This window comes from Oryctolagus cuniculus, chromosome 7 (genome assembly GCF_964237555.1).
Source record: "Oryctolagus cuniculus chromosome 7, mOryCun1.1, whole genome shotgun sequence".
Taxonomy (NCBI): Eukaryota; Metazoa; Chordata; class Mammalia; order Lagomorpha; family Leporidae; genus Oryctolagus; species Oryctolagus cuniculus.
This window is the reverse complement of record NC_091438.1, coordinates 10,993,176-11,115,071: the sequence shown is the minus strand read 5'-3', so window position 1 is coordinate 11,115,071 and position 121,896 is coordinate 10,993,176. Positions and strand designations below refer to the sequence as shown.

The window sequence follows — 121,896 nt, the reverse complement described above, 5'->3', positions numbered from 1 at the left end:
TCCAGAACTGCTGCTCCTATGGGATGCCAGCATTGCAGGTGGTGGCTCGACCTGCTGACCCCAATCACTCTGCCTTACAAATCAAATAAGTAAGTCTCTTATTTTGAATCCCTAGAAAATAATTCAGGATAAAGAGGGACTTTGCTTCAGAAAGCAGTTTGCAAACTGGGTGGGTGGGGGGGCAGCCTACAGGACAGTTCACAAGTGCGCTCCGTCCTCCAGAGTGCCAAAGAGAGGAGCTGTCTCCAGAGGTTCCCACTCCTGCAGCAAGGCGCTAGGTCCTGGTTGGTCGACGCTCAAAATGGACCGTAGGTCACATTCCTTCGGTCAGGTCCAGTGGGAGACGGGACTTCCCACAGGCTGTCTATCTTGGCAGTCCCGACAGGAACAAGCCTAGGCAAGGGCCAAAAAGTGGTTTTTCCAGGAACCCAGACCTTCACAGAGTAGGTGTGTAAGCGCCGGTCGGCAAGTGGCTACTCCGCTCCACTCTCAGTTAGAGCCGTATTTGGCCACTCGGGCTCCTTCCTGCCTGGAGGTCTGGCTTTTCCCAGGGCTCACAGCAGGCTCTGTGCCCACCCTGGAGGTGGTCTTCCGGCGTCACGCGCGTGCCTTGTGCGTGACTGTGGAGGCTGCTCGCTGACACGGCTCCCTGAACTGCTGAGCACTGAAATCATGTTTACCTTAGTTCACGCTGCTCTATGAAAACTGCTACCGATAGAACGGAGACTGTGTAATGACCTTCAGCTCAGTCTGGGTCGGGTTCTGTGAGAGCTGAAGAAAGTCCACCTTGCGTTCTTAGGCGCAACATCTCCTTGCCTCGGGCGGATGCGAAGGACCAACACAGGCAGATCTTATTTCACCTGCGCTTAACCTTGAAGGGAAGAGATGGCTCCTAGCCCTCTGTAACAGCGTCTCCCCCATCACAGTCAGGCTGTCAGAAGTCCAAGGTCAAGGTGACTGCAGGGCTGAGATTCTGCCTCTTCTAGCTTCTGGTAGCTCCTGGCAAGCCTTGGTGTTGGTGGCCTTGTCTGTCTTCCTCATGTGTCTATCTCTGAGTCTCTTCTTTTGTCTTAAGCTTGTTTGTTTGTTTGTTTGAAAGGCAGAGCATTAGAGAGAGAAGAAGACACAAAGAACAAGAAAGATATTCTCCATCTCCTGGTTCACTCCCCAAATGGCTGCAACAGCTGGAGCTGGGCTGATCTGAAGCCAGGAGCCAGGAGCTTCTTCCGGGTCTCCCACATGGGTGCAGGGGCCCAAGCACCTGGGCCATCTTCCACTGCTTTCTCAGGTGCATTAGCAGGGAGCTGAATGGGAAGTGGAGCAGCCGAGACTTTAATCAGACCCCAAATGGGATGCTGGTTGGCAACATAGTGCTGGCCCCTCCATAAAAAATTTTTTTTAAATGCCATCCTTTTTTTGAATTTTTGTTACAACACAGATCCAACTCTTCATCACTTTGCAAGAAGCACCTGTTTCAGATATTGACCACCCCAAATGCCCGCAACATTTAGATCTGGGCCAGGCAGAAGCCAGGAGCTGGGAACTCAGTCCAGTTCTTTCACGTGGGTCCTGGACCCATGCACTTGAGCCGTCACCTGCTGCTCCTCTGAGTGCCCATTAGCAGGACGCTGGCATCAGGAGTGGAGTGGGGAGTCGGGACTCTGATGTGGAGTGTGGGCACCTCGTCCAGGGGCTTAACCCGTTTGCCAAGGCCCAGCCAAACTCCATCTTAAGGAGGGACTTACCAACACATATAAACAGGGGGACCAGCTCTGACCAGGTGTTGAGAAGTTGATTTTCAGAATAAGGCATGGTCACAGAAATGTCAGGGGACGTGAATCCACAGGGCCAGAGTGGAGCCTCCGGGGAGGAGGATCCTGACGCACAGGCACAGGGACAGCGGGGCGCCTACAGGCCTGGGGGTGAGGACAGCCGGTGGCGTGGCTGCCGTGAGCCGGGCCCCTGTGACCTCCCTGCACAGTGCAGGTGCTCTGAGTCCCAGCCACAGAGGGCCGCTCCTCTTCTCCCCATGTCTGGTCCCTTCCCTCAGCCGCCCCCGTCAGCTTCTGGGACCCGACCCGACCCGCTTCCTGTGGGCCTCCTGCCCTGCAGGGACAGCCTTCCCGGCCGTCCTTCCAGCTGGGGTACAGAAGAGTCTACACAGAGGCTCCCCACTGTGCCAGGGTGAGCTTCCCCAGGCTCGGCTCCCACCAGCTCCAGCGTGGTGACCATTCCCGAACACACCTCTCTCTCCCTGCCACGCGCCGGATCGCCCCCTGGCATGCCCACCTGGATATGTAAACTCCTCATACTCCTAAGTCTGACACAGACCTCCTTCCCTGGTCTGGCTCTGCCCCTGGGAGCACCCAGCGCCCAGCAGCTCACACACAGGCACTGCTCCCCTTCGATCTTTCAGAACTTCAGCTTCTGTCCTTTTAAAATCTGTACAGATCTAAGAGCCACACGGGCCTCGCCAGTTTCACAACCCTGGAAAGACTCCTGAGGTTCCTGGGATCTTCCTCTTTGAAACAGAAGCATCCAGGAAGTTAACACCCTCGCCATTTCCTGGGAGATGGGTGTAACGTGAGCCATCCCCTGACCTGACTTGTGAAACACCTCTAGTACTTCGCTGTGTGCCTGCTTAGTTATGTAAAAAGTGAGGTTTCTGTATGTGTAATACCAGCAAGGGACTGCTTAGGGTGCACATGCTGTGGCTGGCATCGTGGTGTGGTGCATAAAAGCCGCCACCTGCAGCGCCAGCGTCCCATGTGGAGTCCCCACTGCTCCTCCTCTGATCCAGCTCTCTGCTATGGCCTGGGAAAGCAGTAGAAGACGGCCCAAGTCCTTGGGCCCCTGCACCCGCATGGGAGACCTGGAAGAAGCTCCTGGCTCCTGACTTCAGATTGGCACAGCTCCAGCTGTTGCGGCCAATTGGTTTGTGAACCAGGGGATGGAAGACCTCTCTGTCTGTCTGTCTCTCTCTGTAACTCTGCCTTTCAAATAAATAAATCTTTAAAAAAAAAAAAAAGGATTCACATGCTTTGTGTTTGTTTGTTTTGTTTAACTGTGGGTCTCATTCATTTTATGTATTTGAAAGGCAGAGAGACAGATCTCCCATCTGCTGCTTCACTCCCCAAATGGGTGCAACAGGCCCGGCATGGCCAGGCCAAAGACAGGAGACCAGAATTCAATTCAGGTGATCCAAGTACTTGAACCATCATCTGCTGCCTTGCAGGGCATGAATGAGCAGGAAGAGGGAGTCTGAGGCAGAGTTGGGAAGCAAACCTAGGCACTCCATAGGGGATGCAGTGTCCTAAGCTATTTCTTTCTTTTTAAACCAGCATTCCATTTTTTTTTTTTTTTTTAAAAGCAGAGTCACAGAGAAAGAGGGAGAGAGAGAGAGGTCTTCCGTGTGATGGCTCCAAATCAGTGCTGGTTCAAGTCCTGGCTGCTCTGTGCTTTTGATCCCCTTTCCTGCTGTTGTAATTGAGAAAGCAGCAGATGACAGCCCAAGTACCAGGGTCCTTGCACCTGCCGGGAGACCTGGATGAAGCTCTTGGTTCCCTGCTTCAGCCTGGCCCAGATCTGACTGTTACAGGCATTCGGGGAGTGAACCCGCAGATGGAAGATCTCTCTGTCTTTCTGTGCCATTTTGCTTTTCAAACAAATCAGTAAATCTTTAAAAACAAAATGGAGTCACTCACTGCTAAAGTTAAAGCCAATGCCTGCAACACTGGCATCCTGTATGGGCTACCCGGGGTGGGAGACCTGGATGAAGCTCCTGCCTCCTGGCTTTGGCCTGGCCCAGTGCTGGTTGTTGCAGCCATCTGGGGAGTGAACCAGCGGATGGAAGATCTCTCTCTCTCCTCTCTCTCTGTACCTCTTATTTCTAAATCAATCAATCAATCTCACAGCACCAGACCAAAGCCAATCTGCTGTCTGACCTGCTGGGAAATTAGAATCTGAGAAGTAACACACAAATTCCCCAAAGAGGACCAGTTTCAGAGTGCACGCTAATGAAGTTCCTCTGCCTTGCTCCTCACACAGAAAAGGGGGAGTGAGGAGGGGCGTAAGGGCACAGCATGGGATCCACTGTCTCCCTATTCTGCTGTCCCTGCCCTATCTGAAACGGCCAATCTGCTATCTGAAATGGCCTATCTGCTTTGTGCTTTTTGTTTCTGCTTTTTTCAGCCTCTCTCTTTTTAAAGATTTTCTTTTACTTATTGGAAAGGCAGAGTTAGAGAGAGACAAACGCAGCGGCCATCCAATGGTTCACTCCCCAGATAGCTGCGACTGTCTCAGCTGGGCCACCCTGAGGCCACTAGCAGTCGGGACTTGAACCGCAGCCCAGTAGGGATCCGGGTTCACAGGCAGTGGCTTAACCCACTGTGCCGCATCACCAGCCCCCCCCCCCCCCCGTCTTATAAAAATAAGCTCTTCTGCTTGAATCCCTGGAACACTTACTGTTTTGAGGACTGAAGTGTTGCTCGGTTCTAGAATATAAAATAAAGCCAATTAAGATCTAATATAAATTAAGATCTAGAATATAAAATAAAGCCAATTAAGATCTTTAAGCTGACCTGTTGGTAATTTTGTTCTTTAGACACAAGCAAGTTCCAAGCACCAGACAAACCCTAACCTCACCCATCACTAGTCTCCACCCTGTCCCTTTTAGCCCTAAGCCTTTATTCCTCTGGCTATACTGGATCAGCCTCCATCTGGCCCTTCTTTGAATCCGTTTGAGGAATTCCTGTCCACGCATACAGAACTGAAATGTTTTTTCTCCTGCTAAAATTTGCTGCAGCCGGAGACCCTGAAGCAAAGCCCTGTAGCTAGTTTGTTTTAATTCATATTTCCCAACACACCCCTGGGGCCACTGTACTTGCAGGTTTGAGTCGTCTTTCAAAAAAAAAAAAAGACTGATTTATTTGACAGAAAGAGAGAGAGGGGAGAGAGAGAGAGGGGAGAGCGCGAGCAAGCCTTTTCATTCTCTGGTTCACTCCCCAAATGGCAGCAACAACCAGAGCTCGGCCAGACTGAAGCCAGAGCCAGGAAGTCCTCCGGGGTCTCCCCTGTGGGTGGCAGGGACCCTTTCGCTGCCTTCCCACGCATATTAGCAGGGAAGGGGCTGGATTGGAAGTGCAGCCGACCTCTCACAGGCCACACAGGCGCAGGCGGCCGCTTACCCGGCCGGGGCACCAGCGCCCGCACACCTTATCTTCTCTCTATCTGCACGGGGAGGGGCGAAGGCACCCTTCCCCTCCACCCTCACCAGGTTCACTGGGACAAAGACAAAGATTACCAAGCGAAAGAGGAAAACCGCAGCGCGGGGAGGGGGAGGGGGAGGAGGAGCAGGCGGGCGCCCTGCCCCCACCCCACAAACTTGCATATCCTCTCTCTTGGGGGGAGGCCGAGGGTGGGCTTTGCACTCCATTCTTTGGGATCTGTAGGGGAAGGAGGGGCCCGGAAACAGGCCTGGCTGCAATCGGATGAGCCCCAGGGACTGACGAGTCCTTTGTAATGGAAGTCTGGGGTTTTGTCCTCAGTCTTAACTTTCCATCTTTTAGGTCTCCGGGCCGGGGAGGGGAACTGCAAGGAGGCTTTCCCTTCGCGTCCGGTGGCCGGTGCGGGGTTCAGCGCGCCTACTGTGTGTGTGCCGCCGACGCCTGAGGAACCTGCTGGAAGGTGGCCGCTTTATGGTCAGCCTCAGCGCGCACGACTGCCCGCCCCTGCTGTGGCCACTACGCGCCGCGAGAGGGATGCCGGCAGGAATCTAGAACTCGGGGCTTCCGTTCTAAGGAACAAAGGGAAGATGGTTCTTGACCTCATCCAAGCAGCCCAGCGGGGTGATGGCTGCCCCGTCCCCCACGCGGCCAGCGCCCTGGGTCCTCTAGTGGGCAGAAGGGCTGAGGGCCTCCCTGCGATGGGGAGCTTCTAGAATGATCTAAAGGCGTGTTGCAGCCATTCCAGGAATGCTACCCCGGAAACCCCACAAAGAGGGTAGCCAGTCTCCCTCCCAGCGTCAGGTGTATTTCCAACTCTTTGATCTTAAGGTATTTAAATGTCCTTCCCAGGGACTAGACGGGTTTTTTTGTTTTTCCTCCTGGCCCTTCTAGCACTGTCTATTGTGTTTATAAAATCCATCTTAGCCAATTGAATGAGGTCCTGAGCCTAGGAAGATGTGGACTTAACAGCTTGGGGGTTTGGGGAATTTTTTTTTTTTTTTAAGATTTATTTATTTGAAAGAGTTACACAGAGAGAGGATAGGCAGAGAGAGAGGGATCTTCCATCTGATGGTTCACTCTCCAGATGGCCGCAACGATTGGAGCTGTGCCGATCCGAAGCCAGGAGCCTCTTCCGGGTCTCCCACGCGGGTGCAGGGGCCCAAGCACTTGGGCCATCCTCCACTGCCTTCCCAGGCCATAGCAGAGAGCTGGATCAGAAGTGGAGCATCTGGGACTCGAACCGGTGGCCATTTGGGATGCCGGTGCTTCAGGCTAGGGCATTAACCCGCTGAGCCACTGCGCTGGCCCTGGGGGAAGTCTTTTGACCCAAGCTGAACTGACTGTGTAAGTCCTTAAGGAGAGGAATGCAGAACCCACCCCGTAGCCAGCATTTGCTAAGTTGGCGCGGTGAAGGCTACATGGGAGCCATGGGTTAAACATGACGTGCATCACCTGAGGCCAGACTGCGTGGGAGCCCTTCTTACACTCTCGTTAACAGCACAAAAGGAACAGTTGTCACAATCGGCAAAATAACAATGAGAACATTATGATTTCATTGCTTATGAATGAATAACATAACTGCTGTGATTTTCCAACTTTTAAAACTATTTTTATTCTGCAGCTAGGAAAAGTACCAGATGAGGAAAACGGGAGAGCCGAGAGCTTTCTTTTATTTTTCCTTCTTATTTAAAACACAACTGAGGTTGGAGTTCTCTGTACAACACTGTCCATGTTTTAGACATTGTAATGTCTGAGAATCACCAGTGAGATTTATCTACCGTGCCTGAGTCTAACGGAGAGACTTTTTGGAAATCGCTCTCCAAAACGCTGCACGGTGCTCAATAGGAGGGCACCAGATGCCGCGTGTAGGTGCCGAGTACCCAGCTCTGCACCAATGTGCTACGCCTATGCCTCTTTTTTTTTCTTTTCTTTTTTTTTTTTTTTTGTAAAAAAAGATAGATTTAGATAGATACAACGAGAGAGAGATCTTCCATCTCTCTGTTGGTTCAGTTCCCAGATGGCCCCAATGGCCAGGCCTGTGCCAGACTGAAGCCAGGAGCCAAGAGCTTCTTCCAGGTCTCCCATGTGGGTGTGTTACCGGAGCAAAGGCCGTGGAAGCCGTGGGGTTCTTGTCTTCACGCTAGAAAGAATTCAGGCGTGAGACAGAGAGCGGAGTGCTAAGGCTTTATTGGGGACAGGGCATCCTTCAGAACGGAAGGGACAGAGAGAGAGAGGGCCCAGTTGCTCGGACTGGGGGAGAGCGAGGTTAAACGGTTGAGTGGAGAGAACACACCTGGGCAGGGCAGGCAGGCAGCTCAGCAGAGAGGAAGAGGGCTGGGGGCGCAGTCTGTTTGGACTCCCTAGGTTTTTAAGGGAGCCTGTTTACTCCCCTCCCCCTCTCCTCTTGGACAAAGGATGGAGAGCCCTGGCAGAAGGGTTTGCTGGGTGAAAATTAGCAATTTCCTCCCCAGATTTGCTGGCTCCCGGGCAGAGTAGGGGGGCTTCCCTTAGGGCTCTGTGAAGGTTTTATTGCCCCATGTTATCAGGTAACCCCTTTGGTCCTGAGGAGAGAGAATTCTCCCGGGAGCTTTCCTTGGGGGAAGGGCTGGATCCACCTGGGAGGTTGTCAGGGGCTGGGAAAGACTTTGAAGTGCAGATGCTGGTGGGCTTCTGGGGCTTCCGCAGTGGGTGCTGGCCTTTGGGCCTGTCTCATACACACTTAAGGCTCATTTTTTTTTTTTTTTTGACAGAGTGGACAGTGAGAGAGAGAGAGACAGAGTGAAAGGTCTTCCTTTACCATTGGTTCACCCTCCAATGGCCGCTGCGGCCGGCACACTGAGGCTGGCGCACCGCGCTGATCCGAAGGCAGGAGCCAGGTGCTTCTCCTGGTCTCCCATGGGGTGCAGGGCCCAAGCACTTGGGCCATCCTCCACTGCACTCCCTGGCCACAGCAGAGAGCTGAATCAGCAGTGGAGCAGCCGGGACTCGAACCGGCGGCCATATGGGATGCCGGCACTTCAGGCCAGAGCATTACCCCAAGAGCTGGATTGGAAGTGGAGCTGTTGGGACTGAAACCGGCACACATTATGGGATGCTGGTGTTGCTAGCGGCTTCTTAGAGTCCACTGCACCATAACACCAGCCCCTGTCCTATGTCTCTCTCTCTCTCTCTCTTTTTTTTTTTTTTTTTTTTTTTTTGACAGGCAGAGTGGACAGTGAGAGAGAGACAGAGAGAAAGGTCTTCCTTTTGCTGTTGGTTCACCCTCCAATGGCCGCCGCGGCTGGTGCGCTGCGGCCGGCGCACCGTGCTGATCTGATGGTAGGAGCCAGGTACTTCTCCTGGTCTCCCATGGGGTGCAGGGCCCAAGCACTTGGGCCATCCTCCACTGCACTCCCGGGCCACAGCAGAGAGCTGGCCTGGAAGAGGGGCAACCGGGACAGAATCCGGCGCCCCGACCGGGACTAGAACCTGGTGTGCCGGCGCCGCTAGGCGGAGGATTAGTCTAGTGAGCTGCGGCGCCAGCCATGTCCTATGTCTCTTACACTTGGAGAGTTGAACCAAAATGTCTATATCAAGCTTACAACCTGTTCCTATATGCGCATCCGCTGCTTAGGACCCAATTGTCTGAGGATATGTCCACTCATTCATTCATTCACTCACTCATTTATTCCATGAATAGCTACAGGACACCACCTTGTATCAGTAGTGGCTGGAGGGGACATGGTAGGGGAGACAGGAGCCCTGGAGCAGGCCAGGGCACAGCCATGCAGGAGAAACAGGAGGGCCCCATTTTGCCACTGTCCCATAAAAATAAAGCAGCTCACCCCGGTTAGGAGAAGCACGTGGGTTTATGGACTACAAGGGACAGGTCACCAAGGAAGCTGCTGTCTGTAGGAGAAATGTATGTGTGGGGGTTAGCAGCAGTACAGGCTCCACAGCTGGAGCCCAGGAGGAGGAAACCTGCCTAGTGTAGTCACTGGGTGAGTAGTTGTGCTGACCTCACCCAGGAGGGAACCAGGGCAGGAAACGCCTTGTCTCTCTCATCCCCTCCACGACCCCGCCCCGCCCCCTGTGCCAACCAGGAGTCTCCACCGCAGGGCCTACGGGTTTGCTTCTCCCTCCTTTGTTCTACTCCTGAAATATTTTAACATTATTTTCTTTTCACCCATACAAGCAATACTTGTTCATGGTCGAAGTCTGACCAAAACATGAACAAGGGGCAAAGGAACTAAATATTCGTTGCAGCCTCGTCCCTCAGAGGTTGTGATGTGTGTCCCCTGCTGCTTCTCTGTCCATAACCGGGTGTGCATTCGCTGTTCTTTTTCAGATGCTAGATACAGAAGTCAGTGGGCTGCCTTTCCCATCCATCATCCTACTAACAGGGACCTCCCAGGCTGCGCCGTTATTTCAAGTCGCCTGTCAGTTCGCTTGTTAATGCCCAAAGCAAACATGTGTCTTCGCAACTGAGAACGTCGGCTGCCACCTCCCACGTCACCCAGGGGCCGGCGTTAGCATCCACGGAAGGAGCACGCACAGAGATCACCTGGTAAGTAAACAACGTACCCCACGTTCTCGCCAACCTGAATCTGATCAGGAGGGGACAACTGACCGATGCCAAGGCCTGGCTGGACTCTGCAGGAGCCAGTGTCATGGAAAGCAGCAGATAGGCAGTGAAGGATGGTCTAGAATAAAAAGGATGGAAGAGGGGCAGGAGCTGTGGCTTAGTTGGTTAAGCCTCACCTGTGGTGCCGGAATCCCATCTGGCTGCTGGTTCGAGTCCCGGCTGCTCTTCTTCTGAGCCAGCTCCCTGCTAATGTGCCTGGGAAAGCAGTGGAAGACGGCTTGGGCCCCTGCACTTGCATGGGAGTGATCCTGGCTTCGGATCGGCCCAGCTCCGGCCGCTGCGGCCATTTGGGGAGTGAACCAGCAGATGAAAGATCTCTCCCTCTCTCTGTCTGAAACTCTGCCTTTATTTATTTGAAAGAATTACACAGGAAGAGGAGAGTCAGAGAGAGACAGAGAGAGAGATAAAGAGAGAGATGGGTCTTCCATCCGCTGGTTCACTCCCCAACTGGCTGCCTCTTCCTTCTTATTCTTAGCGGGACACTCAGCAGCCTTTTGAAATCTGAAGTGAAAGTGGCCTGAGTGATCTGGGGCAGGGGCCCCGTCGGCCCCTCCTCCACTTCCTCCTCCCTCCTCCACCTCCTCCCAATCCTGAGAACCCAGGAGGGGTTCCTGTTCCGGGTCTAGATGATGAAGTGTGTGGATCTGGTGGTCTCTAGACCTCTTGCTGCTGGACATCTGACCGATTCGGTGCCCGTCCAGCATGATCAGAGAACCAGCTCTGAGTGTGGTGGCTGGCAGGAAACTGTGTGGTTGCAGTGCTCCAGCCTGACCCAGTCCTATCAGTCTCTGACATTAGGAGAGGGAACCAGTGGGTGGGAGCTCGCTCTCTCTCATCAAAAAATCTTATTAAAATTTTCCTCCAGGAGTTGCTTCCAAGGATATTGACAGGAAGACGAAACATCTAGAGATAATCTTAGTCCTCTAATGGGCAGTCAGAAGCTCTGCTACCTAGGCTGTGGTTTCTTTTTCTTTTTTTTTTTTTTTTTTTTTTTTTTTTTTGACAGGCAGAGTGGACAGTGAGAGAGAGAGACAGAGAGAAAGGTCTTCCTTTGCCGTTGGTTCACCCTCCAATGGCCGCCATGGCCGGCGCGCTGCAGCCGGTGCACCGCGCGCTGATCCGATGGCAGGAGCCAGGTGCTTCTCCTGGTCTCCCATGGGGTGCAGGGCCCAAGCACTGGGCCATCCTCCACTGCACTCCCGGGCCACAGCAGAGAGCTGGCCTGGAAGAGGGGCAACCGGGACAGAATCCGGCGCCCCGACCGGGACTAGAACCTGGTGTGCCGGCGTCGCAAGGTGGAGGATTAGCCTAGTGAGCTGCAGCGCTGGCCTAGGCTGTGGTTTCTAAGCAGGTGCCTAGCCACGTGCTCTGTGTGACTAATCCCAAAAGTGAATTTTCTCCCTTTGATTGCCAGAACAGCTTTGCACGCTGTAAACCCAAGCCTTTTTCTCCCAAATCCATAAAGCCGTGTTTCCATCACTTGCAGAAATGCCAAGCACTTAGCATCACGTGCATGTCCCTTTATGACCTTGTCAGGTCTGCTGCTATTGGTTCTGTGTTTCTGGACATACACAAGGAAACAAGTGATGTTTATAGTAAGTGTTGGCTGAATTAAAGGGGCTGGCATTGTGGCGCAGTAGGTTAACCTGCCACTTGCAACGCTCATATTGGAGTACCAGTTTGAGCCCTTGGTGCTCCACTTCTGATTTCGATCCAGCTCCCTGCCAAAGAGCCTAGAAATGCAGCCTATGGCCCAAGTGTTTGTGCCCCTGCCATCCACGTGGGAGGCCTGTTCAGAGTTCTGGGCTCCTGGCTTTAGCCTGGTCCAGTTTTGGCTATTTCTCTTTCTAACTCTGCCTTTTAAATAAACAAATAAATCTTTGGAAAAGGAAAAATGCATGGAAGACTGGAAGTCAAGGGAACCAAGTGCACCATGCCCTAAGCTGTCAGAACACCCATAGGGCTGACAGACATACCGAGTTTTGGATTGAATCAGTCGAATGTTCAGTGCCTCTGCTGTGGTCCTTATTACTAGAATTTCCTCTCAAAGATCTTGACAAAGATCAGTCTACCTATTTTTATTATTATTCTGCTTGTTGTTTGAAAGCCCCCGGTGATAGGGGTCTCGTTACGCCACAAGACAGCCCACTCCACCTTGAAAAGCTCTGATGGGATTTATTACAACACCCACCCTTCTATACAGGTCCATCCAACCCTGCTCACCCTGCTGACCCTCTGAGGCCACAGCAGAGTCTGGGGCCACTGCTGGTGGGAACTCCGTCATCTGGGCTCCAAGTGCAGTTCTCAATGGCTGGGAGTAGCCCAGGCTCTGGGCAAAGCATTAGGGATCCTGCAGCATCAGCTATGGGATCTCAGCTGGAGCAGGCTGGCTCTAACTGGCTCTTCATGCTCATAACTGTGTGCAATGAGATCCAGCTTATCATTTTTTTTCTTTTATGGCAAATATCTTTAAAAAAAGTCCTGTCCCCAAAACAAAAACAAAACAAAAACTACAACTTTGTCTCTAAGAAAGTCTTAAAGATTTTTTGGTATGTTTTCTTCTAGAAGTTTTATAGTGTCAGATCTACAATTGGATTTGTGATTTCTTTTGAGCTAATTTGTATGTACAATATGAGGTAAAATATATATTTTTTGTTTTTATTTATTTACTTGAAAGGCAGAGTGAGGGAAAAGGGAGGGGAGATAGAGATAGAGAGAGAGAGAGAGAGAGAGAGAGAGAGATTGATTGATTCTATTTCCTGGTTCACTCCCCAAATGGCCACAATAGTTGGAGTTTGGCCAGGTGGAAACCAGGAGGCAGAAACTCCATCTGGGTCTCTCATAAGAGTGCCAGGGACTCAAATACTTGAGCCATCATCCACTGCCTCCCAGGCACATTAGCAGAGTGCTGGATCAGAAGCAGGGTAGCCTGAACTTGAACCAGCACTCTGAGAAGGGATGCAGGCATCCCAAGCAATGCTTAATCCCCTGCATCACAAAACCGGCCCCAAGAGCACATTTTTTCTAATAGCTTTTAGTTGTTCTACAACATCGTTGAACAGTCTGTTCTCTTGATTAACCTGAGCACTTTGTTAAAAATTCCCATCATTGATATATTCACAGTGTTTATTGTTCTATGTAGTTGGTTACCTTGAACCTAAGAGAGACCACTTGCAAACTGCAGGCATGGATGAAATTAATTTATAGGCAATGTATAATTTATCTAGATTTTATGTCCAAGTGTGGAATGTGGTCTCAGGAGTTAGACAGGCCTGCTTGCTTGCTTTCTTTTTTTTTAAAGATTTATTTATATATCTGAAGTTGAAAGGCTGAGATACAGAGATAGAAGGAGAGAGAGAGAGAGAGAGAGAGAGAGAGAGAGAGAGAGAATCTTCCATTTGCTGGTTCAGCCCCCAAATGCCCACTGTCGCTCCCCCTCTTCGTGGAGGAACGACACAGGACCCTGCGCTGTTCTTTCGTCTGCTCGGCCCTCCCCGGGTTTGCTGCTGGTTCTTCCCGGGTTGGCTACTATCCCTTCCACCTCCGTGGAAGGGCAGTTCCCCCTGGCCGCATTCCCCACTTCCGCAGGGGAGCGGCACACCGCCGGCCGGCTCTTCTCGGGGGCTGCACGGGTGTTCCTTCAGCTAGATGTTCCCCTTAGATGTTCCCGGTGCATGCCGTCTCTCTCCTCCTTTATAGTCCTCCTCCGCCAATCCTAACTCGGCTGCCCACACACCGAGTACGCTGCTCTCCTCCAATCAGGAGCAGGTCCTACAGTTTATTAGTTGAACTGGAGGCAGCTGTGCGGAAGCTGTTTACTTCTCTCCCAGCGCCATATTGTGGGAGAGCAGATGCATAGAATAAGTCTTAATTCCAGTAACTCAGTCTAGTCCGGTTTGCTCCCCACACCCACAAGACAGAGCTGCTTTCTAGGTTCTGGTTCAGAATGCCTGGGAGCATGCTGTGTGTTCTAGGCCTCTGTTTTTACTGTCATAATTAGGTATAATAATAGGCACTCCTTGTAAAGTGGTTGTGAGGCTTGCGATAATGCATATAAAGTGCTTAATATAAGCACTGGCACCTGGCAAATATGTTATAATGGAGCATTTTTGTTTGTGCTTTGCATTCTCTACTGGTCGCCTTGTGGATGAGGACCCGGACCTCCATCTGCTATCTCCTCCCCAACCCCGCACCCCAGCCCCAGCTCCATCTGCTTCTCAGAACACTGCACTGTGGAAAGTTTCGTCAGGGGTTCGTGTTTGGTGTAGTGGTTAACACTCTGCTTGGGAAGCCCCTCTGCCATCCTGGAGTGCCTGGGTTCCAGTGCTAGCTCTGCCCCAGTTGCAACTTCCTACTGGAGTACTCTGGGATGTAGCAGGTAATAAAGTAACTGTGTCCTTGCCATCCACTGTCAGTCATCGCCCGAGGCTCTTGTCATGAGCTGCCAAGGCTATGGAAGCCTCTTGAGTTCACAAACTCTGACCTTATTTAGACAGGGCCATAATCCAAGTGGAAGTTCTCTCCTCCCTTCAGAGAAAGGTACCTCCTTCTTTGATGGCCTGTTCTTTCCACCGGGATCTCACTCACAGAGATCTTTCATTTAGGTCATTTCTAGCCACAGTGTCTTGGCTTTCCATGCCTGAGAGACTCTCATGGGCTTTTTAGCCAGATCCAAATGCCTTAAGGGCTGATTCTGAGGCCAGAGTGCTGCTTAAGGCATTTGTCATTCTATGAGTCTGCTGTATGGCCTGCTTCCCATGTTGGGTCATTCTCTCCTTTTTAATTCTATCTATTATTATTTGTACTATTTCTAATGCTGATGTAGGTTACAGGTACGGTGGCTATCATCACTTATAATTCACAGACAGGCAACTGAGGCTTGCTGGCGTCGTTAGCATTAAAGTTTTAGCAGCCATTTATACACAGATTACCATTTGAGTCATCGGACTGCATTCCCTCAATGCAGTCAGCACTCAGAAGCAGCTGGTTTGCGGTCTCTGGCCTCTGCCAGCACTGTGCACCTTTTCCATTCACCTCAAGAACAAAACTGTCCCAAAGGCTTGGCACCCTAAGAACTCTTCTAAGGGATGATGGAGTTTCTGTTCATTCCTTCTGCAGAAGACAGAAGACCACAGGACTTGCTCTGCTGCCTGCCCTTTCATTTCAGCTGTAGCAGAGTCCCAAATATCCACTACAACTGTCCCACCTCCGACCGTCTTCTCCACAGCACCTGCTTGATTGAGGGCTGCTCCCACACCTGACCTGCTCCCAGCTTGCAGCTCTCTTCCTCCCCATTTTGGAAGGAAGAGTTCTAAGTCTCTCCAAAGTTCCATTGGTCCGTGCCTTCTCTGAGACTTAATCCTTATAGCGATCAATTCTCTCCAACATGCTCACTTTCATTTTCTTTCCACTGGGCTCTTGATTCGAAACATGCATGATATCTCTGAGGTCGGGGACAAGCAGATATAAATAATGAAACAGAAACCACATGAACTCCAACCTGCCCTGACTTCTGCCCCTAACTGCTGCCTTACTTTCCTTGATTGCGGAGGCAACGCCTGGCACTTGGGTTCCCCCAACGCTGTTTCTCTTTAGTTCTAGACCACCGCCAGTCTCCTGCAACTACTCTCCCAGGTTGCCAACACGTGAATCATGAACAATTCTCAGCTCCTGCTCTGTTTTATCTGATGGTATTAATCAAGTTTTCCTGAAAGTCTCTCTTTTGAGGACAGTGATATACCATGATCTGGGATTTCCTACTGTTTGTTCCTTCTTTTACTCCATTTCAATTTTTTTAATTAGGATTTATGGGGCCAGTGCTATGGTGAGATATGGTAAGCCTCTGCCTGCAGCACTGGCATTCCACATGGTGCCGGTTGGAGTCCCAGCTGCTCTACTTTCGATCCAGCTCCCTGCTACTAGCCTGGGAAAGCAGTGGAAGATGGCCCAAGTGCTTGGAGACCTGGGAGAAGCTCCTGGCTCCTGGCTTCAGATAGGCCCTTCTTCGATCTCTTCGGATCGGATCTCTTTCTCTCTCTCTCTCTCCCTCTCCCTCTCCCTCTCCCTCTCCCTCTCCCTCTCCCTCTCCCTCTCCCTCTCCCTCTCTCTGTCAGTAGCTCTGCCTCTTGACTAAATAAGTAAACCTTTAAAAAAGATAATTACTTATTGGGCTGGCGACATGGCTCACTTGGTTAATCCTCCTCCTGCGGCGCTGGCATCCCATATGGGTGCTGGGTTCTAGTCCCGGTTGCTCCTCTTCCAGTCTAGCTCTCTGCTGTGGCCCGGGAAGACAGTAGAGGATGGCCCAAGTGCTTGGGCCCCTGAACCTGCATGGGAGACCAGGAGGAAGCTCCTGGCTCCTGGCTCCTGGCTTCAGATCAGCGCAGCACCGGCCGTGGCAGCCATTTGGGGAGTGAACCAACGGAAGGAAGATCTTTCTCTCTGTCTGTCTGTCTCTCTCTGTCTATAACTCTACCTGTCAAATAAAAAAAGATTTACTTATTTATTTGAAAGTCAGAGTTATAGAGAGAGAGGGGAAAAGGCAAAGAGACAGAGATCTTCCATCTGCTGGTTCACTTTCTAGATGGGCTCAATGGCTGGGGCTGGGCCAGGTGGGAGCCTGGAGCCAGCAGTTGCACTCAGGTCTTTCATCTGGGTAGCAGGGCCTCAAGCACTTGGGCCATCTTCCACTGCTTTTCCTAGGCCATCAGCAGGGAGCTGGATCGAAAGTGGAGCAGCCGGGACTCCAACTGGCACCCATGTGGGATGCCGGCATCACAACAGGCAACTGCATAACTGCTTTTCCACAATGTCAGTCCCTTTGCTCCATAACTGATCCACTGTAAGGTGGCTCGAAAACCCGAATTCTGTGGGTCTTCAGAGTCCTAGGTAACTGGTTACCACGCCTGCTAGGCATTTCCAGTTAAATCCCCATTTATCACAGTTCTCCCCATGTCTAAAAAGATTTATTTATTTATTTTGAAGGTAGTATGATGGCGAGAGAGAGAGAGAGATTGATTTTTCACACATAAATTTACTCCCCAAATGGCCTGCCTGGAACTCCATCTGGGGCTCCTATGTGAGCGCCAGGGGCCCATCTTCCACTGCTTTCCCAGGTACATTAGCAGAGAGCAGCTGGGACTTGAACAGGTGCTCAGATGGCAGTAACTGAGCCACAAGGCTGGCCCCTAAATCTCACATCTTAGCTCTGTTGTCCTAAGGAAACTGCCCCTCCCTCCCCATTTCCCAGTTTCTACGGAATTAAACTTTCCTTGTTAAAAAAACTTTTTTTTAAAGATTTATTTAGTTGAAATGCAGAGTCACAGAGAGAGGGACACACACACACACACACACACACAGAAAGAGAGAGAGAGAGAGAGAGAGAGAATATCTTCCATCCACTGGTTTACTACCCAGATGGCTACAACAGCTGGGCCTGGGCCAGGCTGAAGCCAGGAGCCTGGACCTCCATCCGGGTTTCCCTCATGGGTGCAGGGGCCCAAGCAGTTGGGCCGTCTTCTGCTGCTTTCCCAGGAGCATTAGCAGGGAGCTGGATCAGAAGAGGAACAGGCAGGAAGAAATCCAACGGGCACCCATATGGGATGCTGGCTTTGTGGGAAGTGGCTTAACCCTTTGTGCTACAATGCTGGCCCCTTGTTAAAGATCTCAACATTTTGGAGTCATGTTATTTTTTTCCTTTTCATTCCCCCAACCACATCTAGTCAAGTGTAGGTCCACAAGCTTTATCTTTTTTTTTTTTTTTTAAAGTTTTCTTTCTTTATTTTCATTTTATTTGAAAGGCAGACAGAGACAGACTGAGAGAACAGAGTCCTATTGGCTGTTTCATTCCCAAACGCGCACAACAGCCCAGGCTGGGCCAGGTCAAAGCCAAGAGCCAGGAAGTCAGTCCACATCTCCCACAAAGGCAGCAGGACTTGAGTCACCATCTGCTGCCTTGCGGGGTACACATTAGGAGGGGGACCAGGACTGACACCAGTCCTTCTGATATGGGATGCAGGTATCCCAAGGGGTGCTTAACTGTGCCAGATGCTTGCCCCTGCTTTTTATTTTTTAATTCTGAAATGTTTCCAAGTCTTTCACAATGATTGTTCCCTTTAGTTGTCAAGTAAAATAATTTGAGTCTCCGAGGGCGATTGTAAGGAGTCCAGAGCCCACTCCCTCCTGGTGCCCTTCGTCTGAGTTTCCCTGGGCCTCCTGTCCTGGTTGTCCTAGTGACCTTTGCTATCACTGCTGCACAGGCCTCTGACCCCTGGTAATCTCAGTCTCAACCATGGGAGCCCTACCTGTTATTCTTCCTCCTTTTTTTTTTTAAAGGTTTATTTATTTATTTGAAAGGCAAGGCAACAGAGGGAGAAAGAGAGACAGAGAGAGATCTTCCATCCCCTGGTTTATTCCCCAAATGACTACAACAACCAGGGTGGGGCCAGGCCAAAGCCAGGAGCCAGGAGCTTCTTCTGGGTCTCCCAGGTGGGTGTGGGGGCCCATGCACTCGGACCATCTTCCATTGCATCAGCAGGGAGCAGGCGTGGAAGTGGAGCAGCACCCGTATGGGATGCTGGCGCTGCAGGTGCCTCTGCCACATTGCCAGCCCCTGCAGTCGGTAACTCCCTGCCCCGTTCCTTCTTCAAGGCTTCCTTTTGGGCAGGAAGACAACTCAAGACTCTAACAATGAATATGTTTTCCTTAAGCCTCAAGGAGTCACTGAGAAGGGGGGCACTGATCGTGAGCTGGTCCTTCTCCAGGCCCCTGTCTGTCTCCTCTCAAGCTCAGGCCTCTGCTTCCTGCGCCTGGCTCCGGTTCCTGTCCACCTTCTTTAGTTACACTTGTGCTTTTAGCAGCTGACTTTGTTGCAGCCTGGGACATGTGCATCCCAAATGGAGTGCCTCGGTCCTAGTCCTGGCCCTGCTGCTAATTCTAGTTATTGACTAATGGGCACCCTGGAAGGGTGCAGCCGTGACGGCTCAAGTATTTGGGTCTTTACCACCAACACGGGAGACCTGGATTGAGTTTCTCGCTCCTGGCTTTGGCTTGGCCCAGCTCTGGCTGTTGTGGGTATTTGGGAAGTGAGCCAGCAATGGGACGTCTCTCTACCTTTCAAATAAATAAAGACACATATATGTCAGGAGCTGGCGTTGTGGTAGAGTCTCAGCCACTGCTTGCAAGGGTAGCATCCCCTACTGGGGCACAGGTTCAAGTCCCAGCTGCTCTTCTTCTGGTCTAGCTCCCTGCTGATGTGCCTGTGAAGGCAGCAGATCACCGCCCGAATGCTTGCCTCGGCACCCACATGGGAGAGCAGGATGGAGTTCCAGTCCCCTGGTCCCAGTCTGAACCAGACTGATCATTGCTGGCATATGGGGAGTGAACCAGCAGATGCTAGACCTTTCTCTCTCTCTCCCCTTCTCAGTCACTCTGTCTTTCAAATAAATCTGTAAACAAGCCAAAAAAAAATACAGATAAGTGAATTTCAAGAATTAAAATAATTGCAATAACTTTTGACAAAATATTCTCCTTCTCATACAGAAAACAGTCTTCCTCCTTAGTTTGCAGACCTTTGGTCTCAATCTGCTTCTTCTAGACTCTGCTGATGGCCCTACCTTTCTATAAGAAAAAAAAAAAAGAATTCCGGAAAGGAATTCTGTTGTCAGCCCTAGAATGTGGAAGAGCTTAAGCTTTAAAAATAGTATGCTTTATCTTTTTTTTTTTCCTTTTTCTTTTTAGTCTTGGCCACCCTTGGAAATGATTCCTGTGTCTGGAATTCTCTCCATCCACCCACGCCTTCAACTTTTAACTCCATGGAGACTGGGTCTGGGAAGCTTTCCTGGGACTCTGCTCCCTATCAGATTCTCACCCTGATTTCCAAGCCTCTCTGTTAGGCGTGGAGCCTGGGCCCCTCACAGCACAGCCCCAGGGTGGCAGAATCTGGGGGGCTTGTTGCTCTCTAGGTCTAGACTCCTCCAGGAAGGAAGTCCCGCCTTCCAGCTCCTGGGCCTAGAGCCCCACGTTCTGCTGGAATACAGCAGGTGTTCAGTACATGTTTCACCAATGGAGAAACGAAAATACACTTCTTATGCTTATCACACAACTTCATCTCAACCTCTTACCACCCTAGTCACACTATGCAGAGTTCTGAATGGGCTTCCTGTCCTTCGTGGTTTTCCTTTTATAAAAATACTGGCTTCTGAAAATTAATATATGAAATACATTTTAGGGGGCTGGTATTGTGGTCTAGGAGGTTAAGGCACTGCCTGCTTGTTCGAGTCCTGGCTGCTCCACTTCCAGTCTAGTTCCCTGCTAAGGAACCTAGGGAAGCAGTGGAAGATTCACAAATGCTTGGGCCCGTGCACCCACATGGGAGGCCCCTGGCTCCTGGCTTTGGCTTTGGCTTTGGCTTGGCCCAGCCCTGGCTGTTGCTGTCATTTGGGGAGTGAACAAGTGGACAGAAGATCTCTCTAACTCTCCTTCTCTCTTTGTAACTCTGCCTTTCAAATAAATAAGTAAATCTTTTTTATTTTTATTTTTTCTTATTTTCTTCTTCTTCTTCTTCTTCTTATTTTACAGGCAGAGTGGATAGTGAGAGAGAGACAGAGAGAAAGGTCTTCCTTTGCCGTTGGTTCACCCTCCAATGGCCACCGCAGCCAGGACGCTGCGGCCGGCGCACCGCATCTATCCAAAGGCAGGAGCCAGGAGCTCATCCTGGTCTCTCATGGGGTGCAGGGCCCAAGCACTTGGGCCATCCTCCACTGCACTCCCTGGCCACAGCAGAGAGCTGGCCTGGAAGAGGGGCAACCGGGACAGAATCCAGCGCCCCGACCAGGACTAGAACCCGGTGTGCCGGCACCGCAAGGCAGAGGATTAGCCTATTGAGCTGCGGCACGGGCCAGTAAATCTTTTTTAAAAAGTATATGTTTCATATGCATATAAGTAGAAATCCAAACGATATACATAAAATCACAAAGAAGAAAGGAAGAACTATAGGAAATCTTACTATCTAAAGCACCTTAAACAAGTTACTGACTGTTCCAGTTTTCTGTGTATATATTCCCACATACACACAATAAATGAATGCAGTTTTACAAAAATGGATCACACATACACATCATCTCAGTCATGCATCTTGCGTATTTTTATTTCTGCATAGTATTTCAGAGTAAAAAAAAATTTTAAAGGTTTCTTATCTGTGAGGTAGAGTGACAGAGAGGGAGAGACACAGATAATCTTCCATCTACTGGTTCACTCCGCAAATAGCTGCAATGGTCCGGGCTACTTTGGCCAGCCAGAGCAAGGCCTCCCATGTGGATGGCAGGCGCCCAAGTACGTGGGTCATCTTCTGCCTTCCCAGGTGGATTAGCAGTGAACTGGGTCTGAAGCAAAGTGGCCTGGATTTGAAGTGGCACTGATATGGGATGCTGGCCTTGCAACCAGTGGCTGAACCCACCATACCACAACCCTGGCCTCCAGAAACTTGTAACCAATAACCTTTTGTGTATCTTTTTTCCCATTCATGTCTGCATTTATGGCCTCAGGGCAAATTTCTACAAGCGCTATTCTTGGACAAAGAAAAATTTTACAGTTTGATCAAACTTTCCAGCTGTCATCAAGGACCTTCATCTGAGAGCTCTGAACTCCTGGGTGTGCTTGGGAGTGTGTGTGTATCTACAGATTCTCTCTTCCTGCAGGAAGAGGCCCATACCTTTTTCCAGTTTATCAAAGGGACCTATGACACAGAAGAGCTATTATATAATGAGTATGACTGCGTGCCCAGTGCTGGGGTAAGCAGCTACAGTTGACCATCATTCACATCAAGCCTATTATCCCCACTTTACAGAGGAGGTAAGGAAGCCACAGAGAATGTCTGGTATCCCCTCTCTTCTATCCTTACTGCAAACCACAGACTGGTCACTGTTTGGCTGCCCTTAATCAAACTTCAGTGGCTTTCTGTTGCCTACAAGACAACGATCAGCAGGTCCTGGCACCTGGCACTGCCTCTCATCTCTGGTGCCGTTCCAAAGCCTCACTCCTATCACACTGACAGGCTCCCTTGTCCAGGGCCCATTTTGTACCTTTGCTCTTTATTTCTTTGCTCTTTTCCAAGTGCTTTTGACTCCAATATAAATCCCTTCTGGTCCATTTCGAGGGGCTCTTCCTCTGAACTAGAGTTTCCAGTAGCACCATCATGTGAGTTAACATTAACTTTGACATTAATCGTTAATATTCACTGAAAGATGGTCTCTGTTTCGTGACAAGTTACTTCAATATTGCTAGGTTGTTTAATTTTCAGGGTATTTATGCCTGCTCTCTCTGATTTGTATGAGAGAATTCTATCAGGGCTGGGACTTTGTTTTGTACTAGTTGGTTTATCTCATGATACAGTTCACTGTCTTGACAGATGTTTTAATGAATATATATATTTTGAGGAGGGGAAGAAAAAGCTATTTGTGGCTAGCCTGCCACTTACTATTTAAAATTCGTGTGTCTGCATTTCAAGATTAGCTCACAATTGCTCTAGGGACTTATTTGAATGTGAAATGTCACATGATAGTACTGTCAACACTTGAATGGAAATAAAACTCCATCAACCTACTGGCAGATATGATTACATGTGGCAGTGCCAAACTGCGCATATATCTGAGTGAAATCCCAGTCTTTGTTGCGATTATCTTAGGTTGTCTTATGCTATGTCCATATTAAAACTAAATATTGAATTGTTTCTCATTTTTGACCATTTATATAACCTGATAAAAAAGGAACAGAGATGAAAAAGTTTTTTTCTTTTCATAACTGATCATCTGCTAAAAACTATATGCTGTAAGATAATATAGTTAGGGTTTATTAATACAACAAAATAGACATTATAATGTTTTGTTTTGGAGTAGAAAAACTGGAACCATTAACCAGGTGTTCCAGTTGCCTCCAATAAGATAACTTTGGGGAGGTAAAATTCTCTCTACCCTCTGAGGGTTTCAGAATTGGATCTGTCAAAAGACAAAATATAGCAATTTAGTTTAGCAATCTTAATTGGATTATTTAAAAATATTTATTGATTTGAATGGAACAATGCTATAGGGAGAGGGAGAGAGACATCTTCCATCTGCTGATTCACTCACCAAATGCCTGCAACTGTTGGGGCTGGGCCAGGCTGAAGCCAGGAACCTGTAACTCCATTTGGGTTTCCAATGTGGGTGGCAGGAACCCAAGTACTTGGGCCACCATCTGCTTCTTTCCCAGAAGCATTAGCAGGAAGCTGGACTGGCAGGGGAGTAGCTGGGACTCCAACTGGCACTCTGCCGATACGGGACAGAGGTGTCCAGCAAGCTGCTTAACCTGCTGTGCCATGACACCTGCCCTAGGCATTATTTAGATTCTAGAGTTGGGCAACAAGTCATTCCATAACACAGAATAAGTGTTGTGATGGATTGAGAAGATTGGCTGAAGAAAGCAGAGGTACAGAACAATGAGCAGATGGGTCATTCCAAAGCTGCTTTCCTTTTAAGGTGGGGCTAGGGAGAGACAGCAACATAAAGTAACTGCTTAGCATCAGGGTACTTCTGGTTGTGTGTTTTAAGAAGAGGGAACTTTATTTTCGTGCCAATGGAAACCAGCCTGTTTGGGAAATTTAGGTGGTATTTCTTAATGGTGGTTTCTCAGATGGTCACACAACTTAGTTTCCATTTGACTCCATTTTGCTATTTTTCCCCTGGTGTGTGGTGCCTAGTACAGGAGCTTCCTACTGTGTGCACAGGAGCATCATATTATAAATCTAATTATTCTCGCTAAGAAGTGTAATGCCTTCTAGGGATGGACAGCGTGGTAGAGCAGGTTGTCTCTGCCTGCATCCCTTACTGGAGTGCCTGGGATCCTGCCCCACCTCTGCTGTCAAGCCAGCTTCCAGCTAATGCACCTGGCAGGCAGCAGATGAAGGCCCAAGTAATCGGATCCCTGCCACCCCCGTGGCAGACCTGCATGGACTTCTTTACTCCTGGCTTTGGCTCGGCCCAACCCCAGCTGTTGAGGATCTAGGTGAATTAACCAGTGGCTGGGAGACCACCAGTGGTTGGGAGACCTCTTTTGCCTTTCAAATACCTAAAGAAATCTCACAAACAACAACAGGAAGATGCGTTCTAGGGGTGGGCCTTTTGCAGTAGTTAAGATGCTTTTTGGGATACCCACATCCTATATTGGAGTGCCTAGGTCTGGGGTCTGGCTCAGCATCTGATTCCAACTTCCTGCTAATGCACACCCTTGCAGCCAGCAAGTGATGCCTCAGGTACGTGGGTCCTTGCCTCCACATGGGAGACTAAGTCTGTCTGTTGCTGGCATTTGGGGTAGTGACCCAGTGGACATGAAGATGGAAATCTTTGCAATAAAAATCTAAAAAACATTTTATTTGAAAGGCAGAGAGCAAGAGCTCTTCCATCCACTGGTTCACTCCCCAAATAGCTGAAACTGCTGGGACGGGCCAGGCTGGAACCTGCAACCCCACTGGGTTCTCACGCATGCGTGTTGGTACTTGGGCCATCCAAGCTCATCAGCAGGGAGCTGGATGGGAGGCAGAGCAGCTGAGACCCAACTGGTGCTCCAATACGGGTTGTCGGCACCGTAGGCTTAACCTGCTGCATTACAAAGCTGGCCATCCCTGCACTCCAAATTTTTAAAAAATGCCTTCTACCCAGGCATTTCAAGAGGTCAAAGGGACAAGAATCCAGTTGCCAGACTTGAGTTGAGAAGCTGGGGATTCAGCACTATCCCCGCTCAGCATCTCGAACTTAAAAAGGCATGAGGAGGAACTTTTCATGTCTCAACAAACGCGTGAAGGTAGCGCCGCCTGATGCTGGGATCCCGCTGGGCACTGGTTCGAGTCCCGGCTGCTCCACTTCCAATCCAGCTCCCTGCTAACGAACCCGGGAAAGCAGCAGCAGATGGCCCAAGGCCTTGGGCCCTTGTTCCCGCATAGGAAACCGGGAAGAAGCTCCTGGCTCTGCCCTAGTAGTTGGGGGGCCATTTGGGGAGTGAATCAGTAGATGGAAAATGTAACTCTGCCTTTCAAATAAAGAAAAATCTTAAAAAAAAAGAATCCAAGTACACCCAGGCAGAAGCTAAGACATCGAGGCAGCAGGAAACTCAGGCTGGGGTCATGGGTGGAATTACGTCTGCCCCACTGCACCTCGGATCTGCTTGTTTTCAGGCAAGTTTTGGTGTCCACGAGTTGTGACTCCAGCGTTTCTAACCTGATCACCATCTTTATAAACCCTCCCTATCTTAGAATCCTCGATGATGCCAGAGAGGTCGAGAGCGCCATCCAAACAGGCCAGCCTTCCAGGAAACGCTTGGTTCCACCTCATACAAAGTCCCACGGCCGGTGCTGAGCCACAGCACGCTCCTGGGTGGTTGGGGTTTGCCAACAGCGTGCTCAGGGAGTTCTGGGCAAGCGGTGCACCTGCTGGCAGCCCGCTCCTGCCTCTGCCTGGACTCTGCTCATCCCGCGCTCTCAGGAATTCCACGTTCCGCTTTCCTCTTAGCATGGCGCTGCTTCAGCTCGCGGGAGCGGAACGAAGTCAGGCGGCGGGCTCCCACCACCCCTGTCGCTGCTGTTTCCACAAATCGGCTCCTTCCTTCCTGCGTAGCACGTTCCTCGGCCAGCACGACGGATTTCACACGGACAAGCGGGTGGTGCGTCAGGTGTAGCCGGCGGGAGCTCGCGCGTCCGCGTAGACGCAGCCCCAAGCCCGGCGAGCCGCTCTCACCAGCACCTCGAGACCACCCTAGACTCTTAAGGCGGACCCAGGCCCAACAGGAACGGAGAAGCTTCGCGAAGCTGGGGGCGGGGCAGTACGCGAGCAGCAGCTGCCGCGCATGCGCGGCGTCAGGGCCGGGCGGAAGTCGACGTCGCCGCGCCGCCGCCGCGTGACGCACTTCCTGTTTGTTGTTGGAGAAAGGAGAGAAAGGAAAGCGCGAGGACCCGCCGCCGCCGTCACCCGCGGAGCCGTGCCGGAGCTGAGAGGCGACCTGGCCGTGGCCCCTCCACCCCCGCTTCCGCTCCTTCCCGCCGCCGGCCGCCCGCGTCCTCGGTGAGGGGGCCGTCCCGGGCCGAGGAGAGGTCAGATCGAGGGCGCCGCGCAGGACTCGACAGGCGGCGGCCCTGACCCAGCGCCTGGCGACAGCGTGTGGAGTGGCCGGCCGGGCAGGGCTGAGGGCCGGGGGAGGCGGGCAGCAGAGGCCGCTGGCGGGCGGGACTGCGGGCCGCGCCGGGGTCCGCGTCCTCCCGCGCCCCCGCCGGCGTCCTTGCCGGAGCCCGGCGGCCTCGGCGGCGGCGGCGGCGGCGGCGGTTGGGGGTGGGGCCGCGCGGGCGCCCGGCCTCGGGGGGCGCCCGGCCTCGGGGGCGGCCGCCGGCTCGGACGGAGGCTGCGGGGTGTGTGCGTGCGTGCGCGTGTGTGCAATGCCGTGCAGGGGCAGGCGGGCGCCAGGGTCGGTTTTCGGAGCGAGGGGCCCTGGCGCTGTGGGCAGCCGGCGCCGGGGTCGGAGCGCGAGGGCCGCGTCTCCGGAGCTGCCGGCGGGTTGTTGGGAAGTTTCGGAGGCTGCCTCTCGGCTTGGCCTCAGCAGCCTCTTTGGCCCCTCGCGGGGGTCCGCACCTCGGTTTATATAACTGAAGTTTACGTAACCGGAGCCGATGCTCGCTCCCTTAGCCGCGCGGTTTCAGGAGCGAGGAGTCGTTTCGATGCGGGGAGGGGAAATGGTTTTCGGGGGCGGCGGCTGGCTTTTTGGGGAGGCTGGGTGGCCCGCCAGATGTGTCGCTTTTTTCGCGTGGGCTGGGGGAGGCGGCCGCAGCCTGGTTGAGGGTAGGCTGAGCGCGCGCTCTGTGTTTTTCCAGGGTTTTGGGCTCTTGGGTTTCCGGTCAAGTTTTTGCAGAGTTGGGGCTGAGTGGCCCGGAGGGGGGAAGGTGCTGAAACGATTCGAGTGTTGCGGCTCGATCACCCGCTTTCTGCAACGATTTTGCATGTCAAAGCGATTCGGTGGTCTCCCGTAAGGAGTCGAGCGAACGTGCCGCCTCCTGCCGGGCCAGCCTGCTCCCGGGTCCCCGGGGAGGCTTGCCCCGGCTTCCTGCTCGTCCTGCTGGGGCTGTGCGCGCCTCTGAGTCGGGGCCGCCTCCGCTAGTTCTTCCTTCGTTCTGTGATGAGCTGAGGGCTTCTCTTACCACGCATATCCTATCCAGCTGTGCGGGGTTTTCTGCATGATGCGGAACGTGGAGTTTGGCCTATACACGTTCGGTGCAGTGGTTTGTAGGTGTGCGTGACTTAGGAGGAAGTGGGAGACCGAAAGGGAGAGCGAAAGCGTTGAGAAGTTGCTTTGTGGTGCTGTGGAGGTTGATGAGGGGGGGATTTCACAGTACCCAGAGCTTTTGAAAGTTGGGGCGGCTGCTGCACCCTTTGCGGACGTCAGCCTTTTCCAGGTTTACTTTCTTCGGGATGTTGGGATGTTGGGATAGGATGATCTCCGGCCGAAGGCAGACTCCTTTGGAGTTCTGGGTGGGGGTTTTTACTGTATAGACTAAGTTACAGAGTTGGAATTGCAGTAGTTTCTTTAGGCAAGTTCGTTTTTAAGTGGTAGAACTACTTTCTCTTGGCTTAAATTCATTTGGGGCAGATTCGGACAAATGCAGACCTGCAGCCCTCACCGCCTTTGAGGTTTCCATGCTGGCAAACACGAAAGCTAGGGCTTTTCCGCGTGGAGCGCGCTTCCAGCACGCTATCTTCCCGTGCTCGGCGTCACCTGTGGACCGGAGTGCAGGTGCCGCCCTGCACCGTGCAGCCGCTGTAAAGGTCGCGCTCCGCGCCGGTTAGTGCTTTCTGATGAGGAAACACTTAGATCAGTCTGATGTCCGCTGATAAGGAGGAGGTGAATGTAATCAGCCTTTATACTTGAGTGGGAGATTTAACTGATTTTAAAACTTTTTCATTCTTTCCTCACAAATGAGAATTGTTAGAAATAAAGTTCAGATTCATCACGGACACCACCTACTGGTGGAAAGCCGGTAACTGCGGGCGTTAGTGAGTGAGATTACAGTGGCAAATTTTAACAGATGCTTGGTTCTTCTGATGAATAAACTTTGAGAGAACATTGAATGAGGTTAATGAGAAGTGAAGTTGGAGAAAAATATGGTAGAAATGGTAGTGTAGGAATGGAATGACAATGATAAAGCCTAATTGCAAAAAAATGACAGTGGGCTGTTCAGCTTTTGTAATAATAGGTATTTTGTCAAACTTTGTATTTTTGGAGAGACATGGAGAATCATGTTTTTATTTTTCACGTTAATATCCGACCCAAGAAGTACTTTTTAAAAATTGTTCTTAAAAATTTAATTTTTAAAGTAAAATATTTTCTCTTTTTTTTTAAGAGATTTTATTTATCTATTTGAAAGGTGGAGTGACAGAGGGAGGGAGAGACCTTTAGAGAGAGATCTTCCATTGGCTAGTTCAGTCCCCAAAGGTCTGCAACAGTCGGCCCCTGGGCCTGACCAGGACGAAAGAAACCAGGAGCTGGAGACTTCCTTCCGTCTGTGTCTCCCACACCAGGGGCAGGGACCCACATGCTTGAGCTGCCTTCTGCCTTATCAGGCGCATTATCTGAACCGGGGTAGCTGGGACTGGAACCAGCACTCGGATGTGGATGTCAGGCCCAACCTGCAGCTAAACCCCTAAGCCAGTCACTTTTAGTACTTTCAGTGGTGTGTAGTAAGTAGTATTTTATGGGCGGGTAGTTTTCTCCTTTAGCTTCATTTTCAGCATTGGCTTCTGGATTGGAAAGGAACAAAAGAGCCTGTTTTTTGGGTGATAATCTGTACAGAGACTTGGGTGAGTAAAGTGTTTTTGTAGAGTTGTTTCTTAGGTGCTAGATGGAATTAAGTTTGAAAAGGACTCCATGCTTGGGAAGAAAGTCACTTACACTGTAATTCCTTCAGATGGATAGTCTAGGAAGGGTAATATATTTGTAATAATCACTTTGGGCACATGCATTGTTCTGTTTCATTAATATGGGCTTAGTTAATAGCTTTTAGAAATCCTTCAAGGATTTTTTTTTTTAAGATTTTATTTTATTTGTTTGAGAGGTAGAGTTACAGAGAGAAAGGTCTTCCTTCTGCTGGTTCACTCCCCAGATAGTCGCTGAGCCAATCCAAGGCCAGGAGCCTAAAGCCCAAGCACTTGGGCCATCTGCTGTTTGCCAGGCTATAGTAGAGAGCTGGATCGGAAGTGGAGCAGCCGGGACTCAAACCTGCGTCCATACGGGGTGCTGGCACTTCAGGCAGTGACTTTACCCACTATGCCACAGCACTGGCCCCTCAAGAAATTTTTAAGGTCAAAATTTGTAATGCAAAAGGAACCGAGTTACGTAAAAAAACTTGACTTTTTGAAACTAACTCATAATGGAAGACCTCAAAAGCGGAAACTTTTGTATATTTTTCATTTTGTAGTTAAGGTGCTAACTTTGAAGCCAGAACTTCCAGAGTATAAAATTCGAGTGGTCATCTACTAATTAAAAATGAATCTTGGCCGGCGCAGCGGCTCAATAGGCTAATCCTCACCTAGCGGCGCCGGCACACCGGGTTCTAGTCCCGGTTGGGGCGCTGGATTCTGTCCCGGTTGCCCCTCTTCCAGTCCAGCTCTCTGCTGTGGCCAGGGAGTGCAGTGGAGGATGGCCCAAGTGCTTGGGCCCTGCACCCCATGGGAGACCAGGATAAGTACCTGGCTGCTGCCATCGGATCAGCGCGGTGCGCCGGCCGCGGCACGCCAGTCGTGGTGGCCATTGGAGGGTGAACCAACGGTAAAAGGAAGACCTTTCTCTCTGTCTCTCTCTCTCTCACTATCCACTCTGCCTGTCAAAAAAAAAAAGAATCTTAATGAAGAATGGAGTGAAAGTGGGAGTAGGAGGTGGATGGAGTGGGGGTGGGAGGGCGGGAATTGGGCAAAGAACCGCTATATTCCAAAAGCTGTACCTAAGAAATTTAATTTATTAAATAAAAGCTTTCTAATAAAAAAGTGGTCTTCTCCATACTGATTTGTATGCATTGATGTTGAGTATGTGTGTGATTGAAAGACTTATATTCCTAGGGATATTTTAAGTAATACATGTGTTCAGAGAAACATGAAGTGGTTAGTTTGGTCAGAGGGTCTAAAATGATTGAAGTGGGCCAGTACAGCCAGTACAGTCAGCTGGTTGGGAAGTTTGTTAGCACTTTCTCAGTGATACGCAGGGACAGAAGTAGTCCTTTTTTTTTTTTTTTTTTTTTTTAAAAGATTCATCCATTTATTTGAAAGGTAGATTGACAGGGAGACACTCAGATATTCCATTTGCTGCTTCACTCCTCATGCAACAGCCAGGAGCCAGGAACTCACCTGGATCTCCCCTTTGGCAGGAACTCAAGCACTGGGCCATCCCAGGTACATTAGCAGGAAGCAGTGTAGCAGGGAATCTGATCTGGGATTCATTAACCCACTGCACCTCAGTGCCCGCCCTGTAAAGGCAGTTTTGTTGAAAGATCTATGCAGCTTTTCTTCCTCTTAGAGCAAAAGGAAAACCTCAAGACTTAGTGAAAATGACTTAGACTTATTTTAAATTAATTTTTATTTAGAGAGACAGATCTCCCACTCACTGGTTCACTGCTCAGATGCCCTTACCAGCAGGGACTGAACGAGGCTGAAACCAAGAGCTGGGGATTCAAGTCTGGTCTCCTGCTCAGGTCACAGGGACTGGACTACTTGAGTCCACCTTGTCTGCCTCAGAATCGGCATTGTTCTGGGAAGCTGGATTGGAAACAGGAGCTGGAACTTGAATCTAGGCCCTCTGATAGAGGATGTGAGCATCCCGAGTGGTGTCTTGAATTGCTGAACCAAATGCCTGCCCTTTACCTGAAGTTCTAGTAATAAACTTGGAATGTAGTTAGAGGGGTTAGCTCACCTGTAGAGTAATGCAGAAGATACATGCTAGGTGATCTAGCTTTGGAAGTAAAACCTACTTTTTTGGGGTGTTTGAGGAAATAAAACTAATTAAAGCACAAGCAGCAGTAGAGAAATAGATATTTAAGCCACCAGCCAGCCTTCACACTTGGAAGGCTTTTTTTTTTTTTTTTAAAGATTCATTTAAAAGAGGTAGAAAGACAGACAGATCTTCATTCACTGGTTCACTCTCCATGACCACACTGCCTGGTGCTTGCTTGGTTGGGTGGAAGCCAGGAGCCTGGATTTCATCATAGTCTCCCATGTGGGTGGCTGGGGCCCAAGCACTTGGACCATCTTCCACTGTTTTCCCAGGTACATTAGTAGGGAGCTGCATTGGAAGGGGATCAGCCAGGACTCCCATCTGACACTCAGGGGATGGTGGCATCACTAGTAGTGGCTTAAGCCACTGTGTCACATTGTTGGTCCAACAAGCTTTTTTTTTTTTTTGAAAGAGTTACAGAGAGCCAGAGAGAGCTTCCATCTGCTGGTTCACTCCCCAGATGACTGCAATGGCGGGAGCTGTGCTGATCTGAAGCCAGGAGCCAGGAGTGTCTTCCAGGTCTCCTATGTGGGTCCAAGGACTTGGGCCATCTTCTCCTGCTTTCCCAGGCTATAGCAGAGAGCTGGATGGGAAGTGAAGCAGCTGAGACTCGACCGGCACCTACATGGGATGCTGGCACTGTAGACGGCAGCTTTGCCCGCTCTGCCACAGTGCCAGCCCCAGGAGCTTTTTTTTAAAAAGAATTTATTTATTTGAGAGGGAGAGACAGAGAGAAAGGTCTTCTCTGTTGGTTCACCCCCCAAATGGCTGCAATGGCCGGAGCTGTGCCGATCCAAAGCCAGGAGCCAGGTGCTTCCTCTCGGTCTCCCACACGGGTGCAGGGGCCCGAGCACCTTTGTCATCTTCTGCCGCTTTCCCAGGGCACAGCAGAGAGTGAGATTGGAAGGGGAGCAGCCGGGATTAGAACCAGTGCCCATATGGGGTGCTGGCGCCGCAGGTTTAGGATTAACCTGCGCTATGATGCTGGCCCCAGGAGCTTGTTTTTTAATGTGTGTGTATATGCTGGTCCAGTACATGCAGGTTTGTGTTTTTGTATTTCTAAGGTCTACCTAGAAAAAACAAGAATGTTGGATGAACAAGGATGGATCCTGATGGGTTAGAAATGAAGATTAATACTTTGAGGACTAGGAAAAGAAGAAAGCGTTAGTGGCCGTTTGTATTGTGAGAACAGAAGCTTCTGTCAGCGTAGCATTTCTTCTGGAATGGATCAAAGCTTTGCACCACAGGAGTCTTCAGGGTTGGCAGGATTGTTGCAGTGTAACCTTAAAGTGAGAATCCATGGGCTTGACCTTTGTCATTCAATGATTGTCATGGCCATTTGAGTCTTGTTAGGACATTATGGATAGTGCATCGGATACAGGGTCTAGGTTGGCATATAACAACGTCGATTTCCTGACTAGGTGTATTCCCTATTCCAGTATATGCTGGTTGTGCGTTCACTTTAACATTTTGGTTAGTTTGCATTGGCTAGTGTAAGTTATGGTAAGATAAGCAGTCATTGGGGTGGTTGTTTGAAATGCAGATTCACAGGCTAACATACTGTTCAAATAGTTCTTTTTTTGGACTGGAGTATGTAGGAGTTTGCTTTTAGACATTCATTTATGGATGCTTCAGTAATTTGCTTTGGAGACTGGCATCTTTCTCTGTTTCAGTTTGTTTCTGTTTGCACATGTTCTTCCTTCTCATTAGCACTTAAGCTGACAGCTGCTGCTTGCAATGAACTGTTGCCCACTTTGTACTTTCCTGGACTTTTGGCTGCACTCAGTCACATCTCAGTAGGAGCACTATCAGTTTACCAATTGTTTCCAGCCTCAGCAGTGGATGGAACCTGATGGGCGTTTCCATGTTGAAAGAGTGAATGTTGTGATGGGTGTTTTGGTGTACTGGGTTAAGCCATCGCTTGGGATACCTACATCGCATATTAAAGTGCCTGGGGTTGAGTCCTATCTCTGCTTTTGATTCAGCTTTCTGCCGGTGTGTACCCTGGGAGGCAGCAGGTGATGGCTCAGATGCCTGGGTCTCTGCCACCCATGTGTGAGACCTCAGCCTTGTAGGCTGTTTTGAGAATGAAAGGAGGGAAGATAAATTCTCAGATCATTGCTTGGTACATTAAAGGCTTAAATATTAGCTGTTAGAATCATTGCCTTTGTAAATCTGTTAGGATGCTCTTTGCAGCATGGTTTGAGGTAGCAAATGACTGGACAGTTGTTGACTTGTGCTGTTGAATTACAGTCATTTGGACTGTGATAACACAGACTTGAGAAAGAATGATAAAGCTTACATACATCCATAGAAGTAGTGTTCTGAGATACATTTAAAAAATTTTTTTAAATTTATTTTATTTATTTTAAAGAGTTTACACAGAGGGAGAAGGAGAGGTAGAGAGAGGTGTTCCATCTGCTGGTTCACTCCACAGTTGGCCGCAATGGCTGGAACTGCACCAATCTGAAGCCAGGATCATCTTCCAGGTCTCCTACGTGGGTGCAAGGGCCCAAGGATTTAGGCCATCTTCCACTGCTATTCCAGGCCATAGCAGAGAGCTGGATCAGAAGTGGAGCAGCCAGGACTTGAACCGGCGCCCATATGGGATGCCGGACCACAGTTGGCGGTTTTACCCGATATTCCACAGCGCTGGCCCCTAAAAACATTTTAAAAAATTTATTTAAGGGCCTGGTATTGTGGCATGGCAGGTTAAGCCTTCCCCAGCAATGCTGGCATCTGTATAAGCACCTGTTTGAGACCCAGTTGCTTCATTTCTGATCCAGCCCCCTACTAATGCACCTGGGAAAGCAGCGGAAGATGGCCCAACTCCTTGGTTCCCTGCGCCCACGTGGCTGACCCAGAAGCTCCGGGCTCCTATCTTCAGCCTGACCCAGCATCAGCATTGTGGCCGTTTGGGGAGTAAACTTGCAGGTGGAAGATCAGTCTCTTCCGCTCTCTCCTCCTCTCTCTCTAACTCTGCCTTTCAAATAAATGAAAAAGAAATCTTTAACAAAAATGTATTTAAGAGAGGGGGAGGGATGGATAATCTTCCATCTGGTGATTGACTCCCCAGAGCTCTGTAACAGCTCTGACTGGGCCAGACCAAATCCAGGAGCCAGGAACTCCATTTGGGTCTCCCACATGGGTGTCAGGGACCAAATGCTTGAATCATCATCTGTGGCCTCTCATGGTATGCATTAACAGGAAGCTGGATTGGAAGTGGAGCAGCTGACTGGAGCCAGGCACTCTGATGTGGGATGCTGTGGAATGCAGGCATCCCAAGCTGTGACTTAATCACCACACCAAACACCCACTTCTAATTTTTTCTTTTTTCTTAGACTGCTCTAAAATGGTGCTGTTTGTGTTTAAGAGCTGTGTTCCATATGGAGGTCAGTAGCCAGTGTGGCTCCTGAGCACTTGGACTGTGGCCAGTGTCACTGAGTAATAGTTGTTTAAGTCATCATACTATACATTAGGTCACCAGACCCTATTTATCTGGCCAACTGACAGTTGGACCAACATCTCCCCAACACCTTGTTTCTCTAGCCCTTGGTAACGGTGCTTCTACTCCTGCATGAATTCCTTAATAAGGGATCTTACTTAACTATAGTGCATTAATCAAAACTTAGAAATTAACATTGGTATGGTATCACTAACTAAACTGTATACTTTTTTCATACTCTATTTTTCTACTGATGTCCTTTTCTGTTCCAGATCCAGTTGTTCCTTTTCCTGATCCAGTCTAGAACTGGATCACATTTAGTTATTTTCCTCCCTCCCTCCCTCCCTTGCTTCTGATACATCCAAACTTTACAGTAGGTCTGCTGTCTCAGTTTTGGCCAGGCCTACAATTTGTGATAATTTCTTTCTTGCTTGATGAAATGTCATGGGTTCATCTTGTACCTCTCCTGCCACAGACCTGGCATTAGGCACAATAAATTTTTATCTCATATAATTCCCAGTTGACCTGAGAGTGTCATTTATGACTGGTTTTGTCCAGTGCATGACCACAGATTGTAGTGATGAAATCTGAATGTTTTAAGCTCATACCTGTGAGAGGAAAGGGCATTGAAATTAGCCACCTGTGGTAGTTCAGGTAGGAGCCAATGATGGTGCTTTTGAAAATGGAGAAAAGCAAGAGGCTGGCGTTGTGGCGCAGCAGGTTAAAGCCCCAGCCTGAAGTGCTGGCATCCCACATGGGCACCAGTTGGAGTCCACTGTAGCACTTCCGGTCCTGCCTGGGAAAGCAGCGGAGGAGGACCCAAGTGCTTGGTGCCCTGCACCCATGTGGGAGACCTGGAAGTTCCTGGCTTTGGCCTGGCCCAGCCCCGATCATTGAGGCTGATTGTGGAGTGAATCAGCAGATGGAAGACCTCTCTATATCTCTATCTCTCTGTAACTCTGCCTTTCAAATAAATAGATTAAATCTCTTCCAAAAAAAAAAAAAATGGGGGAGAGCAAATGGTTATAAGAGATTTTGGAGGCAGACTAGGCAAGGCTTTGTGAATAATGTGAGAGAGAGGAAGAGACAGGTTATAGTAATGATTTTTAAGAGTGAGAGTTGCATGAATCAAAGGTCTCAAGGTAGGTAGCATTTACTAGAGAAGGGTGAGGTTTGTGAAGTGGGAGGACCAAGAGTTAAACTTCGGTCATGTTCTATTTGAAATGTCTGTTAGACATCCAAGTGGCTGTGTCAAGTAGTCATCTATCTATTTGTGTCTGAAGCACCCAGGAGAGACCCAGGATTGAAGCTTATATTTGGGACTCATTGCTAAATAAGTGGTATTTATATAATGGGAAAGAATGAAGACAGGTGAAGAGGAGTCTGTAAGCTGCAGCTTTCCTATGGCTGGTAAAGGAGAGCCAGTAGGTTACGGGAGGGAGGTTAGAAGCCTGAAGTGGATAGGGCAGGGGCATGGAAAGGCAGAGACCCTGAATGTCTGGGGAGTGTTTCTGTGGGGAGGCTGTTAGTATTGACCTTAAATAAGAGTAAGTTTTCCGGTGGTGGTATAGAGGTTGAAGCAGGACTGGGAGTTCCTGGCTCCTGGCTTTGGCCAGGCCCACCCCCAGCCATGTGGCCATTTGGGGAATGAGACAGTGGCTAGAAGATCGCTCCCTGTGTTTTTTCCACTCTGTAACTATGCCTTTCAAATAAATCTCTTTTTTTAAAGATGTATTTATTCATTTGAAAGGCAGAGTTAGGGATGTACAGGTTGCCATCTTTTGGTTCAGGTGGCCGTGACATCTAGGGCTGGGCCAGGCTGATGCCAGGAGCTTTATCCGGGTCTCTCATGGGGACGCAGAGGCTCAGACACTTGGGCCATCTGCTGCTGCTTTCCCAGGCACATTATCAGGGAACTGGATCATAAGTGGAACACCCAGGACTTGAACTGCTGCCCATACGGGATGCTGGCATTGCAGGCAGTGGCTGAACTTGCCACACCACAATGCCGGCCCCTCTTTCATATTTATTTTGTTGGGTTTATTAAAGTATTTGGGTTAAATGAGTTAATGTTTGTAGGACACTCAGAATTGTGGCTGGCTGTGAGTGTTAAATCCGAATATATGTATCTAAAACCAAAAAATTGAGAAACAGAGACAGAGGTCAAAGAAGGCCCATCCACTGGTTCCTTCTCAAGTTCTACAGTGGCCAAGGCCAGGAGCTGGGATCTCAAATCTGGTCTTGCACATGGGTAGCAGGAACCCAATTACTGGAGCCATTACTGCTGTTCTCAGAGTCTACATTAATAGAAAGCTGGAATCAGTGGACGGTGGGTATTGAACTCATGTACTCCAAAGGGATGTGATAAGGGATGAAAGTTGTGTGTGTGTGTTTTTTTTTTTTTTTTTTTTAAGATTTATTTATTTGAAAGAGTTACACAGAGGAGAGGCAGCGAGAGAAGAGAGGTCTTGCATCTGATGGTTCACTCCCCTGGTGGCTGCAGAGGCCGGAGCTGCGCCGACTCGGAGCCAGGAACCTCCTCTAGGTCTGTCATGCTGGTGCAGGGGTCCAGGGACCTGGGCCATCTTCCACTGCTTTCCCAGGAAACAGCAGAGAGCTGGATCAGAAGAGGAGCAGCTAGGACTAGAACCAATGCCCATATGGGATGCTGGCGCTTCAGGCCAAATCATTAACCCGCTGCTATAGCGCTAGCCTCCATGAGGGTGTCTTTAATTGTTCTCTAACTCCCCAGGCCAAATGCTTTTTCTCTAAAATTATGTTTTTAAAAGTCTTAGGCTTTTCATAATAACCTCTTACTGTTTGCAGATTTCTCCCCTTTTCTGGTATGGAGATTACATTTTGTTACCTGCTAGTGTTATCTTTTAGCCTCCAGTTTATACCCTCTAGCTCTGCCTGGTTCCTAAATAATGGAAGGACCTGAGAAGGAGTTAACACCATTGTGTGCTTCATCACTTCCGCATTAGGAGTCAGTTTCAGTATCACCTCATGTTCCTCTTTTATACTGGCCTTCTGGTTTTGTTCAGATTTGTGCTGAACTTTGATTTCCATGACTCTGCACTTCTCTGGACAGGTGCTCAGGTCAGCCTATGGATCAAAAAGTCATCTGCTATTAAATTCCAGTGACAGGGCTGGCCTTGTGGTGTAGCTGCTTGAACTGCTGCCTGCACCGTTGGTATCTCATGTGGGCATTGGTTTAAGGCTCGTCTGCTCCACTTCCAATCCAGCTCCCTGCTAATGGCCTGGGAAGGCAGTGGAAGGTGACTTAAGTGCTTTGGTCCCTGCTTCCTGCTTGGGAGACCTGGAAGAAGCTCTGACTTTGGTCTGGCCATAGCACTGGCAGCCATCTGGGGACTGAACTAGCAGATGGAAGATCTCTGCCTTCCAAATAAAACAAAAAAGGGCAATCTTTAAAAAGTTTTTCTTTTTTAAATCCCAGTGGCTATGTGTTACCATTTTGGGTCATTAACACACCAGCAGATTCCATACCCCCTCTCCCGCATTTCCATTTCTTATCTGTCTTGACTCGTTTTAAAATTGACTCGTTTTAAAAGGCAGTGCTGGGGCCAGCACCACAGCTCACTAGGCTAAATCCTACGCCTGCAGCGCCAGCACACCAGGTTCTAGTCCTGGTCGGGGCGCCGGATTCTGTCCCGGTTGCCCCTCTTCCAGGCCAGCTCTCTGCTGTGGCCCGGGAGTGCAGAGGAGGATGGCCCAAATTCTTGGGCCCTGCACCCGCATGGGAGACCAGAAGCACCTGGCTCCTGGCTTCGGATCAGCGCGGTGTGCTGGCTGCAGTGCGCCGGCCATTGGAGGGTGAACCAACGGTAAAGGAAGACCTTTCTCCCTGTCTCTCTCTCACTGTCCACTCTGCCTGTCCAAAAAAAAAAAAAGGCAGTGCTAGAGAGAGAGACGGACGGACAGATCATCCCATCTGCTGGTTTATTCCCCAAATTTATGGAATCACTGGGGCTGAGCCACACTCAAGCCAGGAGCTAAAACTCAGCTGTGGGGCTTCCACATGGGTGTGAGGCATCGCCTTGTGTTTGCTAGGGTGTCCATTAGCAAGAAGCTGGAAGAAGGAGCACAGCTGGCACCTCAAACCAGGCACCCTGATGTGGGGTGTGAGTCCCTAGGGGCATCTTCACTGCTATGCCAAGTGCTTGCCCCATCTGATTCTTTTACTGTATTATTCCCTTTCAGTTTCTTAGTTTTAGATTCTTAGATGTTGGGTATTTTGCTTTTCTTATAACTTAATTGTTTAATCTTTGCAGGGATTGTGTTTCCTGTGGGAATCATTGTATCTTGTGTTAAGAGAGTCTTCCTGTGATGGTATTTGATAGTGATAGAAACATTTCTTTCGCAAAATTTTTTTAAAGATTTATTTATTTTAAAGTCAGTTACCCAGAGAAGGAGAGGCAGAGAGAGGTCTTCCATCCGCTGGTTTATTCCCCAATTGGCTGCAATGTCCGGAGCTTTGCAAATCCAAAGCCAGAAGCCAGGAGCCAAGAGCTTCTTCTGGGTCTCCCACATGGGTGCAGGGCCCCAAGTGCTTGGGCCATCTTCCACTGTTTTCCCAGACCATAGTAGAGGGCTGGATTGGAAGTGGAGCAGCCAGGACTTGAACCGGCGCCCATATGGTATGCCGGCACTGCCGGCGGCAGCTCTACCTACTATGTCACAACACATGCCCCCTTTCTTCATATGAAAAAATTAAGAGATCCTCCGCCTGCTGGTTCACTCCCCAGATGGCCGCAGTGGCCAGGGCTTCACCTGGGTCTTCCTCATGGGTGGCAGGGCCTCAGACACTTGGGCCCTCTTCCACCGCCTTTCCCAGGCCATTAGCAGGGAGCTGGATCAGATGTAGTGCAGCTGGGACTCAGACCGCTGCTCATGGGAAGCTGGTGTTGCAGGCGGTGGCTTAACTCGCTGTATCACGATGCCAGTCCCAAAGGAAGAGTTCTTTGTCTCCTTTCTGGGAATTGAAGCCCCTTTGGAGCCAAAAATCACATAGAAATCTTAGTTGAGCCACTGACTTGCTGTACCTGAAGCAAGTCTTGGCCAGAAAAGCGAAATTCTTGTTCCATCAATCCACAGCTTCATTCATTTCATGCTTGCTTATAATACCCTGGTGGTTCTGGCACCCAAGCTCCTCTTTTCTTGCTGAGCTATTAAAATTTGTTATATTTTGTCCAAAATTTCTAGATATTTATGGTAAGAGGTTCTCTATTAAATAGCCATGCAATATTTTTGAGATAACTTCTTATTTTGGGTGGCTGAGCTGATGACAAGCAGATTATGTCTTTATGTTTTTTCCTAGCGTTACTGTGTAATGTTTAATGAGCACTGCATAAGCTACACTGAATCATGATTAGAGAATACCCATTTTCCTACCATGAATTGATCCCTACAGTTGGAAAGTAAGAATATACTAAAAGTATGTCGCTTGTTTTGAGAAATGGAGTAACTGGTGGCATTATTTAACCTCAGCGTTGTTCAGCTTCAGTACCATGGGTTTAGGAAGGTTATAATCTCATGAATTTGTTTATAATCAGAATGTGTCTTGAGACTCTCCAGAGCTGGTTTCTGAGGCTCCTGAAAACGTGCCATCAGTCTGGGGCAAACTGATAGCTTGCTGATTAGGTTGTCATGTTGCATGGAGTAGTGGCTTAGCCAGTAAGGTTTTCAAAGTAAGATTTACTTGTCTGAAAGGCAGAGTGACAGAGAGTGCTCTTCTATCCACTGGTTTATTTCCCAAATGACTGAGTCAGGGCTGGGCCAAACTGAAGCCAGGAGCCAGAACTCCATTTTGGTTTTCCATGTAGGTGGCAGGAACTCAAGTATGTGAACCAGAACCCACTGCTTCCCCAGGCACATTAGCAGGGAGCTGGATCAGAAGTGGAGGAGCTGGGACTAGAACCTGCACTCTGATAGGGGATGCTAGCTTCCCAAGCAGCAACTTAATATGCTCCCCCAAAACACCCAGACTAGCCAATCATAGATAAAGAAATTTGATAAGGAAATCTCACATCTTGAAGAAGCAGCTTGCAGGGACCAGCACTGTGGTTCACTGCTGGCATCCCAGATGAGTGCTGGTCTGAGCCCTGGCTGTTCACTTCTGATGCAGCTTCCTGCTTAATGTACCTGGGAAAGCATCAGAAAAGGGCCCCCCTGCTACCTATGTGGGAAACCAAGATGGACTTTCTGGGCTCCCAGGTTCAGTCTGGCCATTTGGAGAATGAACCAGCAGATGGACGATCTCTGTCTTTTCCTCTCTCCCACAACTCTGCTTTTCAAATAAAAAAAAAAAATTTTTTTTTAAAGCGGCAGTTTGTGGGATCCGGAGGCCTGGGTTACAGGTGGTAGAACAAGCAAAGTGGATTTTCATTGTTACGCCCAGTGAATCAGTGAAAACCAGGTATAACCCACAGGTGGAATCTCTTGCTGGGTTTCTCCTGAAGGGATAATCTGTCTTGGCAGCCTCTAATGATTGACCATAGAACAGCACTGTATTTGTTTGAATGATGAGTGAGTGGGAGTTGGAAGCCTTAACCTAGCAAGACCCACAGAATGGAGGAAGGGTGTCTTTCTCCTGTTCCGGTGTGGCTTCTTCATAGCAGGGACAGTGTGTTCGTGTTGGGATTCTCATAGTCTTGCCCAATACCTGGCACAGGAATGCAATGAAAGAAAAAGGAAACTGAAGCTCCTTGAACACAACCCGTGTCTAGGAAAACAAGACACTGTGAGCCGGTCAGCTAGTGGTCAAGTGGCCACCCAGCTGAGTCACCTGTTGATTTTTTTTAGTTGAGCTATTATTAGGCTGTTTCAGAATATTTTTTCCAAATCTAGAGAAGGGTCTTAGGGCGTGAATCTTGGACCAATTCCCAGACAAAGCCTTGACGGGGTAGGCTTGTGGTTAGCTAACAGAGGTTCTCGCTGTAGGCTAGCAGGTTCTAAAGTGATACCTTTCTTCCCTTCTTCTCTGCCTCCCATCTTCCCCTCCCCCATTTTATACAATCCTGGCTGTCTTGTTATTGACCACAGATTTTCAATTGCAGGACTTGTTCCAACAACCTGTTAAAAACATGGTGGATTACTATGAAGTTCTAGGCGTGCAAAGACACGCCTCACCCGAGGATATTAAAAAGGCGTAAGTAATTTTGTTTCTGAAATAGTACATCTGTACAGTTGTACATTGGCAAAAGAATAGCATAACTTTCCTATCGCCTGTTAAAATGGCTTTTAATGTAGTATGCTGTCTTTGAATACCACACACTTGACCTTTTAACTTGAGACAGAGCAATTAACAAATGATCATTGTTGCTTATTTCATCACTTGATTTACTCTGGTACTCTGCTTTGGGATCATGAAGCCCATTTCTGCTTGCATCAGATAAAAAATAGTATTCAAGATAGAAATAATCCCAAAGAACCTTTTGCAGTGGAATTGGCTTGGCAGTCATAAGTTCCTTTTTTTTTTTTTTTTAAGATTGATTTTACGTATTTGAAAGGCAGAGTTACATATAGAGCGATCTTCCTTCCATTGGTTCACTCCCCAAAGGGGCTGGGCCAGGCTGAAGCCAGGAGTTTCAGCCAGGTCTCCCATGGGGGTGTGGGGCCTAAGCACTTGGATCATCTTCTGCTTCCCCAGGCACATTAACAGAGCTGGATTGGAAGTAGAGCAGCTGGGGACTCAGACTGGTGCCCATATGGGATGCTGGCACTGCAGGTGGTGGCCCAGCCACTGTGCCACAGCGCCAGCCCCTGAAGAGTCGATTTTAAAATGCTGTTGTAGACCTAAAGTTGCCAGTGGAGAATTCCTGCTTTACACCTCAGGCAGGGAGCCAGGATTTTAGTCTCACTGAGGAGAGACTAGGCTGGCACTGTGGGTGTCACCAGCAGGATTTATATGGGCCTAAGGCAGATACTTGAGACACACTATTTTTTACTAATAGGTAGCAGTTAACAGCGGGATTATGAAAGAAAGAAAGAAGAAAGAGGTAGTTGGAATTACTAGGGCAGTTCAAAAAGTTTCTGGGTAATGGAATTAAAAAGATGAGTTTATTTTGGTGTAAAAAAATTTTAGGCTATATATACAAGAAGGTCTGCAAAAAGTTCATGAAAAATGCCTGTTGTGGAAAACTGTCCCTGACTTTCAAAATACTTTTTTGCACCAAAATAAACCTGTTTAATTCCATTTTCCGTGGACTTGTTGAAGCCTTCTCATACTTCTTTCCCCTTAATATCTTTTTTAAATACTGATTTTATTGGGGCTAGCATTGTGGCTCAGGTTAAAGCTGCTGCCTGTGATACTGGCATCACATCTTTGAGTTCGGCTACTCCACTTCCATTCCAGCTCCCTGCTAATGCTTCTGGGAAAGCAGTGGAAGATGGTCCAAGTGCCTGGACCCCTGCCACTCACGTGGGAGACCCGGATGGAGGTACTGGCCCACCCTCTGCCATTGCAGTCCTTTGGCAGTGAACCAGTGGAAAATTCTCGCCTCTCTCTCTCTGCACTTTTTTTCTCATTCTGCCCTTTGAATTAATGTTACTATTATTCATAATGGGCGGTCCAAAACCAGGAGCCTGGAACTCCATCCCTGTCTGCCATATGGACAGCAGGGGCTAGAGTGCTGCTTCCCAGGTGCATTAGATGGGAGCTGGGTTGGAAGTAGAGCAGCTGAGACATGAACTGGCACTCCAGTATGGGATGCAGTAGCTTAATCAACTGCATAACAAGAACAGCCCCAGTACTGCATTTTTAAGTAAACAAAATGATAATCCTAGAACCCCATGTTATTAGTTTATTGCGTGGACTCTTAGTTTTGTTGTGTATGCTGATAATTTTCTGTTTGAAGTCTAAGGGTGTGTGGCTGCCACCTAATTCTGCTAATCCCCAAGGACACCCAGATTCTTTATTGGCTTTTCTTCCTTAATGCTGAAGAGCCAGTGAGGTCAGACAAGGTTGAAAGTCAGGATTTAAAGTTAAATGATTGGGCAGCATTGTGGCAATGTGGGTAAAGCTGCTGCCTGTGATGCTGGCATCCCGTATGGGTACCAGTTCAAGTCCCGGCTGCTCTACTTGCAATCCATCACCCTGCTGATGTGCCTGGGAAAACAGCAACAGATGGCCCAAGTGCTTGGGCCCCTACACCCTGTGGTTGAGAGTTTACCTTGTGACATTGATCTACTAAGGAGTGGGCTGGTTGAGGACATCTGGAGAGTTTCCCATGACTAAGACCCCTTTTCTCCATGAGTTTATATACTTTGTTAGTTTAATCATCATGAATCTGTGCTGTGGACATTTTGATCCTTGTTTCTGGATTGTATATCTAGAGATGTGTTGTTGTTATGTTGTATGGATTTAGAACTTGTTTACTTTATTCTAGTAGAAAGGGAGGCTTTATAGTTAAAACTGGTATTAAACTCACCAGTTGATACCTGTGAAACCATTTTCTTAATTATGTTTCAAAAGTCGAGTTGATTTCTGAACTGTAGGTATGATTGGTACCTTTTACTTTTCTCAAGATACCGGAAACTGGCACTGAAGTGGCACCCAGATAAAAATCCTGATAATAAAGAAGAAGCAGAGAGAAAATTCAAACAAGTAGCTGAGGCATATGAGGTGTTATCTGATGGTGAGTAGTGCTGAATTTTTACAGAGCTTTGGGTGGATGGGTCAGAGTGGTGATAGGGGACCAGGAATTGGGGTATCATTCAGGGCTAGTATAGTGCAAACACAAATGAGTTTTCTTATTCCCAGTTGAATTTGGGAGCCTCTGAGTACATTTTTATTTTTCTTGCAATGATTTCAGTTGATTCAGTTAACTGTGAGTGCTGAGAGGCACCTAAGATTCAAACAATTTTTCCTAGGATGGCTATCTGAAAGCAGTATCTGATACCCTGTGTCTAAGGAAATGGGGTCATAGGACTTACTGTTTTTACATCTGAGTATTCTGACAGCTCATCCCCATTGCCCTACTTTTAAACAGTACCTTGTTAATGGGGTAAGCTTACCATTTGAAAGGACTTCTTGAAGTTTAGTAGGAAGGAATTGAACACACAGCTCAGATTTAGGCTTTAAAACTTCTGAGATGTTTTTCCTATCCTGGGTCTGGAGCGTAGGTATTGAATGCTATTGAATGTCAGATCTGTTGGCCTGATTTGATGAATAGGTGGAAGATGAGCTATTAGCTAATAATTTCATGGTAAAGGAAAGACTCCAAGGGGCCAGAGAATAGTATTTAGAGACCTGGAGAGCCCTGGTGTGCTGTAGTGTGGAACAGCCTGGAGTGAGTAAAGGTAGAGACATTTAAAAGGTCAGGGATGGACTCACTGACCACATAGGATCCAAGTGTGTCCTTATCAGATCAAGTAGTAGGTCACTTTTTAAAAAAGATTTATTTATTTATTTTTGAAAAGGCTGAATTGCGCAGAGAGTCTTCAGTCCTCTGGTTCACTCGCCATATGACTGCAGTGACTAGAACTGGGCCAGTCTGAAGCCAGGAGCCTAGAGGTTCTTCTGGGTCTCCCATGCGGGTCCAGGGGCCCGAGTACTTGGGCCGTCTTCCACTGCTTTCCCAGGCCATAGGCAGAGAGTTGGATCAGAAGTGAGCAGCTGGGGTGCCAGTGCTGTGGCATAGCAGGTTAAAGCCCTAGCCTGCAGTGCCGGCATCCCACATGGGTGCCGATTCAAGTCCTGGCTGCTCCACTTCCGATCCAGCTCTCTGCTATGGCTTGGGAAAGCAGTAGAAGATGGCCCAAGTCCTTGGGCCCCTGCACCCACATGGGAGACCCAGAAGAAGCTCCTGACTCCTGGCTTTGGATCTGCACAGCTCCGGCCATTGTAGCCATCTGGGGAGTGAACCAGCAGATGGACGACTAATCCCTCCCTCCCTCCCTCCCTCCCTCTCTCTTTGTGTGTGTGTGTGTAACTCTGACTTTCAAGTAAATACATCTTTTTTTTAAAAAAAAGAAGTGAGCAGACTCTAACTGCTGCCCATATGGGATGCCTGCACTACAGGCAGCAGCTTTACCACTATGCCATAGTGCTAGCCTAAGCCAATTTTTTTAACGGAAGATTGATTCCTTCTTTCGTTCCTCCCTTCCATTTATTTATTTGAGAGGTAGAGTTACAGAGAGGGAGAGACGGAGAAAGATCCTCCATCTGCTGGTGTACTCCCCAGATGGTTTAGCCTACTATGCCACAGTGCTGGCCCCCTAAAGTCACTTTTAAAAAAAGTTGTTTTTAGAACCTACCATAACCATCACTCAGCTTCAAAAGTTAGAAGCACTTGTCCACTTTTGCTTTATGTAGTAATGCTGTGGCTCCCCATCAAATTTTTTTTAAAAAACCTGTTTCATTTTATTGGAAATGCAGAGAGACCATGAGAGCACCAACTTTGACGCGCTGGCTCACGCCACAGATGCCTGCAGTAGCTAGGCTGGGCCAGCCTCAGTGAGGCGTCCACAGCTCCATCCAGGTGTCCTCACGCGTGACGGGGATTCCAGTACTTGAGCCACACCTGCTGCTGTGCGGGGTGTGTGTTAGCAGGCACTCTGATATGGGCTGTGGGTATCCCAAGTGATACCTTAGCTGGTGCGCCAAACCCTCAAACCCTGCCCTTTGTTTCAAAGAAAGCCCAGGTTACTTATTTATCAAATTACTTTTATTAACCTGTTACTTAAAGTACTTTGAAATACAGCATTTAAGGTCTTTATTGGGTCAGATTTTTGAGCTGGACTATTATTTATGTTAACCTTCTTGTTTGGTTCTTGTTGATTCTGTACTGTTCTTGGGTTTATGGATTTTGTATACCAGTAACAGAAAAATTGGGGGTTGAAATGAAACTTTGTATTTACCATAAAAGGTCTGTGTTTTTTTTTTTGTGGAGGGTGTATTTTTCATGAACTCTTGGCAACCTCTGGTCTCAACTGGAGAAAGGGCAGGGAGAGAGCCTCCATCTGCTGGTTCACTCCACAGATGGCTGCAACGGCCAGAGCTGGGCCAATCTGGAGCCAGGAGCTTCTTCCAGGTCTCCCACAAGGGTGCGGGGGTCCAAGCACTTGGGCCATCCTCCACTGTCTTCCCAGGCACATAGGCTGCGAGCTGGATTGGAAGTGGAGCAGCTGGGACTCCAGCTGGTGCCCATATGGGGTGCTGGCACTGCAGACGGGGGCTTAACCTGCTGTGCCACAGTGCTAGAACCCCCCCTTGATTTGTGAAGTAAAAAGGGGCACGTGTTTAGGTTGGGAATAATTTTGTACTTGGTAATGTTTTTTTTTTTTTTTTTTTTTTTTTGGTGTGTGATTTTTTTTTTAAGCTTTTTTCTTTCCTCCCTAAAAATTAATTTGAAAGGCAAAGTTAGAGAGAGAGAGGGAGAGATCTTCCATTCGTTGGTTCCCTCCCCAAATTGCTACAACAGCTGTGGCTGAGCCAGGCTGAAGCTAGGAGCCAGGAGCTTTTTCTTGGCTCCCACATGGGTGCCAGGGTCCAAGTACTTGAGCTGTTCTCTGCTGCTTTCCCAGGCTCATTAGCAGGGAGCTGGATCAGAAGTTGAGCAGCTGGGACTCAAACCAGTGCCCATGTGGTATGCCAGCATTGAAGGTGGCAGTTTAATCTGCTATGCCATGGTGCCAGTCTCAGTAATGTGTTTCTGATGTCTCTGGGGATTGTAGGCAGTTTAGTGAAGAAAATGATCTAGTAGAACAAATATTTTAATTTGTATACGTTTCTGAAAATTCTTGACACTTAAAATTTTTTCCCAGGTTAAGCTTTAGATTCCTCCTCTTTGCCTCCTTTTTTCTTTGCCTCCTTTTCTTTTAAAGTACTGTTATCCTAAGTCCTTTTTTTTTTTTTTTTAAAAAAGATTTATTTATTTACTTGAAAGTCAGAGAGAGGTCTTCCATCTGTTGGTTCACTCCCCAGTTTGTCACAACGGCTGGAGCTGTGCAGATCCGGAGCCAGAAGCTTCTTTTGGGTCTCCCACACGGGTGCAGGGGCCCAAGGACTTAGGCCATCCTCTGCTGCTTTCCCAGGCCATAGCAGAGAGCTGGATCTGACGTGAAGCAGCTGGGACTTGAACTGGTGCCCATATAAGATGCCGGCACTGCAGGTGGTGGCTTTACCCGTTGCATCGCAGTGCTGGCCCCCAGTCCAAGTCTTTAAAATTTAATTGTGAGAAATTGAAAGCTGACTTGTAACTCAGGAAATAACCTTACCTATTGATTTTGGAGGTTTTGGGGGAAAAAGAAACTCTGTCTAATATCTCTCTTTAAAATTTATAGCTCAAAAACGGGACATCTATGACAAATATGGCAAAGAAGGATTAAATGGTGGAGGAGGAGGTATGTAAATAATGAGTTTTCTTGTTGGAGGCAAAAGATCTTGTCTGTGCAGTTGAGTTTGTCTGTTTCTGAATTGTGAATTACTGAGTTCCTTGGTCAGTCTGTGATGACAAATACAGTTATAGCCTTGAAAATGGGCTAAAGTACAGAGAAGAGGGGGAAATTGCTAATATTAGTCAGTTAAGAATATATATATATATTTTAGTCTGCAAAGTGTTTGTTAGTGTTTATTCCATAGATACAATTTGTTACCTTCCTGTAATTGTGAATGTACGTTTTCAGGTCAACACCAAATATGTCAACATATATTTAGTGTATAAAGAGTAGATTGTACTGAAAAAAGCTAAAATAACTACCTCAGGTGGAGTCTGGACTTTGGTTTGTCATGATCTCATGATTAGCAATTTGGCCAGCTTGACAATGGTCAAATTATGGCCCTGAACCTATTCTTGATTCTCATAAATGGTGATAAATACAGTGTCTAGTAAGTACTGATTGTAGATTTAGAGATGTTAGAAGGGATTTTATTTTTAAGATTTATTTATTTGCAAGTCAGAGTTACAGAGAGGGAGACACACAGAGAAAAATCCTCCCTCTACTGGTTCATTCCCCAGGCGGCAGCAACAGCCAGGAGGCAGGAATTTCATCTGAGTCTCCCATGTTGGTGGCAAGGACTCACACACTTGGGCCATCTTCTGTTGCTTCTCCCAGGCTGTTAACAGGGAGCTAGGTGGGAAGTGGAGCATCGGACACAAACTGGTGCCCAGATGGGGTGCCGGCATCGCAGGCGGCTGCTTAACCAGCTGCACCACAGCACTGGCCCCGGGAAGGGATCATTTATGTGCCTCTCAGCAGTATTGATATCGGCACACTCACTTGTCATTAGTTCTAGGTACAGATAGTTTTAATCAGTATAAGCTTCGTATTTTCAATTTGAGAATCCCAGATTTTAGGAAATAATTTTCCATGACTTAGATAATGTCCTATAAACAATACTTGTCTAAAAACGCCAAAATTCGTAAACTAAAAGCTGTGCTTGTATTTGTGTAGGTGGAAGTCATTTTGACGCTCCATTTGAGTTTGGTTTCACATTCCGTAACCCAGAAGATGTCTTCAGGGAATTTTTTGGTGGAAGGGACCCATTTTCATTCGACTTCTTTGGTAAGTCAGTCACTTGGATTGTTAGTGATGAGGTATGTATGGTGTGTCCTTGACCCAGGTGAAGCTGATAGTGCCCTTCTGTTTCATTAACATCTAACCTTGTCACTAAACTTTGTGTTTTTTGCAGTGTAGGTGCAAGCCTCTTTCCTTTCCTTTTTGAAAACTTTTGGAATTTGCAGTTGAATAGTAAAATTTTTCTTTCTCTGGCTGTGTATGGCTGCAGGTATCTTGCTTTTGCCCCTTCGGATGAGGGGTGCTGAGTCTTGGAAATGTGTTTTCCTCTTGAACGTTAGTTTCTGTATGAATATGCTGTGGAATGTTCCTGTTAATCCTACGTAGTTTTGAGCCTTTGATCTGTAAACCCATTTCTTCTTCTCATGGTGGGTGGTACGTGGTAGCAGTCATTCACAGTCAGTGGAGAAGGAAGACCATCTCTAAGGCAAAGGCATAGTTTTGTTGAAGGAGGCAACTGTTAGCTGCTGTTTGCTTGTCAAGGAAATTGATTTTTCACTAAGTGCATCTCTTACTTTTGATGCCTAATACTAGGCTTTCGGGTGTATCACAGGCAAATGGAGTGTTAGGTACCCTTGTTAGCTGGCTCCTTTGAGATCCTCTTTGACACTGAGTGACCTGAGAGGGCAGGACTGCGTGTGCTGCTTCTGCCATTGTGGTCTGACTCGTTGAGGAAGGAGCACATCCTGTGTTTCCCTCCCTCCCTGGCTGGTACATAAGGAAGAAACCACACACCACCAGCCACTCCAGAGGGAAAACAGACGACTTGTGTCTACAGAAAACACAGGGGAGACAAGTGGATCTCTTGCCCAGCACAGGCACGAAGAGGAACAACTTGCTACACTTCCCTGGTAGGTACATGGTCTGGTGCACAATGTCATCTTCCAGTTTATCTCAAATAGGAATTCCAGGAGATTTCCCCTATTTCGTGGCATGGCTTTACTGGGAGAGAGTCCTTTACTCTTGTACATAGGAGCATTTTCTTTGACAGAGTCAACAGTTGCACCCAAGCAAAGGATTGTTCTTATTAGGGGCAGGGGGAAGAAAAATGATTTTTTTTCATAGCTGAGGGCACGTTTCCTTTAATTACTGCTTCCATAAATATGTATTGGGAAGGCTTCCTGTAAACAGTACTGGATGAAATGGTCAAAAAGTTTCTGATTCTGGAGTATTTCAGATTTTCACGTATGAAATAGTATGTTTACATCCTTCATAATTAACCTCTGTAGTCGATAAATGTTAATCCAAGGGAAAAAAGTCTGTAAGTTGATCTTTTGAGTCTTAGCAATCAACTTTTGCATCTACTAACTTTATATTACATGGCGGTTTCTCTTCTTCTTCTTCTGCTTCTTCTTCTGCTTCTGCTTCTTCTTCTTTTTTTTTTTTTTTAGAAAAGAAAAATTTGAGAAACAGACTGCTCATACACTCCCCAGATACCCGAAACTATCAGGGCCAAGGACTCAGTTCAATTCTTCCACTTAATTTAAATCTCCCATGTGGGTAGCAGGGACCCATCATGACCAGGAAGCTGTAATTAACATGGAAACTCAGCCACTTAGATATGGCATATGGGTGTTCCCACCTGGTAGTTTATTGATGCTAAATCCCCATCTCTGTCTTAATGTGGTATTTAAAAAAAATTTTTTTAGAGGGCTGTGGTCCCATAGTGAATGAATTATAGCGAGTTTTTTATTTCTCTTGGGGGGAGAATCTGACATTAAAATTATTTTCCTTGAGCAATTCTTTCTAGAGTAAAGAAGCCATAGAGATTATGATTAGATGTGAAAGAGTAAGTTGTTACCCACTAGCCCAAGGACCAGCTAGCCGTACTGAAATTATATTCATTCTAGGTATGAATGCTCAGATTTTGTCAGTAGGCATGTCCTGTGTTTCCATGATTAGTGTGGCAGTGATATTTCTTCAATCCGTTCTTGTAGGTGTTCTAGGTGACTTCCATTTTCAGGCTGTCAGGATTTGCACTCAGGAAAAGAAGTTGCTCCATGGCTACTACATGTATGAAGTAACTGTGCAGCCTGCTGGCGGTATGTTTAGTGGTAGATGAGAGTGGATGCAGGACCTGGGGGTTCTATTTTATTTTATTTTTTGTTGACGTTTCATAGCATCAAATCAGATTTTCTCCATGTAATTATAAAGTGAAGTTTAATCTCGGGTTTTGGCTTCCACAAACAATAATAATCTGTTATAAGACACTTCTGAGCTGCACTTCCCGTTTGTCAGAATACAGAGCCTTAATGCTGTTTGTACTTCAGACCCTCTAACTGATGGGGAGGCTCAGAGGACTGGGGAGAGGCTCAAGGTGTGGACAGACTGTGAGCAGTTCTGTGCCTGAACACCAGGCTCTGCAGAATTAGCGCAGTGTGGCCAGGGAGGTGTGGTCCTGGGCCTGCTAGTGGTGGACCACCTCTGACATCCTCTACCAGAGAAGCTCTCGGGAAAGGCAGCAGATGTGGATCTAAGAATCAGCTCTGCTTGCCTGCTCTCTGAAATGCTGGGGTATGGTCAGAATATTTGAGGCTTGCTGATTTTGTTTAAAAGTCTTTCCAAATCTGGGACAATGAAAATAAGCCTCTTGTCAAAATACTGATGAGAAAAACTATGTAACAGAATGTGCCAATTGGAATTAGGAAGATACCATAACTTTGTTATTACTGGACACCATTATGGTGAAACAGTGTTCTGAGAGAGGAAAATATCTAATATTAGTGCCCTTTCTCCTGTTGAAGACTTAGTAAGAAGTCTTCGTATGTATTGTCACTTTGGAGCAGAAAAACTAAACTTTAAAACTGCCTCCAGAGAGCCTTTCTGTTTTAACGTGGTCGCACCTTTTTCCTTCATAAAAGCATTAATGTGGCAGTGGGAACTCATTTGGTTAAATAGAACTATGGAAAGCAGATTTGGAGGGAAGTGTAATTGTATTAGGATAAAAATAGCCCATGTTTTCTGAGCCATGATTTAAATTTAATGTAGTGAGTCAGTGATTTTACTCTCCCAGGGTTCGAGGAAGTGGCCAGTGATGACTTGGAGCCTAGTGAAGAACTAGACCAGCCTGGTTTTGAGGAGACAGGAGACGACACCCCAAGTGAAGAGAACAGTGAGGTTTTGGATGTGATAACCAGCGAGGAGCTCGATCTCTTTAGTGAAGAAGAGCCGAGTGAAGGCTGTAGCCGGGACCAGGGCGAGCTGCTCAGTGAGGAGTTGGAGCTCATATCCAGTGAGGAAGAAGCCAGTCCTGGGGCTGTGGAAGAGCTCAGCGAGGAGTGTGAGGAGCTGCTGAGTGAGGAGGAGCACAGCGGGCCGGAGCCGGAGGCGCTGCTTGTTCAACAATAAATTGCAAAAGGAACCACCCGCAGTCTCTTATAAGACAGCTTAATTTATTGAAAGTTTGTCTAGAATAAAAAAGTTTCTGGTAGTATCTTGAGATTGTACTTGGTCAGATAATCTTAGCTGCCTTAGAGGTGGAATCCATGAAACTAGAAAAGGGTGGGGAGCCTTAAAGCACCAGACTTGTTGCCTTGTTTGCAGGCCGGTTTCCCCTAGAAGTCACAGCCCATAAATAACAATTTTTTTGGACTCTTTGGGTTTCCTAAGGCTATACCATAAGGTTTGTACTTTCTAACAGAGTACCACAAACTGAGTTGCTTCAACACCAGAAATGTAACAGAGGCCAGAAGTCCAAGGTCAAGGTGTCCTTTTTTGTTTTTAATTTATTCATTTATTTAAATTGAGTTACAGAGAGAGGGAGGAGAGGCAGAGATCTTCCATCCACCGGTTCAGTCCCGAAATGGCTGCAATGGCCAGGGCTGGGCCAGCCTGAAGCCAGGAGCCAGTAGCTTCCTCCGAGTCTCCCACGCGGGTGGCAGGGGCCCAGAGAGTTGGGCCTTCCCCCACTGCTTTCCTAGGTGCATCAGCAGGGAGCTGAATTGGAAGTGGAGCAGCCTCCATGTTGGATGCCAGCGCTCCAGGTGGCTGCTTCAGCTGCCGCGCCACAGCACCAGCCACCGCGCCACAGCACCAGCCACAGTGTGCTTTTGTGGCTGTAAGGGAGAGTAGGTCTGCTTCTCTCAGCTGCTGGTGGCCTCAGGAGGTCCTTGGCTGAGAGATGGTGCTCTCCTTTCTGCACTTACCAGAGTGTCCAGATTTCCCAGATTTCTAATCAGGACGTGAGTGATTATTACTGGATGAGGGAGCACCCCAAAAGGTTCATCTTAACACAGTCGTTTACATAAAGACCTTCCAAATAAAGTGATATCCACAGTCACTGGGGTGTGGGGGCGGGGGAGACACAATTCATCCTGCAATGTTCCTTGCTAATAGTTTACCTTAAGTTTTGGTTCTGATTTGTACAGTTTAGAAGCAAGCAGCAAAGGGAAAACTTAACAGTATAAGACATGATAAGAGGAGTTAGAAAAACTGAAATGTACATGGGAGAGGCAAACCAGATTCGATTAATCCCACATGTAGACCTGTGTTTTGCATCCATGATCTCATCATATGGTGCTGTGGTAATTTGTTTACACAAATGTTTCTTGATTACTTGACAAAGTTTCATAGACACAACATTCCTATATGCATTTAATTTGAAAGAAAGTAAGAGATAGGGCCTTTTAATAGCGTGTAGCAGACTAATTTCCAGCTGAAGTAAAAAACATTTTTATATGTAACTTTAAAAAAAAAAGATTCATTTATTTATTTGAAAGAGTAAGACACAGCAGAGAGAGAGAGAGAGAGAGAGAGAGAGAGATCTTCTATCCAATGGTTCACTCCCCATTGGCCGCAGTGGCTGGAGCTGGGCCGATTTGAAGCCAGGAGCTTCTTCCGGGTCTCCCACGTGGGTGCAGGGGCCCAAGGACTTGGAGCATCTTCTACTGCTTTCCCAGGCCACAGCAGAGAGCTGGATCAGAAGTGGAGCAGCCAGGTCTCAAACCAGTGCCCGTATGGATGCCGGCGCTTCAGGACAGGGCGTTAACCTGCTGTGTCACAGCGCTGGCCCCCTGCATGTGACTTTTGATACTTAAGGCCGGTCAGTAAGTTTTGCTGCACTTACCCTCTCTACCTGTTTTTTTGTCATGAGTGGGGTGAACTTGCCCCAGGAGAGGTTTTCTTGGAGTACATTCAGAATCAAAGTACAGTTCTGTGTGCATTTTTGACAGCTCCTGTTGATGTTTAGCTACCACTTGAAAATCCTTCATTTTCACATAAAATTATCCTGACAAGTGAGAATGGATGCTATGTGAGTCTCAGCCTTTTTGTCACTATTATACTTAATTTCTTTTTAAAAAGATTTATTTATTTATTTGAAAGAGTTATACACAGAGAGAAGGAGGCAGAGAGAGAGCGAGGGAGAAAGGTCTTCCATCTGCTGGTTCACTCCCAATTTGCTGCAGCATCTGCAACTGCCCCAATCCAAAGCCAGAAGCCAGGAGCTTCTTCCGGGTCTCTCATGTGAGTGCAAGGGCCCAAGGACTTGGGCCATCTTCTGCCACTTTCCCAGGCCACAGCAGAGAGCTGGATCGGAAGTGGAGCAGCCGGGACTAGAACTGGTGCCCACACGGGATGCCGGAGGCACAGGTGGCAGCTTTACCCGCTACACCACACCACCGGCCCCTGTACTTGATTTTAAGACACTTGTTTCCTCTGACTTTCCCATTTCACCCTCAAGGAAAAGGAAAAGGTTTTCTTTTTCTTTTTAAAATTGAGAACTGAGAAATTGAGTTAATGCCTCCTTTTAAAAAAATTTTAAGATTTATTTACTTGTAAGGCAAAGTGACAGAATGGGAGGAGACAGAGAAAGATCTTCCGTCTGTTGGTTCACTCCCAAAATGGCCACAGTGGCCCAGGTTGGGCCAGGCTGAAGCCAGGAGCCAGGAGCTCCACATGGTTTTCACATGTGGACGACAGAGGCCCAGTCACTTGAGCCATTCTCTGCTTTCTTGGGTGCGTTAGCAGGGCACTTGATGTGAAGAAGAGCATCTTTGTCATGGGATGCAGGTGGCGGCTTTAACCCTCACAGCACCACGCTGTCTCCAGAAACAATTTCTTGAAACCTTTGTTCTGCCATGAGAACCGTCTAGCAGTCCCCAGGAGGCATGAGCTGTGCAATTAGATTTTGTGCACACAGTGACACTTCCTGCTTATTCATGCATATTCTTTTCCTCCTGAAGGCAAGGCATGTGCCTTGTCTGGTGTTTGGTTCGTGTGCTTTCTTACCTTTTTTTTTTTTTTTTTTAAATAATTATTTTATTTGAAAGTCAGAGTTATACAGAGGAGGAAAGGTTTTCCATCCACTGGTTCACTCTCCTAATGGCCACAGTGGCTGGAGCTGTGCTGATCTGAAGCCAGGAGCTTCTTCCCGGTTTCCCACGTGGGTGCAGGGGCCCTAGGACTTGGGCCATCTTCTGCTTTCCCAGGCCATAGCAGAGAGCTGGATTGGAAGTGGAGCACCAAGGACTTGAACCGGCGCCCATATGTGATGCAGGCTGGGGCGTTAACCGGCTACACCATAGCGCTGGTCCCTCATGTGCTTAAAGTGTTGGTTGCATGATTGCCAGTCACTTGAGCAGGAAGTTGACCAAGTCCTCTGTAAGGTTTTCCCACCATCTCCTGTGGGATTTATTTATTTATTTATTTGAAAGGCAGGGACTTAAACTGGTGCTCTCATGTGAGAGAGAGCTTCCTGTGCTACAGTGCAGATAACTCCTGTGAGAATTTGGTCTGTGGTGAATTTGTGAACACCTCAGAGTAAGATTTATGTACCTTACTTAAGTATTTACATTTTTAGGTGCATGTAGGTATTCTGGAATTGCAAATATAGGAAGCTTGGTCTAAGCCTCAGGCTTCTCAAGTGTATGGAATATTAGTGTTGGTTGAGCTGTCTAATCCACCCCTAGGGAAGTTTAATGGGCACAGCAAGTTTTGTGAGGGAATAATAAGGTGGAAGATGGGAGGCTGAGAAGAGATCTTGCTATTTTGGGATTTGAGGACACAAACACCAGAGATCTGTTGCTGTCCCAGAAGAAAGTTACGTAGCAAGTAAGATTGTGTTTTTCTGTCGTCAGGGTTCCTCATCTAAAATCAGGCCTCTTGGCATTTGAAATAGAATAATTTGAATCTGCAATATTTTTAATCCTAAGAGTTGGATAGATATTTGTAACTCTTGGAAAAGACATTATTTTAAACTAACCTAGAATATAACTAAAAGTTGTATCTTGCAGTAAAAGATTGTATAGAAAAGTGAAAATGAAGGTGTTCATTTATTTGACAATGATGTGTTTGCTGTTTAGTGCCTATCAGTGTTCCAGATGCTGATTAAACAGTAAACAGACCCCAAAGGCTCTATGCCCCTGAGGTTCATAGTTCATTGTGATGCTTTGGCTGTGGTTCTCATGGTTATCATTTTTCCTAACAAATATGCCATTTTCTACTTTCAAATATTCTGTTTATTTTAGCTCCTGATTCAGGGCTAGTTGGGAGGTCAGAGAATGTCCGTAACAATTATCCTGTCAATTTCAGCATTTCCCCATTTTCAGGGTGGCTGGTAGTTAGATGTTAGGCTTTGAAACTTGTAAATAATGAACTATTTCTGTTTATTCAAAATACCTGTGATGCTCTTTAGATTTTTGTTCTCTTCTGTTCGTGTGTGTGTATGTGTGCGTGGGCGTGTGCAGTTGAATTGATAGTGTGAGGCTGTGAGGAACAGAGCATGGAGAGCATGGATGCCTTAAATCATTAAACAGGCCTCTCCGTGGTTGAACTTCATGGTTGTTGGAATGTTCTGGTGTTTAGTTTTTGCTCTTGTGCTTCCATGGGTGTTGAAATTAAAGCATTTGAGTTACTTTGTCTTCACTAGTTCGTTCGTTCTTTCGTTCTTTCTTTCTGTCTGTCTGTCTGTCTGTCTTTTTGTTTATTTGAAAGAGTTACACAGAGAAGGAGAGGCAGAGAGTGGGGGGAGGTCTTCTCCACACTGGTTCACTCCCCACTTGGCCACAATGGCCAGAGATGCACTGATCAGAAGCCAGGAGTTTCTTCCAGGCCTCCCACACGGGTGCAATGGCCCAAGGATTTGGGCCATCTGCTGCTGCTTTCCCAGGCTGTAGCAGAGAGCTGGATCGGAAGTGGAGCAGCCGGGACTAGAAATCTGTGCCCATGTGGGTGCTGGCACTGCAGGCGGAGGCTTTATCCACCACCCCACAGCCCCAGCCCCTACTGTTACATTCTTAACTGTTCTGTTAGGTTGTCCTTGTTTGGGAAAACCTTCATGCTTCCTCGGTTTTCTGAGAAAGTTTTCTCAGTTTTGTTTGTGGATGTGTTTGTTTTCTGTGTTTGGTGCTCAGGTTTTGTCATGCCATTGAACTCAATGTATTTCCTCGGTTGTAAGTTTGACATTGTTACTCAATTATTGATTTGGTATCCTGCTAATAATATTATAAATTCTTAATTGGATTTATTATTTCTAAGAATAGTGGGACATTACAAAGCTTTTTTTTTTTTTTTTGACAGGCAGAGTTAAACAGTGAGATAGAGAGAGAGAAAGGTCTTCCTTTGCCGTTGGTCACCCTCCAGTGGCCGCCGTGGCCGGCGCGCTGATCCGATGGCAGGAGCCAGGTACTTCTCCTGGTCTCCCATGGGGTGCAGGGCCCAAGGACTTGGGCCATCCTCCGCTGCACTCCCGGGCCATAGCAGAGAGCTGGCCTGGAAGAGGGGCAACCGGGACAGAATCTGGTGCCCTGACCAGGACTAGAACCCGGTGTGGTGGCGCCGCAAGGTGGAGGATTAGCCTAGTGAGCCGTGGCGCCGGCGACATTACAAAGCTTTAAAGAAGCGCTTGTATGAGGTGCTTGAAATACTGGAATGGAAGAGTTTGATCATAGTGCAGGCATGTATGTTTGTATCTCAGCATACAGTATTATGATAAAGACCTGCCTGGAGAGGTTAGATGACCGAGAATATTTTTTGCTGTGTAAAATTTGTACTAATGTTCTCTAGACAGAACCAGTAGGAGATAGAACATATGTTGGAAGACTTTACCATAGAACCGCCAAACCTGGACCTGCTCCCTGACTTGGAGCAGGCAAATGAGGACTAGAGAAATGAAAGAAAGTATTTGAGTTTTTTAGTTTGCAGGGCACAGAGCGCTGTGATTAATCCCCGAACTCATTGAGGCATCGGGGGTGGTGAGTTTTGTAGGTTAAAGCTGGGCTGAGTAGTTACTGATCACCTCCTGTGTGGATTCCTGGTTGGTTCATAGTGCTTGCAGCCTTCCTTTGGTTAGTGTTGGGGCCAGTTTGTTTCCTTTGTGATGGTGAAGTGGGCTCTCATCTAGGAGTAGATTGGGTGTTTCTTTGAGCAGGGACTGCAAGATCTTGTGAAACTCACAGACTGGTATTGAGATATGAACTGTAAAGGTGATAATTGAATTCTAAATCCATGGGATTCAGGGTGGAGCCAGCCTTAACCTTCTGCTCTGCCTTTGGGATAGTGAATTAGTCTTAAGCAAGGAGTTACTTTGTAGTCATTACAGGGAAGACATGAGAAGGAAGTGCAAGCTGAGGGAGAGATTAAAGTCTACATCAAAGATAGTGGGACTAGAGACTCGGTTTCAGAAAATTTTTTAAAAAAATGTATTTAAGAGGCAGAGAGGTCTTCCATCTGCTTGTTCACTCCCCAAATGGCCACAACAAGTGGGGCTGGGCCAGGCTGGAGCCAGGCTGGGTGCAGGGGCCCAAGGTCATAGCAGAGAGCTGGATTGGAAGTGGAGCAGTGGGACTTGAACCGCTGCCTGTTTGGGAGCCGGCACTGCAGTTGGGGACTTTACCCACTACGCCACAGTGCTGGCCCCTCAGCTTCAGGTTAATGCACATGATTACGGTAGCAGGCAAGTAACAGTTTGAGGAGCGGTTGTTCTGGTTGCATTTCGAAGCTATTAGAATTTTGTTTTACTGTTTAACTGAATTTGAATTTATGGCAATCTACTTTACTAGTTTATTAATTCACAGTGCTGTTAACCTTACCCAGAAATACCCAGAATGTTTGGCCAAATAATTGGATACCCTCATATCCCAGTCAAGTTAACACCTGTCTGTCCCTTGTTGTAGCACCTGAAAGAAAACTAGGTCATAATTCCCCCTAACATGAAAATACAATGACCTTTTCTCTAGGGAAGGTGAGATCCTTGAGTGATACTGATTTTTTTTTTTTTTTAAGATTTTATTTACTTGAGAGTTAGTTATAGACAGTGAAGAGGAGAGACACAGAGAAAGGTCTTCCATCCACTGGTTCACTTCCCAAATGGCCGTGGTGGCTAGAGCTGGGCCGATCCAAAACCAGGAGGCAGGAGCTTATTCCGGGTCTCCTACATATGTGCAGGGGCCCAAGTACTTGGGCCATCTTCTGCTTTCTTAGGCCATAGCAGGGGACTAGATTAGAAGAGAAAGCCAAGAATAGAACTGGTGCCCATATAGGATGCTGACACCAGCCCTGATACTCATTTTGATAATCCTGTAACTGAATAACCAGTAACTTATTGTTCCATAAAAATGGAAGAAATTGAAAGTATTTGCTTGAATATACATTTTATATGCTGAAATATTCATTAACAGTGAGGAGATAGCCATGCTAGTTCTAGTCTTGGTTTCTGTAACTGGTCATGTGGTCATGGCTGTTATTTAAAACCATCTTCTGCTACCTGTCCTGTGTTTTCTGTGCCGTCAGCAAGTACCTCAGTTAGTCATGGCTCTTAACATGGTGAAGTGAACAGAAAGGGTAGTTGGTAACACATTTAGTTATGATTTTTTGTCCTTTAAAAAAAGTTTTTTTAGACACAAAAATGTCTAATGCCTACTGGGCTAATTTGGATTCTTTGGAAATGAGGTGAAAGGAGGGGATGGTTCGCTGTTGGTTCTGCTTCGTGTGAGGCCCCCACTGTGGTTGTCTTCACTGGTGTGTTACAGCTGCGACCTGAGGCCTGCTCTGCCTTTCTCCACAGCTCCAGCCCTGCATAAATCCTTAAAATCTGCTTTAGTGTATTTTTATCCACATACCTACTCCTCTGTTGGACAGTTATTTTCAGTATCAGTAATGCTTTGAAGTCAGCGCAGTATATAGTTATAATGTTTTTGCTAAGTATGCCTTGATGGATAAGCACAACACAGACTAAACTGCTGTGCTAATCTTACTTTTATTTGGTATCTCTAGTAGTAATACAATGTCTATCTGTGTCAGTATTTTCTATTAAAATAACTTTTTTAAAGACTTATTTATGTATCTGAAAATCAGAGTTACAGAGAGAAGGGGAGAGAGAGGAGAGAGAGATAGAGAAAATTATAGAAAAAAATTACAGAAAATTGAAATGAATTCTCGCATCCGTGGCCATGTTACATAACCATTTTTCATTTCGTCCACTTGCTGACTATTATCTCTTTATATGTGTTTATCAATAAGCACACTAGAATAATTCATTTTTGTGTTTATTTCTGAATTATTCTGGAGAATGTAGCTTTCATGTAATGGAATACAACTTCCTGAGTGTGAAACCATCTTTCAAATGGTTACAGCAGAAACAGTGTCTTCACAAGATGTTATTAAAAGGCCACATTAAAAAAAAAAACCTCTGGATTGGAAGTGCATATTAATGATCCCAAGTTTTGTATGTGAATGTATGCTTTTTTTTTTTTTAATAAGTCTGCTTTTTTATTCTGTTATCTAGCTTTGACTCAAACTTGTAATTAAAGCTGTTGGGACAATCAGTCTTTGAGTTATTCCATAAATAAGCTAATTAATTATAATATCTTGGTAAAATTTTTATTCCTAATGGAGTGGTATGTTACTAAACATTAACTCTTCTTCTCTTTCTTACAGCTTTCCCATGGAAAAAAACAAATTTGAAATAAGGATTTTACAACGTGTGTTTTTATTTGTTTCTAGAAGACCCATTTGAGGACTTTTTTGGGAACCGAAGGGGTCCCCGAGGAAGCCGAAGCCGAGGCCCAGGCTCATTTTTCTCTGCCTTCAGTGGGTTTCCATCCTTCGGAAGTGGATTTCCTTCTTTTGATACAGGTATTGAATCCTTGGATTTATTTTCTGTCATCTGAACAGAAATTAGTGCTTAGAACAATTTTAGTTAAAGCATTCGTGTATTCCATTTGTTAGAGTAGTTTATGGACAATATGTTTTGCATGTATATATCTGTGTCTAATAACCTACATTTTCCTCCTGATCTTTCCAGGAATGTTATGTTTGGAAACCTGCTTCTGTTCTTACTATTAATGGCCAAAGTTTAATGAAATTCTTAAAAGGGGGCAATATGTATTTTGGGTCAAGTACAAAATAGTTCATTTGGATAATCTCAGTGAATTCCTTCATGTTCCTGACCTCTTGCAGTTAAAATTTCACGGGCAGTAGTGCCCTTGCTAGGTGTGTCCACCTGATGCATTCATGGTAGGATTCAGTGCTGGCCACAGCCTGGTTTTGTGAACCAGCCGGGCTAGCTCACTAGTGAGGTACTTAGCCATATGCCACTGGTACTAGTACATAACCTGTAGAAAGGCAGTTTATACATTAGGATAATGCACATATATCATAAAGTAATTGTATGTTTTACCTTTAATTTTTTAAAAAAAGATTTATTTATTTATTTGACAGGTAGATAAAGTTACAGATAGAGGGAAAGACAGAAAGGTCTGACATCCTCTGGTTCACTCCCCAAAAGGCTGCAAAGGCCAGAGCTGGGCTGATCCGAAGCCAGGAGCTGCTTCTGGGTTTCCCATGCAGGTGCCATGGTCCAAGCACTTGAACCATTTCCTGTCGCTTTCCCAGGCCATCAGCAGAGATTTGGATTGGAAGAGGAGCAGCCAGGGTGTGAACTGGCACCCATATGTGATGCTGGCGGCAGAAGCTGGGACTTAGCCTATTACTGCATAGCACCTGCCTCTCTTGCCACCTTTTAAAAATTTAACTATTTCTCTTAAAAGAGAAGCTATTTTTTTTTCTGTTTTATTTTAAGATGTTGATGCTAAGGATTGGCAGTGCTTATTATATATTATTTAGGCTGCCCAATTGTGATCCCCTTAAGTATTGTGTTAATAACACTCTAGGTGAATAGTCCACACAATTTGACTTCAGTTTTTGATGTACAGTTCCCTCATTTGTGCCTTGTAATATAATAACTATAGATTAGGAGGTATAAAAGCTGGTTAAAAAAACTTAAAACCGGCAATTTAAGAAATGAGTGGCTAGAGTGTGTGTGTATGTAGGGGAAGCTGTCCTCATTTATAGCCCCGGGCTCACTATGGAACTATACTGTCTAGCACAAATAAGCACTGGTCACTTGAGATGTGGCCAGTCCAAATGGAGATGTGTTAAAAGTGTGAAATACACACTAGATTTACAGAATCTAAACCACCTCAGGTTTTATGTTACAAACCGAAGATTTTTCATAATTGGATTGAATAGTAACATGAGCTACTAAAAATAATTTTCCTCCTATTTTGTGAGATAGCTTGAAATTTAAAGTTTGTATGTGGCTCACATTTCTTTCAGATATTGATAATCCTGGGTTGTAGCAGAGCTTAGGTGATTGAGTCATGTTCAGGTATATGCATTATTTCATTGTAAACGTTTTAGAAATAGGCCAACTTCTAAGTTTCTTATCCAAGATAAGTTTGCTCTGGTGTGCTTTGTAAAAATTTTCCTTAGTGTATATAGTGTGATAGTCATGTGGTTAAGTATGTTCATGTACTGTATTTCTATATTTTTTCAGATAATTACAGTATTGTTCTAAAATTGTTGTAGATTTTTCTGTTTGACATTTTTATCCCCTGTGGTCTCATTTCAAAGCCGGTTAGATTGGCTTAGCCATCCTGACATGAGAAGGTTCACTAGTACATTTTGAAGTAATTCTTGCTTCGGTAACTTTGATGTGTTGCTGCCTATCATCATTTTCTGCTTGCCTGCAGGATTTACTTCGTTTGGGTCCCTGGGTCATGGAGGCCTTACTTCATTCTCTTCCACGTCATTCGGTGGTAGTGGGATGGGCAACTTCAAGTCTGTATCAACTTCTACTAAAATAGTTAATGGCAGAAAAATCACTACAAAGAGGTACAGTGTTAACGTATTTCATGTTTTTAATAAGTAGCTATAATTTTTTTTAAGATTTATTTTATTTATTTGAAAGAGCTAGAGAGAGAGGTCTTCTGTCTGCTGGTTCACTCCCCAGATGGCCGCAACGGCCGGAGCTGTGCTGATCTGAAGGCAGGAGCCTGGAGCTTCTTCCGGGTCTCCCACGTGGGTACAGGGACTCAAGGACCTGGGCCATCCTCCACTGCTATCCCAGGTCATAGCGGAGAGCTGGATCAGAAGAGGAGTAGTCGGGACTAGAACCAGCGCCCATATGGGATGCGGGCGCTTCAGACCAGGGCTTTAACTCTGCGCCACAGCGCTGGCCTCCGGCATAATGTTTCATTGCCATGTTTACACATCCATGGTGAGAGTTATGGATGTGTGTGCCAGATAGGACGCCAGGAGAATCCTCCACTTACGTGTGTATTCATTAACTAGGGCGTTTCCTTCTTAACATCATTACTAGAATAATTTTAATTTTGAGTCATATTTGACATGTAATAGGTGACATCTTCTCAGTGTCGTTAATAAAATGGAAAAACTATGTAATAAAACCTGTATTTTGTAATCCTATCTCAGCATGTACTTAGTATCCAGTTTTATGGTATCTGAGACAATTTATTTTTGTCTGAATCTATTTTAGGAAAGATTAACTTTCAATAGACTAGCTTAAGCTGTGATTTTCAGACTAAAAATTATTTTCGTGTCTAAGAAATTTTTGTACTGTTCATATACACAGATAATATTTTCTTTACAAATATTCTCAATGAATTTTATTCTACAGAATTGTCGAGAATGGTCAAGAAAGAGTAGAAGTCGAAGAAGATGGCCAGTTAAAGTCCTTAACGATAAATGGTAAGGAGCAGCCGCTACGCTTGGATAACAAGTAATTCAACGCACGCATTTAACAGAAATGTTAAACTATAACAAGCACCATTTGAGGATTAACAGGAACATTTTTTTGAAGATTTCAAACGAACTCGACTTTCAGTATAATTGTACCTAATCTAAAGTATTTATAAACAGCTCATCGGAGCACCTATTTGTCATAGACTTTTGAGTTTATTGTTGGGACCACATAATAGGACCATTTTTTTTGTCTTTAAAATTGTTGTAAATCTCTGTATGCACTTTGCTTTTTTATTAAACGTTATCCAAGGTGAGCCGTGACTCTTCAGTAGTGGTAGGACAAGATTGTACACTAACACCAGCATGGATCTGCTTTTCCATTTTGTTTGAAATGTGAGCCAAGTAGTGTCAGCCTGCTGTGAAGTTAACATTGCCAGGATGAATCTTCTACAGAAATAATTTCAGTTTTTTCAGTATTTAGTAGTGAAAGATATTAATGCATTAATGGTAATACATTTCTGGTTTAATATAAATTAAGGATGTTTTCTAGTTGTGCATGAAAGCTGGTAATTTAGTAAGTTTTGACAATTGTTTAAATATGTAATGTTAAGCTTAGGTTCAAAAAAGTAAAGCTGGTAAACTGGGTCTTTTGTCATTTGCTTTTAAAAAAGAAAATAAATGCGAATGTGTTTGGTGCATTTTTTTGTGAGTGGGATCTGTAGCCTTCTTGTGTCTGTGTATGATTTTGTGCCTGGGCTTCTAGTGTCACTTTATTAGCATTTCAGCTGTTCACGAAGGTGGATGCCGAACTTAAGTTACATTTTTTTCAGTATATTTTGAGATTATGTGAAGACTTTCCTATTTATAAGTAATGATTTAGCAATTGGACTTTTTTGTAACATTTCTATGGGGGAGGGAAGAAACAGCTATGCAATTTGTTTGTTCTTACAAGTATGTTCTAGTTTTCTAGGGTATATGTAATGTAAGATCACGTGAGGACAATTCTGCATGGTAAAGTCATGGAATGATTTAGGTGTGAGCACAAATAAAGGTGTTTTGTTTTGTTTTGTTTTGTTTCAGTCTGTAAGATTGTTATTGGTGCTATTGCGTTGAATCCACCCCCTGCTGTTTTGCTGTTTTGTGGTTGCTGTAGGGCCATTTCCCAGCAAAAAAATTTTCATTAATGTTAGCTCAGTGGAAAGCGTATTGCTCATGATGGTACCATAGAGTCTGTAAGGCACTTCGTGTACTGTTACTGAAACCGAGTAGAATAAATCGAGAAATCTTAGAGAGCTTTACAAAAGGGGGAGGGGAGTAAGCGTTCAAGTATTTGAGGACAGTTGAAAGATGATAAGCTTACATTTGAAGATTTACTTGTAACGGCAGAAAGAGAGAGAGCTCTCCATCTACTTGTTCACTCCCATTTGTCTACAACAGCCAGAGATGGGCCTGTCCAAAACAGGGATTCCAGAGTTCTTCCTGGTCTCCCACATGGGGGACAGGAACCCACCTACTCAGGCCGTCATCCACTCCTCCTCATGTGCATTAAAAAGAAAATTACCTTTATTTTGCTCCTTCATTGACGGGAGTGCTGATTGTATTAAGTTATTAATAAAATGAAAGATTTACTTGTTGCTGTCAACTCTTGTTCCTTCGATTTCTGAACTCGGATCAAGTTCATTCCTGGAGAATTAAGTCCAGAGTGTATCTGCTTTGGAAAGTTAAATTGTTATGTGCATTGATACATTAGTCTATTAGGTAATGACTTGGAAGAATGGCTTTTAATTTCTGTTGCTGGATTTTGGTAAATTTGGTAGTCCCGTGTGTGTGTGTGTGTGTGTGTGTGTGTGTGATTTATTTATTTGAAAGGCAGAGTTAGAGACAGTTCCTCATCCACTGGGTCACTCCCCAAATGGCCACAGTAGCTGGGGCTGGGCCAGGTGGAATTGAGGAGCCAGGAGCTTCATCTGCATTTTCCACTTGGGTACCAGGGGCCTAATCACTTAGGCCATCTTCTGCTGCCTTCCCAAGCACATTAGCAGGGAGCTGGATTAGACTTGGAGCAACCAGGATTGGAAAATGGCACCCATATTGGATCTCAGCATTGCAAGCAGCAGTTTTACTCACTGTGCCACAATGCCAGCCCCTACATTTTAATTTTAAAGCTTTATTTACTTATTTGATAGAGTGATACAGAGCGAGAGAGAGGGGAGAAAGATCTTCGGTCCACTGATTTATACCCCGCAGCATCCAGGTGTGGGCCAGGCAGAAAGCAGGAGCCAGGGACTCCATCCAGGCACTCACTTGAGTGGCAGGCACCAAGGGCTTGTCCAGCATCTTCCTCTGCCTTCGCAGGTGCATTAGCAGGAAGCTGGATCAGAAGCAGAGCAGTCAGGACTCGAACCAGCACTCGGATGTGGGATGCCCACTCTCGAAGGCAGCAACATACCAATCGCCTCTTGTCACAGCACTGGTCCAAACTTAACCTTTCTTTCTTTCTTTCTTTTTTTTTTTTTTTTAAATGCTTCTCTGTAGCCTTGAGTCCCTTTGAGAATGGGAAACTGAATGCTTACTTAAAGGCTGTTTGTAAATAGATACTCTCAGATCCTCACAGTTCTGCCCAAGGACTCGGCCCTACTCTCTGCTGTCCGTCTTCTGTGCTTGGACTGTGCCCCACCTGCTTGCCTAGAGGATCTTCCTTCCTGAAGGAGCAGTCTGCACGTAAGATCTGTCCCTCTATCCCTCTGCTGGTTTCAGTTCAGTCATGGATTAGTCCTCACATTCCTCTCCCATCTGTAAAATGTAAACTCAGATTCCAAAGTTTCAAGGTGTGATTTTTGTGTGATTCATCTTTGGCTTTTTACCTTTTTTTTTTTTTTTTTTTTTTTGGAGGGTTTATTTATTTGAAAGGCAGAGTTAGAGATATCTTCTTTCCACTGGTTCATTTCCCAAATGGCCCCTCTGGCCAGAAGGCTAGGAGCCTGGAAACTCCACCTGGATCTTCCCTGTGGGTGACGGGCCCAAGCACTTGGGGCATCCTACACTGCTTTCCCAGGTGGGTTAGCGGGGAGCTGGATTAGCAAGTGGAGCAGGCAGGACCTGAACTGGCACTCCTGCCAAGATGCCAGTGTCACAGGTCACTCTGGCTTAAGCCACTATGCCACGATGCCAACCCTGGTTTTGTAGTTCTTCAAGGACAGAATTTAGAAATTTGTAGAGTAGCTTTACCATTGTTCAAGTTCTTCATAGACCTGTGTGGTACCTAGTCTGCTGAAGTATGTATTCCTTTATAGTAGGGTAAAGTTTGTAGGGTGATCATCTTCCTAGCTGATTAAAATTTGTTAATTATCTACTAAAGGTCGAAAGTTCCGGGTTATTCTCTCTTGATTACCTACTTGCTCCATTACTCTAAAAGGTTACTGATCTTAGTTTTCTTGTAAACATATGTTGTATAGTGTTTTCAGAGCATCCAGGATAATTAATGGATTTTATTATCTACACTATTTTTCATGGGCGATGTAATTTAGCTTTTGGCATACTCAGTAGAGTCAGGTAGTTTTTGAGGCACAAAAGGTCATTTCCAGGCAATTCGAATATTGGGAATTAGGAGGTGAAGAAGTCTTACAAAAGTCTTTAAAATATTCATGGGAAAATGGAATTAAGAAAATGCTGTGGATTGAGAAAAATTTTAGAACTTCTTGTGACTCGATGCCCTTAAAAAATACTCATTAGGTTCAAATACCTTTTGAAAACTTTTGAAGGTAATCGTATTTCTTCATTGGGAATTTTAATCTCATGCAAGTCCTCTGAAGTATGTTGTTTTCCCTACATTGGTTAAATTACTGAATTCTTTCTCCATTACCATTTATTGATCTCTTAAAATCAGTGTGATTTCTGCCATTTTTGCTTTAGGTATCTCCACTTTGGGATGCAAATCTAAAATTTGAATAGCTTAGGTTTGGTGACAGGGATGATGTCTAATTCTTGTTTCTAATCGCAGCACCTTTGAGTATGTATACCTAGTATTTAGTAACTTTGTGTACATCTTGATACTCAGGTTTGAACCAACAATTGAAATGCGACAGACCAAGGGATTTATTTTTGGCTATTGTAGTTAGTGTTCATAGAAGTTAGTAGGAGGGAATATCACAGACAGCATTCACAGAAATGTAGAAACCACTGTAACCACTGATTTCCAGAGATAAAAGCTAGCTTTTTTTGTATTGAAGTGAATTACTTATTATTTTGAAAGACCAGATGACAGGGAGACATTTATTCATTTGTTCACTTCCCAATCATAATAACCAGGCCAGGATGGGGCCAAGCTGAACCCAGTAGCTCCATCTGGTCTCCCATGTGGGTGGCTGGGTCCCAAGTATTTAGGCCATCATCTGCTCCCTCACAGGCACATTAGCAGGAAGCTGGATTGGAAGGAGAGACAGGACTTGATCCCAGGTACTCTGATCCCAGATGTGGGTATCTGAAGTGCTGGTCTAACCAGCTGTGCCACAACACTTGCCTCCAAAATTTTGAAGTCCTGTGTAGTATGACAGGTGATCTTATCACACCATCCAGCAGTTCATTCTGCGTTTTATGACCTACATGGGAACTTTGTACCCAGTGGAAACCTTGATTGGACTTTATCCCCTTTACTCCTACCCTGGCATTCTGAATAAAGAAGATTTCTGTCTTAGAGTAAAACCACACATAAGTGGAGACCATGGAAGTGCAAGATTTGTGTGTGTGTTTCATCGCCACATTATCCCAGCATGTGCACTTGCACCCTGTGTGTGCTGAGTAAATCCAGGGTGGCAATTACCCTTGCTCACTGCTGGCTGCAGAAATGCCTCAAGTGCTAACGTGGATTTTAGAGCAGTGAGCTGATCACCAACTTGACATCTGGTTTTGGAGGGCTTACGGAAGGAGCTGTGTCTTCACTTGGGCTGTTTCTCTCTCCTTTGGAGTCCCTGTTAGTAATTAAGGTAGTGCCAAATCTCACAGTCTGTTCATTAAGGTTTGCAAGTTATTGCAGACTAGCCTTTTCCTAATAGGATAGATTCTCCCAAATGTTCTTTCCTCCTCCTGCCAGCCAATTGCTGAGACTGATCTGACAGGGAATCACTTCAAGAACAGGGGTGAACAGGAGCCCTTTGTGAACGAGGCCTTGGTTCTGAAACATGACTGCAGAGATGGGGTGGGTGCCCTTTCCTGCCTTAGAGTGGATGCCTCAGTGCTGGGAGCTCTGCCTTCCAGGAGCATGTTGGGCTGTCTGATGCCCACTGAGAGCCCTGGCTTACTGCTGATCTGTGGGCTGGGGCATCGTGGTGAAACTACAGCTAGAGCAAGGGCTTTCGGAGTGGTGGTCAGCTTTTGTGGAGTTTGTAGGCTGCGGGACTTGTTTCTTAAACCTGTTACTCAGGCATCGAGAATACTGCTTATCAACCCTAATCCAAAGCGGATAACCTCTTCCCTGACACTTCCAGGGTGGTTTTGTGTAATGCCAGGCCTTTGATGACGTTGCATCCTGACCTGGAAAGAAGGTTTTTTCAACAAGTCCCTTTGACATTTCTTTCACTGTTTGTGAACAATGGGTCTTTACACAGGTGAACTCTGATACCATATTCAAGGTGAGTGGATGGTAAGGGAGTGTCTGGTAGGACAGAGTCCAGTGTTGTACAGAAGTTTGGGCCCTCGCAGCAGTCGCCCTTTAACACCAAGGATTTGAGTTGCCAGTTTAGTGGTCTGTGCACAGCCCATGGCTGCTAGGATGTTGTCGGGCCTGCCCTGAGTATCTTGTGGAGAATGGCAAAATGTGGATCTCCTTTTTTCATATAACATTTTGTGTCTGCATAGTCTTTTTTTTTTTTTTTTAAAGATTTATTTATTTGAAAGAGTTACACAGAGAGAAGGAGAGGTCTTCCATCTGCCAGTTCACTCCCCAGTTGGCTGCAGTGGCTGGAACTGTGCCAATCTAAAGCCAGAAGCTTCTTTCTGGGTCTCCCACAAAGTACAGTGGCCCAAGCACTTGGGCCATCTTCGACTGCTTTCCTAGTCCATAACAGAGCTGGATCAGAAGTGGAGCAGCCGGGACTGGACCTGGTGACCAAATGGGATGCCGGCACTGCAGGCAGTGGCTGTACCGGCTATGACGCAACGCTGTGCCCTCTTACATCTTCGTAGGCGTAGCGTCGGTGAATACCTGGGTTGAGAAATGTCTGCCTTTAGGGTTGATCATTCCTGCAGAGAGCGCACTGCCTTCAGCTGTGGTTGAGAGTGGCAGTGTCCTCATACTTGGGAATACCTTTAAACAACTAAAAAAAAAATTTTATTTAAAAATTACTTACATGAACAGGGAGCCAAACAAACATCTCCCATCCCTTCACTCAATGCCCAGATACAGCAGAGAGCTTTGAACACGATTCAGGCCTCCCTTGTGGGTGTCAGGAACCCAAGGACTGTCACTGTGTGGTCATCTCACCCCAGCAGCTCTGATGGGGTGATGGGGGATGGGGGAAGGCACTGATATCTCAAATGCCCAGCCCACAGTGCGCGTGTGGCCTACCGTGCCACAGTGCTGGCCCCAAGGCGTATTTTTACGAATCTCACGTTCTCTCCCCTTCCTTTTTCTTAGCGTGTGTAATGATATTGAGCATTTCTGTCTTACATCCCACTTGGGTGATTTTGGTACTTTACAGTGGGATTATGCTTTTGTTCCTGAGAGAGATTAATGCGTTTAAGATGAAAAAGTCTCTCTAGTTTTTAATAGGAAATTGCTGCTGAAATTTATCCATTGAATTTCCGGGACTTTTTGAAGTAATTCAGATTTTCATCTTTGCCCTCTGCTTTTTTTTTTTTTTTTTGGTGGGGGGGTGGGTGACCCTATGTGGCAATGCAGGATTGTCTTGAACTGTTTATTTTTGAGATTCTCTAAGGGTAGTCATACTCGAGCTGGCTTTGGTTTCCAGAGGGATTTGTCGTTTCTGTGGTTGGCCTTTTAGACTGAGCAGGCCTACAAAGTCATCTGTTTGTGGCACATTTTCTGTAGGGTGGGGGGAGGGAGGGCAGAGAAATGTTCTAATGATACAGATGCTTCTTGGACTGTGGTAGTTATGTCCCAATAAATGGAAATACTGTCAAGTCTAGATGTTCTTAACCCGCCTGTTGTGTACAACCCCCACCCTGGCATGGCGCACACGGCACGGTGGACATACTTTCCTTCTGACAGGAGCGTCTCGCGTGTCTACCCAGGGAAGGATCCAGACCTGAAATCCAAAGGGCAGCTTCTACTTAACACATGCTGCCTGGCTGTAGTCACGTAGTGCCTGGCGTGGTGTGATTAGGCTTCCTCTTATTGGTTGCCAGTGTAATACTTCAATTGGAAAATCGCCACTGTGTTGAGATCATGAGGTCTACCGTAAACTTGCTCATTTTTAAAATCTTCCAACCACTAGTTCATACTGTAGATGCCCCCAACAGCTGTGAGTGAGATGGCTGAAACTGGCTTATCACATGGGTGCTAGGGACCCAAATACTGTGCCTGCTGCTTCCTTAGCAGGGAGCTGGGATCAACTCCAGGCACAGCAGTGTGGCTGTGGGAATTCCAGGGGGCATCTTCCGTGCCAAATCTCCAAATACCTAGATTTTTTTTTAATAGATTTTCTTCCTTTTCTCATGGTTAACTGTGCTTCTGCAGAATGCTTATTTGCATCTTTCTTCATAAATGTAATACGAGTCTATATTGCTTTTGGGTTTGACATACAAAAGCATTTAGAAAAGTCATTTCCTTTTTCTCTCTCCATTTAAATTACTTGCAGAATACCAAATTTGAAATGAATATTTCAAAAAGAGCAAGAATTCTACGTTGTCAATTCTGTCAAAAAAAATTTTTTTTAAGATTTATTTATTTGAAAGAGTTACACAGAGAGAGAGGCAGAGAGAGAAAGGTCTTCCGTCTGATAGTTCACTCCCTAGATGGCTGCAACGGCTGGAGTTGTGCTGATTCGAAGCCAGGAGCTGCTTCTGGGTCTCCCACACGAGTGCAGAGGCCAAAGGACTTCTACTGCTTTCCCAGGCCACAGCAGAGAGGTAGATTGGAAGAGGAGCAGCCGGGACTAGAACCGGCGCCCATATGGGATGCCAGGGCGTTAACCCATTGCGCCACAGCGCCGGCCCCAATTCTGTCAATTTTTAAGGGTTACTTTATTTATGTGGAAGGCAGGATTGATTACAGAGAGAGATTTTCCAACCTGTAGTTCACTCCCTAAATGGCCACAATAGTTCTCCTACATGGTTGGCAGGGGCCCAGGTATGTGAGGAGGGAGCTAGATCAGAAGTAGAGCAGGTAGGAATCAACAGGTGCCTGTGGGATGCCAGTGTTGCAGGCATCTGCATCACAGCTCTGCATCACAGCACCAGCCCTGATTCTGTGAACTTTTATTCTGCTCCCACCCCCACCCCCCTCCCCAATCCTGGTCAGGAAATTCTGTATGACTATCTACCTTCTGGGGGAAAACAAGTGAAGATACTAACCTACTTAGAGTTTTACTACGGGGGAGGAGTCTAAATTGTTCCCTCTGTATGGTAGTTACCATAGCTTTCGTCTGCTGTGAAATGTGATTTAATTTTTAATTTGTTGATTTCACATGTTTTGGGAGAGAGTTTTTGGGATCCTCCTCCAGTGAATAAGTGTAAGGACTGATGGGTGTTTCACTCTTTTCAAGGAATAAGAGAATGTCACAAAAAGAATAAATTTTTTAAAGATTTGTTTATTTATTTGAGTCACACAGAGAGAGCAGAGAGAGAGAGAGAGGTCTTCCATCTGCTGGTTCACTCCCCAGTTGGCCGTGATGGCCGGGGCTGTGCCAGTCCGAAGCCGGGAGCCAGGATCATCTTCTGGGTCTTCCACACGGGGGCAAGGGCCCAAGGACTTGGGCCATCAAGAAGAATAAATTTCATCTTGACCTTCTAGGCTGTGAAATCAGAAAGCAAAAGTTAGTTGACCAGGGTGGGAAATGTGATTTGAAGGCCCCATGATTTGTAGGTGGTATTTTGGGGAAGGGTCATCACCTATGTTCTGGGTTGTTTTTTTTTTTTTTTTTTTAATAGTGAATCCTAGGAGTGAGCGGTCTTTGCCGCACTTTTTTTTTTTTTTTTAAAGATTCATTTATTAAGAAGCAGAGTTACAGAAGACCGAGGGAGAGGCAGAGAAGTCTGGAATCCGCTGGTTCACTCCCCAAATGGCCACAACTGTCGGAGCTGGACCGATCCAAAGCCAAGAGCCAGGAGCTGCCTCTGGGTCTCCCATGTTGGTGCAGGGACGCAAGCATTTGGGCCCTCCTGCACTGCTTTCCTAGGTCACCAGCAGGGAGCTGGATCAGAAATGGAGCAGCTGGGGCTCCAACTGGCATACAGATGGGATGCTGACACACAGGCAGAAGCTTAGCCTACTAAGCCACAACACTGCCCCGTGCCACTCTTGTTTTCAACAGTATGTGAACCTGGCTTTGGGCTCCTGCACTCGGCCGCTCTCCTGCACTGGTGGAGCGGTTATCCTGTCCTGACAGGAAGATGGAAGACCTTGAGGAAGGAACTGGAATTACTTCAATTACTAAAATTACTTCAGTTTTATGTGGAATGAGTCCTGTCTTAAAGCAGATTTTATGAATAGGGAACCTACAATGTTACATTCCTCTTTTTTTTTTTTTTTTTTTTAAGATCTGTTTATTTGGAAGGCAGAGTTCAGAGAGCGGTAGAGAGAGAAAGTCTTCCATCAGCTTGTTCATTCCCCAGATGGCTGCAGTGGCTGGAGCTGGGCTGATCCGGAGCCAGGAGCCAGGAGCTTCTTCCAGGTCTCCCACACGGGTGCAGGGCCCAAGGCGTGCCACTAGTTCCAGTAAAGGAAAGCAGGTCATAGGAATTCAGCTCTGGGGAGGGCGGCCAAGGAGCATCCCCTGGGGCTGAGGAACTGGTGACAAGAGTCAGAAACTTCTCAGACAAATGGTCCCTGGCCTGCTACCTCTGCTTTTCAGGCCAGATTCAGGATTTTTTGCTACGGCCACAGTCCAGGTACTGCGAAATTACTGCTTCAAGGGATGGGCATTTCTCCTTGCTTTTAAGGTGATGCCTGTATCCCACCTCAGAGTCCTGGCTGCTCCTCCCAACTCCAGCTTCTTGCCAGTGTACATCCAGGGAGACAGCCGGTGATGGTTCAGGTAGTTGGGCCCTTGCCATCCATGTGGGGAGACCCAGAATGAGTCTGACCCAGCCCTGGCTCTTGTGGGTATATAATGAGTAAGCCAGTGGATGGAAGTGCTATCTTTGTCCCTCTGCTTTTCAAAGAAATAAAATTAAAATCCTAATAAGTAGCCATTAAGGATTAATTGGAGAGGCGGGTGATGTGGTCCAGGGGGTTAAGCTACTGCTTGGTGCCATAGGAGAGAGCCAGTTACCATGCTGTGGTCCAGCTCCCTGCTAACCCACCTGGGAAGGCAACAGAACGTGGCCCAAGTACTTGGGCCCCTGCCACCCATGTGGGAGATTTGGGTTAAGTTTCTGGCTTTGGCCCAGCTCAGCCTGGCAAACCAGCAGGTAGAAGATTTTCTCTCTTTCTCTGATTTCAAGTAGATATCTTAAAAAGAAAAAGAATTGTAGCTTCTGACCTCTGTGCTGTCTTCTGTATTGAGCCTCAGTAGTTTCACATGTGTCCATTTGTGACAGTTGAATTAAACTCCTCTCCTGTTTGAGCTTGGTCGGGGCCATCCTTGGTTTATGATATTTACCGATTCCTAGTCCACCCTTCCTCGTCCTCTCTGCCGTATCCAGGTCAGACACTTGAATCCCCCTGACAGACTGCGTTCTATGCCTTCCCCCAAAGTTTCCAACATCCCGTCAAACCACAGCCTTGCGTTGCTGTATCTCGGGTCTCGTTCTGAATCTTGGCAGCCTTTGTCTGATCAGTCCTCTGTCCTGTGTGTTTGCATAGATGTGGAAAAGAGGACTTTCCTCGCTTGTCCTTCTGTTTTTTGTTTGTTCCCCAGTGAGCTCCTTAAGCACAACAACAGGCTTTCTTGGTGTCCCTGGTGCCTGGCCCATGTTAGGCACTGACGGAGTGAGTAACCCCTCTAATGGGCCAGCGAGCACCATGTCGAATTGTGTGACAGTCAGGATTTGAGTGTGTGGGATTTGCACCGCACCCCGCAACAAGGGGAGAAAATGGAGCAGGCATAGCAAAGTCCTCTTGAGTTGTGCATATTTGGGCAAAATGATTCTGCCTTTATCTATAGAAGTTTGTTTTCACTTGCATGTTATCAGCCAGACTCTTTACGCTGTGTGTTTGGACTCCATTTGGGGGAAAAGCGAAGCGTTCGATGTGAGGTCATGCACATGTAACAGCTGCTGGGACATTCCTTTAATAACTTCTGGATGATTTCAGTGTGTTTTGGCTCAGAGGGACACTTGGCAAATCTTGTTTTTGTTTTTAAACTTGATTTAACTCGATGTTCAGGATATTTTGTGATATATTTAGTTCCCCAAGTGAGATAGAAACTTGAATTGTAAGCAGCGTATGTTTTAGTAATTTCTAAGTTTTAGTAGTTAGCTGAGGCTAGCATAAATTATACCAAAGAAGTAAATCATTTATGGGTTCTAGAATGAGAGGTAGCTTTGCATATCGCCTTTATAGTGGAAATTGCTTGACTAAAATTGCTTAAGGCATTCATGGTAAATTTTCAAAGAAGAGGGATGACTTAGTAATTAACGGTATCCTAGAACGTTTGGAAGAAGTTTGGAAAGGGCGTCAAAGGGGACTGATTTTTCAGAGAGTAATGCTGGAACTGGGCAGGATGAGGCCGACGTGGAACTTAAACACTTCGTAAGATTTCAATTTGAGGGATTTGGGGTTACATCAGATTGGTCCTTGTGGCTTTGTGAGATGTTGAGTTGATTTCTTAAATACGTTTCTTTGCATTCCACCGACATGTTGGGGGGTTTATCACAAGTGAGCTCGCACCAATAGAGGTCCTTTGAGACACAGCGCATCGCTGGAATTTTTCTCAGCCTGCGTAGCGTGGATTCTAGTCCACTCCTTGCCTGTGTGGCCACAAGGATTCTATGGGAAAGAGTCTAGCCCTTGTAATCAGTAAGTGACAAATGGCCTCTGAAAGATGGTTTCTGAGGTGGTTTCCCTGGGTGAAAATGTTTGGCCAGGAGAACATGGACGTATGTTAAAGTTATAATGAAAATTTCCAAGTTTTTGTTTAATTACAATGCTAAGTATTTTTTATCTTCCAGGACAGTTTTTTTCTGAAGCCAGAACATTTCATGTATGATTATTGTACAAAACTGTTCTCATTTTATTTGACAGGCAAACAGAGGAAGATCTTCCAGCATTAGTTTGCTCTCCCAAATGACCTCAACAGCTAGGGCTGGGCCAGGCTGCAGCCAGGAATTCAGTCTGGGTCTCCCAGGTGGGTGGCAGGGACCCAAGTACTTGAGACATCACCTGCTACCTTCCAGAATGTGCATTGGCAGGAAGCTGGATCAGAAGCAGAGACAGGAGCCAGGAGCCAGGACCTGAGCCAGGCGCTCTGTTAAGGGGTTCAGGCGTCCCAAGCGGTGTTTATCTGCTAAACATACACCCAGTGTACTGATTCCTGGTCGCGTGTTCTCAGTTTTTGTGAAGTGGTTAAAGGGGAAACATTCTGGGGAACGCTCACACGTGACTCGGGCACTTTGTACCCCTCACCGAGTATTCCTAGATGTTCCTTGCTCACGGCTGGCTATGGTGGGCCCTGTGAAAGTGGCTTTGACCTGGGTGACAGTTGACTTGATTCTGCTTCGTGCCCCTGTCCATATGTTCTGGAGACCTGGGCCTGCCCTGTCTTTGCAGGCACTTTCTTTTTTTTTCTTTTCTTTTCTTTTCTTTTTCTTTCTTTTTTTTTTTTTTTTTTTGCAGGCACTTTTCCACTGGGGTTTCAGGAGCTTCTAACAGAGGAAAACAAAAACAAAAACAAAACGTTATTTGACCCTCTGGGTTGGGTTGTCAAATGTTTAAATGTCTCCTGGAGCCAGTTAAAAGTGTATTTCCTGGCACCTTATGGTGAAGCCCGGCTCCAGCTGACACAGGCAGGGGTGGGCTCACCAGGCTGTCTGTCTCACGAGTGTGGAGCCTGCCTCGTGCATGTCATCTGGGTGGAAGTCGTGGGTGTTCATGGGTCAGAACTGGCAGTGGGGTCCCCTGCCTAACTAACACACAACCGGACCTGAACCCCAGGTCAGATGAGGCGTGGAGTGGGGAGGACATGCCATGGATCTTTTCTGGAAGTGAGAAGTTTACCCTGAGCCCTGGGGGCCGCCTGGGCACTGACCTCAGGCCCTGTAGGTGTGGGTCCCACAGGATCTCTGCGATGTGCATTGTGGTCCCAGGAGCTGAAAGCTTTGCTTGCTCCCTCCTGCTTGTTGTGACTTGAGGTGAGTCAAAACCAGAGGCTGGTTTGAGACCAACTTCTTGCCAGCCTCCTCTCAGGTTCCCACACCCCACCGTTCACAGATGCATAGGACTTGGCTCTGTTGACAGTAATTCACTTCTCCCCTCAGTATACATTTTTTTTTTCTTGGACAGGCAGAGTTAGAGAAACAGAAAGGTCTTCCATTGGTTCACCCCCAAATGGCCACTGCGGCCGGCGTGCTGTGCTGATCCGAAGCCAGAAGCCAGGTGCTTCTCCTGGTCTCCCATGTGGGTGCAGGGCCCAAGCACTTGGGCCATCCTCCACTGCACTCCCGGGCCACAGCAGAGAGCTGGACTGGAAGAGGAGCAACCGGGACAGAATCCGGCGCCCCAGCTGGGACTAGAACCCCGTGTGCCGGCGCTGCAAGGCAGTGGATTAGCCTAGTGAGCCGCTGCGCTGGCCTCTCAGTATACATTTTACTTGGATTCCTTCTTGTACAAATGCTTATCTAGCTTTGTTACAGGTATTTTCCAGTTGTGTAATTTGCATTTTTATGTAATTTTATATTCATTAAGGTGCCAAAACCATTGAGGTGTTCAGACAGCTTCTGTAGCAGTTTTAAATTGTTACTTATGTTTGTGAAAGCCAGAGAGAAATGGTTCCTCCGCTGGGTCACCTCCCAGATGCCTGCACCAGCAGTGCCGAGCCAGAGTGAAGCCAGGAGCCTGGACCTCCATCCGGATGCGCTGTGTGGGTGGTCGGGACTCAGGTGCCTGAGCCACCACCGTCTGTTGTCTTCCAGGGTGCCCAGTAGTGCGAAACTGGGATTGGATATTGGAAGCGTAGCTGGGATTCAGAGCATCCTAAACACAGTGCCACTGTTCCTTCTTTAACCGGACTTTTGTTCTGTGTGCGCACCCTTATTCTCCTTGTAAGGATAAGGAGAGTAAAAGCTCTAAGGCATGTGTGGTTTCCACCACGCCACACCCACCCGGGCAGTGCTGTGAGCTGCTCCACCTGGTGCTGCACATATTGCTGACGTGGGCATGGGATGAACTCAGGTGTGCATCTGCTTGCATGGGTGGCTTTGCCTGCACCACTGGTGGGCGATGTTGACTCAAGTACACCCTTGCTACCCCGAGGCCCCCGCAGGCCCTGGGAAGCATGGGCGTTGCTAAGAGCACAGTTGCCCCCCCTCAGTCCCCGTTGCCTGGCATATGCGTTGTTGACCCTGCCTTTCAGAAAATACGGAGTGTGGCGCCTAACAGGTGTGATAGGTTCTCACCAAGTGTGGGTTTCCAGGCAGGGGTCACGGGACCGCCGCCTAGTGTTAGGCCAGGCTTGACCTGCATAGGAGAACATTTGTTGTTTTGCCTGAGACACTAGTGTTGAGAAACTTTTACAAGGCCCTCCTCCCTTTGTCTTCATTAGCTTTCTAGTCTACTTTTTTTTTTTTTTAAGCACTAGTAGAGTCTTCTGTTATCTTTTTGTCTCTTTTTAAAGAAATTATTTATGTGAAAGGCAGAGTTATAGAGTGGCAGAGAGAGAGAGAGAGAGATACCTTCCATCTGTTCGTTCCCTCCCCAGATGGCCACAGTGGTCATGGCTGTGCAATGCTGGAGCCAGGAGCTGCTTCTGAGTTTCCCACATGGACACAGGGGTCTTTGCTGCTTTCCCAGGTGCAATAGCAGGGAGCTGGATGGGAGATGGAGCAGCCAGGTCTTGAACCAGTGCCCATATGGGATGCTGGCACTGCAGGCAGCAGCTTAACCCACTAAGCTACAGCACTGGCCCTGGTCTACTTTGATGCCTTGCCATCTAATTTAGCAGCCAAAGACAGTGTGAAAGTTATTTTTGTAATAGGGCTATTTAGGGAGAAATAGTATCTTAATTCTATTTGAACACTCAGAACTCATGACTTGAAACTCGGGAATCACATGGGTTCAGTGTTGTGTTCTTTCCTGCGTAGGGTCTCCATTTATAGTGAGAGGCATTGTATTGCCTCCTTTTCCTCTCATGTCCCACGCATCCACCTCCAGGGCTCACTGTGCCCTGTTCTGGATCCTGCCCCGTCAGGCGTGCCATTGAGTGAATGGAGGTTTCATTTTTTTAAATTATTTTTTAAAGATGTATTCATCTATTTATTTTGAAGTCAGAGTTACACAGAGAAAGAGAGGTCTTCCATCCATTGGTTCGCTCCCCAATTGGCCGCCAGCAACTGGAGCTGAGCCGATCCGAAGCCAGGAGCTTCTTCCGGGTCTCCCAGAAGGGTGCAGGGGCTCAAGGACCTGGGCCATTCTGCACTGCTTTCCCAGGCCATAGCAGAGAGCTGGATGGGAAGTGGAGCAGCCACAGTGCTGGCCCCCAGATGTTTCATTTGTAACACTGCCTTGCTGGTTGCCAGAGAGGGAAGGGATCTGGAACTGAAGAAGATGGGCCTAACTTCTCAAGCTTGTGTGATGACCCTTACTCTTGGAGGCAGGGGAATCTATGAATTTGAAAAGGAGTTCTGTAACAGTCGCTCTGTGAATAAACAGTCCAGGTGCTGCAGCCTTGTGGCTTTGAGCTCTTCCCCAACACATGAAGACAGGATAAACCCTGGAACAGCATAGTGTGCCACACAGGGGACGTAGATTTCTTTGGTCCTCAACAGACATGGCCGGAGGACCCTGTGCAACACCGGTGCCCAGGACTTGTTGCAGCTGGAAGCCGTGAGGGCGTAGTCCACAAAGTGACACCGCGGGCACTCTGAAACAAGCAAGTGCTTGTCGGGGAGCCAGACATTTGAGGGACACTGTCACCCTGGGGATTTGTCCCGAGTTCTGCCCCTGAGTGTTCATCGCTACCGGGACATCTTTTGGCATTGGAGGCTTTGGTCGCGGCTTGTGAAGTCCAGCACATTCCCTGGTGTCAGTCTGCACTGATCAGCCTCATCCCAGCATGCTTTAGGGCTGTCTGGGCCCTCAGACAGGAGCCTGGTCCAGTGGTTTCTCTCAAAGAACTAGATAGGGGCTGCTTCACTTCCCAGATGTCGCAGTGGTGGGGAGGTGCCAAAGCCCGGAGCTGGGAACTGGATCCAGGTCTCGGCCGTGGGTGGCAGGACCCCAAGTGCTTGAGCCACCTCGGCTGCCTCTCAGGCTCTGGAATCAGGAGCTGGGAGTTGAACCCAGGCATGTCAGTGCCCACCCCTCCGGTACAGCAGCCCCAGGTCCGTTCCCACATGCTGCTCTCTGATAGCCTCCTCCATGCTTCGTGTGAGGATGGCGGAGTCCACGCTGTCGCTCCCTGTCTCAGGCTGGTTTTCTGTGGCTCCGTCTGCCCTAAAAAGCCCCCAGGACGTGTGTGTGCAGGGCAGCTCATGACCTGGAGTGCCCACACAGTCACCCAGGACTTGAGTGTGGGGGCTGTGGGAGTCAGATGACCCCAGCACAAAGCTGGGAGGAGCCCAGCATCTGGTTGTCCCTGTTCGAGCTAGAGTTTGGTGGTGGTGCTTGTCCCAGGATGCTCTACCTTCCCTCTTCTCTCAGCCTCTTCCTTCCTGGCTTAGTCTTTTTCCTTCCCATTTCCCTCGCCAGAAACTTGTGGAAGGCAGTGGGGTGGAATGAGTGTGACTGATTCACACTTTGCGTGGGACAGTGTGAGTTCAGAGCCTAGCAGGCCACGGCTTCCTGCCCCTGGTGTTGAGGGCAGAGCCCCCTGTGGAACCTGCTGTACTGGCGGCGCTGCCGGGCGCCTTGGTCTGGAACAGTTAACAATGGTTCAAGGTCGTGGCAGTGCCTCTGCTTACTAAAAGCCACGGTCTATAAAGGCAGACCCCGAGGCATATGCATGCCCCCAGCAGCTGGGTTTTTGCTGGGGACGCTGAGCTGTTGCCAACCCCGCGCGCCAGTGTGCAGTAGGGGCCAGACTGAGTGCTTGTTGGGTGACAGCACCTACTGGAAGTTCTGGGTGTGGAGACAACGGTTTAATGTGAAAGGCTCTCAGTGTCCACCTTTGTTTCCTTTCCTCCGAGTCATTTTTTAGAAACAGGTTTTCGCAGCGCCTTGGTCATCCTTGGTTAAACCTGCCCGTGCTCGGGTTGGCATGTCGGAATTGTCCCAGAGGGGCTGGAGGCCGCAATGCCCTCCTCCGGGCTCCGCCCGTGTGGATAAGACACAAGTCGTCCTCTCACTGGTTTTGAAGTGTGTATCGGGCTGGCACCGTGGCTCACTTGGTTAATCCTCTGCCTGCCGCACCGGTATCCCATATGGGAGCCAGGTTCTAGTCCTGGTTGCTCCTCTTCCAGTCCAGCTCTCTGCTGTGGCCCGGGAAGGCAGTGGAGGATGGCCCAGGTGCTTGGGTCCTGCACCCGCATGGGAGACCAGGAGGAGGCACCTGGCTCCTGGCTTTGGATCGGCGCAGCGCCGGCCGAAGTGGCCATTTGGGGAGTGAACCAACGGAAGGAAGACTACAGAACCGCAGCCACTCTCCATGCCAGCCGCATGCCGCGGCCGCCAGAGCCTCCCTGATGTGGGGGTCGTGGGAGGGAAGGCTTCACCCGGGGCGGGAGCCTGGGAGCTGGGCAGGTGCTGGGATTTTTCTGGGAGCAGAGGGCTGGGAAGGCCGTGTTTGCTGGAGGAGCAGCAGAGGGAGATGTGGGGCCTGGAGGAGCTGGGGCCGGCGTTGAGAGGACTGGAGCCGGATCCGCAGGGAGGCTGCGGGCTGTGTGCGTCCGCTTACGCCTGTGAGGCCTGGTGCTTCCTCCCCCAGGAGAGGAATAGAACGTGGTTCTTGAGGATTACTTTTTATTTCTAAGTGAATGGTCCGGTCAGTTGTGGAATCCCCTCTTGCCTCTTAGCACCGATCTGTCCCGGGATCCAAAAGGAATGTGGCTTCCCAGCCTGGAAGAGACAAAATGCAACACTGAGTGTGTCTTTGTTTTCAAAGTATTGAGCCAAACAGCTTAGTGAGTATTTGATTCTCTACATGGACAGCCAACACAAAACCGGGAAAGGTGCCGGCTGCCCCAGGCACTGGGAAAGTAGGTAGCTAAAGGGGACAGCAAAAGGCGGGCCTGACTGTCCCTACCCAGACCGCGCACGGTGTGGGGGGGACAGGGGCAGGAGAACTTGCTTTGGGTCGTGGCTGATGAGAAAGCAGCGGGGATCAGCTCAGACTCTGCCTCCAGGAGGTAAGTCTCAGCCGTGGCGCGTGGCACAGGTGGCTGGAGACGCAGTGGGTGCGCTGGGCTGCAGGTGAGGTAAGTGAGGTGTCACGAAGGTGGCCGGCCGCTCCCCCAGGCTCGGGTCGCCTCCCAGAGACAAAACCGTGCTGGGAGTCCGCGCCCGGTGCCACAGTGCCAGAGCGATCAGTTCTTCCCTAGGTCTCTCTCACCCTTAAGAGGACGCATCGGAATTAACTCCTGTATTCCACCTAGAGGCAGGCGCAGGGCTTGACCTTGACCTTGGAACGTCGGCCTGTGTTTAAGGTTGGCTTCCATTTCAATGTTTCCTGCTTCTGTTTCTGTGGGATCCAAGGTGAGCACCGCAGGCAGGTGCTTGCTTGGGTCAAGTTTAATGCTGAGTGCTCTCCCACGCTCTGGGGATGCTGCCAGCCACGGGATGCCACGATGAGGGGGCTGAGACTCCTGGGGTTCCCTGCTGGTACCTCTCGGCCATGCCTCCCTCCTGCCTCTCTTGTCCTACACTCATTTACTTTTCTTTTTTAAAGATTTATTTATCTACTTAGTCTGAATTGCATATAGAGGAAGAGACAAGAGATCTTCCATCTGCTGGTTCACTCCCTCAGTGGCCAAGGCTGGGCCGGGTCAAAGCCAGGAGCTTCATCCGGGTCTCTCACTTGTGTGCAGGGGCCCAAGCACTTGGGCCATCTGCTGCTGCTTTCCCAGGCACGTTAGCAGGGAGCTGGGTCGGAAGTGGAGCAGCCTGCACTAGAACCGGTGCCCCTTTGGTGTGCCTGGGCTGTAGGTAGTAGCTTAACCCCCTGGGACTCAGTGCTGGCCCCACCCTTCACTTTTTTTTTTTTTTTTTTTTAATTTGACAGAGTTATAGACGGAAAGGTCTTCCTTTGGTTGGTTTATCCGCCAAATGGCTGCTATGGCTGGCGCAGTGCGCCGATCCGAAGCCAGAAGCCAGGTGCTTCCTCCTGGTCTCCCATGGAGGTGCAGGGGCCCAAGCACTTGGGCCATCCTCCACTGCCCTCCTGGGCCACAGCAGAGAGCTGGACTGGAAGAGGAGCAGCCGGGACTAGAACCTGGCACCCATATGTTGGCATCGCAGGTGGAGGATTAACCAAGTGAGCCACAGTGCCGGCCCCCTTGCCCTTCACTTTCAAAGCCAGACATGGACAGTAATTTCTCCAGTGCCCCCAGGTTGTTGGGAGACTTATGTTTATCAGCTGAAATGCTTAATGCTACGGTTCATTCCCCTGGTGAGGTAGAGCCGCTTCCTGATTGCTCCAAGCCTTTGACTTGCAGGATTCCTGTCCTCCGGTTCTTCCCCCTGCACATTTCCCGCTACCCACAGGATGTTCGGGTGCGTATTGACCCCATGCTCAAGTCCGCACGCACCGAACGCTTTTCTTTCCTTGGACAGCCGTAGACTCTGAGGCTGTGGGTCTTGGACAGTAGCCAGGCCCACTTGGTGAGCACGTGGGGTCAGGTGGGGAACCTGCCCAAGGCCGGGATGACACCCCTGTCTGCTGAAGCCGGACTTGATGCTGAGGGAGACGCCCGTGCCCTGCCCTCTGGTTGTCTCATCAGGAGCCCCCAGAGGCCTCTGGCTGTGCTATATGAGGCACCTGATGTAGCAACACCGTGAGACAGCCTGGCATTGCCTCCCAGCGTGCTTCGCAGTACTGAGTTACACGGCTACAAAAATAACACGCGTTTCTCTGCTGCTCCCGGGGGTGGGTGGGGGAGGACGAATCCCCAAGGCCTGTGCTGCTCCCCTGAGGTCGGACACAGCGCCCCCAGCCTGTAGACTGCCCAGGTCGGTCTGGGTGTTCTTGGCAGTGTCTCTGTGCTCGTGTGTGGATGGGAGGGCGTCTCTCTCTAGCTGAGCGCCACTGTCGTGATCCAGGGGAGAGCTGCTGGGGCCCAGAGACAGAGAGCAAGATTGCATTGGAGGGCCTGGGGGTTGGTCAGTTCCTGATGGGGGCGGGGCAGGGTAGGTTGGTAAAACCCAGCTTTATTTTAAGCCAGGCTCCGGAGGGCGGGCCCCAGTGCTGTGCCTGGCCCCCGAGTGCCAGCCAGTGATGTGGAGGTTGGCAGAGTTGTAAAAACCCCAGAGCTTCAATTTGTTGCAGAACCCATTTCTCTTTGGAGGAGGTATTTGAGTGAGTCCGTGCTCCGTAATGGTTTTGGGGGGAACAGGAACTAAAGGGAAGCCAGGGTTTGGGGAGTCCTGTCTCCCGTGTGCTCCTGGAAGGGAACGTGGCCCCTTGAGTTCCTGTGCTGGGGGCTCAGGATGCGAAGCCCTGGGCGCGATGACGTGGTATCCGAGTGGTGTTTGTCGACGGCTGCTCGGTGCGGATAACAGACGCTCGCTTTCTGTCCCTGCAGCAGGCCGGCCGATGGGCAGAGGAACGCTGCCACCTTTGGCTTCACAGGAGTACGGCCTCTCCTAGGCCACCTCCACTGAAACAGACTTCCTGGGAGGAGAGGCACTGTCTTCCAGGCACAAACTCCAGGATTAAAACTGCCAGGGCCGGCGCTATGGCATAGTGGGCTAGGCCTCCGCCTGCGGCCTATGTGGGCACTGGTTTGGGTCCTGGCTGCTCCACTTCTGATCCAGCTCTCTGCTGTGGCCTGGGAAAGCAGTAGAAGATGGCCCAAGTCCTGGGGCCCCTGCATCCATATGGGAGACCTGGAAGAAGTTCCCGGCTCCTGGCTTCTGATAGACCCCAGCTCTAGCCACTGTGGCCATTTGGGGGAGTGAACCAGCGGATGGAAGACCTTTCTCTTTGTCTCTAGCTGTGACTTTACCTCTCAAATAAATAATAAATAAAATCTTAAAAAACCCAAAGCACAGCTGCCTGGGGGTGAGGTTGCCACTGGAAGCCAGTGTCTTCTTGCAGAGTGATTCCACTGGCTGGATTCTGACCACGATTCCATCGGGGTGCTCAGATAAAAAGGGGGGGGGGTGTGACTACAGAATCCTGAGCATCTCGGGAGTGGCCTTGGGCACTGCTTATTTCAGCAGCACAGAACTGCTTTCTCTTTTTTTGTTTAAAGATTATTTTTATTTGAAAGGCAGAGTGACAGGGAGGGGTGGAAACAGAGATCTTCCATCTGCTGGTTCACTCCCCCAAATGACCACCGCGGTCGGTTAGGGTTGGGCCAGGCTGAAGACAGGAGCAAGGAACTCCATCCGCGTCTCCCCCAGAGGTGGCCAGGGCATGAGAACTTGAGAGCCATCATCTGCCGCCTTCCCAGGCGCCGTAGCAGGAAGCTGGATCGGGAGCAGAGCAGCCGGGTCTGGAACCCGGGTTCCGATGCAGGGTGCTGGTGTTGCGAGCTGCAGGTTGAACAGCCGTGCCGCAACCTGAGAATTAACTTTGTCCTTTTCCTCCTCTTGGGAGGTTCCATGCAGGCCCTGACAGTGCCGTGGATGAAACTGGACAGTCCTCCTCCTCCTCTTTTTTGCAGAAATTCTGGGATCCGGAGACGGCCATTGCCTTGGGAGAGCAGGAAGCCGTCTGCTCTCACGGGAGGCGTTGCTGTCCCGGGATCCCGGCTCATGGTCCTCTCGGTGCTGTTTTGCAGGTGTGGCTGACGAGCACGCCCTGGCAGAGGAGTGCCTGCGGAGAGGCCAGCCAGCTCTGCCCGCCCAGCCTGCCAGCGCCCGCCTGCACAAGCCGCCCCGGCACACGCCCGTGGCCAGACACGTGCAGCACCCGATCTGGGAAGAGGACGAGGAGCAGGACAGGCCGCGGGTCCCCGGCGGCTGGGAGTCTCCCACGTGCTCAGCAGGTGTGCAGAGGGGACCTGGTGTGCCGCGTGCCCAGAGCAATCATTCCCTAAGGGCAGAAGGACAGAGAGGACAGAAGTCACGCCTGTGCTGTTGTGTGCTGACCTGAGTGGGTTGGGGGCGGGAGGGAGCTGGGGGCAGGCACCAGGTGGGTCTGGGGGGAGGCAGGGCAGGTGCCTGTGCTCCTCGCTCACCTCCAGGGGCTCCTCCACGTGAGGTCTGGCCGCCGTGGCTCAGAGCTCCCGCACTATTAAAACGGGGTCCCAGCCTTCTGTGCTGTGTATGCAGTGTGTTGTCTTGGGCAGAGGATGAGAGAGGGCCACCGCAGAGCCCCAGGGTCCTGCTCGCATCGCCACTGCTGCCTTCTGTAGCTTTTAGCCTAGTGCCCGAGGTCTGTGACTTAAGCTGCTGTGCCCAGGGGCTACTCCCAAGAGGCCTGAAGGGGTCTTGGGCCTCAGCCTGGGCCACCTCTTGCCTCCCACCCTTCTTGTCAACATCACCCACCTGTGTGTTATGCATTGGCTTCAGAACCAAAGGAAAAGCCCCAGGGAGCCAGGCCCTCAGGCACTGTTCCAACCTTGAGCTGTAGGTGAGGGGGGAGACCGAGCCTCCTCCCTCCTCTGGGGTGCCCTGGGCTTGCGGAGCCTAGCTCTGCCCTCTGCCCACCTCTGACGGAGCCTCATGGGCCCCGAGGGTGTGCTGTGTGCACAGAGCATTGACCTGGACTTGCTCTTTAAGCCAAAGCCAATTTAGTCACCAGCATTCACGGGTTCCTGCCTTCAGCCCTCCTTGGTTCTCATCAGACCACGGCAGGGTATGCGGTAGCGAGCGCCGGGTGTCAGGGTGACGTGGGCAGGTGGCAGGAGGTTGACTCTGTGCACGTGGGCAAAGCCGCACTGTGTAAGCAGGAAAGTAAGAGGAGGGTCTGTTTGCTTCAAGAACTAACTGCCCAAAAATCCACCCCTTGACGTCTGTTCTATCCTTCTCAGAAAAAGCAAAGTGGCTGACATGGTTTTTAGGGGGGCACAAGAGGATGCGCCCTCCACAGTAAGAGCCAGGGACATGTGTGTGCCCATCGCTGGCTGAGGTCCTCCTGGGGCTTGGGCTCCCACTGCCCAGCGGCCCTGCTCTGCCCGGTTTGCCTTTTGCTGTTTAATTGAATGACAGAGGCAGGAATTCACCCTTAGGGACGGGGCTTGTGTTGGTTGTCAGCTCCTGGTATTCAAGGGTCGTGGGTGGTTCTAGTCTTTGCAAGGTGCAGGGTTGTAGCCCGGGTGTCCTGGGGCAAATATCACCCGAACAGCTTCAGCCAGGAGGGTGCCCTACGTGGGGCCCGTTCGGTGCCTCATAAGGTTCTGGTTCGCAAGAACAAGGCGTGAGGGGGTGGGCCTGCCTGGTGGAGCTTTGTTGAAAAGTATAAACAGGCTTCCCAGAACAGGAGCCAGAAGAGGCAATGTACCGCTCGTACCAGCCGGCGCCCAAAGGCACACACATACCCTTCTTTCAAAATTAGGTTCATCCTCTCCCGCCGTGGGGCACCTGTTGCTGTGGATTCCCCAAGACCCCTGCTGTTGAGTGAGAGAGAAACTTGCCACTGCTGAAGAATGTGGCGGGGGCGGGGAGTGAAGATAGAGAAGTCTTTCTTCCTCCTCAAATCTCATTGTTTTGTCAGTTTCTATCTTCTAGTTCCTTATCAGATGTTTTTTCTGCATAAGTAACTATAGTTGACTGATAAACCCCAGGACAAATCCTTAGACCAAGGAGGCAAATGATAGGCGTTTTATCTGTGCCTGCTTCTTCCCCCCCCCATGGGGGCCACAAGATAGGAGCCAGGCACCTGCCAGGGAGGGCTCTGGATGCCGGGGAGCTGGCCACTTTCTCTTTTCAATCATGGTAGGAGGCTTTGAAAACAGAACCAAAGTTAAATCATCAAAGAATGAAAGACATGATTCGCATAGAAAAAAAAAAAAATACAGGGAGCCCATCTCAAAGACTTAGAGATGACAAAGCCACTTCAAGGGAAGATTCTGTAGAACTGCTACAGAGTGGAAAATAGAAGCGGTTGCTGCCCTTCGAGGCAGTAAAACCTCTTTTTCCCACCAGCAGAACGGTGTGCGTGTCTGCAAAAGCCGATTATGCCTATGCATCCAACTTTGCGGAGCCTGGGCGCTCGTCTGCATCAGGAGTAGTGGAGCAGGGTCCTGTCTCTCTTGCAGACTTGAATGACCATGTTCCTGCTTCCCAGGAATCCCTGCCCTCGGAACAGCCAGGCCAGGCATCAGGGGCTCCCATGCAGCCTCAGGAGGTCTTGCGGTCCGCTCTTGGCTGGCTGTGCGCATCTTGGGCAGTTTGTCCTAAACAGCAGCACTGAGCAAGCAACATCATTACCCCACAAGTGTCAGGAGCCCCTGCCTCCTGCTGCTGGCCGTTTGTCGCCGAATGGAAGGGTGACACGTTAGAACCCACGAGGGTGGCTTCTCCTCGCTGGGCCACGGTGAAGTGTGCAGACACATCCCGGTGATTTCTGGGAGTGAGTTTTCTAGGCTAAAAGTGAGCTGTTGCTGCAAATGGGCGAGGCTGAGAGAGAGAACTGACCACCTGACTTTGAGCCAGCGTGGTTCAGGGCTGAGGTGGCCCTTGGCGGTGTTGGGCAGGTGACAGGTGAAACCGTAACACGATTTGCCTGGCTGGCATTTGCCATCGTGTTGAATGTGCTGGCACTCTAAGTGACTAACCCCCCTTAGAACTGGCTCTGCTTATGTTAGAGGTCGAGCGCACGTTGGTGGTGCATACGGGGGCCAGGAAATGATAAGATATGGGTAGAGCTTTGAAAAAGCATTAAGTATATGTATTTTTTTCACTCACAGATTTCATACACACACACAGGTCTATTTCAGAAAGGGAAATTAAAATTATCTACCATGAAAAAAAGAATGATGAGTCACAGAATAAAATGGATCCTTTAACCTTTTTTGCTTGTTTGTGTGAAACATGCTGCTAACCCAGGAAGCTGTGGAATGCCTCCCTTTTTTTGCAGTACCCAGCATGAAGCTCTTAACACAAAGACTGGCATTTAACCCCAGTGCGCGCTTTTTAATGAAACTAATTTATGTCCTTACACGTGTTGTCTGTGTTAAACATTTTTTCAGCAATTTCTTAACACTTTTTCTATGAGGATCTTTTTGTTTTTTTAAAGCAGTCATCGGCATGAGAAGTCTTGACGCCTCTGTAGAGGGCAGCTGGAGGAGGCTGGTGGCTCCCAGCATTCTCTCGATGTCTTTAGTGGCCCACATTCAAGATCAGGCCCATGGCCTGCACCCACACTCTGGGGACTGATTCCAAGGCCATTCCTGCAGAACTAAAGTCGGGCTCTTTGGACAGAACGTGCCTTTCTCCTTTGGCTCCCGCTAGTGAGTGGGTCGCACAGCTGTTGGCTTGAAGCAGCTAACGCAGGGAAGATAAAAGGTCCCCATTCTCAAACAAGAAAGGGGACTCTGTCCTGTGGAATGCCGCAGAGCCAGCTTGCACCTGCAGAGGGCGCTCTCTCTGAGAAGGGCTTCCTGTGGTCAGGTGCCTAGGGGCTGTGCCTAGTGACAAGCCAGGCTAGGGGGCGGGGTGCAGTTGGGGGACCCAAGGTGAAGTCTCCAGGGGCACAGCTGGCTCTGAACCCCGCTGTGGGGTGTGGCTGTGAGGGGTCCGATTATTTCTCTTCTCTGCGTGCGCGTGACGTTCTTCAAATCCCACGACAGGTTCCCCAGGGGACAATCTCAGAAGGCAGCTGGTGTTTGTCCTTGAGTTTGAGAAGTGGACAAGATAGCTGGCTTTGACTGTGTGGCTCATTTAATTTCCGTAAAGCGGGGACCTGCTAGGCGGACCTTTGCCTCCTCACGGGGAAGCAGGTACTGTCGTGCCGTGTTTTACACACCGTGTCTCCTTAGGAATCAAAGAAGGTGGCAAGCGGAAGAAGCAGAAGCAGAGAGAGGAGTCGAAGAAGAAGAAGTCGACCAAAGGGAATCGCTAGGCTGGCCTTGGCCGGGCCCACGCGCGCTTGCCCCCCCCGACAGACGTGCGGCCTCGCTCGGTGGGTGGTTGTGCTCACATTCTAGATAGTGGCACCTTGTTCAGCACGGGCCCCCGGGCCACACTCTCTCACAGCAGGATTACGGACACGCGATCACCGAGCATCAGGGTCAGGGCTGTGAGAGGAGACGGGAATGGACAATCGTGGGTGGCCGTGGTGGAGATCTAGGGACGCGGCCTGGACTCCTCTTCCTCTGCCTTCCACACCCCGCCCTGGCCCGTGCTAAGTGCGTTAGCATTTCCCTCGAGTTGTTCAGGACCTGTCTCGCCCCTTTCAGCTGTCTGAGCACTGCACAAGCGACAGGAAGACTCGCGCTGTTAGGAGGGCGATGAACCTCTAGCCCAGCGACGGTGCAGCGTCCGCAATGAGAATGGAGTTCAAGACCTCAGCTTAAAGATCACCCACATCCCACAGTGAACGGAGGCTGCCAGGCCACTCTGCAGTCCAGTCTCCCACGTGCCAGGCCATCAGGAGTCACTTAGCTGTGAAACCATTCCTTCTACTTAGTGTTTGCTTTCTGCTCTTCTCCAGGTCGTCCAAATTCGACTTCAGATATCGTTTGGTTTTGGCTAAATTTCATCCTTTTTTTTTTTCTTGGATCCATAATTATATATTCTTTTTAGCATCCTGCTCAGCCCTGCCGCCTCTAGCTTTTATTATGGTTTAGGGCCCTGCTGGGGAGAATCGGCTGGTTGCCCGTCACCCGTGCAGAACAACCAGACACCGAGCAAGTAGGTAGAGCTAAACGTTTCAGTCGGCAAACAGTGGCCCCCGGAAGCCGTCGTCTCGGCCTAGCTAGGTTCTGTCCAGCTTCCTCTAATCATTCCCATGCATGACCCACTGCTTCCTAACCTTCTCTCTTTCTGCTGAGCACTGAGTAGGATTCTGGTGTGGCCTGCATGTTCCCCCTTGGGGAGTGCCTCCTTCCTTCTTAACACGATCTGTGGTTTATAAGTGCTTTTTCCTTTGCCCTCCTGCAACTGAGGGCATCGTAAAAAGGCTTGGAGATTTTAAAATGCCAGCAATTTTAATCTAGCAGTGTGGAAACGGGGAATTTTTTTTGGGGAGGGGGGTGCAATCCATGTAGCGGTGCCACAGGCTTAGAAGCCAGAAATGGATGTATTCTGCAAGTCTCAGCTACCAGTTACAGAAGGGTTTGCTCTGTTGGGGTTTTGGTGGGGAGGCGGCGTGGGACGCAGAGTGGATTGGTGTTTTATGCTTATTATGGAAACTGTTACCTTGAATGCCTGATGTATTTGAATGCTGCCTTCGTGAATAAAATGTAAGCCTTACCGAGGAGAGCCCACCTGCCGCGTCGTTTGTATCGGGAGATCGCACTGTTCCTAATAAAAATAAAAGCGGTTCTTTGACACTTGCCATTTTGAAGGATGAAGTGATACTGGGGCGGGAGGCGGGGCAGGAAGTTAGATTGTGAGACGCCTTGCTGCCCAGGGTGGGGGACACAGTGCTGGGCGGCGCTACGGAAAACCAGAGGGAGCCACTGCATGGCGATTCTCTGGATTCTGACCTGGCTGTGGTCAGCAGCCGAGACAGGACTGATCGCTGGTTGAGTGCTGGGTGCTGCTCATGTCCCAGGCTGTCATTACCAGAGTAAGAAACGCACCACCCATGGTGCCCGCGCAGCCTTTCTGAGTTTTATAGAGAGTCATCGCTAACCTTAGCTGCTCAAGTCCCAGAACTGGCTGGTGAAATTGCGGCTAAGGGGGGGTCATGCACACCGAGGGAGGGTTCCGTGGCTCCGTGCAGCTCCAGCACTTTGCCTAGCAGGTGCACAGTAGCAGGCCAACGTTGTTAGTGGAGCCGCCGACCTCCCGTGGAGCCAGCTCTTGGCAAAGCTTCCTCTGACCTGTCCAGGTGCATGAGCTCACGGCCAAAGGCGGCGGCTCCTGGCACGGCTGCATCCCAGGGAGACCGGAGCCAGCACCTGTGGAGCGCCTGCTGGATACCAGGTCAGCCAGGTGATTACATGATTACCAAGGGAGGAAATGGGCACAGGGTAAACAGATTTCTTGGTATCCCCCCAACCCTGGGCCTCATCTCTTGTTAGAGCTGGAACAGAGGCATTCTTAGGGAGTTCGCTGTGTGCCAGTGAGCTGTGTTCCTGCTGGCGCAGGGCCCCTGCCTCCCTGGGAGACCCTGGGCAAGATCCTGCAGCTGAGGTCACCACGCAACACATGATAGACCCTCAGCAGGCACATGTGGGGCCTCCTGTGGGACAGGTGGGGGCCCGGGAGCTATCCCAGAGCCCTGCTGAATATGCAGATGGACCAGGGCACCACGTTGGCACAGGTCCCCAGGCTGAAGGGAGGCCTGGGGCTGTGGCACCTCCAGTGCTGCATAGGCCCAAGTCCAGGCAGACGGGTGGCAGTGCTGCCTCCTTCCTGAGGGCCTCCGTGCTGTGTCCCCACCCTGGGGCAGGCCACCGCTTCTCCACGGCATCGTCTTCCAAACCCACATCCCAGGGATGGACTGTGCTGACCAAGCTGACCGGAAGGAGCTGATGTCCCCTCGTCCCATCACCCTGGTGACCACCGAGGGAGTCCCTCCTCCCCTGCCCGTCTTCATGGGTGGAGAGTGGATGTGGCCCTTCTCTGCACACCAGCCTGCCACCACCAGGGGGCGTGCCGGGAGCAGGCGGGCCGCAGGGCCAGGGTGTCGGACAAGAGCTGGGGTGGGGGTGGGGGTGGGAGATCTGCGCCCCTGTGTAAGAAAGCGGCATGCTGGCCGGGGCTGCGGCTCACTAGGCTAATCCTCCGCCTTGCGGCGCCAGCACACCAGGTTCTAGTCCCGGTCGGGGCGCCGGATTCTGTCCCGGTTGCCCCTCTTCCAGGCCAGCTCTCTGCTGTGGCCCGGGAGTGCAGTGGAGGATGGCCCAAGTCCTTGGGCCCTGCACCCCATGGGAGACCAGGAGAAGCACCTGGCTCCTGCCATCGGATCAGCGCGGTGCGCAGGCTGAAGCGCGCCAGCCACGGCGGCCATTGGAGGGTGAACTAACGGCAAAAGGAAGACCTTTCTCTCTGTCTCTCTCTCTCACTGTCCACTCTGCCTGTCAAAAAAAAAAAAAAAAAAAAAAAAAACCAAAAACAAAAAACGGCATGCTGGGTGAAGTCAGCCCCCCTCGGGAGGCATCTCTGACAGCCTTTATGTGACTGTGTTGGGGCTGGAGTCCCAACCCCGCCCTTGTCTCAGGGATGTGTGGGCTTGGCCCCTCGGTTATGGGGAGTCTGCAGGCTGCAGCTCTGGCTCTGTGGGAGTCCGGGGGCTCTGCTGCCTGCCCCCACTGCACTGATGCATCGCTGGAGATGCAAGTCACTGGGGCCAGCAAGAACCGCCCTTGGCTGCTTAGTGCCTCCTACCGAGGTCCGCCCTGCCCCCTTCACCCAGGCCAGCAGTGACAGAGCGGGACTCTGCCACCTCGTGCTACGACCAGCGACCTCGCCTACAGCCGTGTGTTCTCATCGCAGAGCCAGGCCGTCGGCACAGGGAGCTCAGACAAACACGATTCGATGGCACCGTGGATATCCAGACCCGTCCCCCGCACGGAGGCTGCAGATTATGAAGGAATGAATGGAGGGAATGAATGAAGGACCCTAGGCTTCGGCTGCGGGAGCCAGAGTGGCCCAGGGTTCCTCACCTTTTCAAAACCTTGTCATGAGCCTTAAAAATCTTTTTAAAAATATCCTGCTAAACTATACATCACCTAAAAGTTACCGTCTTAGCCATTTAACTACAGTTCAGTGGCCTTAAATACATTCACACTTAGTGCATGCATTTCCGGAGCCGCCTTTTCCGCAACAGAAACCCTCCCTGGGGCTGGCACTGTGGCATGGCATGTCAAGCCACCCCCTCTGACGCCCGCATCCCATATGGGCACAGGTTCAAGTCCCAGCTGCTCCACTTCTGATCCAGCCGCCTGCTAATGGCCTGAGAGAGCAGTGGAGGATGGCCCAAGTGCTTGGGTCCCTGCACCCACGTGGGAGACCCAGATGGAGTTCCAGGCTCCTGGCTTCTATATTGCAGCCATTTGGAAAGTGAACCAGAGGGTGGACGTTTCCCTCTCTCTGTCTCTGTACCTTTGCCTTTCGAATTTATTTGTGTGAAAGGAAGTTAGAGATTTTCTGCTGGTTCACTCCCTAAATGGCCACAATGACTGGGGCTGTGCCAAGACAAAGCCAGGAGCCAGAACTCCATGCAGGGAGCTGAATCAGAAGTGGAGCAGCCGGGACTCGAACCACTGCTCATATGGGATGCAGGCAGCAGTGTAATGCCTACCTCTCTTTCCTTTTTTATTTTTGTTTATCTGAGAGAGGGATCTTCCATTCACTGGTTCACTCCCCCCAAATGCCCACAACAGCCAGGGTCAGGCCAGGCAGAAGCCAGGAGCCAGGGACTTCATCGGGGTCCCCCACGTGGGCTGCAGGAACCTGGGTACTGGGGCCATTGTCTGCTGCCTCCCAGTGCCAAGTGGCCAAGCACTCTGATACAGGATGTGAGCAGCTTAAGCCACGGCTCCACCAAAGCCCGCCCCTCCGCTTTTCTTATAGGCCATGGCGGGTTAGGGCCTGACTTTGTGACCCCGTTTTATTTTGATTGCCTCTTCAGAGGTCCAATCTTCAAATGCGGTCTGAGGTCCTGACACTCCGTGGCGGCTTCACATGGGAATGTGGGGAGACACAACGCCACCCCCAGAGGGGTGCCACTGGGAACGCCCCACTCACAGGCCTGCAGCTGGCAAGAGTCCTGGGCCTCGCCTGCGGCTGCCTCCGCACCTGCCAGGCTGTGGTAGGTGGGGGTGGGGCCTGCCTGAGTAGCCTCGACTCCCCCCCTGGGGGACATGGGCACGTGAGCTCACCGTCCGGCCCAGGATCTCACGTTTGATCAGTAGCACGCACTCTCAGTGGACAACCAGAGTCCATATTTTATGGCATGAAGGTGACTTCTCTCACCGACCAGCCACGATGAGAAGTTGTAGGTGGCGCAGGTGACAAGGTGCGGGGCGGGGTTGGTGGAGGCGGGCGAATCCTCCTGTCACCAAGAAGGTGGCTGAACCCAGCTGTCTGGATCTGCACAGGGCAGGCGGCTTGCACTGGTCCTGGCTCTTCTACTTGCCTAGGCGTCTTCCTCCCGGCGCCGCGGAGGCCAGCATGGGAGTCCAGCGGCCAGGCCTGGAGACGCCCCCGCTCCCCTGGGCCTCTGCCTGTGCACCTGCTCCTGCCAGCTCGGCTTTATCACCGCACGGAGGGGATCACAGCTCTGGATGTCCCGAAGTTTCCCGAAGTCCACAGACAGAGCGGGAGGCGGCTGAGTGCATTTGCTTCCTGGACGTGTCGGCTCCTCCCACTCAGCGCTTGGTCTCGGCTCCTCCCACTCAGTGCTTGGTCTCGGCTCCTCCCACTCAGTGCTTGGTCTCGGCTCCTCCCACTCAGCGCTTTGGCCTTTTCAGACATAACTCCTGGTGATTTTGCAAACGGCTGGGGGACACACCTTCTTGGAATTTGAGCTCCCTGGTGGGGCATGTGCACGATTTCTTAAGATTTTCAGTCTTCCGGTGTTGGAAGACGCATCGGTCATCTCTTCTTTAAGGGGTTCCGGAAGCTAGCGGGGGAAACAGCCAGGAAATGTCTTGTTGGGACGGTGGTGGCCAGCAGGGGCAGCAGCCTGCCCAGGGGGACGCAGGACTCGCCTGCCAAGCCCGGCTGCTTTGGAAGGGGGGCCAGGCAGGCAACCAGTTCTACCAGGATGGCGGGGGCTGTGGGATTTGGGGGGCAGCACATCCAGGGCCAGTCAGGATCTGCACCTCCCTGGTTCTAGATGTCTTTGGTTTGTAGACTGGACATTTTCAAACCTACAGGAAGATAGTTACAGTCAACAGCTGTTAATGGGGTGTGTAATTTGCAGAACCATTGTAAGCTGAATTAAATAAACTTGTTCTTGTGCAGCTCCAAAGATAGAAGTCATTCTTGTCCATGTGCTCAATGGGGTTATGGGACCTCATGGAAGTCATTGTAATTTTCCAATGCCACCTAGTTACCTGTCTTCAAAAAATTATTTTTCTGAGGTTTTAAAAGCAGGCTTCTGTCAAGAGACACATTGTGTTTGGTTGTTATATGGTTGCTATGTCTTTAAAATAAAGGGTGTGTCATGGAGGGCGGAGCAGTGGTTAAGACAGCCACATCCTTGAGGGCCGGCATTGTGGCACAACTGGTTAAGCCAACATCCCATATGGGGGCTAGTTTGAGTATTTTTTTTTAAGATTTTTTTTTTAATTTGAAAGAGTTTCAGAGAGAAGTAGAGAGAGTGAGTGAGAGAGAAAGAAAGAGAGAGACAGAGGTCTTCCATCCGCTGGTTCACTCCCCAGTTGGCTGCAACAGCCGGAGCTTCACCCATCTGAAACCAGGAGCCAGGAGCTTTTTCCGGGTCTCCCACGCGGGTGCAGGGGCCCAAGGAGTTGGACCATCTTCTACTGCTTTCCCAGGCCATAGCAGAGAGCTGGATTGGAAGTGGAGCAGCCGGGACTCGAACTGGTGCCCATATGAGATACCAGCACTGCAGGTGGTGGCTTTACCCACTATGCCACAGCACCGGCCCCAGCAAGTACATTTTTAATAATGACCAGGTTCAGTTCATCTATTTTTTTTCTTTTGTTGCCTGAGGCACAAGGCAAATTTTGTGAGCTCTTTTAAAAGAGATTTATTTATTTATTTGAAAGGCAGAGACACAGAGAGAGAGAGAGGCAGAGAGAGAGAGAGAGAGAGAGAGAGAGAATATTGTCCATTCCCATCCGCTGGTTCACTCTCCGAACGGCCACAATGGCTTGGGCTGGACCAGCCTGAAGCCAGGAGCCAGGAGCTTCATCCGGGTCTCCCACATGGGTGGCAGGGGCCCAAGGACTTGGGCTGTCTTTTGCTGTCTTCCCAGGCACGTAAGCAGAGAGCTGGAATGGAAGAGGAACAGCCGGGACTCCAGTATGTGATGTCAGCACTGAGGTGTGGCTTAACCTCAATGCTGGCCCCCTCTCCCCCAAGGCGCGTGAGCCGCCACATGGCCCCAACACCTCGCCTCTTGTCGTGTTATACATCATCACCACCATCATCATCATGGCGGCTTTAAAACGTGCCTGGCCCAGATTCAAACCTGCCTGGAAAACACAAGTGGGGGGTGGCCCCCATCCTGCACCCTCCCTGGGGTCTCACATTGTGCCCCCACTAGGGGAGGGTGCCGGCCCCCACAGGCTCCTCACAGGAGGACCCGGCACCTGCTGGGCGCTGTGGCCCAGAGAAGCCCAGCAGACGTCGTGGCCGCAGACGTTGGGTGTGGGGAGGAGGGCAGCTCAGCGCTCACTGGCTGCTCCTGCTGGTCGGGGCTGGGGCCGGCCCGGATGCTCACTGTGGTTGCAGCGCCCCGGGGCTCCCCAGGGTCCCTTGACTCCCGTGTCTACCTGGGAGACCCCCCCCCCCACCTCCTCCTGCCTCGTGGCTGCTCCCTAGGGTCTCCTGGCAGCAACACAAGTGAAAAGGGTTCCATCAGCCAAGGAGAACCAAGCTTCTCCCCAGTGGGCCCTGGGATACCGCGTCCCGCTCCTGGTGAGGGGGCCCGGCGGGAGGTCTTACCTGGGACCAGGCCACAGAGAGCGGCTCGGCCGGCCCAGGACGGTGCTGGCACAGGTGCCGGAGTGGCTGCAGCCAGGTCACCCCACTGCAGCTGAAGGGGACATCCCAGACTGTCCCCAGGCCTTGGTCTTCTCTGTGCGCAGGAGTGACAACTCTGCTTATGGTGAGGAAAACAGGTACTTAACACAGTCACTGCGGATATCACTGTGTAACTCCAGGAGGAGGGGGTGCTGAGTGAGGCTGTGTGTGTGTGTGCACGTGTGTGTAAGGACGAGAGGTACAGGGCTGGTGCTGTGTGTGTGTGCACGTGTGTGTAAGGACGAGAGATACAGGGCTGGTGCTGTGTGTGTGCACGTGTGTGTAAGGACGAGAGGTACAGGGCTGGTGCTGTGTGTGTGTGCGTGTGTGTGTAAGGATGAGAGATACAGGGCTGGTGCTGTGTGTGTGCACGTGTGTGTAAGGATGAGAGATACAGGGCTGGTGCTGTGTGTGTGCACGTGTGTGTAAGGATGAGAGATACAGGGCTGGTGCTGTGTGTGTAAGGACGAGAGGTACAGGGCTGGTGCTGTGTGTGTGCACGTGTGTGTAAGGACGAGAGGTACAGGGCTGGTGCTGTGTGTGTGCATGTGTGTGTAAGGACGAGAGGTACAGGGCTGGTGCTGTGTGTGTAAGGACGAGAGGTACAGGGCTGGTGCTGTGTGTGTGCACGTGTGTGTAAGGACGAGAGGTACAGGGCTGGTGCTGTGTGTGTGCATGTGTGTGTAAGGATGAGAGATACAGGGCTGGTGCTGTGTGTGTGTGTGCACGTGTGTGTAAGGATGAGAGGTACAGGGCTGGTGCTGTGTGTGTGCACGTGTGTGTAAGGACGAGAGATACAGGGCTGGTGCTGTGTGTGTGCACGTGTGTGTAAGGATGAGAGATACAGGGCTGGTGCTGTGTGTGTGTGCACGTGTGTGTAAGGATGAGAGGTACAGGGCTGGTGCTGTGTGTGTGCACGTGTGTGTAAGGACGAGAGATACAGGGCTGGTGCTGTGTGTGTGCACGTGTGTGTAAGGATGAGAGATACAGGGCTGGTGCTGTGTGTGTGTGCACGTGTGTGTAAGGACGAGAGGTACAGGGCTGGTGCTGTGTGTGTGTGTGCACGTGTGTGTAAGGACGAGAGATACAGGGCTGGTGCTGTGTGTGTGCACGTGTGTGTAAGGATGAGAGATACAGGGCTGGTGCTGTGTGTGTGCACGTGTGTGTAAGGACGAGAGGTACAGGGCTGGTGCTGTGTGTGTGTATGTGTGTGTAAGGACGAGAGGTACAGGGCTGGTGCTGTGTGTGTGTGTGCACGTGTGTGTAAGGACGAGAGATACAGGGCTGGTGCTGTGTGTGTGTGCACGTGTGTGTAAGGATGAGAGGTACAGGGCTGGTGCTGTGTGTGTGCACGTGTGTGTAAGGACGAGAGATACAGGGCTGGTGCTGTGTGTGTGTGCACGTGTGTGTAAGGATGAGAGATACAGGGCTGGTGCTGTGTGTGTGTGTGCACGTGTGTGTAAGGATGAGAGGTACAGGGCTGGTGCTGTGTGTGTGCACGTGTGTGTAAGGACGAGAGATACAGGGCTGGTGCTGTGTGTGTGCACGTGTGTGTAAGGATGAGAGATACAGGGCTGGTGCTGTGTGTGTGTGTGTGCACGTGTGTGTAAGGATGAGAGGTACAGGGCTGTGCTGTGTGTGTGTGTGCACGTGTGTGTAAGGACGAGAGATACAGGGCTGGTGCTGTGTGTGTGCACGTGTGTGTAAGGACGAGTGGTACAGGGCTGGTGCTGTGTGTGTGCACGTGTGTGTAAGGACGAGGGGTACAGGGCTGGTGCTGTGTGTGTGCACACATGTGTGTAAGAACAAGAGATACAGGGCTGGTGCTGTGTGTGTATGTGCATGTGTGTGTAAGGACGAGAGGTACAGGGCTGGTGCTGTGTGTGTGTGCACGTGTGTGTAAGGACGAGAGATACAGGGCTGGTGCTGTGTGTGTGCACGTGTGTGTAAGGATGAGAGATACAGGGCTGGTGCTGTGTGTGTGCACGTGTGTGTAAGGACGAGAGGTACAGGGCTGGTGCTGTGTGTGTGCACGTGTGTGTAAGGACGAGAGATACAGGGCTGGTGCTGTGTGTGTGTGCACGTGTGTGTAAGGACGAGAGGTACAGGACTGGTGCTTTGTGTGTGCACGTGTGTGTAAGGATGAGAGATACAGGGCTGTGCTGTGTGTGTGTGTGCACGTGTGTGTAAGGACGAGTGGTACAGGGCTGGTGCTGTGTGTGTGTGCACGTGTGTGTAAGGATGAGAGATACAGGGCTGGTGCTGTGGCATAGTAGGTTGTAAGCCACCGACTGAAATGCCAGCATCCCACAAGGGCACCAGTTTGAGTCCCGGCTGCTCCTTTTCCAATCCAGCTCTCTGCTATGGCCTGGGAAAGCAGTAGAAGATGGCCCAAGTCCTTGGATGCCTGCACCCACGTGGGAGACCCAGAAGAAGCTCCTGGCTCCTGGCTTCAGATCGGCACAGTTGCCATCTGGGGAGTGAACCAGTGGATGGAAGACCTCTCTCTCTCTCTTTGCCTCTGCCTCTCTGTAATTCTGCCTTTCAAATAAATAAATCTTTTTAAAAAAGTGCTGTGAGAGGGAGGTGGGTCTCTGTGCCAGGGGGCCTCAAACCCTCCGGGAAGATCTCAGCTCCCCAGGTCCCTGCGGGCCCCGCGACCATAGGGCTGGTTTCTGGAAGATGGACAACGCCTGCCCTCTCTCCTCCTGGGCCTGCTGCTGCCACTGGCTCTGTCTGAATCCATGACATTGACCTCACCTAGGAGGGGCCCTGGGTTCACTTGGGGACAGCCACAGGGATCCCATCGCCCGGGACAGCCTGGCACGCAGGGGCTGGAGCTTGGATTGTGGGCAGCTGAGCTCTATTCTCAGCTTAAGTGAACCTTCTTGCAGCTGCCGTCTTCACAGCACGTTACGGCGGATCGGACACGGCAGCATGGGGACCACACAGTGGCGACACCGCTGGGAACCACAGGCCCGGCTGCCTCTTCCAGCTCACACCCTCCCCTGGCCGGGTCGGGGGACCTCCCCTTGCGGTCCAGGTGTTTGGGCCGGCATGACCAACCCTGTCCCTGGCAATGGCCACAGCGGATGTGGATTTGTGGGCCCACTGTGTAGCCCGGGGACCTGGCGTGTCGGGCTGGGAGTTGAACTGGGCAGAGTAAGCAGGCAGAAGCTCCAGTCCCTGAGGCCCCCAGGCCTAGATATGCATTCTGAATCCACGACTTACAAACCAGAAGACCCGCTTCTGTCTACAGTGATAAAATGGCCTAAAATAGACTATGGTGGTGGCTGCTCCATGCTGTGAACACACTAAAGATCATGCAATTGGGGGCTGGCACTGTGGCATAGCGGGTAAAGCCTCCACCTGCAGTGCCCGCATCCCATATGGGCGCCGGTTCTAGTCCCAGCTGCTCCACTTCCAATCCAACTCTCTGCTGTGGCCTGGGAAAGCAGTAGAAGATGGCCCAAGTCTTTGGGCTCCTGCACCTGGCTCCTGGCTTCAGATCGGCTCAGCTCTGGCTGTTGTGGCCAATTGGGGAGTGAACCATTGGATGGAAGACATCTCTCTTTCTCTCTCTCTCTCTCTCTCTCTCTCTCTCTCTCTCTGCCTCTCCTTCTCTCTCTGTGAAACTCTGACTTTCAAATAAATAAACAAATCTTAAAAAAGATCACACAATTGTGCATCCCACGTCTTGTGGGCTCCTCTTGTGCCGCCATAAGAACATGTAAATGCGATGCCTGGTTTGTTCACAAGTTTGTCTGTCTGTCCTTCTGTCCATCCAGACCTCTCGCCATACATCTGTCCTCTCCTTCCATCCACACGTCTGTCTGTCCATCCGTCCAATGCCTGCCGGGCACTGCTGGGGTACACAGAGCTGTGTGCTTTGCCACGCTGCCCTGGAGTGGGGACTTTGTCCAGTGATAGGATCAGTCACTTGGGCTCACCCTTGTGGGGTTGGGCCCTGGGACTCCGCCAGCTCATGGGGGCCACTTGCTGGTGGGGAGATACACCAGGCTTTCTAACAGTGACTGATTAGCTGGACTAGATTGAGGGCTGGGAGCCTTTGAGATCAGAGAGGCTGGGGTGTACACAGCAGGTCTTTGGGCAGAGGAATATTTTTTTCTTCTGGGTCTCCCATGCGGGTGCGAGGGCCCAAGGACCTGGGCCATCTTCTACTGTTTTCCCAGGCCACAGCAGAGAGCTGGATCGGAAGTGGAGCAGCCAGGACTCGAACAGGTGTCCGAATGGGATGCTGGCACTGAGGCGGCGGCTTTACTCGCTATGCCACAGCGCCGGCCCCTGGGCAAAGGATTTCAGATTCAGGAGTGGTGCAGCCCCAGGCCAGCTCCTCCTTTCTGCTCGCTCCCAGCCACTCCCTTTCCCTGCCCCCCGGTCCCGACCCGGGAACCTGTGCCCGTGACTCTGGGGCAGAAGGTCCTGGCGGGCGTGATGAAGCTAAGGCCTGGCCAGGAGGGCATCCTGGGTGTCAGGTGGGCTCTGACTCCAGTGCTGGGCGTCCGTACAGGGGAAAAGAGGGGGAGCCACAGAGAGAGGGAGGCCCACACAAGGACCGAGGCGAGCAGAAGCGGGGCAGCCAGCCCTGGCCGCACCTCGGCCTTGGACTGTGTGGGAAGACGTCCCCGTGTTCCAAGACCCCGGCTTTGGCCCCTGGTTCCTGCAGCCCCTGGACGCTGACGCCATATCCACGCCGACCTCTGGCCTTACCGCCCTCAGCTCTTGGATTTTAGGTCTTAGTACCTAAGCATCCCTGCTGCTAAAATCCATCAATCAAATCTCTTATGAAGTAAGACCACGTGTCTATGTGGCTTAGTGGGAGCTTTTATTCATCCGAGAGAGGTTCACATCCTGGGGAACAAGACCAGCATAAACACACTTGACTGTGGGTGGAGGCGGCTTTTTATGATGCCATATTTTCAGTGGCCACAGGAGGGCGCCTTCATAAAAGAAAACAGGACTGGGCTCAGGCGACCCGGCTCATGCACACACACACACACACACACACATGCATCCACACAGGCACACAGGTGCACACACACATGCATTCACACCCGCACACACACATCCACACAGACACACACATGTATGCACATGCATCCACATAGGCACACACGGACACACGTGCACAGGCACTCACTCTGCCCCACACAATGGAGGGAATGAGTCAGACGAACTTGAATTATACTCAAGGGAATCAGAGCTACAACTGAGTGGAAGGGGAGAGGGCGGAGAGTGCCCACACCATCCCCTTGAGGGAATAAGATAGTGTGACTGAGGAATGGGGACCGCTCCTTGTCCAACAGCTGCCATCTGCTCCCGTGACCGACATGGCTGGATCCACAAGACCCCAGCTGTAAGTGGTAAACCGGGCTCCACTACCATCGGGCTAAGGCAGGGTTTTTACTCCACACTCACACAGCACAAATGTTTCCCCGTCTTTGAGTCAAGTAGCACCTGACATTTGTATTTCCCAGGGCTAATAGAAAAAAAAAATTAAAATCTGATGCTAATTTTCAGCACCTGCTAGCTAAACTGTCCCACCACCCGTTGCACCCCGTAAGTGGTAATGGGGAGGACACCCCCCATTTCTGTCTGTCTGTCTCTGTCCCTGTCCCTATCTCTCCTGACAAACGCTAATCAGCAGTAAAGCGAGCAGTGTGGGACAGCCTCAGCTGTCCTAGGAAAAGGAGATGGTTGTGGCCTCCAGGGGGCAACCTCGAGCTCCCAGAAGGAATTAGAGGGAAGCCGGAGCGCAGGCACAGCGATTGCGAGGAGAGCCGTCCGCCCTTTTGCGCTGTGACCCCCACTTCCAATTTAAAATGTAGGAGGACTTCCACAAGTGTGTGGGAAATGGACTCCAACGATGACTTTATTTCCACGCCCCAAACCTGTGAGATCCATGCCTCGTTTTTCCACATCGCACGCTTTGCAGGAGCGTATGTGGTGCCGCCCGCCGTGCCCCGTCCACACGTCCGTGCCTCTCTCTACCCTCAGGCACCGAACAGCCACGGCCCCAAACCTGTTCTCCACCCAGGGCGAGAAATCGTTCTCAGACTGGCTCCAGTTTTGGTGCAAGCGCGTTGATTGATGCTACCCTTTTGTGAACCAAGTCTCACACTTGAAGGGCGTATTGTTTGAAGGGAAAGCAGCCGTCCGTGAGAGCCACAGTTGGGCGTCCAGCCGGCCCTGGGGAGCTGTGAGAACCGTGCGTCCTCTGGGGTGGGAAGGCTCCACAGCACGCACACCGCACACCCAGCCTCGCCGTTCCCTGCTGACAGCCGTGCGGTGTAGACGGCTTAGGCGTGAATGAAGCCGAAGCTGTTAGAGGAGCCTGTCGCCTAGATTTGGGAACTAGGGGGGAAAAAGCGTGGCCTAGCAACAAACATCTTCCCCCTCATCTGTGTGCTCCCTTTTTTTAAAAAATTGTTTTTTAAAGGGATTTATACATCTATTCTGAAAGGCAGAGTTACAGAGACAAAGAGGAAGAGACAGAGAGAGATCTGTCATCCATTGGTTCACCCCTCAAATGGCAGCAATGGCCAGGAACCAGGAGCCTCCTCTGGGTCTCCCACATGAATGGCAGCGGCCCAACACTCGGGCTGTCTTCTGCTGCTTTCCCAGGCCGTTAGCAGGGAGCTGGATTGGAAGTGGAGCAGCCGGGACTCGAACCGGCGCCCACATGAGATACCAGCACTGCAGGCGGCGGCTTTCCCGGCTACGCCGCAGCGCCGGCCCCCTGAGCACTCTTAAATCTACTTTCTCCTGGTTTTCAGCTGCTCTGAAAAATACTTAGGTGTAAGTACGAAGCACCCTGGGAAAACGGAAGCGCCAGAGCTGCCGGCTGAACACATCTCACGCGGAGCCAGGAAGCACTTCCGTTTCAGATCAAGGGGCTGCCTGTGGCGTCGCGGGGCTGCCTGACCGTTTCACCTGCGGTCTCTGTAGCTTGAGTCGCGAGCAACGCCTACAGTCAGATCAGATCACAGGGCCGCGCCCCGCACAACCCCTGCCCCACGTGAGTCTCCCTCAGCAGCTCCCTGGGTTCGCAGGAAGTGACATTACCATCTGCAGTACAGGTTATATTTATCACAGCCGGTTTAGACAGCGCTGGAATTAATTATGGAACATGGCAAATGTCAGATCATTAAGTGAAACGGTAAAAAAAGTAAATTGTAGTCTTTGGGATGCAAGTATTTCATAAAATACGATCCCTTGAATGAAATGGTAATTGCTCTCAAATATATATTTTATTACCACTTTTAGGGACACAGATTAACAATCTCAAAGTTTAACATTTGATGTGAATAGCCCTGTATTATAGCTGCCACAAGAAATCATGAAATTTGATGTCTGAAATATTACCAGAGGCTGGTTGAATAGTCAATTAAAATAAAGTATTGCTAAAGGTGTGTGTGTGTGTGTGCACGCGTGTGTTGTGTGTGTGTTTAACACGCGTCAGTTGTTCTTCGAATTTTAAATGCCACTTACAGGGAGTTCAGTGTGAGAGACTGACGCGGAGACTACTAAAAGCTGAAGTTAAAAACCCAGGATCTTCTTTGAAATAAATGATCAAGTTGTTGTGAGGTGACCCGGGACGGTCAGCTCCGGCGACAGCCCCTGTCACCACCATCTGTGGCGGCTAACGAGGAAGACGGTGACCGACAACGGCAGAAACTCCCCCACGCTGAGTCCCTTCGCCTTTCTAGATCTGATTCTGATGACACAGAAACAGCTCCTGTTTCAATGTGCCGGGGTAGCTCATGTTAAGCAACTGATGAGTGAGCCTGGGAGACCCCTGGTGGGGAGCGCTCCGGACTTAACCCACTAGGAGACCCCTGGTGGGGAGCGCTCCCGACTTAACCCACTAGGAGACCCCTGGTGGGGAGCGCTCCCGACTTAACCCCCTGTCCTGCCTGTTTTTAGCAGAAAACATATATTTTTCAGTGTAGAACGAATTTATTTTAAATACTTACTTGTTTACTTGAAAGGCTGAGTGACAGAGAGAGATGGGGAGAGAGAGAGAGCAAGAGAGAGAGAGAGCAAGAGAGAGTGCTTCCATCTGCTGATTCACTCCCAAAATTGTGGCAATGGCCAGGGCTGGTCCAGGAGCCTGGAACTCCTTTCTGGTCTCCTGCACGGGTGGCCCTCTGCTGCTTTCCCAGGCACATTAGCAGGGAGATGGATCAGAAGCGGAGCAGCTGGGACTTAAATCCATGCTCCAATACAGGATGCTGTAGTCGCAAGCTGTGACTTAGCCTGTTGCATCACAACACTAGCCCCAGTGGGGGAATTTCTACCAAGAGTTTAGGAGACGCCTGACCAGGAAAGTATCTCATTTTAAGCACAGAGCAAATGACATTAATGTGCTTGCACGGTGCCAGTCTTCGTGCGCGTCAGACACCATGGTCCTATGTGTGTCCCCTTCCTACAATGGGCACCTCTTACCCATGTGCACATGACCTGGGGCCCAGGCACGCATAGACGGCCAGTACTGATAGCGAGACAGGAGAGAAGAGCTTTTACCCACCATGGAGTTGTCTGAGGACTTTGCAAGCAGACTGTATACCCCAGTGTGCGATCGCGTTGATGGGGCCGCATCTGTCTTCTTGGTGGAAGCCGATGGCAGCCAGCGGCAATGAGACAAGGCTCCTGCCTTATGTCCAATGTTCTCCGGCTGCTCGGGGGTCGACGGGGAGCCTGGAAGTTCATCAGTGTCGAGAGAGTGCTTACAGAAGAGGCACGGCAGCAGAAGGTCAGTGTCACACAAAATTATCACAGCGTGGCCATCATCGTGTGGCGCAAACAAGCGCTCTGCCGGAGCGAGGCACTGGGCACATTCGCTAATAAAACGAGAAGATCGAGCTGGTCCAAGAGGTTTTTTGATTTGTTTTCAGGGAGATCTTCGTGCTGCACGCTGCCCCAACACAAGGTGCATATTTGGGGTGCACTGGGGAGGCCTCTCCTACAGCTCCCCAGACACAGCGTCTTCTAGAACCCTTGAGAGGTATCATCAACCGCGTTTGTCCCACCAGCCTCTACTGTGTCTTAGCCACATCACCCTCAGGGATGAGTCACGGCAGAGTGCCAGGGGACTCCTGGCCATCTACGGGGTTGACATCGGGCCCCGCGACGAGCTGGCCCTCAAAGTGGTCACTCAGGGAGTGGACGTGCTCAACCTGATGGCCAGCTGACCATGGAAGTTGGCGGGATAAAAGTGGTCACTTTTTTTTGACAGGCAGAGTGGACAGTGAGAGAGAGAGACAGAGAGAAAGGTCTTCCTTTTGCCGTTGGTTCACCCTCCAATGGCCAACGCAGCCGGCGCACCGCGCTGATCCGAAGGCAGGAGCCAGGTGCTTTTCCCGGTCTCCCATGGGGTGCAGGGCCCAAGCACTTGGGCCATCCTCCACTGCCTTCCCAGGCCACAGCAGAGAGCTGGACTGGAAGAGGAGCAACCGGGACAGAATCCGGCGCCCCGACCGGGACTAGAACCCGGTGTGCTGGCGCCACAAGGCAGAGGATTAGCCTAGTGAGCCGCGGCGCGGCCAAAAGTGGTCACTTTTGTGATGCTCTGACAGAGCTAACGTGGGGATGAAGCTGAGAAGTGGGCAGGTGCGTGTGGACGATCACGGGAACTGCGCTCAGGAGCCTCTGCAGAGCCACAAGCTGGCGCCAGCCGCTGCCACCTGGCGCCTGCCCCTCAGCTGCCTGTGCACCTGTCCAGCCCTGGCTCACGCCGCCCTTGCTACAGAGCCTCGTGGCTGAGGACCCTTGTTTCAGAACATCTTCCGTAATCCTCCTGACGCTGCCTTGTGCGTCTTGACCTCACCACTTGTGAATGCACTCACGGCTCCCTGTGGCCCGCGTGTTCCCTCTGCAGCACTGTGCTATCCCACACAAATTTTTTTTGACAGGCAGAGTGGACAGTGAGAGAGAGAGACAGAGAGAAAGGTCTTCCTTTGCCATTGGTTCACCCTCCAATGGCCGCCGTGGCCAGCGCGCTGATCTGATGGCAGGAGCCAGGTGCTTCTCCTGGTCTCCCATGGGATGCAGGGCCCAAGCACTTGGGCCATCCTCCACTGCACTCCCTGGCCACAGCAGAGAGCTGGCCTGGAAGAGGGGCAACCAGGACAGAATCTGGTGCCCCGACCGGGACTAGAACCTGGTGTGCTGGCACCACAAGGCGGAGGATTAGCCAAGTGAGCCATGGCGCCGGCCCACCACACAAGTTTTGTGATCTTTGGAGAGTCCATCCCTGTGTGTTAAACACGCACACTTGCGTGTTGGCACAGCTAAAGAGTCTTTTAAAAAATTATGTATTTTCATTTTTATTTGAAAGGGAAAGAGAGTGAGTGAGAATCTTTTTTTTTTCCTTTTTAAAGATTTATTTATTTATTTGGAAGGCGGAATTACAGAGGCAGAGAGAGAAAGAGAGGTTGTGTTTCCATCTGCTGGTTCATTCCCCAAATGGCTGCATTGGCCAGATCTGGGCCGATCCAAAGCCAGGAGCCTGGAACCTCCTCCAGGTCTCCCACGTGGGTGCAGGGGCCCAAGGAGTTGGGCATCTTCTACTGCTTGCCCAGGCCATAGCAGAGAGCTGGATTGGAAGTGGAGCAGTCAGGACTCGAACCGGTGCCCATATGGGATACCGGCACTGCAGGCAGTGGCTTTACCCACTACGCCACAGCTCCGGCATTGATAATCATTTTTTTTTTTTATAAAAAGACTCATTTATTTATTTGAAAGGCAGAGTTACAGAGAGAAGTGGAGAGACAGAGAAAGAAAGAGAGCTCCCATCCACTGGTTCACTCTTAAATGGTTGCAACATTTGGGGCTGGGCCAGACCGAAACCAGGAGCTTGGACCACATTTGGGTCTCCCACGTAGGTAGCAGGGCCCAAGATTCCTGCTACTTTCTCAGGTGCACTGGCAGGGACCTGGATCAGAAGTGAAGCAGCCCGGACTCTAACCAGAGTTCATATGGGATGCCGGCCTTGCAGGCGGTGGCTTAACCCACTGTACCACAACGCTGGTCCAGAGAGAGATACTTTTCATCCACTGGCTCACTCCCCAAATGTCTACAACATATGGGGCTGGACCAGGCCCAAGCCAGGAGCCTAAAACTCAATCCTGTCTTCCACATGAGTGGCATAGACCTAAGGACTTGAGCTGGCATTGTGGGCTCCCAGGATGCACGTGAACAGGAAGCTGATTGGAAACAGAAAGTCAGAGCTGGAACCAGGCGCTGTGATGTGGGACGCAGGCAGTCCCAGGCGTGACCTCAGCTGCTTCGCCAAATGCCAGTCCCTAAAGATTCTGCAGGCGAGTGGGAGAGGGAAGTCTGTGTTCTTTGGTGGGAGCGATTTGATCTTTGGGGACAAGCAGGAGCTGTTTGAAGGCAAAGCTGGTGAGTAGGGGGATGGGGACAGGGGTCTGTCTAGCTCAGTGCCTGGGCAGCTGCGAGGCAAACAGTCTTTTTTTTCAAAGTCTTGCCCAACAGGATAAATGGCTCCATGTCTTCGGTAAAGCATGGTGTGGGGAGAGGCAGCCAGTTAACCTGAACGGCCTAATTAATCACGAGCGATACTGGTTTTTGTTTTTTTTTTGTTTTTTTTTTTTTTGTTTTTTTGTTTTTTTGTTTTTTTGTTTTTTTTTTTTTGACAGGCAGAGTGGACAGTGAGAGAGAAAGGTCTTCCTTTTGCCGTTGGTTCACCCTCCAATGGCCGCTGCGGCCGGCGCACCGCGCTGATCCGATGGCAGGAGCCAGGTGCTTCTCCTGGTCTCCCATGGGGTGCAGGGCCCAAGCACTTGGGCCATCCTCCACTGCACTCCCGGGCCACAGCAGAGAGCTGGCCTGGAAGAGGGGCAACCGGGACAGAATCTGGCGCCCCGACAGGGACTAGAACCCGGTGTGCCGGCGCCGCAAGGCGGAGGATTAGTGAGCCATGGCGCCGGTGTAATACTGGGTTTACTAAAGACGGTGAGTTCTGGAAGTGTTCTCGAAGCCAATAGCACTGAAGCTTCCGCTGTGTGGGAGCCACGCTTGTGTGTAGGAGCACATTTCGCAACAAGCCTGGTTCACGGTTCACGGTCACGGGTTGAGGCAGCCTAACTTTATACAGGAGAAGGGGGTGGGGATTAGTACAGCGGTTAAGATACTTGTATTCTATACTGAGCGCCTGGGTTAGACACCCAGCTCTGCTTCTTGCTCCAACTTCCTGCTAATGCTCACCCTGGGAGGCAGCAGGTGATGGCTCAAGTATTTGGGTCCCTGCCACCCGTGTGCGAGATGCAGATTGATCTCCTAGCCCCTGGCTTTGGGGAGCCCAGACCAGTTATTGTGGGCATTTGGGCAGTGAACAAGTGGATGCAAGATCTCTCTGTTCCTCTCTCTGTCTTTCAAATAAAAAGAAAATGAAAATAAAAGAAGCTGCCCTATTGAAAAACAATTAGGAATCAAGATTCTTAGAGCCGGAACGGATCTGAGGGATTCTGTGTCCAAGGTGGTGCCCAGCGTCTAGAAGTGCGTGCTCATTCCCGGCGGTGGGAGTGGGGGTCTGAGCGCCCCACCAGTCTCAGTGGCGTGGACTGGCTTTTGTCTACAGCAAGTTTTGTTGAAGTCTTAAGCCTTGGTGCCTTGTTTGGGTGTTGAGTCTTTTTTTTTTTTTTTTTTTTTTTTTGACAGGCAGAGTGGACAGTGACAGAGAGAGAGACAGAGAGAAAGGTCTTCCTTTGCTGTTGGTTCACCCTCCAATGGCCGCCGTGGCTGGTGCACCGCGCTGATCTGATGGCAGGAGCCAGGTGCTTCTCCTGGTCTCCCATGCGGGTACAGGGCCCAAGCACTTGGGCCATCCTCCACTGCCTTCTGGGGCCACAGCAGAGAGCTGGCCTGGAAGAGGGGCAACCGGGACAGAATCCAGCGCCCTGACCGGGACTAGAACCCGGTGTGCCGGCGCCGCAAGGCGGAGGATTAGCCTGTTGAGCTGCGGCGCCGGCCGGGTGTTGAGTCTTTGGAGATGGAACCAGATGAGATCTTACTGGGGTAACGTGGGTCCCAAGGCCCAGGAGTGAGTTCTTTTGATGCTCACGCTAACGCCAAGTGTTTTCTCTTTCTTGTTTCCCTTCTCAGCCTTTGCCCTAAAGAAAGTGCGAGGTGGCAGCGACACCAACAGGGACGGAGAGACTGTGCCTGCGGGAGTGAGGCAGGAGGAGCGGGCTGAGTCAGGAGAGGAGCCAGGTGTGGTGCCCATGCCCGTGCAGGTGTACCCCGCGGAGCCGCTGGTCACGTGTCCCTCAAGTTCAGGTTCAGCGGGGTTCCGACACAGGGTGTCCCTCGTAGGCTCCGTGCCAGCCTGAGGAAACACATCTCTGGCAGCTGCACCTGCTGTGCTCCATCTCTGTTTGGGGGTCACTCGACTCGTGCGGGGCCCAACTACAGCTCTGTGAGAAGGAGCCACGCTGAAAATGACCGCCTTCGTGATGGAGCCGCAAGTCGGGGACCAGGGTGGGAGCAGCCTTCCCCGGCCCGTCTGTGTGGAGCCACAGGGATGCCGACAACTCAGGATCACGACCCAGGAGCCCGCCCGGTGGGGGGACCCGCTACAGATGCGATCCTGGCTCCCAGCGATTCCAGTGGCTTCTGGCGGCCGGCAGAATGTGGCACCAGCGCCACAAGGTTACAGGCAAGGATTCATTTTTGGAAAAAGCAGCTGTGGTGGGCGACACTTCTGGATGGTGGTGACGTGCTGCCTGTGCTTCAGGAAATCCCCTACGTGTCTGATCCGCCCCCCCCCCCCCACGTCTGTGGGGGACAGCAAGACCAAGATCAAGGTGGAGGCGGGACAGCAAGACCAAGGTCAAGGTGGAGGCGGGACAGCAAGACCAAGATCAAGGTGGAGGCGGGACAGCAAGACCAAGGTCAAGGTGGAGGCGGGGCAGCAAGACCAAGGTCAAGGTGGCGGCGGGGCTGGCTTCCCCTGAGGCCTCTCTCCTCGGCCTGCAGACAGCGCCTTCTCCCCCTGTGTGCTGGCGTCCGCATCTCTTCTTACAGGGACACCAGGCGTGACGGGCCAGGCCCCACCCCACTGCGCTGTGACCTCCTGACAGTGGCTCCATTCGTGGAGAAGGGCACCGGAGGCCCCAGGGGCTAGGACTTCAGCGTTGAACATCAGCGCCCGGGACACTTGCTCACGGCTATTAGAGTGATGGGCAGCCCGCGGCCTGAGGCCTCGCCCAGGCCTTGTGGGTATGAGGCACACCCGGAGCCCACCGGCTGCTGCTTGTGCCTGTCTCTGCAGTTCCAGTGTCGCTGAGGAGCGGTGGGCTGCCATGGAGTCCCTCTGAAATGAGAGAGGGGAGTGGCCATGCTCATGGAGGTCGCAGGTGGCGGAAGCGGATTCTGCAGGCATAGCTGTTCCCTCCCAAGGCTGGGCTACAGTGCTGGATGGGAAGAGGAGCAGCCGGGACTCAAACTGGCGCCCTTATGGGATGCAGGCATCAAAGGCGGAGGCTTAGCCCACTGCACCACAGTGCCGGCCCCCAGGGCAGTTCCTTGAAGCTGTTTACTGAAATCCAATACCTGCCCCGCAAAGTGCAAGTGCGGTGCTCCAGAGAGCTCCCCGTTGTGAGCACAGCACCCAGCCACCAGGAAGAGGCAGGTGGGGCAGCGGCTGCAGCCCGCACACCTTCCCCGTCCCTGTGCTCTGCTCAGCGGAGCTGCCACTGTGACCCAAGCCTGTGCCTGTGGTCTTGTCCAGTGTGGAGCCTTTGCTGTCCGACTCGTGTTCAGCGCTTCTTGTGAAAGTCGCCAACCTCTTTTTGCATCCGTGTCATCTACAGGTCTAGCGGCTGAGGTCTCAAAGTCCCCCCAGCACGCTGATGGCTGCTGGGGGCAGGGTTAGCTTCCCAGGGCTGCCACAGAGAGTAACCCTGGGCCGTGTCCAGCTCCTCCTGTCGCTACGGGAACCTGCAGGGGACGATTTCTGAGTGTCGTCACCGTCCACCTGCATTGGGAGGCCTGAGGCTGGCCTGGTCCCAAGGCTGAGACGGCTGTGAGTGAAGCCACTGCTGACCCTCCAGAGCCACAACCTGCAGCTGTCACCAAGCTCTGAGCACCTTCCTCCCGCGAGTTTGGAAATCAGGGGCAGGGGAGACCGAGAGAGAGAGAGAGAGAGAGAGAGAGAGAGAGAGAGAGAGAGAGAGAGAGGAGTCCGACTTGCAGTGTGTCTACTCTGGTCTGAATGATCCCCTCTAAAAGTCACATTGAAACTGTTTTTTAAAAAAGATTTATTTATTTATTTGAAAGTCAGAGTTACGCAGAGAGAGGAGAAGAATAGAGAGAGAGAGAGAGAGAGAGAGAGAGAGAGAAAGAGAGAGGTCTTCCATCTGCTGGTTCACTCCCCAGATGGCCACAATGGCCGGAGCTGTGCCAATCCGAAGCCAGAAGCCAGGAGCTTCTTCCGGGTCTCCCACACAGGTGCAGGGGCTCAAGGACCTGGGTCATCTTCCACTGCTTTCCCAGGCCACAGCAGAGAGCTGGATCGGAAGTGGAGCAGCTGGGTCTCAAACCGGTGCCCATATGGGATGCTGGCGCTTCAGGCCAGGGCGTTAACCCGCTGCACCACAGCGCTGGCCCTATCACGTTGAAACTTGATAGTCCCTGTGATGGTGCTAAGGGACCTGTAAGAGGTGATCTCGTGAACAGGTTAATGCTGTCGTCAGGGGAGAGGTCTCCGATCATAGTCAGCCCCGCTCTGCTCTGTGGCCCCACCCTTCTCCAGGCAAAGACTTAGGATTTCCCAGCCTCCAGAGCCATGGGCCACATAAACAGTTTACCCAGCCGCTGCGTTTTGTTGTTATAGCAACAGAAAACAGACCCCGTCCCGCTCAGCGCAAACCTGAACTTGGCATTTCCCTGCGTGGCTCTTTCCGGGCTCGTCTGCCCAGCTGGTTACTTAATGATGCGTGCGCCTATTTGCCGAAGGACAGGCCTCACCTATTTATTTCTTTGTTGTCTTAATCGTTATTTATGTCTCCTTTACACCAGACGGCTTCCGAGAAAGGCTGGGGCTTGTGATGCTGAGGAATCCCGGGATGTTGCTCAGGTGGGCTGGCCGGTCGTCATGAATTCCCACGTTTGCCACGAGCACAGGAAATGCAGAGTGACACAGTCACCTGAAGAGGCAGCTGCGGCTTCCACGTCCACATCTGGTGAGTGTGAGGGTCAGGGTCAGAATCCCGCACACGGCAGGCACGGCTGTCCTGCAGCCTCGCTTCCTGCAGTGGGAGGAGCCGCAGGCTGCTGGGGGTCGCATCAGTTGGTTGATTTTCCTGGAGGGGTTGGTGGGGATGAATGATGGCGCTTCTGGGTGGGCTCAGGGACGACTCTGCCCTCTGGGAGCTCACAGGGGTGGGAGACGATGGTGGGGGGCGGGTGGTAACTTGGGATGGGCTTGGGTCTGCACAGGAGACGTAGGTTTGGACTGTAGTCCATCAGAGGCTTGTGCCTGCTGGCTCCAAGCATCAGTGACCGGGCACAGTGCCGACTTCCCAGAATTTTCCCAATATTAAGGTTGCTGGCACAATGCTCGTCACACGTGAGTGCTCATCTCCCTTCCTGCCCAGATAGCCCCGGGCACGGGGCCAGCGCGTGCCTGTGGACTAGGAGGCCAGGCAGGAATCTTTGAGAAGCGGCAGGGTGACGTCAACCTCACAGGATAAGCAGGGCTGAGCTCTAGGAGTGGTTTGGCAGAAACAGTGTGGATAGAGTTCTGGAGACAGGAACACGCTGGCTTCTCTTGGGTGACAGAGGGCTTAGATGGCGAACCTGGGTTGTGCCAGCGAGGATGCGCTAAGGGGGAATGGTGCTTAAAGGGACAGAAAGACGGAAAGAGGGGTGGCAGCCGGGAGCTATAGAGCAGGCACAATCTGACGGCGGCCATGGACCCCTCCTGGGGCGAGATGCTGGCGTCCACAGAACTCAGAGCTTTTGTACTGCCTCTTGGCACTCGGCAGGGACACTGCTCCCCGCCAGTGCATAGAACCCACCCACCGCTGTGAGGGGCCACACAGAGGCTGCTTGTCAGCGTGACCCAGGAATCCCAGGATTCTTTCTATGTTTTTTATTTTTTTTTTACTTTTTAAATTTTATTTATTTATTTTTTTGACAGGCAGAGTGGACAGTGAGAGAGAGGGACAGAGAGAAAGGTCTTCCTTTTGTCATTGGTTCACCCTCCAATGGCCGCCACTGCCAGCGCGCTGCCGCCGGCGCATTGCACTGATCTGAAGCCAGGAGCCAGGTGCTTCTCCTGGTCTGCCATGGGGTGCAGGGCCCAAGCACTTGGGCCATCCTCCACTGCACTCCCTGGCCACAGCAGAGAGCTGGCCTGGAAGAGGGGCAACCGGGACAGAATCCGGCGCCCCGACTGGGACTAGAACCCGGTGTGCTGGCGCCACAAGGCGGAGGATTAGCCTATTGAGCCATGGCGTCGGCCCCAGGATTCTTTCTAAAAAGAAACATCAGAACATCAGAGAGAGAGACAGAGAGATCTTCCATCTGCTGGTTCACTCCCCAAATGGCTGCAACAGCCTGGAATGGGTCAGGCTGAGCCAGGATCCTGGAACTCCATCCAGGTCTCCCACGTGGGTGCAGGGGCCCAAGGACTTGGGACATCTTGGGCTGCTTTCCCAGGTGCATTAGCAGGGAGCTGCATTGGAAGCAGAGCAGCCGGGTTTTGAACCGGCGCCCACGTGGGATGTGGGCGTTGTCCCAGGAGTGAACTTCTTTTTTTTTTTTTTTTTGACAGGCAGAGTGGACAGTGAGAGAGAGAGACAGAGAGAAAGGTCTTCCTTTGCCGTTGGTTCACCCTCCAATGGCCGCCGCGGCCAGCGTGCTGCGGCCGGCGCACCACGCTGATCCGATGGCAGGAGCCAGGAGCCAGGTGCTTTTCCTGGTCTCCCATGGGGTGCAGGGCCCAAGCACCTGGGCCATCCTCCACTGCACTCCCTGGCCACAGCAGAGAGCTGGCCTGGAAGAGGGGCAACCGGGACAGAATCCGGTGCCCCGACCGGGACTAGAACCCGGTGTGCCGGCGCCACTAGGCGGAGGATTAGCCTAGTGAGCCGCAGCGCCGGCCCCCAGGAGTGAACTTCTGTCACTGAAATTGCCCAGCCATGGCTAGCGCTGCGGCTCACTTGGCTAATCCTCTGCCTGTGGTGCCAGCACACCGGGTTCTAGTCCCAGTTGAGGCGCCAGATTCTGTCCTGGTTGTTCCTCTTCCAGTCCAGCTCTCTGCTGTGGCCTGGGAGTGCAGTGGAGGATGGCCCAAGTGCTTGGGCCCTGCACCCCATGGGAGACCAGGAGAAGCACCTGGCTCCTGGCTTCGGATCGGCGCAGTGCCGACCGTAGCGGCCATCTCGGGGGTGAACCAACGGAAGGAAGACCTTTCTCTCTGTCTCTCTCTCTAATAAAAAAAAAAAAAAGAAAGAAAGAAAGAAAGGAAGAAAGAAAGAAAGAAAGAAATTGCCCAGCCTGTGTGTTTGTTAAGGCAGCCGGCGCTGACCAGTGTGCATGGCAAACTCCAGGGCTGGAGGAATTCCCAGGTGGGAAGGTCCAGGGTCGGTGGGGCAGTGCTCTGGGTGGAGGAATTAGCTCACTTTTTTTTTTTTTTTTAATTCTCTATCTGGACTTTTTCTTGCTTCTCTCAGCCCTGAGACCCTAGGCGTGGATGGAAGGAGAGATCTGAGTATTTTTAATTATTTAAACTTTTCTTTTGAAAAGCTGATGCTGTTCAATAATTAACTCCCCCAGATCCAGCTGTTTCTTAAATGGAGAATTAAAGGCAAATGGCAGTTATCAAGACGAAAGCAGAACCAACAACGAACGCCCCTCCCTGAAACTGTCACTCGATGTAACCCTCCCGGGGCGAGGCCCGCCCGCCTCTGCTCAAGGGAAACTCGTCTGGACCTGTCACCTTCACACAGGCAGCTCAGCTCTGTGGCCTGCAGGAGGCGTGGAAGAGGTGGGGGCTGGAGACACCTGGGCGAGGTCCTCCCCATTGTCTATCATTGGGGGAAAGTCCAGGGCGAGCACCCCGGGATCCCTGGCTGCTACAGAGTTGTGAGGGAGAGAAGCCCCCCTCCTCACCAGGCCCCCACTCAGTCCTTGCTCACCCAGCGTTCTCTGGTTGGTGTCTGTCCCTGGCTGTAGGGACACTGTAGGGTCACCTCCCCTTTCTCCACATCCTGTTCCCTTTTGTTAAGGACTGGATGTGTCCCCAGACTCACATCCTGAATCTCAAACTCCCAGCATGACGAAGGTGGCTGGTGGGATCTTGGGAAATGATAAGGTTTAGACCAGGGCATGGGAGTGGAAATTCCGGCCTAACTAATGTGGTTCAGTAATAAGGGGCCACCGCCTGCAGTGCTGGCATCCCATATGGATGCTGGTTTGAGCCCTGGCTGCTCCACTTCTGATCCAGCTCTCTGCTGTGGCCTGGGGAAACAGTAGAAGATGGCCCAAGTCCTTGGGCCCCTGCACCCATGCGGGAGATCCGGAAGAAGCTCCTGGCTCTTGGCTTTGGACCAGCCCAGCTCTGGCCATTGTGGCCAACTGGGGAGTGAACCACCGGATGACCGGATAGAAGACATTTCTCTCTCTGCTTCTCCTCTCTCTGTGTAACTCTGCCTTTTTTTTTTTTTGTTTTGTTTTGTTTTGTTTTTTTGACAGGCAGTTAGACAGTGAGAGAGAGAGACAGAGAGAAAGGTCTTCCTTTTCCATTGGTTCACCCCCCAAAATGGCCGCCACGGCCGGCGCACCGCGCTGATATGAAGCCAGGAGCCAGGTACTTCTCCTGGTCTCCCATGGGGTGCAGGGCCCAAGGACTTGGGCCATCCTCTACTGCCCTCCTGGGCCACAGCAGAGAGCTGGACTGGAAGAGGAGCAACCGGGACAGAATCTGGCTCCCCAACCAGGACTAGAACTGGGGGTGCCGGTGCTGCAGGTGGAGGATTAGCCTAGTGAGCCACAGTACTGGCCATGCCTTTCAAATAAATAAATTAATTAAAAAAAGGTTCAGTAATAGTCCATCATATATATATATTCATTCCAGTGTGAATGTCAAAGAAAGGGACTCTCTCCAAGGAATGGATCTCCATCCGTCTGTCTGTCTGTCTGTCTGTCTATCTATCTATCTATGTATTTTATCAGTCTATCCAACTATTATCATCATCTTTCTATCATCTGTATCACATTTTGTCTACTTTCTCTATCATCTATACTTATCTTGATCAATCCATCAGTCTATCCACCTATACATGTCTATCTATCCTCTATTATCTGTATCACATTTTGTCTACTCTATTACTTATCTACCTACCTACCTACCTACCTACCTATATCTATCTATCTATCTATCTATCTATCTATCTATCTATCTACCTATCTATCCATCCATCCATCCATCCTGTAGTCTACATCACATTTTGGCTCCTTGTTCACACATCATGGACTCCTTGATGACTTTCTTTCGGCTACTATGAACAGTGCTACTATGAACAAGGGTGTGCAAACACCTGTTGGAATCTCTGCTTTTAATTCTTTTGGGTGTATATCCAGAAGTGGAATTACTGGATCATGCAGTAATTTCGTGTTTAAGTTTTGGAGACATTACCCAATTGTTTTCCACAGCAGCTTCACCATTTTGCAATCTCATCAGCAATACGCAGAATATTGGTTTTTTCCACATCCTCACCTACCTACCTGGTCATTTTCCTTTTTTTTTTTTTTAGATTATCCATCTTCATGGATGTGAAGTGATCCATCATTGATCTGCATTTCCCTAATAGTTAGGAGTGTTACACACGTTCTCATGTATGTATTGGCCTCTTGTACATCTTCCTTGGAGAAATGTTGATCTGATCCTTAGCCCACTTATGAATTTGGTTATTACCTTTTGCTATCAATTTGTAAGAATTCTTCATTCTAAGTACAAGTCCCTTATCAGGCACATGATTTACACACATTTTTCTCCCATTCTATAGATTATCTTTCACTTTCTTGATGTTATGCTTTGAGGCACAAAAATTTTAAATTTTGATGAAATGCAATTAATTTTTTTCTTTTGTTGTTTGTGCTTTTGGTGTCATATTAAAACAGGTTTGTAAAAATCTCAGGCCACGAAGATTTCCCTCCATGGTGTCTTTTAAGAATTCCACAGCTTTGGGTTTGGGTCGTTCACCCACTTTGAGTTGGTTTTTATATATGGTGTGAGGTATGGTCAACTTCATTCTTCTGCATGTGGATATCCAGCTGACCAGCACCATTTGTTGAAAAGACTGCCTCCCAGGGCCGGCACTGTGGCGCAGTGGGTTAAAACCCCAGCCTGTAACACCAGCATCCCATATGGGCACCAGTTCGAGTCCCGGCTGCTCCTCTTCTGATCCAGCTCTCTGCTGTGGCCTGAGAAAGCAATAGAAGATGGCCAAAGTCCTTGGGCCCCTCCACCCGTGTGGGAGACCTGTAAGAAACTCCTGGCTCCTGGCTTCGGATCGGCACAGCTCTGGCCGTTGCAGCCATCTGGGGAGTGAACCAGTGGAATGGAAGACCTCTCTGTCTGGCTCTACCTGTCTCTGTAACTCTGTCTTTCAAATAAATAGAATAATTATTAAAAAAAAAAAAAAAAGACTGCCTCCCAGGGATTAGCCTTGGCACCTTTGTGGGAAACACTTGTCCACAGATGTATGGGCTCAGTGCCGTCCCATTGTGGGGTAGGCTGTGTGCTTGTCTTCATTAACATTCCTTTGCAGTATGTTTTGAAATCAGGAAGTGTGACTCTTTTTGTTACTCTCTTTTCCAGGATTGTTTTGCTATTTTGGGTTCCTCGATATTCCACATGACTTCCCGTGTTGTGGCGTTGTGGGTAAAGCCAGCATCCCATTTGCGCCAGTTCGAGTCTCGGCTGCCCCACTTCTGATCCAACTCCCTGCCAATGCACCTGGGAAAGCGGGGGAAGATGGCCTAAGTATTTGGGCCCCTGCTTCCCACATGGGAGACCCGGATGAAACTCCTGGCTTCAGCCCAGCCCTGGCCATTGCAGCCGAGTGAATCAGCGGATGGAGGAACTCTTTCTCTCCCTCTCTCTCTCTCTCTCTCTCTCTCCCTGTAAATTCTAAAAACGAAAAGAAAATTAGCTTCTAAATTTTCATTTCTCAAAGACATCAGGTCAGATTCTGATAGGCATTGCACCGAATCTGTAGGTCAGTGTTGGGTGCATTATAATCTATGAATATAGGACATTTTCTGCTTGTTTAGCTATCTTTAACAATTCGTCTTTACAACTGTATTTAATAATATGCAGTGTGTACGTTTGCCATTTTTTTGTTGTTTATTTATAAATATTTGATTCTGTTTAATGTTGGGAATGGAATTATTTTACTTTTTTAGTAAAGATTTTTTTATTTGAAAGACATTGCCAGACACACACACACATGTGCACACACACGCACACACAGCTCTGTTAACACAGCTGTAGTAACAGGCTCTGAGCTGGAGCAGCCGGGACTTGAACTTGCGTTCTGCTTAACACACTGCACCCCAGGGCCAGCCCTGGTGTCCTCTTCCGGAGCTGCAGGGCTAGTGTTCAGCTGTTTGTAACTTACAGCCATGTTAGTTGCGAGCTTTTGTACAAGTTCCTTCTGAGATTGAGTTAACTTCTGTTCCTGGTTTGAGTGTTTTTTTTTGCCTATCATAAAAAAGTGCTGGGGACCAGCGCTGTGATGCAGTAGGTTAATCCTCCACCTGCTGCACCAGCATCCCATATGGGCACCGGTTTGAGTCCAGGCTATTTCTCTTCCAATCTAGCTCTCTGCTGTGGCTCGGGAAAGCAGTAGAAGATGTCCCAAGTCCTTGAGCCCCTGCGCCTGTGTGAGAGACCTGGAAGAAGCTCCTGGCTCCTGGCTTCGGATTGGTGCAGCTCCGGCCATTGTGGCCAATTGGGGAGTGAACCAGCGGATGGAAGACCGCTCTCTCTCTCTCTCCCTCTGTCTATAACTCTTCCTCTCAAATAAATAAATAAAATCTAAAAAAAGTGCTGAATTTGTTAATTTGTTAATACTTTCCCTACATGTATTGAGATGATTACATGATTTTTTTATTCTATTGATATTCTATTGATTATAATTAATTGATTTTTGGATGTTAAGCCAACCTTGATTGCTGGGATCAATCCTACGTGTATATAATTTATCTTTTCTTTTATGTATTGCTGGGTTTGGTATTTTTTGAGGATTTTTGTGGCCATATTCTTTTTTAAAAAGATTTATTTATTCAAAAGTCAGAGTTACACAGAGAGAGGAGAGGCAGAGAGAGAGAGAGAGGTCTTCCATCTGCTGGTTCACTCCCTAATTGGCCGCAACAGCCATAGCTGCGCTGATCTGAAGCCAGGAGCCAGGAGCTTCTTCTGGGTCTCCCACATGGGTGCAGGGGCCCGAGGATCTGGGCCATCTTCTACTTCTATCCCAGGCCATAGCAGAGAGCTGGATCAGAAGTGGAGCACCGGGACTAGAACCGGGCCAATATGGGATGCCGGTGCTTCAGGCCAGGGTGTTAACCCGCTGTGCCATAGCACCAGCCCCGTGGCCGTATTCTTAAGAAATACTGGTCTGGAAGCCGGTGTTGTGGAGCAGCGAGTTAAGCCACCACCAGCATGCCGGCATCCCATATGGGCACCACTTAGTCCCAGCTGCTCCACTTCTCATCCAGCTCCCTGTTAATACGCCTGGGAAACCAGCAGAAGGTGTCCCAGCTCCTTAGC

General features: G+C 49.8%; 1 protein-coding gene and 1 long non-coding RNA gene across 16 annotated transcripts; both read left to right on the top strand.

The window, feature by feature from the left end:
* The first annotated feature begins 9,632 nt into the window (after positions 1-9,632).
* On the top strand, positions 9,633-91,732 carry DNAJB6 (DnaJ heat shock protein family (Hsp40) member B6). Of its 15 annotated transcripts, none has more exons than XR_011390274.1 (11): positions 25,744-25,934; positions 41,419-41,510; positions 43,889-43,998; positions 47,648-47,707; positions 48,758-48,868; positions 60,821-60,952; positions 62,851-62,992; positions 63,798-63,868; positions 86,072-86,278; positions 90,215-90,357; positions 90,635-91,732. XR_011390274.1 is itself a non-coding variant. In XM_051857053.2 (11 exons), the coding sequence occupies exons 3-11, from the start codon at positions 41,446-41,448 to the stop codon at positions 90,295-90,297; spliced, it is 981 nt and encodes a 326-aa protein (XP_051713013.1). In that variant the 5' UTR covers positions 25,795-25,934; positions 39,681-39,780; positions 41,419-41,445; the 3' UTR covers positions 90,298-91,732. The 15 variants fall into 15 exon arrangements, 13 of the variants coding, with proteins under 13 accessions (XP_008262084.1, XP_051713011.1, XP_051713010.1 ...); XM_051857053.2 differs by adding an exon at positions 39,681-39,780 and having other exon boundaries at positions 25,795-25,934; positions 90,215-91,732; XM_008263862.4 differs by lacking the exon at positions 25,744-25,934 and adding an exon at positions 9,633-9,771 and having other exon boundaries at positions 90,215-91,732.
* Positions 91,733-113,847: 22,115 nt separating this feature from the next.
* Positions 113,848-121,119, top strand: LOC108177599 (uncharacterized). Its single transcript, XR_001794347.3, has 3 exons — positions 113,848-114,295; positions 116,895-117,105; positions 118,874-121,119. It is a non-coding gene; the product is annotated as an uncharacterized lncRNA (long non-coding RNA).
* The last annotated feature ends 777 nt before the right edge of the window (positions 121,120-121,896 follow it).

Excerpts from the sequence above, each read along its gene's own strand:
- DNAJB6 (XM_051857050.2), top strand. The coding sequence starts at position 25,720 with ATGCGCGGCGTCAGGGCCGGGCGGAAGTCGACGTCGCCGCGCCGCCGC. Across the intron at positions 25,935-43,888 it reads GCCGGCCGCCCGCGTCCTCG|ATACCGGAAACTGGCACTGA; the intron begins GTGAGGGGGCCG and ends ACTTTTCTCAAG. Across the intron at positions 86,279-90,214 it reads GTCTCCCACGTGCTCAGCAG|GAATCAAAGAAGGTGGCAAG; the intron begins GTGTGCAGAGGG and ends GTGTCTCCTTAG.